Genomic DNA, 143,164 nt, shown 5'->3' with positions numbered 1-143,164 from the left:
TGGAATAGGAAATGCCAAAAGCAGCGAAAGCTGAAGTAGCAAAAGGATGCATTGTTGTAACACTGCTGAGCAAGTTTGCTTCAACAGTGAGAAAAGCAAATGCCTCAAGCAGGAGGATGCTCCTGCTCTGAGCAAGCCCTAGGGCTGCTCTGACAGTCAGGCCTTCCCGTGCGCCAAGGCAACCTTCTGATGTCACCACGACCACGTGGCAACCTGCCCATACCCTAACCTAAGTAGAAGGGAAACCTCTACTTACGTGCAAAGTTAGCCACATAATAGATGGAATAGGAAACGCCAAAAGCAGAGAAAGCTGCAGTAGCAAAAGGATGCATTGTTGTAACACTGCTGAGCAAGTTTGCTTCAACAGTGAGAAAAGCAAATGCCTCAAGCAGGAGGATGCTCCTGCTCTGAGCAAGCCCTAGGGCTGCTCTGACAGTCAGGCCTTCCCGTGCGCCAAGGCAACCTTCTGATATCACCACGACCACGTGGCAACCTGCCCATACCCTAACCTAAGTAGAAGGGAAACCTCTACTTACGTGCAAAGCTAGCCACATAATAGATGGAATAGGAAACGCCAAAAGCAGTGAAAGCTGAAGTAGCAAAAGGATGCATTGTTGTAACACTGCTGAGCAAGTTTGCTTCAACAGTGAGAAAAGCAAATGCCTCAAGCAGGAGGATGCTCCTGCTCTGAGCAAGCCCTAGGGCTGCTCTGACAGTCAGGCCTTCCCGTGCGCCAAGGCAACCTTCTGATGTCACCACGACCACGTGGCAACCTGCCCATACCCTAACCTAAGTAGAAGGGAAACCTCTACTTACGTGCAAAGTTAGCCACATAATAGATGGAATAGGAAATGCCAAAAGCAGCGAAAGCTGAAGTAGCAAAAGGATGCATTGTTGTAACACTGCTGAGCAAGTTTGCTTCAACAGTGAGAAAAGCAAATGCCTCAAGCAGGAGGATGCTCCTGCTCTGAGCAAGCCCTAGGGCTGCTCTGACAGTCAGGCCTTCCCGTGCGCCAAGGCAACATTCTGATGTCACCACGACCACGTGGCAACCTGCCCATACCCTAACCTAAGTAGAAGGGAAACCTCTACTTATGTGCAAAGCTAGCCACATAATAGATGGAATAGGAAACGCCAAAAGCAGCGAAAGCTGCAGTAGCAAAAGGATGCATTGTTGTAACACTGCTGAGCAAGTTTGCTTCAACAGTGAGAAAAGCAAATGCCTCAAGCAGGAGGATGCTCCTGCTCTGAGCAAGCCCTAGGGCTGCTCTGACAGTCAGGCCTTCCCGTGCGCCAAGGCAACCTTCTGATGTCACCACGACCACGTGGCAACCTGCCCATACCCTAACCTAAGTAGAAGGGAAACCTCTACTTAGGTGCAAAGTTAGCCACATAATAGATGGAATAGGAAATGCCAAAAGCAGCGAAAGCTGAAGTAGAAAAGGATGCATTGTTGTAACACTGCTGAGCAAGTTTGCTTCAACAGTGAGAAAAGCAAATGCCTCAAGCAGGAGGATGCTCCTGCTCTGAGCAAGCCCTAGGGCTGCTCTGACAGTCAGGCCTTCCCGTGCGCCAAGGCAACCTTCTGATGTCACCACGACCACGTGGCAACCTGCCCATACCCTAACCTAAGTAGAAGGGAAACCTCTACTTACGTGCAAAGTTAGCCACATAATAGATGGAATAGGAAACGCCAAAAGCAGAGAAAGCTGCAGTAGCAAAAGGATGCATTGTTGTAACACTGCTGAGCAAGTTTGCTTCAACAGTGAGAAAAGCAAATGCCTCAAGCAGGAGGATGCTCCTGCTCTGAGCAAGCCCTAGGGCTGCTCTGACAGTCAGGCCTTCCCGTGCGCCAAGGCAACCTTCTGATGTCACCACGACCACGTGGCAACCTGCCCATACCCTAACCTAAGTAGAAGGGAAACCTCTACTTACGTGCAAAGTTAGCCATATCATAGATGGAATAGGAAATGCCAAAAGCAGCGAAAGCTGCAGTAGCAAAAGGATGCATTGTTGTAACACTGCTGAGCAAGTTTGCTTCAACAGTGAGAAAAGCAAATGCCTCAAGCAGGAGGATGCTCCTGCTCTGAGCAAGCCCTAGGGCTGCTCTGACAGTCAGGCCTTCCCGTGCGCCAAGGCAACCTTCTGATGTCACCACGACCACGTGGCAACCTGCCCATACCCTAACCTAAGTAGAAGGGAAACCTCTACTTACGTGCAAAGTTAGCCACATAATAGATGGAATAGGAAACGCCAAAAGCAGCGAAAGCTGCAGTAGCAAAAGGATGCATTGTTGTAACACTGCTGAGCAAGTTTGCTTCAACAGTGAGAAAAGCAAATGCCTCAAGCAGGAGGATGCTCCTGCTCTGAGCAAGCCCTAGGGCTGCTCTGACAGTCAGGCCTTCCCGTGCGCCAAGGCAACCTTCTGATGTCACCACGACCACGTGGCAACCTGCCCATACCCTAACCTAAGTAGAAGGGAAACCTCTACTTACGTGCAAAGTTAGCCATATCATAGATGGAATAGGAAATGCCAAAAGCAGCGAAAGCTGCAGTAGCAAAAGGATGCATTGTTGTAACACTGCTGAGCAAGTTTGCTTCAACAGTGAGAAAAGCAAATGCCTCAAGCAGGAGGATGCTCCTGCTCTGAGCAAGCCCTAGGGCTGCTCTGACAGTCAGGCCTTCCTGTGCGCCAAGGCAACCTTCTGATGTCACCACGACCACGTGGCAACCTGCCCATACCGTAACCTACGTAGAAGGGAAACCTCTACTTACGTGCAAAGTTAGCCACATAATAGATGGAATAGGAAACGCCAAAAGCAGAGAAAGCTGCAGTAGCAAAAGGATGCATTGTTGTAACACTGCTGAGCAAGTTTGCTTCAACAGTGAGAAAAGCAAATGCCTCAAGCAGGAGGATGCTCCTGCTCTGAGCAAGCCCTAGGGCTGCTCTGACAGTCAGGCCTTCCCGTGCGCCAAGGCAACCTTCTGATGTCACCACGACCACGTGGCAACCTGCCCATACCCTAACCTAAGTAGAAGGGAAACCTCTACTTACGTGCAAAGTTAGCCACATAATAGATGGAATAGGAAACGCCAAAAGCAGAGAAAGCTGCAGTAGCAAAAGGATGCATTGTTGTAACACTGCTGAGCAAGTTTGCTTCAACAGTGAGAAAAGCAAATGCCTCAAGCAGGAGGATGCTCCTGCTCTGAGCAAGCCCTAGGGCTGCTCTGACAGTCAGGCCTTCCCGTGCGCCAAGGCAACCTTCTGATGTCACCACGACCACGTGGCAACCTGCCCATACCCTAACCTAAGTAGAAGGGAAACCTCTACTTACGTGCAAAGTTAGCCACATAATAGATGGAATAGGAAATGCCAAAAGCAGCGAAAGCTGAAGTAGCAAAAGGATGCATTGTTGTAACACTGCTGAGCAAGTTTGCTTCAACAGTGAGAAAAGCAAATGCCTCAAGCAGGAGGATGCTCCTGCTCTGAGCAAGCCCTAGGGCTGCTCTGACAGTCAGGCCTTCCCGTGCGCCAAGGCAACCTTCTGATGTCACCACGACCACGTGGCAACCTGCCCATACCCTAACCTACGTAGAAGGGAAACCTCTACTTACGTGCAAAGTTAGCCACATAATAGATGGAATAGGAAACGCTAAAAGCAGCGAAAGCTGCAGTAGCAAAAGGATGCATTGTTGTAACACTGCTGAGCAAGTTTGCTTCAACAGTGAGAAAAGCAAATGCCTCAAGCAGGAGGATGCTCCTGCTCTGAGCAAGCCCTAGGGCTGCTCTGACAGTCAGGCCTTCCCGTGCGCCAAGGCAACCTTCTGATGTCACCACGACCACGTGGCAACCTGCCCATACCCTAACCTAAGTAGAAGGGAAACCTCTACATAGGTGCAAAGTTAGCCACATAATAGATGAAATAGGAAACGCCAAAAGCAGAGAAAGCTGCAGTAGCAAAAGGATGCATTGTTATAACACTGCTGAGCAAGTTTGCTTCAACAGTGAGAAAAGCAAATGCCTCAAGCAGGAGGATGCTCCTGCTCTGAGCAAGCCCTAGGGCTGCTCTGACAGTCAGGCCTTCCCGTGCGCCAAGGCAACCTTCTGATGTCACCACGACCACGTGGCAACCTGCCCATACCCTAACCTTAGTAGAAGGGAAACCTCTACTTATGTGCAAAGCTAGCCACATAATAGATGGAATAGGAAACGCCAAAAGCAGCGAAAGCTGCAGTAGCAAAAGGATGCATTGTTGTAACACTGCTGAGCAAGTTTGCTTCAACAGTGAGAAAAGCAAATGCCTCAAGCAGGAGGATGCTCCTGCTCTGAGCAAGCCCTAGGGCTGCTCTGACAGTCAGGCCTTCCCGTGCGCCAAGGCAACCTTCTGATGTTACCACGACCACGTGGCAACCTGCCCATACCCTAACCTAAGTAGAAGGGAAACCTCTACTTATGTGCAAAGTTAGCCACATAATAGATGGAATAGGAAACGCCAAAAGCAGCGAAAGCTGCAGTAGCAAAAGGATGCATTGTTGTAACACTGCTGAGCAAGTTTGCTTCAACAGTGAGAAAAGCAAATGCCTCAAGCAGGAGGATGCTCCTGCTCTGAGCACGCCCTAGGGCTGCTCTGACAGTCAGGCCTTCCTGTGCGCCAAGGCAACCTTCTGATGTCACCACGACCACGTGGCAACCTGCCCATACCCTAACCTAAGTAGAAGGGAAACCTGTACTTACGTGCAAAGTTAGCCACATAATAGATGGAATAGGAAACGCCAAAAGCAGCGAAAGCTGCAGTAGCAAAAGGATGCATTGTTGTAACACTGCTGAGCAAGTTTGCTTCAACAGTGAGAAAAGCAAATGCCTCAAGCAGGAGGATGCTCCTGCTCTGAGCAAGCCCTAGGGCTGCTCTGACAGTCAGGCCTTCCCGTGCGCCAAGGCAACCTTCTGATGTCACCACGACCACGTGGCAACCTGCCCCTACCCTAACCTAAGTAGAAGGGAAACCTCTACTTACGTGCAAAGTTAGCCACATAATAGATGGAATAGGAAACGCCAAAAGCAGCGAAAGCTGCAGTAGCAAAAGGATGCATTGTTGTAACACTGCTGAGCAAGTTTGCTTCAACAGTGAGAAAAGCAAATGCCTCAAGCAGGAGGATGCTCCTGCTCTGAGCAAGCCCTAGGGCTGCTCTGACAGTCAGGCCTTCCCGTGCGCCAAGGCAACCTTCTGATGTCACCACGACCACGTGGCAACCTGCCCATACCCTAACCTAAGCAGAAGGGAAACCTCTACTTAACGTGCAAAGTTAGCCACATAATAGATGGAATAGGAAACGCCAAAAGCAGCGAAAGCTGCAGTAGCAAAAGGATGCATTGTTGTAACACTGCTGAGCAAGTTTGCTTCAACAGTGAGAAAAGCAAATGCCTCTAGCAGGAGGATGCTCCAGCTCTGAGCAAGCCCTAGGGCTGCTCTGACAGTCAGGCCTTCCCGTGTGCCAAGGCAACCTTCTGATGTCACCACGACCACGTGGCAACCTGCCCCTACCCTAACCTAAGTAGAAGGGAAACCTCTACTTACGTGCAAAGTTAACCACATAATAGATGGAATAGGAAACGCCAAAAGCAGCGAAAGCTGCAGTAGCAAAAGGATGCATTGTTGTAACACTGCTGAGCAAGTTTGCTTCAACAGTGAGAAAAGCAAATGCCTCAAGCAGGAGGATGCTCCTGCTCTGAGCAAGCCCTAGGGCTGCTCTGACAGTCAGGCCTTCCCGTGCGCCAAGGCAACCTTCTGATGTCACCACGACCACGTGGCAACCTGCCCATACCCTAACCTAAGTAGAAGGGAAACCTCTACTTACGTGCAAAGTTAGCCACATAATAGATGGAATAGGAAACGCCAAAAGCAGCGAAAGCTGCAGTAGCAAAAGGATGCATTGTTGTAACACTGCTGAGCAAGTTTGCTTCAACAGTGAGAAAAGCAAATGCCTCAAGCAGGAGGATGCTCCTGCTCTGAGCACGCCCTAGGGCTGCTCTGACAGTCAGGCCTTCCTGTGCGCCAAGGCAACCTTCTGATGTCACCACGACCACGGTGCAACCTGCCCATACCCTAACCTAAGTAGAAGGGAAACCTCTACTTACGTGCAAAGTTAGCCACATAATAGATGGAATAGGAAACGCCAAAAGCAGCGAAAGCTGCAGTAGCAAAAGGATGCATTGTTGTAACACTGCTGAGCAAGTTTGCTTCAACAGTGAGAAAAGCAAATGCCTCAAGCAGGAGGATGCTCCTGCTCTGAGCAAGCCCTAGGGCTGCTCTGACAGTCAGGCCTTCCCGTGCGCCAAGGCAACCTTCTGATGTCACCACGACCACGTGGCAACCTGCCCGTACCCTAACCTAAGTAGAAGGGAAACCTCTACTTAACGTGCAAAGTTAGCCACATAATAGATGGAATAGGAAACGCCAAAAGCAGCGAAAGCTGCAGTAGCAAAAGGATGCATTGTTGTAACACTGCTGAGCAAGTTTGCTTCAACAGTGAGAAAAGCAAATGCCTCAAGCAGGAGGATGCTCCTGCTCTGAGCACGCCCTAGGGCTGCTCTGACAGTCAGGCCTTCCTGTGCGCCAAGGCAACCTTCTGATGTCACCACGACCACGTGGCAACCTGCCCATACCCTAACCTAAGTAGAAGGGAAACCTCTACTTATGTGCAAAGTTAGCCACATAATAGATGGAATAGGAAACGCCAAAAGCAGCGAAAGCTGCAGTAGCAAAAGGATGCATTGTTGTAACACTGCTGAGCAAGTTTGCTTCAACAGTGAGAAAAGCAAATGCCTCAAGCAGGAGGATGCTCCTGCTCTGAGCAAGCCCTAGGGCTGCTCTGACAGTCAGGCCTTCCAGTGCGCCAAGGCAACCTTCTGATGTCACCACGACCACGTGGCAACCTGCCCATACCCTAACCTAAGTAGAAGGGAAACCTCTACTTACGTGCAAAGTTAGCCACATAATAGATGGAATAGGAAACGCCAAAAGCAGCGAAAGCTGCAGTAGCAAAAGGATGCATTGTTGTAACACTGCTGAGCAAGTTTGCTTCAACAGTGAGAAAAGCAAATGCCTCAAGCAGGAGGATGCTCCTGCTCTGAGCAAGCCCTAGGGCTGCTCTGACAGTCAGGCCTTCCCGTGCGCCAAGGCAACCTTCTGATGTCACCACGACCACGTGGCAACATGCCCATACCCTAACCTACGTAGAAGGGAAACCTCTACTTATGTGCAAAGCTAGCCACATAATAGATGGAATAGGAAACGCAAAAAGCAGAGAAAGCTGAAGTAGCAAAAGGATGCATTGTTGTAACACTGCTGAGCAAGTTTGCTTCAACAGTGAGAAAAGCAAATGCCTCAAGCAGGAGGATGCTCCTGCTCTGAGCAAGCCCTAGGGCTGCTCTGACAGTCAGGCCTTCCCGTGCGCCAAGGCAACCTTCTGATGTCACCACGACCACGTGGCAACCTGCCCATACCCTAACCTAAGTAGAAGGGAAACCTCTACTTACGTGCAAAGTTAGCCATATCATAGATGGAATAGGAAACGCCAAAAGCAGCGAAAGCTGCAGTAGCAAAAGGATGCATTGTTGTAACACTGCTGAGCAAGTTTGCTTCAACAGTGAGAAAAGCAAATGCCTCAAGCAGGAGGATGCTCCTGCTCTGAGCAAGCCCTAGGGCTGCTCTGACAGTCAGGCCTTCCCGTGCGCCAAGGCAACCTTCTGATGTCACCACGACCACGGTGCAACCTGCCCATACCCTAACCTAAGTAGAAGGGAAACCTCTACTTATGTGCAAAGTTAGCCACATAATAGATGAAATAGGAAACGCCAAAAGCAGAGAAAGCTGCTTTAGCAAAAGGATGCATTGTTGTAACACTGCTGAGCAAGTTTGCTTCAACAGTGAGAAAAGCAAATGCCTCAAGCAGGAGGATGCTCCTGCTCTGAGCAAGCCCTAGGGCTGCTCTGACAGTCAGGCCTTCCCGTGCGCCAAGGCAACCTTCTGATGTCACCACGACCACGTGGCAACCTGCCCATACCCTAACCTAAGTAGAAGGGAAACCTCTACTTATGTGCAAAGTTAGCCACATAATAGATGGAATAGGAAACGCCAAAAGCAGCGAAAGCTGCAGTAGCAAAAGGATGCATTGTTGTAACACTGCTGAGCAAGTTTGCTTCAACAGTGAGAAAAGCAAATGCCTCAAGCAGGAGGATGCTCCTGCTCTGAGCAAGCCCTAGGGCTGCTCTGACAGTCAGGCCTTCCCGTGCGCCAAGGCAACCTTCTGATGTCACCACGACCACGTGGCAACCTGCCCATACCCTAACCTACGTAGAAGGGAAACCTCTACTTACGTGCAAAGTTAGCCACATAATAGATGGAATAGGAAACGCAAAAAGCAGCGAAAGCTGCAGTAGCAAAAGGATGCATTGTTGTAACACTGCTGAGCAAGTTTGCTTCAACAGTGAGAAAAGCAAATGCCTCAAGCAGGAGGATGCTCCTGCTCTGAGCAAGCCCTAGGGCTGCTCTGACAGTCAGGCCTTCCCGTGCGCCAAGGCAACCTTCTGATGTCACCACGACCACGTGGCAACCTGCCCATACCCTAACCTAAGTAGAAGGGAAACCTCTACATAGGTGCAAAGTTAGCCACATAATAGATGAAATAGGAAACGCCAAAAGCAGAGAAAGCTGCAGTAGCAAAAGGATGCATTGTTGTAACACTGCTGAGCAAGTTTGCTTCAACAGTGAGAAAAGCAAATGCCTCAAGCAGGAGGATGCTCCTGCTGTGAGCAAGCCCTAGGGCTGCTCTGACAGTCAGGCCTTCCCGTGCGCCAAGGCAACCTTCTGATGTCACCACGACCACGTGGCAACCTGCCCATACCCTAACCTTAGTAGAAGGGAAACCTCTACTTATGTGCAAAGCTAGCCACATAATAGATGGAATAGGAAACGCCAAAAGCAGCGAAAGCTGCAGTAGCAAAAGGATGCATTGTTGTAACACTGCTGAGCAAGTTTGCTTCAACAGTGAGAAAAGCAAATGCCTCAAGCAGGAGGATGCTCCTGCTCTGAGCACGCCCTAGGGCTGCTCTGACAGTCAGGCCTTCCTGTGCGCCAAGGCAACCTTCTGATGTCACCACGACCACGTGGCAACCTGCCCATACCCTAACCTAAGTAGAAGGGAAACCTGTACTTACGTGCAAAGTTAGCCACATAATAGATGGAATAGGAAACGCCAAAAGCAGCGAAAGCTGCAGTAGCAAAAGGATGCATTGTTGTAACACTGCTGAGCAAGTTTGCTTCAACAGTGAGAAAAGCAAATGCCTCAAGCAGGAGGATGCTCCTGCTCTGAGCAAGCCCTAGGGCTGCTCTGACAGTCAGGCCTTCCCGTGCGCCAAGGCAACCTTCTGATGTCACCACAACCACGTGGCAACCTGCCCCTACCCTAACCTAAGTAGAAGGGAAACCTCTACTTACGTGCAAAGTTAGCCACATAATAGATGGAATAGGAAACGCCAAAAGCAGCGAAAGCTGCAGTAGCAAAAGGATGCATTGTTGTAACACTGCTGAGCAAGTTTGCTTCAACAGTGAGAAAAGCAAATGCCTCAAGCAGGAGGATGCTCCTGCTCTGAGCAAGCCCTAGGGCTGCTCTGACAGTCAGGCCTTCCCGTGCGCCAAGGCAACCTTCTGATGTCACCACGACCACGTGGCAACCTGCCCATACCCTAACCTAAGCAGAAGGGAAACCTCTACTTAACGTGCAAAGTTAGCCACATAATAGATGGAATAGGAAACGCCAAAAGCAGCGAAAGCTGCAGTAGCAAAAGGATGCATTGTTGTAACACTGCTGAGCAAGTTTGCTTCAACAGTGAGAAAAGCAAATGCCTCTAGCAGGAGGATGCTCCTGCTCTGAGCAAGCCCTAGGGCTGCTCTGACAGTCAGGCCTTCCCGTGTGCCAAGGCAACCTTCTGATGTCACCACGACCACGTGGCAACCTGCCCCTACCCTAACCTAAGTAGAAGGGAAACCTCTACTTACGTGCAAAGTTAACCACATAATAGATGGAATAGGAAACGCCAAAAGCAGCGAAAGCTGCAGTAGCAAAAGGATGCATTGTTGTAACACTGCTGAGCAAGTTTGCTTCAACAGTGAGAAAAGCAAATGCCTCAAGCAGGAGGATGCTCCTGCTCTGAGCAAGCCCTAGAGCTGCTCTGACAGTCAGGCCTTCCCGTGCGCCAAGGCAACCTTCTGATGTCACCACGACCACGTGGCAACCTGCCCATACCCTAACCTAAGTAGAAGGGAAACCTCTACTTACGTGCAAAGTTAGCCACATAATAGATGGAATAGGAAACGCCAAAAGCAGCGAAAGCTGCAGTAGCAAAAGGATGCATTGTTGTAACACTGCTGAGCAAGTTTGCTTCAACAGTGAGAAAAGCAAATGCCTCAAGCAGGAGGATGCTCCTGCTCTGAGCAAGCCCTAGGGCTGCTCTGACAGTCAGGCCTTCCCGTGCGCCAAGGCAACCTTCTGATGTCACCACGACCACGTGGCAACCTGCCCGTACCCTAACCTAAGTAGAAGGGAAACCTCTACTTAACGTGCAAAGTTAGCCACATAATAGATGGAATAGGAAACGCCAAAAGCAGCGAAAGCTGCAGTAGCAAAAGGATGCATTGTTGTAACACTGCTGAGCAAGTTTGCTTCAACAGTGAGAAAAGCAAATGCCTCAAGCAGGAGGATGCTCCTGCTCTGAGCACGCCCTAGGGCTGCTCTGACAGTCAGGCCTTCCTGTGCGCCAAGGCAACCTTCTGATGTCACCACGACCACGTGGCAACCTGCCCATACCCTAACCTAAGTAGAAGGGAAACCTGTACTTACGTGCAAAGTTAGCCACATAATAGATGGAATAGGAAACGCCAAAAGCAGCGAAAGCTGCAGTAGCAAAAGGATGCATTGTTGTAACACTGCTGAGCAAGTTTGCTTCAACAGTGAGAAAAGCAAATGCCTCAAGCAGGAGGATGCTCCTGCTCTGAGCAAGCCCTAGGGCTGCTCTGACAGTCAGGCCTTCCCGTGCGCCAAGGCAACGTTGTGATGGCACCACGACCACGTGGCAACCTGCCCATACCCTAACCTAAGTAGAAGGGAAACCTCTACTTACGTGCAAAGTTAGCCACATAATAGATGGAATAGGAAACGCCAAAAGCAGCGAAAGCTGCAGTAGCAAAAGGATGCATTGTTGTAACACTGCTGAGCAAGTTTGCTTCAACAGTGAGAAAAGCAAATGCCTCAAGCAGGAGGATGCTCCTGCTCTGAGCAAGCCCTAGGGCTGCTCTGACAGTCAGGCCTTCCAGTGCGCCAAGGCAACCTTCTGATGTCACCACGACCACGTGGCAACCTGCCCATACCCTAACCTAAGCAGAAGGGAAACCTCTACTTACGTGCAAAGTTAGCCACATAATAGATGGAATAGGAAACGCCAAAAGCAGAGAAAGCTGAAGTAGCAAAAGGATGCATTGTTGTAACACTGCTGAGCAAGTTTGCTTCAACAGTGAGAAAAGCAAATGCCTCAAGCAGGAGGATGCTCCTGCTCTGAGCAAGCCCTAGGGCTGCTCTGACAGTCAGGCCTTCCCGTGCGCCAAGGCAACCTTCTGATGTCACCACGACCACGTGGCAACCTGCCCATACCCTAACCTAAGTAGAAGGGAAACCTCTACTTATGTGCAAAGTTAGCCACATAATAGATGGAATAGGAAACGCCAAAAGCAGCGAAAGCTGCAGTAGCAAAAGGATGCATTGTTGTAACACTGCTGAGCAAGTTTGCTTCAACAGTGAGAAAAGCAAATGCCTCAAGCAGGAGGATGCTCCTGCTCTGAGCAAGCCCTAGGGCTGCTCTGACAGTCAGGCCTTCCCGTGCGCCAAGGCAACCTTCTGATGTCACCACGACCACGTGGCAACCTGCCCATACCCTAACCTAAGTAGAAGGGAAACCTCTACTTAACGTGCAAAGTTAGCCACATAATAGATGGAATAGGAAACGCCAAAAGCAGCGAAAGCTGCAGTAGCAAAAGGATGCATTGTTGTAACACTGCTGAGCAAGTTTGCTTCAACAGTGAGAAAAGCAAATGCCTCAAGCAGGAGGATGCTCCTGCTCTGAGCAAGCCCTAGGGCTGCTCTGACAGTCAGGCCTTCCTGTGTGCCAAGGCAACCTTCTGATGTCACCACGACCACGTGGCAACCTGCCCCTACCCTAACCTAAGTAGAAGGGAAACCTCTACTTACGTGCAAAGTTAACCACATAATAGATGGAATAGGAAACGCCAAAAGCAGCGAAAGCTGCAGTAGCAAAAGGATGCATTGTTGTAACACTGCTGAGCAAGTTTGCTTCAACAGTGAGAAAAGCAAATGCCTCAAGCAGGAGGATGCTCCTGCTCTGAGCAAGCCCTAGGGCTGCTCTGACAGTCAGGCCTTCCCATGCGCCAAGGCAACCTTCTGATGTCACCACGACCACGTGGCAACCTGCCCATACCCTAACCTAAGTAGAAGGGAAACCTCTACTTATGTGCAAAGTTAGCCACATAATAGATGGAATAGGAAACGCCAAAAGCAGCGAAAGCTGCAGTAGCAAAAGGATGCATTGTTGTAACACTGCTGAGCAAGTTTGCTTCAACAGTGAGAAAAGCAAATGCCTCAAGCAGGAGGATGCTCCTGCTCTGAGCACGCCCTAGGGCTGCTCTGACAGTCAGGCCTTCCCGTGCGCCAAGGCAACCTTCTGATGTCACCACGACCACGTGGCAACCTGCCCATACCCTAACCTAAGTAGAAGGGAAACCTCTACTTACGTGCAAAGTTAGCCACATAATAGATGGAATAGGAAACGCCAAAAGCAGCGAAAGCTGCAGTAGCAAAAGGATGCATTGTTGTAACACTGCTGAGCAAGTTTGCTTCAACAGTGAGAAAAGCAAATGCCTCAAGCAGGAGGATGCTCCTGCTCTGAGCAAGCCCTAGGGCTGCTCTGACAGTCAGGCCTTCCCGTGCGCCAAGGCAACCTTCTGATGTCACCACGACCACGTGGCAACCTGCCCCTACCCTAACCTAAGTAGAAGGGAAACCTCTACTTAACGTGCAAAGTTAGCCACATAATAGATGGAATAGGAAACGCCAAAAGCAGCGAAAGCTGCAGTAGCAAAAGGATGCATTGTTGTAACACTGCTGAGCAAGTTTGCTTCAACAGTGAGAAAAGCAAATGCCTCAAGCAGGAGGATGCTCCTGCTCTGAGCAAGCCCTAGGGCTGCTCTGACAGTCAGGCCTTCCCGTGCGCCAAGGCAACCTTCTGATGTCACCACGACCACGTGGCAACCTGCCCCTACCCTAACCTAAGTAGAAGGGAAACCTCTACTTACGTGCAAAGTTAGCCACATAATAGATGGAATAGGAAACGCCAAAAGCAGCGAAAGCTGCAGTAGCAAAAGGATGCATTGTTGTAACACTGCTGAGCAAGTTTGCTTCAACAGTGAGAAAAGCAAATGCCTCAAGCAGGAGGATGCTCCTGCTCTGAGCAAGCCCTAGGGCTGCTCTGACAGTCAGGCCTTCCCGTGCGCCAAGGCAACCTTCTGATGTCACCACAACCACGTGGCAACCTGCCCATACCCTAACCTAAGTAGAAGGGAAACCTCTACTTACGTGCAAAGTTAGCCACATAATAGATGGAATAGGAAACGCCAAAAGCAGCGAAAGCTGCAGTAGCAAAAGGATGCATTGTTGTAACACTGCTGAGCAAGTTTGCTTCAACAGTGAGAAAAGCAAATGCCTCAAGCAGGAGGATGCTCCTGCTCTGAGCAAGCCCTAGGGCTGCTCTGACAGTCAGGCCTTCCCGTGCGCCAAGGCAACGTTGTGATGTCACCACGACCACGTGGCAACCTGCCCATACCCTAACCTAAGTAGAAGGGAAACCTCTACTTATGTGCAAAGTTAGCCACATAATAGATGGAATAGGAAACGCCAAAAGCAGCGAAAGCTGCAGTAGCAAAAGGATGCATTGTTGTAACACTGCTGAGCAAGTTTGCTTCAACAGTGAGAAAAGCAAATGCCTCAAGCAGGAGGATGCTCCTGCTCTGAGCAAGCCCTAGGGCTGCTCTGACAGTCAGGCCTTCCCGTGCGCCAAGGCAACCTTCTGATGTCACCACAACCACGTGGCAACCTGCCCATACCCTAACCTAAGTAGAAGGGAAACCTCTACTTACGTGCAAAGTTAGCCACATAATAGATGGAATAGGAAACGCCAAAAGCAGCGAAAGCTGCAGTAGCAAAAGGATGCATTGTTGTAACACTGCTGAGCAAGTTTGCTTCAACAGTGAGAAAAGCAAATGCCTCAAGCAGGAGGATGCTCCTGCTCTGAGCAAGCCCTAGGGCTGCTCTGACAGTCAGGCCTTCCCGTGCGCCAAGGCAACGTTGTGATGTCACCACGACCACGTGGCAACCTGCCCATACCCTAACCTAAGTAGAAGGGAAACCTCTACTTATGTGCAAAGTTAGCCACATAATAGATGGAATAGGAAACGCCAAAAGCAGCGAAAGCTGCAGTAGCAAAAGGATGCATTGTTGTAACACTGCTGAGCAAGTTTGCTTCAACAGTGAGAAAAGCAAATGCCTCAAGCAGGAGGATGCTCCTGCTCTGAGCACGCCCTAGGGCTGCTCTGACAGTCAGGCCTTCCTGTGCGCCAAGGCAACCTTCTGATGTCACCACGACCACGTGGCAACCTGCCCATACCCTAACCTAAGTAGAAGGGAAACCTGTACTTACGTGCAAAGTTAGCCACATAATAGATGGAATAGGAAACGCCAAAAGCAGCGAAAGCTGCAGTAGCAAAAGGATGCATTGTTGTAACACTGCTGAGCAAGTTTGCTTCAACAGTGAGAAAAGCAAATGCCTCAAGCAGGAGGATGCTCCTGCTCTGAGCAAGCCCTAGGGCTGCTCTGACAGTCAGGCCTTCCCGTGCGCCAAGGCAACGTTGTGATGTCACCACGACCACGTGGCAACCTGCCCATACCCTAACCTAAGTAGAAGGGAAACCTCTACTTACGTGCAAAGTTAGCCACATAATAGATGGAATAGGAAACGCAAAAAGCAGAGAAAGCTGCAGTAGCAAAAGGATGCATTGTTGTAACACTGCTGAGCAAGTTTGCTTCAACAGTGAGAAAAGCAAATGCCTCAAGCAGGAGGATGCTCCTGCTCTGAGCAAGCCCTAGGGCTGCTCTGACAGTCAGGCCTTCCCGTGCGCCAAGGCAACCTTCTGATGTCACCACGACCACGTGGCAACCTGCCCATACCCTAACCTAAGTAGAAGGGAAACCTCTACTTATATGCAAAGTTAGCCACATAATAGATGGAATAGGAAACGCCAAAAGCATCGAAAGCTGCAGTAGCAAAAGGATGCATTGTTGTAACACTGCTGAGCAAGTTTGCTTCAACAGTGAGAAAAGCAAATGCCTCAAGCAGGAGGATGCTCCTGCTCTGAGCAAGCCCTAGGGCTGCTCTGACAGTCAGGCCTTCCCGTGCGCCAAGGCAACCTTCTGATGTCACCACGACCACGTGGCAACCTGCCCATACCCTAACTTAAGCAGAAGCTAAACCTCTACTTAACGTGCAAAGTTAGCCACATAATAGATGGAATAGGAAACGCCAAAAGCAGCGAAAGCTGCAGTAGCAAAAGGATGCATTGTTGTAACACTGCTGAGCAAGTTTGCTTCAACAGTGAGAAAAGCAAATGCCTCAAGCAGGAGGATGCTCCTGCTCTGAGCAAGCCCTAGGGCTGCTCTGACAGTCAGGCCTTCCCGTGCGCCAAGGCAACCTTCTGATGTCACCACGACCACGTGGCAACCTGCCCCTACCCTAACCTAAGTAGAAGGGAAACCTCTACTTACGTGCAAAGTTAACCACATAATAGATGGAATAGGAAACGCCAAAAGCAGCGAAAGCTGCAGTAGCAAAAGGATGCATTGTTGTAACACTGCTGAGCAAGTTTACTTCAACAGTGAGAAAAGCAAATGCCTCAAGCAGGAGGATGCTCCTGCTCTGAGCAAGCCCTAGGGCTGCTCTGACAGTCAGGCCTTCCCGTGCGCCAAGGCAACGTTGTGATGTCACCACGACCACGTGGCAACCTGCCCATACCCTAACCTAAGTAGAAGGGAAACCTCTACTTACGTGCAAAGTTAGCCACATAATAGATGGAATAGGAAACGCCAAAAGCAGCGAAAGCTGCAGTAGCAAAAGGATGCATTGTTGTAACACTGCTGAGCAAGTTTGCTTCAACAGTGAGAAAAGCAAATGCCTCAAGCAGGAGGATGCTCCTGCTCTGAGCAGCCCTAGGGCTGCTCTGACAGTCAGGCCTTCCCGTGCGCCAAGGCAACGTTGTGATGTCACCACGACCACGTGGCAACCTGCCCATACCCTAACCTAAGTAGAAGGGAAACCTCTACTTACGTGCAAAGTTAGCCACATAATAGATGGAATAGGAAACGCAAAAAGCAGAGAAAGCTGAAGTAGCAAAAGGATGCATTGTTGTAACACTGCTGAGCAAGTTTGCTTCAACAGTGAGAAAAGCAAATGCCTCAAGCAGGAGGATGCTCCTGCTCTGAGCAAGCCCTAGGGCTGCTCTGACAGTCAGGCCTTCCCGTGCGCCAAGGCAACCTTCTGATGTCACCACGACCACGTGGCAACCTGCCCCTACCCTAACCTAAGTAGAAGGGAAACCTCTACTTAACGTGCAAAGTTAGCCACATAATAGATGGAATTGGAAACGCCAAAAGCAGCGAAAGCTGCAGTAGCAAAAGGATGCATTGTTGTAACACTGCTGAGCAAGTTTGCTTCAACAGTGAGAAAAGCAAATGCCTCAAGCAGGAGGATGCTCCTGCTCTGAGCACGCCCTAGGGCTGCTCTGACAGTCAGGCCTTCCTGTGCGCCAAGGCAACCTTCTGATGTCACCACGACCACGTGGCAACCTGCCCATACCCTAACCTAAGTAGAAGGGAAACCTGTACTTACGTGCAAAGTTAGCCACATAATAGATGGAATAGGAAACGCCAAAAGCAGCGAAAGCTGCAGTAGCAAAAGGATGCATTGTTGTAACACTGCTGAGCAAGTTTGCTTCAACAGTGAGAAAAGCAAATGCCTCAAGCAGGAGGATGCTCCTGCTCTGAGCAAGCCCTAGGGCTGCTCTGACAGTCAGGCCTTCCCGTGCGCCAAGGCAACCTTCTGATGTCACCACGACCACGTGGCAACCTGCCCTTACCCTAACCTAAGTAGAAGGGAAACCTCTACTTACGTGCAAAGTTAGCCACATAATAGATGGAATAGGAAACGCCAAAAGCAGCGAAAGCTGCAGTAGCAAAAGGATGCATTGTTGTAACACTGCTGAGCAAGTTTGCTTCAACAGTGAGAAAAGCAAATGCCTCAAGCAGGAGGATGCTCCTGCTCTGAGCAAGCCCTAGGGCTGCTCTGACAGTCAGGCCTTCCCGTGCGCCAAGGCAACCTTCTGATGTCACCACGACCATGTGGCAACCTGCCCCTACCCTAACCTAAGTAGAAGGGAAACCTCTACTTACGTGCAAAGTTAGCCACATAATAGATGGAATAGGAAACGCCAAAAGCAGCGAAAGCTGCAGTAGCAAAAGGATGCATTGTTGTAACACTGCTGAGCAAGTTTGCTTCAACAGTGAGAAAAGCAAATGCCTCAAGCAGGAGGATGCTCCTGCTCTGAGCAAGCCCTAGGGCTGCTCTGACAGTCAGGCCTTCCCGTGCGCCAAGGCAACGTTGTGATGTCACCACGACCACGTGGCAACCTGCCCATACCCTAACCTAAGTAGAAGGGAAACCTCTACTTACGTGCAAAGTTAGCCACATAATAGATGGAATAGGAAACGCCAAAAGCAGAGAAAGCTGAAGTAGCAAAAGGATGCATTGTTGTAACACTGCTGAGCAAGTTTGCTTCAACAGTGAGAAAAGCAAATGCCTCAAGCAGGAGGATGCTCCTGCTCTGAGCAAGCCCTAGGGCTGCTCTGACAGTCAGGCCTTCCCGTGCGCCAAGGCAACGTTGTGATGTCACCACGACCACGTGGCAACCTGCCCATACCCTAACCTAAGTAGAAGGGAAACCTCTACTTACGTGCAAAGTTAGCCACATAATAGATGGAATAGGAAACGCCAAAAGCAGCGAAAGCTGCAGTAGCAAAAGGATGCATTGTTGTAACACTGCTGAGCAAGTTTGCTTCAACAGTGAGAAAAGCAAATGCCTCAAGCAGGAGGATGCTCCTGCTCTGAGCAAGCCCTAGGGCTGCTCTGACAGTCAGGCCTTCCCGTGCGCCAAGGCAACCTTCTGATGTCACCACGACCACGTGGCAACCTGCCCATACCCTAACTTAAGCAGAAGGGAAACCTCTACTTAACGTGCAAAGTTAGCCACATAATAGATGGAATAGGAAACGCCAAAAGCAGCGAAAGCTGCAGTAGCAAAAGGATGCATTGTTGTAACACTGCTGAGCAAGTTTGCTTCAACAGTGAGAAAAGCAAATGCCTCAAGCAGGAGGATGCTCCTGCTCTGAGCAAGCCCTAGGGCTGCTCTGACAGTCAGGCCTTCCCGTGTGCCAAGGCAACCTTCTGATGTCACCACGACCACGTGGCAACCTGCCCCTACCCTAACCTAAGTAGAAGGGAAACCTCTACTTACGTGCAAAGTTAACCACATAATAGATTGAATAGGAAACGCCAAAAGCAGCGAAAGCTGCAGTAGCAAAAGGATGCATTGTTGTAACACTGCTGAGCAAGTTTGCTTCAACAGTGAGAAAAGCAAATGCCTCAAGCAGGAGGATGCTCCTGCTCTGAGCAAGCCCTAGGGCTGCTCTGACAGTCAGGCCTTCCCGTGCGCCAAGGCAACGTTGTGATGTCACCACGACCACGTGGCAACCTGCCCATACCCTAACCTAAGTAGAAGGGAAACCTCTACTTACGTGCAAAGTTAGCCACATAATAGATGGAATAGGAAACGCCAAAAGCAGCGAAAGCTGCAGTAGCAAAAGGATGCATTGTTGTAACACTGCTGAGCAAGTTTGCTTCAACAGTGAGAAAAGCAAATGCCTCAAGCAGGAGGATGCTCCTGCTCTGAGCAGCCCTAGGGCTGCTCTGACAGTCAGGCCTTCCCGTGCGCCAAGGCAACGTTGTGATGTCACCACGACCACGTGGCAACCTGCCCATACCCTAACCTAAGTAGAAGGGAAACCTCTACTTACGTGCAAAGTTAGCCACATAATAGATGGAATAGGAAACGCAAAAAGCAGAGAAAGCTGAAGTAGCAAAAGGATGCATTGTTGTAACACTGCTGAGCAAGTTTGCTTCAACAGTGAGAAAAGCAAATGCCTCAAGCAGGAGGATGCTCCTGCTCTGAGCAAGCCCTAGGGCTGCTCTGACAGTCAGGCCTTCCCGTGCGCCAAGGCAACCTTCTGATGTCACCACGACCATGTGGCAACCTGCCCCTACCCTAACCTAAGTAGAAGGGAAACCTCTACTTACGTGCAAAGTTAGCCACATAATAGATGGAATAGGAAACGCCAAAAGCAGAGAAAGCTGAAGTAGCAAAAGGATGCATTGTTGTAACACTGCTGAGCAAGTTTGCTTCAACAGTGAGAAAAGCAAATGCCTCAAGCAGGAGGATGCTCCTGCTCTGAGCAAGCCCTAGGGCTGCTCTGACAGTCAGGCCTTCCCGTGCGCCAAGGCAACCTTCTGATGTCACCACGACCACGTGGCAACCTGCCCATACCCTAACCTAAGTAGAAGGGAAACCTCTACTTATGTGCAAAGTTAGCCACATAATAGATGGAATAGGAAACGCCAAAAGCAGCGAAAGCTGCAGTAGCAAAAGGATGCATTGTTGTAACACTGCTGAGCAAGTTTGCTTCAACAGTGAGAAAAGCAAATGCCTCAAGCAGGAGGATGCTCCTGCTCTGAGCAAGCCCTAGGGCTGCTCTGACAGTCAGGCCTTCCCGTGCGCCAAGGCAACCTTCTGATGTCACCACGACCACGTGGCAACCTGCCCATACCCTAACTTAAGCAGAAGGGAAACCTCTACTTAACGTGCAAAGTTAGCCACATAATAGATGGAATAGGAAACGCCAAAAGCAGCGAAAGCTGCAGTAGCAAAAGGATGCATTGTTGTAACACTGCTGAGCAAGTTTGCTTCAACAGTGAGAAAAGCAAATGCCTCAAGCAGGAGGATGCTCCTGCTCTGAGCAAGCCCTAGGGCTGCTCTGACAGTCAGGCCTTCCCGTGTGCCAAGGCAACCTTCTGATGTCACCACGACCACGTGGCAACCTGCCCCTACCCTAACCTAAGTAGAAGGGAAACCTCTACTTACGTGCAAAGTTAACCACATAATAGATGGAATAGGAAACGCCAAAAGCAGCGAAAGCTGCAGTAGCAAAAGGATGCATTGTTGTAACACTGCTGAGCAAGTTTGCTTCAACAGTGAGAAAAGCAAATGCCTCAAGCAGGAGGATGCTCCTGCTCTGAGCAAGCCCTAGGGCTGCTCTGACAGTCAGGCCTTCCCGTGCGCCAAGGCAACGTTGTGATGTCACCACGACCACGTGGCAACCTGCCCATACCCTAACCTAAGTAGAAGGGAAACCTCTACTTACGTGCAAAGTTAGCCACATAATAGATGGAATAGGAAACGCCAAAAGCAGCGAAAGCTGCAGTAGCAAAAGGATGCATTGTTGTAACACTGCTGAGCAAGTTTGCTTCAACAGTGAGAAAAGCAAATGCCTCAAGCAGGAGGATGCTCCTGCTCTGAGCAGCCCTAGGGCTGCTCTGACAGTCAGGCCTTCCCGTGCGCCAAGGCAACGTTGTGATGTCACCACGACCACGTGGCAACCTGCCCATACCCTAACCTAAGTAGAAGGGAAACCTCTACTTACGTGCAAAGTTAGCCACATAATAGATGGAATAGGAAACGCAAAAAGCAGAGAAAGCTGAAGTAGCAAAAGGATGCATTGTTGTAACACTGCTGAGCAAGTTTGCTTCAACAGTGAGAAAAGCAAATGCCTCAAGCAGGAGGATGCTCCTGCTCTGAGCAAGCCCTAGGGCTGCTCTGACAGTCAGGCCTTCCCGTGCGCCAAGGCAACCTTCTGATGTCACCACGACCACGTGGCAACCTGCCCCAACCCTAACCTAAGTAGAAGGGAAACCTCTACTTAACGTGCAAAGTTAGCCACATAATAGATGGAATTGGAAACGCCAAAAGCAGCGAAAGCTGCAGTAGCAAAAGGATGCATTGTTGTAACACTGCTGAGCAAGTTTGCTTCAACAGTGAGAAAAGCAAATGCCTCAAGCAGGAGGATGCTCCTGCTCTGAGCACGCCCTAGGGCTGCTCTGACAGTCAGGCCTTCCCGTGCGCCAAGGCAACCTTCTGATGTCACCACGACCACGTGGCAACCTGCCCATACCCTAACCTAAGTAGAAGGGAAACCTCTACTTACGTGCAAAGTTAGCCACATAATAGATGGAATAGGAAACGCCAAAAGCAGCGAAAGCTGCAGTAGCAAAAGGATGCATTGTTGTAACACTGCTGAGCAAGTTTGCTTCAACAGTGAGAAAAGCAAATGCCTCAAGCAGGAGGATGCTCCTGCTCTGAGCAAGCCCTAGGGCTGCTCTGACAGTCAGGCCTTCCCGTGCGCCAAGGCAACCTTCTGATGTCACCACGACCACGTGGCAACCTGCCCTTACCCTAACCTAAGTAGAAGGGAAACCTCTACTTACGTGCAAAGTTAGCCACATAATAGATGGAATAGGAAACGCCAAAAGCAGCGAAAGCTGCAGTAGCAAAAGGATGCATTGTTGTAACACTGCTGAGCAAGTTTGCTTCAACAGTTAGAAAAGCAAATGCCTCAAGCAGGAGGATGCTCCTGCTCTGAGCAAGCCCTAGGGCTGCTCTGACAGTCAGGCCTTCCCGTGCGCCAAGGCAACCTTCTGATGTCACCACGACCACGTGGCAACCTGCCCATACCCTAACCTAAGCAGAAGGGAAACCTCTACTTAACGTGCAAAGTTAGCCACATAATAGATGGAATAGGAAACGCCAAAAGCAGCGAAAGCTGCAGTAGCAAAAGGATGCATTGTTGTAACACTGCTGAGCAAGTTTGCTTCAACAGTGAGAAAAGCAAATGCCTCAAGCAGGAGGATGCTCCTGCTCTGAGCAAGCCCTAGGGCTGCTCTGACAGTCAGGCCTTCCCGTGCGCCAAGGCAACCTTCTGATGTCACCACGACCATGTGGCAACCTGCCCCTACCCTAACCTAAGTAGAAGGGAAACCTCTACTTACGTGCAAAGTTAGCCACATAATAGATGGAATAGGAAACGCCAAAAGCAGCGAAAGCTGCAGTAGCAAAAGGATGCATTGTTGTAACACTGCTGAGCAAGTTTGCTTCAACAGTGAGAAAAGCAAATGCCTCAAGCAGGAGGATGCTCCTGCTCTGAGCAAGCCCTAGGGCTGCTCTGACAGTCAGGCCTTCCCGTGCGCCAAGGCAACGTTGTGATGTCACCACGACCACGTGGCAACCTGCCCATACCCTAACCTAAGTAGAAGGGAAACCTCTACTTACGTGCAAAGTTAGCCACATAATAGATGGAATAGGAAACGCCAAAAGCAGAGAAAGCTGAAGTAGCAAAAGGATGCATTGTTGTAACACTGCTGAGCAAGTTTGCTTCAACAGTGAGAAAAGCAAATGCCTCAAGCAGGAGGATGCTCCTGCTCTGAGCAAGCCCTAGGGCTGCTCTGACAGTCAGGCCTTCCCGTGCGCCAAGGCAACCTTCTGATGTCACCACGACCACGTGGCAACCTGCCCATACCCTAACCTAAGTAGAAGGGAAACCTCTACTTATGTGCAAAGTTAGCCACATAATAGATGGAATAGGAAACGCCAAAAGCAGCGAAAGCTGCAGTAGCAAAAGGATGCATTGTTGTAAGACTGCTGAGCAAGTTTGCTTCAACAGTGAGAAAAGCAAATGCCTCAAGCAGGAGGATGCTCCTGCTCTGAGCAAGCCCTAGGGCTGCTCTGACAGTCAGGCCTTCCCGTGCGCCAAGGCAACCTTCTGATGTCACCACGACCATGTGGCAACCTGCCCCTACCCTAACCTAAGTAGAAGGGAAACCTCTACTTACGTGCAAAGTTAGCCACATAATAGATGGAATAGGAAACGCCAAAAGCAGCGAAAGCTGCAGTAGCAAAAGGATGCATTGTTGTAACACTGCTGAGCAAGTTTGCTTCAACAGTGAGAAAAGCAAATGCCTCAAGCAGGAGGATGCTCCTGCTCTGAGCAAGCCCTAGGGCTGCTCTGACAGTCAGGCCTTCCCGTGCGCCAAGGCAACCTTCTGATGTCACCACAACCACGTGGCAACCTGCCCATACCCTAACCTAAGTAGAAGGGAAACCTCTACTTACGTGCAAAGTTAGCCACATAATAGATGGAATAGGAAACGCCAAAAGCAGCGAAAGCTGCAGTAGCAAAAGGATGCATTGTTGTAACACTGCTGAGCAAGTTTGCTTCAACAGTGAGAAAAGCAAATGCCTCAAGCAGGAGGATGCTCCTGCTCTGAGCAAGCCCTAGGGCTGCTCTGACAGTCAGGCCTTCCCGTGCGCCAAGGCAACGTTGTGATGTCACCACGACCACGTGGCAACCTGCCCATACCCTAACCTAAGTAGAAGGGAAACCTCTACTTATGTGCAAAGTTAGCCACATAATAGATGGAATAGGAAACGCCAAAAGCAGCGAAAGCTGCAGTAGCAAAAGGATGCATTGTTGTAACACTGCTGAGCAAGTTTGCTTCAACAGTGAGAAAAGCAAATGCCTCAAGCAGGAGGATGCTCCTGCTCTGAGCACGCCCTAGGGCTGCTCTGACAGTCAGGCCTTCCTGTGCGCCAAGGCAACCTTCTGATGTCACCACGACCACGTGGCAACCTGCCCATACCCTAACCTAAGTAGAAGGGAAACCTCTACTTACGTGCAAAGTTAGCCACATAATAGATGGAATAGGAAACGCCAAAAGCAGTGAAAGCTGCAGTAGCAAAAAAATGCATTGTTGTAACACTGCTGAGCAAGTTTGCTTCAACAGTGAGAAAAGCAAATGCCTCAAGCAGGAGGATGCTCCTGCTCTGAGCAAGCCCTAGGGCTGCTCTGACAGTCAGGCCTTCCCGTGCGCCAAGGCAACGTTGTGATGTCACCACGACCACGTGGCAACCTGCCCATACCCTAACCTAAGTAGAAGGGAAACCTCTACTTACGTGCAAAGTTAGCCACATAATAGATGGAATAGGAAACGCCAAAAGCAGCGAAAGCTGCAGTAGCAAAAGGATGCATTGTTGTAACACTGCTGAGCAAGTTTGCTTCAACAGTGAGAAAAGCAAATGCCTCAAGCAGGAGGATGCTCCTGCTCTGAGCAAGCCCTAGGGCTGCTCTGACAGTCAGGCCTTCCCGTGCGCCAAGGCAACCTTCTGATGTCACCACAACCACGTGGCAACCTGCCCCTACCCTAACCTAAGTAGAAGGGAAACCTCTACTTACGTGCAAAGTTAGCCACATAATAGATGGAATAGGAAACGCCAAAAGCAGCGAAAGCTGCAGTAGCAAAAGGATGCATTGTTGTAACACTGCTGAGCAAGTTTGCTTCAACAGTGAGAAAAGCAAATGCCTCAAGCAGGAGGATGCTCCTGCTCTGAGCAAGCCCTAGGGCTGCTCTGACAGTCAGGCCTTCCCGTGCGCCAAGGCAACGTTGTGATGTCACCACGACCACGTGGCAACCTGCCCATACCCTAACCTAAGTAGAAGGGAAACCTCTACTTACGTGCAAAGTTAGCCACATAATAGATGGAATAGGAAACGCAAAAAGCAGAGAAAGCTGAAGTAGCAAAAGGATGCATTGTTGTAACACTGCTGAGCAAGTTTGCTTCAACAGTGAGAAAAGCAAATGCCTCAAGCAGGAGGATGCTCCTGCTCTGAGCAAGCCCTAGGGCTGCTCTGACAGTCAGGCCTTCCCGTGCGCCAAGGCAACCTTCTGATGTCACCACGACCACGTGGCAACCTGCCCATACCCTAACCTAAGTAGAAGGGAAACCTCTACTTATGTGCAAAGTTAGCCACATAATAGATGGAATAGGAAACGCCAAAAGCAGCGAAAGCTGCAGTAGCAAAAGGATGCATTGTTGTAACACTGCTGAGCAAGTTTGCTTCAACAGTGAGAAAAGCAAATGCCTCAAGCAGGAGGATGCTCCTGCTCTGAGCAAGCCCTAGGGCTGCTCTGACAGTCAGGCCTTCCCGTGCGCCAAGGCAACCTTCTGATGTCACCACGACCACGTGGCAACCTGCCCATACCCTAACTTAAGCAGAAGGGAAACCTCTACTTAACGTGCAAAGTTAGCCACATAATAGATGGAATAGGAAACGCCAAAAGCAGCGAAAGCTGCAGTAGCAAAAGGATGCATTGTTGTAACACTGCTGAGCAAGTTTGCTTCAACAGTGAGAAAAGCAAATGCCTCAAGCAGGAGGATGCTCCTGCTCTGAGCAAGCCCTAGGGCTGCTCTGACAGTCAGGCCTTCCCGTGTGCCAAGGCAACCTTCTGATGTCACCACGACCACGTGGCAACCTGCCCCTACCCTAACCTAAGTAGAAGGGAAACCTCTACTTACGTGCAAAGTTAACCACATAATAGATGGAATAGGAAACGCAAAAAGCAGAGAAAGCTGAAGTAGCAAAAGGATGCATTGTTGTAACACTGCTGAGCAAGTTTGCTTCAACAGTGAGAAAAGCAAATGCCTCAAGCAGGAGGATGCTCCTGCTCTGAGCAAGCCCTAGGGCTGCTCTGACAGTCAGGCCTTCCCGTGCGCCAAGGCAACCTTCTGATGTCACCACGACCACGTGGCAACCTGCCCATACCCTAACCTAAGTAGAAGGGAAACCTCTACTTATGTGCAAAGTTAGCCACATAATAGATGGAATAGGAAACGCCAAAAGCAGCGAAAGCTGCAGTAGCAAAAGGATGCATTGTTGTAACACTGCTGAGCAAGTTTGCTTCAACAGTGAGAAAAGCAAATGCCTCAAGCAGGAGGATGCTCCTGCTCTGAGCAAGCCCTAGGGCTGCTCTGACAGTCAGGCCTTCCCGTGCGCCAAGGCAACCTTCTGATGTCACCACGACCACGTGGTAACCTGCCCATACCCTAACCTACGTAGAAGGGAAACCTCTACTTACGTGCAAAGTTAGCCACATAATAGATGGAATAGGAAACGCCAAAAGCAGCGAAAGCTGCAGTAGCAAAAGGATGCATTGTTGTAACACTGCTGAGCAAGTTTGCTTCAACAGTGAGAGAAGCAAATGCCTCAAGCAGGAGGATGCTCCTGCTCTGAGCAAGCCCTAGGGCTGCTCTGACAGTCAGGCCTTCCCGTGCGCCAAGGCAACCTTCTGATGTCACCACGACCACGTGGACACCTGCCCATACCCTAACCTAAGTAGAAGGGAAACCTCTACTTAACGTGCAAAGTTAGCCACATAATAGATGGAATAGGAAACGCCAAAAGCAGCGAAAGCTGCAGTAGCAAAAGGATGCATTGTTGTAACACTGCTGAGCAAGTTTGCTTCAACAGTGAGAAAAGCAAATGCCTCAAGCAGGAGGATGCTCCTGCTCTGAGCAAGCCCTAGGGCTGCTCTGACAGTCAGGCCTTCCCGTGCGCCAAGGCAACGTTGTGATGTCACCACGACCACGTGGCAACCTGCCCATACCCTAACCTAAGTAGAAGGGAAACCTCTACTTACGTGCAAAGTTAGCCACATAATAGATGGAATAGGAAACGCCAAAAGCAGCGAAAGCTGCAGTAGCAAAAGGATGCATTGTTGTAACACTGCTGAGCAAGTTTGCTTCAACAGTGAGAAAAGCAAATGCCTCAAGCAGGAGGATGCTCCTGCTCTGAGCAAGCTCTAGGGCTGCTCTGACAGTCAGGCCTTCCCGTGTGCCAAGGCAACCTTCTGATGTCACCACGACCACGTGGCAACCTGCCCATACCCTAACCTAAGCAGAAGGGAAACCTCTACTTAACGTGCAAAGTTAGCCACATAATAGATGGAATAGGAAACGCCAAAAGCAGCGAAAGCTGCAGTAGCAAAAGGATGCATTGTTGTAACACTGCTGAGCAAGTTTGCTTCAACAGTGAGAAAAGCAAATGCCTCAAGCAGGAGGATGCTCCTGCTCTGAGCAAGCCCTAGGGCTGCTCTGACAGTCAGGCCTTCCCGTGTGCCAAGGCAACCTTCTGATGTCACCACGACCACGTGGCAACCTGCCCCTACCCTAACCTAAGTAGAAGGGAAACCTCTACTTACGTGCAAAGTTAACCACATAATAGATGGAATAGGAAACGCCAAAAGCAGCGAAAGCTGCAGTAGCAAAAGGATGCATTGTTGTAACACTGCTGAGCAAGTTTGCTTCAACAGTGAGAAAAGCAAATGCCTCAAGCAGGAGGATGCTCCTGCTCTGAGCAAGCCCTAGGGCTGCTCTGACAGTCAGGCCTTCCCGTGTGCCAAGGCAACCTTCTGATGTCACCACGACCACGTGGCAACCTGCCCATACCCTAACCTAAGTAGAAGGGAAACCTCTACTTATGTGCAAAGTTAGCCACATAATAGATGGAATAGGAAACGCCAAAAGCAGCGAAAGCTGCAGTAGCAAAAGGATGCATTGTTGTAACACTGCTGAGCAAGTTTGCTTCAACAGTGAGAAAAGCAAATGCCTCAAGCAGGAGGATGCTCCTGCTCTGAGCAAGCCCTAGGGCTGCTCTGACAGTCAGGCCTTCCCGTGCGCCAAGGCAACGTTGTGATGTCACCACGACCACGTGGCAACCTGCCCATACCCTAACCTACGTAGAAGGGAAACCTCTACTTACGTGCAAAGTTAACCACATAATAGATGGAATAGGAAACGCCAAAAGCAGCGAAAGCTGCAGTAGCAAAAGGATGCATTGTTGTAACACTGCTGAGCAAGTTTGCTTCAACAGTGAGAAAAGCAAATGCCTCAAGCAGGAGGATGCTCCTGCTCTGAGCAAGCCCTAGGGCTGCTCTGACAGTCAGGCCTTCCCGTGCGCCAAGGCAACGTTGTGATGTCACCACGACCACGTGGCAACCTGCCCATAGCCTAACCTAAGTAGAAGGGAAACCTCTACTTACGTGCAAAGTTAGCCACATAATAGATGGAATAGGAAACGCCAAAAGCAGCGAAAGCTGCAGTAGCAAAAGGATGCATTGTTGTAACACTGCTGAGCAAGTTTGCTTCAACAGTGAGAAAAGCAAATGCCTCAAGCAGGAGGATGCTCCTGCTCTGAGCAAGCCCTAGGGCTGCTCTGACAGTCAGGCCTTCCCGTGCGCCAAGGCAACCTTCTGATGTCACCACGACCACGTGGCAACCTGCCCGTACCCTAACCTAAGTAGAAGGGAAACCTCTACTTACGTGCAAAGTTAGCCACATAATAGATGGAATAGGAAACGCCAAAAGCAGCGAAAGCTGCAGTAGCAAAAGGATGCATTGTTGTAACACTGCTGAGCAAGTTTGCTTCAACAGTGAGAAAAGCAAATGCCTCAAGCAGGAGGATGCTCCTGCTCTGAGCAAGCCCTAGGGCTGCTCTGACAGTCAGGCCTTCCCGTGCGCCAAGGCAACCTTCTGATGTCACACGACCACGTGGCAACCTGCCCCTACCCTAACCTAAGTAGAAGGGAAACATCTACTTACGTGCAATGTTAGCCACATAATAGATGGAATAGGAAACGCTAAAAGCAGCGAAAGCTGCAGTAGCAAAAGGATGCATTGTTGTAACACTGCTGAGCAAGTTTGCTTCAACAGTGAGAAAAGCAAATGCCTCAAGCAGGAGGATGCTCCTGCTCTGAGCAAGCCCTAGGGCTGCTCTGACAGTCAGGCCTTCCCGTGCGCCAAGGCAACCTTCTGATGTCACCACGACCACGTGGCAACCTGCCCATACCCTAACCTAAGTAGAAGAGGAACCTCTACTTACGTGCAAAGTTAGCCACATAATAGATGGAATAGGAAACGCCAAAAGCAGCGAAAGCTGCAGCAGCAAAAGGATGCATTGTTGTAACACTGCTGAGCAAGTTTGCTTCAACAGTGAGAAAAGCAAATGCCTCAAGCAGGAGGATGCTCCTGCTCTGAGCAAGCCCTAGGGCTGCTCTGACAGTCAGGCCTTCCCGTGCGCCAAGGCAACCTTCTGATGTCACCACGACCACGTGGCAACCTGCCCATACCCTAACCTAAGTAGAAGGGAAACCTCTACTTATGTGCAAAGTTAGCCACATAATAGATGGAATAGGAAACGCCAAAAGCAGCGAAAGCTGCAGTAGCAAAAGGATGCATTGTTGTAACACTGCTGAGCAAGTTTGCTTCAACAGTGAGAAAAGCAAATGCCTCAAGCAGGAGGATGCTCCTGCTCTGAGCAAGCCCTAGGGCTGCTCTGACAGTCAGGCCTTCCCGTGCGCCAAGGCAACCTTCTGATGTCACCACGACCACGTGGTAACCTGCCCATACCCTAATCTAAGTAGAAGGGAAACCTCTACTTACGTGCAAAGTTAGCCACATAATAGATGGAATAGGAAACGCCAAAAGCAGCGAAAGCTGCAGTAGCAAAAGGATGCATTGTTGTAACACTGCTGAGCAAATTTGCTTCAACAGTGAGAGAAGCAAATGCCTCAAGCAGGACGATGCTCCTGCTCTGAGCAAGCCCTAGGGCTGCTCTGACAGTCAGGCCTTCCCGTGCGCCAAGGCAACCTTCTGATGTCACCACGACCACGTGGACACCTGCCCATACCCTAACCTAAGTAGAAGGGAAACCTCTACTTAACGTGCAAAGTTAGCCACATAATAGATGGAATAGGAAACGCCAAAAGCAGCGAAAGCTGCAGTAGCAAAAGGATGCATTGTTGTAACACTGCTGAGCAAGTTTGCTTCAACAGTGAGAAAAGCAAATGCCTCAAGCAGGAGGATGCTCCTGCTCTGAGCAAGCCCTAGGGCTGCTCTGACAGTCAGGCCTTCCCGTGCGCCAAGGCAACCTTCTGATGTCACCACGACCACGTGGCAACCTGCCCCTACCCTAACCTAAGTAGAAGGGAAACCTCTACTTAACGTGCAAAGTTAGCCACATAATAGATGGAATAGGAAACGCCAAAAGCAGCGAAAGCTGCAGTAGCAAAAGGATGCATTGTTGTAACACTGCTGAGCAAGTTTGCTTCAACAGTGAGAAAAGCAAATGCCTCAAGCAGGAGGATGCTCCTGCTCTGAGCAAGCCCTAGGGCTGCTCTGACAGTCAGGCCTTCCCGTGCGCCAAGGCAATCTTCTGATGTCACCACGACCACGTGGCAACCTGCCCCTACCCTAACCTAAGTAGAAGGGAAACCTCTACTTACGTGCAAAGTTAGCCACATAATAGATGGAATAGGAAACGCCAAAAGCAGCGAAAGCTGCAGTAGCAAAAGGATGCATTGTTGTAACACTGCTGAGCAAGTTTGCTTCAACAGTGAGAAAAGCAAATGCCTCAAGCAGGAGGATGCTCCTGCTCTGAGCAAGCCCTAGGGCTGCTCTGACAGTCAGGCCTTCCCGTGCGCCAAGGCAACCTTCTGATGTCACCACAACCACGTGGCAACCTGCCCCGACCCTAACCTAAGCAGAAGGGAAACCTCTACTTACGTGCAAAGTTAGCCACATAATAGATGGAATAGGAAACGCCAAAAGCAGCGAAAGCTGCAGTAGCAAAAGGATGCATTGTTGTAACACTGCTGAGCAAGTTTGCTTCAACAGTGAGAAAAGCAAATGCCTCAAGCAGGAGGATGCTCCTGCTCTGAGCAAGCCCTAGGGCTGCTCTGACAGTCAGGCCTTCCCGTGCGCCAAGGCAACGTTGTGATGTCACCACGACCACGTGGCAACCTGCCCATACCCTAACCTAAGTAGAAGGGAAACCTCTACTTACGTGCAAAGTTAGCCACATAATAGATGGAATAGGAAACGCCAAAAGCAGCGAAAGCTGCAGTAGCAAAAGGATGCATTGTTGTAACACTGCTGAGCAAGTTTGCTTCAACAGTGAGAAAAGCAAATGCCTCAAGCAGGAGGATGCTCCTGCTCTGAGCAAGCTCTAGGGCTGCTCTGACAGTCAGGCCTTCCCGTGCGCCAAGGCAACCTTCTGATGTCACCACGACCACGTGGCAACCTGCCCCTACCCTAACCTAAGCTAGAAGGGAAACCTCTACTTAACGTGCAAAGTTAGCCACATAATAGATGGAATAGGAAACGCCAAAAGCAGCGAAAGCTGCAGTAGCAAAAGGATGCATTGTTGTAACACTGCTGAGCAAGTTTGCTTCAACAGTGAGAAAAGCAAATGCCTCAAGCAGGAGGATGCTCCTGCTCTGAGCAAGCCCTAGGGCTGCTCTGACAGTCAGGCCTTCCCGTGTGCCAAGGCAACCTTCTGATGTCACCACGACCACGTGGCAACCTGCCCCTACCCTAACCTAAGTAGAAGGGAAACCTCTACTTACGTGCAAAGTTAACCACATAATAGATGGAATAGGAAACGCCAAAGCAGCGAAAGCTGCAGTAGCAAAAGGATGCATTGTTGTAACACTGCTGAGCAAGTTTGCTTCAACAGTGAGAAAAGCAAATGCCTCAAGCAGGAGGATGCTCCTGCTCTGAGCAAGCCCTAGGGCTGCTCTGACAGTCAGGCCTTCCCGTGTGCCAAGGCAACCTTCTGATGTCACCACGACCACGTGGCAACCTGCCCCTACCCTAACCTAAGTAGAAGGGAAACCTCTACTTACGTGCAAAGTTAGCCACATAATAGATGGAATAGGAAACGCCAAAAGCAGCGAAAGCTGCAGTAGCAAAAGGATGCATTGTTGTAACACTGCTGAGCAAGTTTGCTTCAACAGTGAGAAAAGCAAATGCCTCAAGCAGGAGGATGCTCCTGCTCTGAGCAAGCCCTAGGGCTGCTCTGACAGTCAGGCCTTCCCGTGCGCCAAGGACACCTTCTGATGTCACCACGACCACGTGGCAACCTGCCCCTACCCTAACCTAAGTAGAAGGGAAACCTCTACTTACGTGCAAAGTTAGCCACATAATAGATGGAATAGGAAACGCCAAAAGCAGCGAAAGCTGCAGTAGCAAAAGGATGCATTGTTGTAACACTGCTGAGCAAGTTTGCTTCAACAGTGAGAAAAGCAAATGCCTCAAGCAGGAGGATGCTCCTGCTCTGAGCAAGCCCTAGGGCTGCTCTGACAGTCAGGCCTTCCCGTGCGCCAAGGCAACCTTCTGATGTCACCACGACCACGTGGCAACCTGCCCGTACCCTAACCTAAGTAGAAGGGAAACCTCTACTTACGTGCAAAGTTAGCCACATAATAGATGGGAATAGTGAAACGCCAAAAGCAGCGAAAGCTGCAGTAGCAAAAGGATGCATTGTTGTAACACTGCTGAGCAAGTTTGCTTCAACAGTGAGAAAAGCAAATGCCTCAAGCAGGAGGATGCTCCTGCTCTGAGCAAAGCCCTAGGGCTGCTCTGACAGTCAGGCCTTCCCGTGCGCCAAGGCAACCTTCTGATGTCACCACGACCACGTGGCAACCTGCCCATACCCTAACCTAAGTAGAAGAGGAACCTCTACTTACGTGCAAAGTTAGCCACATAATAGATGGAATAGGAAACGCCAAAAGCAGCGAAAGCTGCAGTAGCAAAAGGATGCATTGTTGTAACACTGCTGAACAAGTTTGCTTCAACCGTGAGAAAAGCAAATGCCTCAAGCAGGAGGATGCTCCTGCTCTGAGCAAGCCCTAGGGCTGCTCTGACAGTCAGGCCTTCCCGTGCGCCAAGGCAACCTTCTGATGTCACCACGACCACGTGGCAACCTGCCCCTACCCTAACCTAAGTAGAAGGGAAACCTCTACTTACGTGCAAAGTTAGCCACATAATAGATGAAATGGGAAACGCCAAAAGCAGCGAAAGCTGCAGTAGCAAAAGGATGCATTGTTGTAACACTGCTGAGCAAGTTTGCTTCAACAGTGAGAAAAGCAAATGCCTCAAGCAGGAGGATGCTCCTGCTCTGAGCAAGCCCTAGGGCTGCTCTGACAGTCAGGCCTTCCCGTGCGCCAAGGCAACGTTGTGATATCACCACGACCACGTGGCAACCTGCCCATACCCTAACCTAAGTAGAAGGGAAACCTCTACTTACGTGCAAAGTTAGCCACATAATAGATGGAATAGGAAACGCCAAAAGCAGCGAAAGCTGCAGTAGCAAAAGGATGCATTGTTGTAACACTGCTGAGCAAGTTTGCTTCAACAGTGAGAAAAGCAAATGCCTCAAGCAGGGGGATGCTCCTGCTCTGAGCAAGCCCTAGGGCTGCTCTGACAGTCAGGCCTTCCCGTGCGCCAAGGCAACGTTGTGATGTCACCACGACCACGTGGCAACCTGCCCGTACCCTAACCTAAGTAGAAGGGAAACCTCTACTTACGTGCAAAGTTAGCCACATAATAGATGGAATAGGAAACGCCAAAAGCAGCGAAAGCTGCAGTAGCAAAAGGATGCATTGTTGTAACACTGCTGAGCAAGTTTGCTTCAACAGTGAGAAAAGCAAATGCCTCAAGCAGGAGGATGCTCCTGCTCTGAGCAAGCCCTAGGGCTGCTCTGACAGTCAGGCCTTCCCGTGCGCCAAGGCAACCTTCTGATGTCACCACGACCACGTGGCAACCTGCCCATACCCTAACCTAAGTAGAAGGGAAACCTCTACTTACGTGCAAAGTTAGCCACATAATAGATGGAATAGGAAACGCCAAAAGCAGCGAAAGCTGCAGTAGCAAAAGGATGCATTGTTGTAACACTGCTGAGCAAGTTTGCTTCAACAGTGAGAAAAGCAAATGCCTCAAGCAGGAGGATGCTCCTGCTCTGAGCAAGCCCTAGGGCCGCTCTGACAGTCAGGCCTTCCCGTGCGCCAAGGCAAACTTCTGATGTCACCACGACCACGTGGCAACCTGCCCATACCCTAACCTAAGTAGAAGGGAAACCTCTACTTACGTGCAAAGTTAGCCACATAATAGATGGAATAGGAAACGCCAAAAGCAGCGAAAGCTGCAGTAGCAAAAGGATGCATTGTTGTAACACTGCTGAGCAAGTTTGCTTCAACAGTGAGAAAAGCAAATGCCTCAAGCAGGAGGATGCTCCTGCTCTGAGCAAGCCCTAGGGCTGCTCTGACAGTCAGGCCTTCCCGTGCGCCAAGGCAACCTTCTGATGTCACCACGACCACGTGGCAACCTGCCCATACCCTAACCTAAGTAGAAGGGAAACCTCTACTTACGTGCAAAGTTAGCCACATAATAGATGGAATAGGAAACGCCAAAAGCAGCGAAAGCTGCAGTAGCAAAAGGATGCATTGTTGTAACACTGCTGAGCAAGTTTGCTTCAACAGTGAGAAAAGCAAATGCCTCAAGCAGGGGGATGCTCCTGCTCTGAGCAAGCCCTAGGGCTGCTCTGACAGTCAGGCCTTCCCGTGCGCCAAGGCAACCTTCTGATGTCACCACGACCACGTGGCAACCTGCCCGTACCCTAACCTAAGTAGAAGGGAAACCTCTACTTACGTGCAAAGTTAGCCACATAATAGATGGAATAGGAAACGCCAAAAGCAGCGAAAGCTGCAGTAGCAAAAGGATGCATTGTTGTAACACTGCTGAGCAAATTTGCTTCAACAGTGAGAGAAGCAAATGCCTCAAGCAGGACGATGCTCCTGCTCTGAGCAAGCCCTAGGGCTGCTCTGACAGTCAGGCCTTCCCGTGCGCCAAGGCAACCTTCTGATGTCACCACGACCACGTGGACACCTGCCCATACCCTAACCTAAGTAGAAGGGAAACCTCTACTTAACGTGCAAAGTTAGCCACATAATAGATGGAATAGGAAACGCCAAAAGCAGCGAAAGCTGCAGTAGCAAAAGGATGCATTGTTGTAACACTGCTGAGCAAGTTTGCTTCAACAGTGAGAAAAGCAAATGCCTCAAGCAGGAGGATGCTCCTGCTCTGAGCAAGCCCTAGGGCTGCTCTGACAGTCAGGCCTTCCCGTGTGCCAAGGCAACCTTCTGATGTCACCACGACCACGTGGCAACCTGCCCCTACCCTAACCTAAGTAGAAGGGAAACCTCTACTTAACGTGCAAAGTTAGCCACATAATAGATGGAATAGGAAACGCCAAAAGCAGCGAAAGCTGCAGTAGCAAAAGGATGCATTGTTGTAACACTGCTGAGCAAGTTTGCTTCAACAGTGAGAAAAGCAAATGCCTCAAGCAGGAGGATGCTCCTGCTCTGAGCAAGCCCTAGGGCTGCTCTGACAGTCAGGCCTTCCCGTGCGCCAAGGCAATCTTCTGATGTCACCACGACCACGTGGCAACCTGCCCCTACCCTAACCTAAGTAGAAGGGAAACCTCTACTTACGTGCAAAGTTAGCCACATAATAGATGGAATAGGAAACGCCAAAAGCAGCGAAAGCTGCAGTAGCAAAAGGATGCATTGTTGTAACACTGCTGAGCAAGTTTGCTTCAACAGTGAGAAAAGCAAATGCCTCAAGCAGGAGGATGCTCCTGCTCTGAGCAAGCCCTAGGGCTGCTCTGACAGTCAGGCCTTCCCGTGCGCCAAGGCAACGTTGTGATGTCACCACGACCACGTGGCAACCTGCCCATACCCTAACCTAAGTAGAAGGGAAACCTCTACTTACGTGCAAAGTTAGCCACATAATAGATGGAATAGGAAACGCCAAAAGCAGCGAAAGCTGCAGTAGCAAAAGGATGCATTGTTGTAACACTGCTGAGCAAGTTTGCTTCAACAGTGAGAAAAGCAAATGCCTCAAGCAGGAGGATGCTCCTGCTCTGAGCAAGCTCTAGGGCTGCTCTGACAGTCAGGCCTTCCCGTGCGCCAAGGCAACCTTCTGATGTCACCACGACCACGTGGCAACCTGCCCCGACCCTAACCTAAGCAGAAGGGAAACCTCTACTTAACGTGCAAAGTTAGCCACATAATAGATGGAATAGGAAACGCCAAAAGCAGCGAAAGCTGCAGTAGCAAAAGGATGCATTGTTGTAACACTGCTGAGCAAGTTTGCTTCAACAGTGAGAAAAGCAAATGCCTCAAGCAGGAGGATGCTCCTGCTCTGAGCAAGCCCTAGGGCTGCTCTGACAGTCAGGCCTTCCCGTGTGCCAAGGCAACCTTCTGATGTCACCACGACCACGTGGCAACCTGCCCCTACCCTAACCTAAGTAGAAGGGAAACCTCTACTTACGTGCAAAGTTAACCACATAATAGATGGAATAGGAAACGCCAAAAGCAGCGAAAGCTGCAGTAGCAAAAGGATGCATTGTTGTAACACTGCTGAGCAAGTTTGCTTCAACAGTGAGAAAAGCAAATGCCTCAAGCAGGAGGATGCTCCTGCTCTGAGCAAGCCCTAGGGCTGCTCTGACAGTCAGGCCTTCCCGTGTGCCAAGGCAACCTTCTGATGTCACCACGACCACGTGGCAACCTGCCCCTACCCTAACCTAAGTAGAAGGGAAACCTCTACTTACGTGCAAAGTTAACCACATAATAGATGGAATAGGAAACGCCAAAAGCAGCGAAAGCTGCAGTAGCAAAAGGATGCATTGTTGTAACACTGCTGAGCAAGTTTGCTTCAACAGTGAGAAAAGCAAATGCCTCAAGCAGGAGGATGCTCCTGCTCTGAGCAAGCCCTAGGGCTGCTCTGACAGTCAGGCCTTCCCGTGCGCCAAGGACACCTTCTGATGTCACCACGACCACGTGGCAACCTGCCCCTACCCTAACCTAAGTAGAAGGGAAACCTCTACTTACGTGCAAAGTTAGCCACATAATAGATGGAATAGGAAACGCCAAAAGCAGCGAAAGCTGCAGTAGCAAAAGGATGCATTGTTGTAACACTGCTGAGCAAGTTTGCTTCAACAGTGAGAAAAGCAAATGCCTCAAGCAGGAGGATGCTCCTGCTCTGAGCAAGCCCTAGGGCTGCTCTGACAGTCAGGCCTTCCCGTGCGCCAAGGCAACCTTCTGATGTCACCACGACCACGTGGCAACCTGCCCATACCCTAACCTAAGTAGAAGAGGAACCTCTACTTACGTGCAAAGTTAGCCACATAATAGATGGAATAGGAAACGCCAAAAGCAGCGAAAGCTGCAGTAGCAAAAGGATGCATTGTTGTAACACTGCTGAACAAGTTTGCTTCAACCGTGAGAAAAGCAAATGCCTCAAGCAGGAGGATGCTCCTGCTCTGAGCAAGCCCTAGGGCTGCTCTGACAGTCAGGCCTTCCCGTGCGCCAAGGCAACCTTCTGATGTCACCACGACCACGTGGCAACCTGCCCCTACCCTAACCTAAGTAGAAGGGAAACCTCTACTTACGTGCAAAGTTAGCCACATAATAGATGAAATGGGAAACGCCAAAAGCAGCGAAAGCTGCAGTAGCAAAAGGATGCATTGTTGTAACACTGCTGAGCAAGTTTGCTTCAACAGTGAGAAAAGCAAATGCCTCAAGCAGGAGGATGCTCCTGCTCTGAGCAAGCCCTAGGGCTGCTCTGACAGTCAGGCCTTCCCGTGCGCCAAGGCAACGTTGTGATATCACCACGACCACGTGGCAACCTGCCCATACCCTAACCTAAGTAGAAGGGAAACCTCTACTTACGTGCAAAGTTAGCCACATAATAGATGGAATAGGAAACGCCAAAAGCAGCGAAAGCTGCAGTAGCAAAAGGATGCATTGTTGTAACACTGCTGAGCAAGTTTGCTTCAACAGTGAGAAAAGCAAATGCCTCAAGCAGGGGGATGCTCCTGCTCTGAGCAAGCCCTAGGGCTGCTCTGACAGTCAGGCCTTCCCGTGCGCCAAGGCAACGTTGTGATGTCACCACGACCACGTGGCAACCTGCCCGTACCCTAACCTAAGTAGAAGGGAAACCTCTACTTACGTGCAAAGTTAGCCACATAATAGATGGAATAGGAAACGCCAAAAGCAGCGAAAGCTGCAGTAGCAAAAGGATGCATTGTTGTAACACTGCTGAGCAAGTTTGCTTCAACAGTGAGAAAAGCAAATGCCTCAAGCAGGAGGATGCTCCTGCTCTGAGCAAGCCCTAGGGCCGCTCTGACAGTCAGGCCTTCCCGTGCGCCAAGGCAAACTTCTGATGTCACCACGACCACGTGGCAACCTGCCCATACCCTAACCTAAGTAGAAGGGAAACCTCTACTTACGTGCAAAGTTAGCCACATAATAGATGGAATAGGAAACGCCAAAAGCAGCGAAAGCTGCAGTAGCAAAAGGATGCATTGTTGTAACACTGCTGAGCAAGTTTGCTTCAACAGTGAGAAAAGCAAATGCCTCAAGCAGGAGGATGCTCCTGCTCTGAGCAAGCCCTAGGGCTGCTCTGACAGTCAGGCCTTCCCGTGCGCCAAGGCAACCTTCTGATGTCACCACGACCACGTGGCAACCTGCCCATACCCTAACCTAAGTAGAAGGGAAACCTCTACTTATGTGCAAAGTTAGCCACATAATAGATGGAATAGGAAACGCCAAAAGCAGCGAAAGCTGCAGTAGCAAAAGGATGCATTGTTGTAACACTGCTGAGCAAGTTTGCTTCAACAGTGAGAAAAGCAAATGCCTCAAGCAGGAGGATGCTCCTGCTCTGAGCAAGCCCTAGGGCTGCTCTGACAGTCAGGCCTTCCCGTGCGCCAAGGCAACCTTCCGATGTCACCACGACCACGTGGCAACCTGCCCGTACCCTAACCTAAGTAGAAGGGAAACCTCTACTTAACGTGCAAAGTTAGCCACATAATAGATGGAATAGGAAACGCCAAAAGCAGCGAAAGCTGCAGTAGCAAAAGGATGCATTGTTGTAACACTGCTGAGCAAGTTTGCTTCAACAGTGAGAAAAGCAAATGCCTCAAGCAGGAGGATGCTCCTGCTCTGAGCAAGCCCTAGGGCTGCTCTGACAGTCAGGCCTTCCCGTGCGCCAAGGCAACCTTCTGATGTCACCACGACCACGTGGCAACCTGCCCATACCCTAACCTAAGTAGAAGGGAAACCTCTACTTACGTGCAAAGTTAGCCACATAATAGATGGAATAGGAAACGCCAAAAGCAGCGAAAGCTGCAGTAGCAAAAGGATGCATTGTTGTAACACTGCTGAGCAAGTTTGCTTCAACAGTGAGAAAAGCAAATGCCTCAAGCAGGAGGATGCTCCTGCTCTGAGCAAGCCCTAGGGCTGCTCTGACAGTCAGGCCTTCCCGTGCGCCAAGGACACCTTCTGATGTCACCATGACCACGTGGCAACCTGCCCCTACCCTAACCTAAGTAGAAGGGAAACCTCTACTTACGTGCAAAGTTAGCCACATAATAGATGGAATAGGAAACGCCAAAAGCAGCGAAAGCTGCAGTAGCAAAAGGATGCATTGTTGTAACACTGCTGAGCAAGTTTGCTTCAACAGTGAGAAAAGCAAATGCCTCAAGCAGGAGGATGCTCCTGCTCTGAGCAAGCCCTAGGGCTGCTCTGACAGTCAGGCCTTCCCGTGCGCCAAGGCAACCTTCTGATGTCACCACGACCACGTGGACACCTGCCCATACCCTAACCTAAGTAGAAGGGAAACCTCTACTTATGTGCAAAGTTAGCCACATAATAGATGGAATAGGAAACGCCAAAAGCAGCGAAAGCTGCAGTAGCAAAAGGATGCATTGTTGTAACACTGCTGAGCAAGTTTGCTTCAACAGTGAGAAAAGCAAATGCCTCAAGCAGGAGGATGCTCCTGCTCTGAGCAAGCCCTAGGGCTGCTCTGACAGTCAGGCCTTCCCGTGCGCCAAGGCAACTTTCTGATGTCACCACGACCACGTGGCAACCTGCCCATACCCTAACCTAAGTAGAAGGGAAACCTCTACTTATGTGCAAAGTTAGCCACATAATAGATGGAATAGGAAACGCCAAAAGCAGCGAAAGCTGCAGTAGCAAAAGGATGCATTGTTGTAACACTGCTGAGCAAGTTTGCTTCAACAGTGAGAAAAGCAAATGCCTCAAGCAGGAGGATGCTCCTGCTCTGAGCAAGCCCTAGGGCTGCTCTGACAGTCAGGCCTTCCCGTGCGCCAAGGCAACTTTCTGATGTCACCACGACCACGTGGCAACCTGCCCATACCCTAACCTAAGTAGAAGGGAAACCTCTACTTACGTGCAAAGTTAGCCACATAATAGATGGAATAGGAAACGCCAAAAGCAGCGAAAGCTGCAGTAGCAAAAGGATGCATTGTTGTAACACTGCTGAGCAAGTTTGCTTCAACAGTGAGAAAAGCAAATGCCTCAAGCAGGAGGATGCTCCTGCTCTGAGCACGCCCTAGGGCTTCTCTGACAGTCAGGCCTTCCTGTGCGCCAAGGCAACCTTCTGATGTCACCACGACCACGTGGCAACCTGCCCATACCCTAACCTAAGTAGAAGGGAAACCTGTACTTACGTGCAAAGTTAGCCACATAATAGATGGAATAGGAAACGCCAAAAGCAGCGAAAGCTGCAGTAGCAAAAGGATGCATTGTTGTAACACTGCTGAGCAAGTTTGCTTCAACAGTGAGAAAAGCAAATGCCTCAAGCAGGAGGATGCTCCTGCTCTGAGCAAGCCCTAGGGCTGCTCTGACAGTCAGGCCTTCCCGTGCGCCAAGGCAACCTTCTGATGTCACCACGACCACGTGGCAACCTGCCCATACCCTAACCTAAGTAGAAGAGAAACCTCTACTTACGTGCAAAGTTAGCCACATAATAGATGGAATAGGAAACGCCAAAAGCAGCGAAAGCTGCAGTAGCAAAAGGATGCATTGTTGTAACACTGCTGAACAAGTTTGCTTCAACCGTGAGAAAAGCAAATGCCTCAAGCAGGAGGATGCTCCTGCTCTGAGCAAGCCCTAGGGCTGCTCTGACAGTCAGGCCTTCCCGTGCGCCAAGGCAACCTTCTGATGTCACCACGACCACGTGGCAACCTGCCCCTACCCTAACCTAAGTAGAAGGGAAACCTCTACTTACGTGCAAAGTTAGCCACATAATAGATGGAATAGGAAACGCCAAAAGCAGCGAAAGCTGCAGTAGCAAAAGGATGCATTGTTGTAAGACTGCTGAGCAAGTTTGCTTCAACAGTGAGAAAAGCAAATGCCTCAAGCAGGAGGATGCTCCTGCTCTGAGCAAGCCCTAGGGCTGCTCTGACAGTCAGGCCTTCCCGTGCGCCAAGGCAACCTTCTGATGTCACCACGACCACGTGGCAACATGCCCATACCCTAACCTAAGTAGAAGGGAAACCTCTACTTACGTGCAAAGTTAGCCACATAATAGATGAAATGGGAAACGCCAAAAGCAGCGAAAGCTGCAGTAGCAAAAGGATGCATTGTTGTAACACTGCTGAGCAAGTTTGCTTCAACAGTGAGAAAAGCAAATGCCTCAAGCAGGAGGATGCTCCTGCTCTGAGCAAGCCCTAGGGCTGCTCTGACAGTCAGGCCTTCCCGTGCGCCAAAGACACCTTCTGATGTCACCACGACCACGTGGCAACCTGCCCATACCCTAACCTACGTAGAAGGGAAACCTCTACTTACGTGCAAAGTTAGCCACATAATAGATGGAATAGGAAACGCCAAAAGCAGCGAAAGCTGCAGTAGCAAAAGGATGCATTGTTGTAACACTGCTGAGCAAGTTTGCTTCAACAGTGAGAAAAGCAAATGCCTCAAGCAGGAGGATGCTCCTGCTCTGAGCAAGCCCTAGGGCTGCTCTGACAGTCAGGCCTTCCCGTGCGCCAATGCAACCTTCTGATGTCACCACGACCACGTGGCAACCTGCCCATACCCTAACCTAAGTAGAAGGGAAACCTCTACTTACGTGCAAAGTTAGCCACATAATAGATGGAATAGGAAACGCCAAAAGCAGCGAAAGCTGCAGTAGCAAAAGGATGCATTGTTGTAACACTGCTGAGCAAGTTTGCTTCAACAGTGAGAAAAGCAAATGCCTCAAGCAGGAGGATGCTCCTGCTCTGAGCAAGCCCTAGGGCTGCTCTGACAGTCAGGCCTTCCCGTGCGCCAAGGCAACCTTCTGATGTCACCACGACCACGTGGCAACCTGCCCATACCCTAACCTAAGTAGAAGGGAAACCTCTACTTACGTGCAAAGTTAGCCACATAATAGATGGAATAGGAAACGCCAAAAGCAGCGAAAGCTGCAGTAGCAAAAGGATGCATTGTTGTAACACTGCTGAGCAAGTTTGCTTCAACAGTGAGAAAAGCAAATGCCTCAAGCAGGAGGATGCTCCTGCTCTGAGCAAGCCCTAGGGCTGCTCTGACAGTCAGGCCTTCCCGTGCGCCAAGGCAACGTTGTGATATCACCACGACCACGTGGCAACCTGCCCATACCCTAACCTAAGTAGAAGGGAAACCTCTACTTACGTGCAAAGTTAGCCACATAATAGATGGAATAGGAAACGCCAAAAGCAGCGAAAGCTGCAGTAGCAAAAGGATGCATTGTTGTAACACTGCTGAGCAAGTTTGCTTCAACAGTGAGAAAAGCAAATGCCTCAAGCAGGGGGATGCTCCTGCTCTGAGCAAGCCCTAGGGCTGCTCTGACAGTCAGGCCTTCCCGTGCGCCAAGGCAACGTTGTGATGTCACCACGACCACGTGGCAACCTGCCCGTACCCTAACCTAAGTAGAAGGGAAACCTCTACTTACGTGCAAAGTTAGCCACATAATAGATGGAATAGGAAACGCCAAAAGCAGCGAAAGCTGCAGTAGCAAAAGGATGCATTGTTGTAACACTGCTGAGCAAGTTTGCTTCAACAGTGAGAAAAGCAAATGCCTCAAGCAGGAGGATGCTCCTGCTCTGAGCAAGCCCTAGGGCTGCTCTGACAGTCAGGCCTTCCCGTGCGCCAAGGCAACCTTCTGATGTCACCACGACCACGTGGCAACCTGCCCATACCCTAACCTAAGTAGAAGGGAAACCTCTACTTACGTGCAAAGTTAGCCACATAATAGATGGAATAGGAAACGCCAAAAGCAGCGAAAGCTGCAGTAGCAAAAGGATGCATTGTTGTAACACTGCTGAGCAAGTTTGCTTCAACAGTGAGAAAAGCAAATGCCTCAAGCAGGAGGATGCTCCTGCTCTGAGCAAGCCCTAGGGCCGCTCTGACAGTCAGGCCTTCCCGTGCGCCAAGGCAAACTTCTGATGTCACCACGACCACGTGGCAACCTGCCCATACCCTAACCTAAGTAGAAGGGAAACCTCTACTTACGTGCAAAGTTAGCCACATAATAGATGGAATAGGAAACGCCAAAAGCAGCGAAAGCTGCAGTAGCAAAAGGATGCATTGTTGTAACACTGCTGAGCAAGTTTGCTTCAACAGTGAGAAAAGCAAATGCCTCAAGCAGGAGGATGCTCCTGCTCTGAGCAAGCCCTAGGGCTGCTCTGACAGTCAGGCCTTCCCGTGCGCCAAGGCAACCTTCTGATGTCACCACGACCACGTGGCAACCTGCCCATACCCTAACCTAAGTAGAAGGGAAACCTCTACTTACGTGCAAAGTTAGCCACATAATAGATGGAATAGGAAACGCCAAAAGCAGCGAAAGCTGCAGTAGCAAAAGGATGCATTGTTGTAACACTGCTGAGCAAGTTTGCTTCAACAGTGAGAAAAGCAAATGCCTCAAGCAGGGGGATGCTCCTGCTCTGAGCAAGCCCTAGGGCTGCTCTGACAGTCAGGCCTTCCCGTGCGCCAAGGCAACCTTCTGATGTCACCACGACCACGTGGCAACCTGCCCGTACCCTAACCTAAGTAGAAGGGAAACCTCTACTTACGTGCAAAGTTAGCCACATAATAGATGGAATAGGAAACGCCAAAAGCAGCGAAAGCTGCAGTAGCAAAAGGATGCATTGTTGTAACACTGCTGAGCAAGTTTGCTTCAACAGTGAGAAAAGCAAATGCCTCAAGCAGGAGGATGCTCCTGCTCTGAGCAAGCCCTAGGGCTGCTCTGACAGTCAGGCCTTCCCGTGCGCCAAGGCAACCTTCTGATGTCACCACGACCACGTGGCAACCTGCCCATACCCTAACCTAAGTAGAAGGGAAACCTCTACTTACGTGCAAAGTTAGCCACATAATAGATGGAATAGGAAACGCCAAAAGCAGCGAAAGCTGCAGTAGCAAAAGGATGCATTGTTGTAACACTGCTGAACAAGTTTGCTTCAACCGTGAGAAAAGCAAATGCCTCAAGCAGGAGGATGCTCCTGCTCTGAGCAAGCCCTAGGGCTGCTCTGACAGTCAGGCCTTCCCGTGCGCCAAGGCAACCTTCTGATGTCACCACGACCACGTGGCAACCTGCCCCTACCCTAACCTAAGTAGAAGGGAAACCTCTACTTAACGTGCAAAGTTAGCCACATAATAGATGGAATAGGAAACGCCAAAAGCAGCGAAAGCTGCAGTAGCAAAAGGATGCATTGTTGTAACACTGCTGAGCAAGTTTGCTTCAACAGTGAGAAAAGCAAATGCCTCAAGCAGGAGGATGCTCCTGCTCTGAGCAAGCCCTAGGGCTGCTCTGACAGTCAGGCCTTCCCGTGCGCCAAGGCAACCTTCTGATGTCACCACGACCACGTGGCAACCTGCCCATACCCTAACCTAAGTAGAAGGGAAACCTCTACTTACGTGCAAAGTTAGCCACATAATAGATGGAATAGGAAACGCCAAAAGCAGCGAAAGCTGCAGTAGCAAAAGGATGCATTGTTGTAACACTGCTGAGCAAGTTTGCTTCAACAGTGAGAAAAGCAAATGCCTCAAGCAGGAGGATGCTCCTGCTCTGAGCAAGCCCTAGGGCTGCTCTGACAGTCAGGCCTTCCCGTGCGCCAAGGCAACGTTGTGATATCACCACGACCACGTGGCAACCTGCCCATACCCTAACCTAAGTAGAAGGGAAACCTCTACTTACGTGCAAAGTTAGCCACATAATAGATGGAATAGGAAACGCCAAAAGCAGCGAAAGCTGCAGTAGCAAAAGGATGCATTGTTGTAACACTGCTGAGCAAGTTTGCTTCAACAGTGAGAAAAGCAAATGCCTCAAGCAGGGGGATGCTCCTGCTCTGAGCAAGCCCTAGGGCTGCTCTGACAGTCAGGCCTTCCCGTGCGCCAAGGCAACGTTGTGATGTCACCACGACCACGTGGCAACCTGCCCGTACCCTAACCTAAGTAGAAGGGAAACCTCTACTTACGTGCAAAGTTAGCCACATAATAGATGGAATAGGAAACGCCAAAAGCAGCGAAAGCTGCAGTAGCAAAAGGATGCATTGTTGTAACACTGCTGAGCAAGTTTGCTTCAACAGTGAGAAAAGCAAATGCCTCAAGCAGGAGGATGCTCCTGCTCTGAGCAAGCCCTAGGGCTGCTCTGACAGTCAGGCCTTCCCGTGCGCCAAGGCAACCTTCTGATGTCACCACGACCACGTGGCAACCTGCCCATACCCTAACCTAAGTAGAAGGGAAACCTCTACTTACGTGCAAAGTTAGCCACATAATAGATGGAATAGGAAACGCCAAAAGCAGCGAAAGCTGCAGTAGCAAAAGGATGCATTGTTGTAACACTGCTGAGCAAGTTTGCTTCAACAGTGAGAAAAGCAAATGCCTCAAGCAGGAGGATGCTCCTGCTCTGAGCAAGCCCTAGGGCCGCTCTGACAGTCAGGCCTTCCCGTGCGCCAAGGCAAACTTCTGATGTCACCACGACCACGTGGCAACCTGCCCATACCCTAACCTAAGTAGAAGGGAAACCTCTACTTACGTGCAAAGTTAGCCACATAATAGATGGAATAGGAAACGCCAAAAGCAGCGAAAGCTGCAGTAGCAAAAGGATGCATTGTTGTAACACTGCTGAGCAAGTTTGCTTCAACAGTGAGAAAAGCAAATGCCTCAAGCAGGAGGATGCTCCTGCTCTGAGCAAGCCCTAGGGCTGCTCTGACAGTCAGGCCTTCCCGTGCGCCAAGGCAACCTTCTGATGTCACCACGACCACGTGGCAACCTGCCCATACCCTAACCTAAGTAGAAGGGAAACCTCTACTTACGTGCAAAGTTAGCCACATAATAGATGGAATAGGAAACGCCAAAAGCAGCGAAAGCTGCAGTAGCAAAAGGATGCATTGTTGTAACACTGCTGAGCAAGTTTGCTTCAACAGTGAGAAAAGCAAATGCCTCAAGCAGGGGGATGCTCCTGCTCTGAGCAAGCCCTAGGGCTGCTCTGACAGTCAGGCCTTCCCGTGCGCCAAGGCAACCTTCTGATGTCACCACGACCACGTGGCAACCTGCCCGTACCCTAACCTAAGTAGAAGGGAAACCTCTACTTACGTGCAAAGTTAGCCACATAATAGATGGAATAGGAAACGCCAAAAGCAGCGAAAGCTGCAGTAGCAAAAGGATGCATTGTTGTAACACTGCTGAGCAAGTTTGCTTCAACAGTGAGAAAAGCAAATGCCTCAAGCAGGAGGATGCTCCTGCTCTGAGCAAGCCCTAGGGCTGCTCTGACAGTCAGGCCTTCCCGTGCGCCAAGGCAACCTTCTGATGTCACCACGACCACGTGGCAACCTGCCCATACCCTAACCTAAGTAGAAGGGAAACCTCTACTTACGTGCAAAGTTAGCCACATAATAGATGGAATAGGAAACGCCAAAAGCAGCGAAAGCTGCAGTAGCAAAAGGATGCATTGTTGTAACACTGCTGAGCAAGTTTGCTTCAACAGTGAGAAAAGCAAATGCCTCAAGCAGGAGGATGCTCCTGCTCTGAGCAAGCCCTAGGGCTGCTCTGACAGTCAGGCCTTCCCGTGCGCCAAGGCAACCTTCTGATGTCACCACGACCACGTGGCAACCTGCCCGTACCCTAACCTAAGTAGAAGGGAAACCTCTACTTAACGTGCAAAGTTAGCCACATAATAGATGGAATAGGAAACGCCAAAAGCAGCGAAAGCTGCAGTAGCAAAAGGATGCATTGTTGTAACACTGCTGAGCAAGTTTGCTTCAACAGTGAGAAAAGCAAATGCCTCAAGCAGGAGGATGCTCCTGCTCTGAGCAAGCCCTAGGGCTGCTCTGACAGTCAGGCCTTCCCGTGCGCCAAGGCAACCTTCTGATGTCACCACGACCACGTGGACACCTGCCCATACCCTAACCTAAGTAGAAGGGAAACCTCTACTTATGTGCAAAGTTAGCCACATAATAGATGGAATAGGAAACGCCAAAAGCAGCGAAAGCTGCAGTAGCAAAAGGATGCATTGTTGTAACACTGCTGAGCAAGTTTGCTTCAACAGTGAGAAAAGCAAATGCCTCAAGCAGGAGGATGCTCCTGCTCTGAGCAAGCCCTAGGGCTGCTCTGACAGTCAGGCCTTCCCGTGCGCCAAGGCAACTTTCTGATGTCACCACGACCACGTGGCAACCTGCCCATACCCTAACCTAAGTAGAAGGGAAACCTCTACTTATGTGCAAAGTTAGCCACATAATAGATGGAATAGGAAACGCCAAAAGCAGCGAAAGCTGCAGTAGCAAAAGGATGCATTGTTGTAACACTGCTGAGCAAGTTTGCTTCAACAGTGAGAAAAGCAAATGCCTCAAGCAGGAGGATGCTCCTGCTCTGAGCAAGCCCTAGGGCTGCTCTGACAGTCAGGCCTTCCCGTGCGCCAATGCAACCTTCTGATGTCACCACGACCACGTGGCAACCTGCCCATACCCTAACCTAAGTAGAAGGGAAACCTCTACTTACGTGCAAAGTTAGCCACATAATAGATGGAATAGGAAACGCCAAAAGCAGCGAAAGCTGCAGTAGCAAAAGGATGCATTGTTGTAACACTGCTGAGCAAGTTTGCTTCAACAGTGAGAAAAGCAAATGCCTCAAGCAGGAGGATGCTCCTGCTCTGAGCAAGCCCTAGGGCTGCTCTGACAGTCAGGCCTTCCCGTGCGCCAAGGCAACCTTCTGATGTCACCACGACCACGTGGCAACCTGCCCATACCCTAACCTAAGTAGAAGGGAAACCTCTACTTACGTGCAAAGTTAGCCACATAATAGATGGAATAGGAAACGCCAAAAGCAGCGAAAGCTGCAGTAGCAAAAGGATGCATTGTTGTAACACTGCTGAGCAAGTTTGCTTCAACAGTGAGAAAAGCAAATGCCTCAAGCAGGGGGATGCTCCTGCTCTGAGCAAGCTCTAGGGCTGCTCTGACAGTCAGGCCTTCCCGTGCGCCAAGGCAACCTTCTGATGTCACCACGACCACGTGGACACCTGCCCATACCCTAACCTAAGTAGAAGGGAAACCTCTACTTACGTGCAAAGTTAGCCACATAATAGATGGAATAGGAAACGCCAAAAGCAGCGAAAGCTGCAGTAGCAAAAGGATGCATTGTTGTAACACTGCTGAGCAAGTTTGCTTCAACAGTGAGAAAAGCAAATGCCTCAAGCAGGAGGATGCTCCTGCTCTGAGCACGCCCTAGGGCTTCTCTGACAGTCAGGCCTTCCTGTGCGCCAAGGCAACCTTCTGATGTCACCACGACCACGTGGCAACCTGCCCATACCCTAACCTAAGTAGAAGGGAAACCTGTACTTACGTGCAAAGTTAGCCACATAATAGATGGAATAGGAAACGCCAAAAGCAGCGAAAGCTGCAGTAGCAAAAGGATGCATTGTTGTAACACTGCTGAGCAAGTTTGCTTCAACAGTGAGAAAAGCAAATGCCTCAAGCAGGAGGATGCTCCTGCTCTGAGCAAGCCCTAGGGCTGCTCTGACAGTCAGGCCTTCCCGTGCGCCAAGGCAACCTTCTGATGTCACCACGACCACGTGGCAACCTGCCCATACCCTAACCTAAGTAGAAGAGAAACCTCTACTTACGTGCAAAGTTAGCCACATAATAGATGGAATAGGAAACGCCAAAAGCAGCGAAAGCTGCAGTAGCAAAAGGATGCATTGTTGTAACACTGCTGAACAAGTTTGCTTCAACCGTGAGAAAAGCAAATGCCTCAAGCAGGAGGATGCTCCTGCTCTGAGCAAGCCCTAGGGCTGCTCTGACAGTCAGGCCTTCCCGTGCGCCAAGGCAACCTTCTGATGTCACCACGACCACGTGGCAACCTGCCCCTACCCTAACCTAAGTAGAAGGGAAACCTCTACTTACGTGCAAAGTTAGCCAAATAATAGATGGAATAGGAAACGCCAAAAGCAGCGAAAGCTGCAGTAGCAAAAGGATGCATTGTTGTAAGACTGCTGAGCAAGTTTGCTTCAACAGTGAGAAAAGCAAATGCCTCAAGCAGGAGGATGCTCCTGCTCTGAGCAAGCCCTAGGGCTGCTCTGACAGTCAGGCCTTCCCGTGCGCCAAGGCAACCTTCTGATGTCACCACGACCACGTGGCAACATGCCCATACCCTAACCTAAGTAGAAGGGAAACCTCTACTTACGTGCAAAGTTAGCCACATAATAGATGAAATGGGAAACGCCAAAAGCAGCGAAAGCTGCAGTAGCAAAAGGATGCATTGTTGTAACACTGCTGAGCAAGTTTGCTTCAACAGTGAGAAAAGCAAATGCCTCAAGCAGGAGGATGCTCCTGCTCTGAGCAAGCCCTAGGGCTGCTCTGACAGTCAGGCCTTCCCGTGCGCCAAAGACACCTTCTGATGTCACCACGACCACGTGGCAACCTGCCCATACCCTAACCTACGTAGAAGGGAAACCTCTACTTACGTGCAAAGTTAGCCACATAATAGATGGAATAGGAAACGCCAAAAGCAGCGAAAGCTGCAGTAGCAAAAGGATGCATTGTTGTAACACTGCTGAGCAAGTTTGCTTCAACAGTGAGAAAAGCAAATGCCTCAAGCAGGAGGATGCTCCTGCTCTGAGCAAGCCCTAGGGCTGCTCTGACAGTCAGGCCTTCCCGTGCGCCAATGCAACCTTCTGATGTCACCACGACCACGTGGCAACCTGCCCATACCCTAACCTAAGTAGAAGGGAAACCTCTACTTACGTGCAAAGTTAGCCACATAATAGATGGAATAGGAAACGCCAAAAGCAGCGAAAGCTGCAGTAGCAAAAGGATGCATTGTTGTAACACTGCTGAGCAAGTTTGCTTCAACAGTGAGAAAAGCAAATGCCTCAAGCAGGAGGATGCTCCTGCTCTGAGCAAGCCCTAGGGCTGCTCTGACAGTCAGGCCTTCCCGTGCGCCAAGGCAACCTTCTGATGTCACCACGACCACGTGGCAACCTGCCCATACCCTAACCTAAGTAGAAGGGAAACCTCTACTTACGTGCAAAGTTAGCCACATAATAGATGGAATAGGAAACGCCAAAAGCAGCGAAAGCTGCAGTAGCAAAAGGATGCATTGTTGTAACACTGCTGAGCAAGTTTGCTTCAACAGTGAGAAAAGCAAATGCCTCAAGCAGGGGGATGCTCCTGCTCTGAGCAAGCTCTAGGGCTGCTCTGACAGTCAGGCCTTCCCGTGCGCCAAGGCAACCTTCTGATGTCACCACGACCACGTGGACACCTGCCCATACCCTAACCTAAGTAGAAGGGAAACCTCTACTTACGTGCAAAGTTAGCCACATAATAGATGGAATAGGAAACGCCAAAAGCAGCGAAAGCTGCAGTAGCAAAAGGATGCATTGTTGTAACACTGCTGAGCAAGTTTGCTTCAACAGTGAGAAAAGCAAATGCCTCAAGCAGGAGGATGCTCCTGCTCTGAGCAAGCCCTAGGGCTGCTCTGACAGTCAGGCCTTCCCGTGCGCCAAGGCAACCTTCTGATGTCACCACGACCACGTGGCAACCTGCCCATACCCTAACCTAAGTAGAAGGGAAACCTCTACTTACGTGCAAAGTTAGCCACATAATGGATGGAATAGGAAACGCCAAACGCAGCGAAAGCTGCAGTAGCAAAAGGATGCATTGTTGTAACACTGCTGAGCAAGTTTGCTTCAACAGTGAGAAAAGCAAATGCCTCAAGCAGGGGGATGCTCCTGCTCTGAGCAAGCCCTAGGGCTGCTCTGACAGTCAGGCCTTCCCGTGCGCCAAGGCAACCTTCTGATGTCACCACGACCACGTGGCAACCTGCCCCTACCCTAACCTAAGTAGAAGGGAAACCTCTACTTACGTGCAAAGTTAGCCACATAATAGATGGAATAGGAAACGCCAAAAGCAGCGAAAGCTGCAGTAGCAAAAGGATGCATTGTTGTAACACTGCTGAGCAAGTTTGCTTCAACAGTGAGAAAAGCAAATGCCTCAAGCAGGAGGATGCTCCTGCTCTGAGCAAGCCCTAGGGCTGCTCTGACAGTCAGGCCTTCCCGTGCGCCAAGGCAACCTTCTGATGTCACCACGACCACGTGGCAACCTGCCCATACCCTAACCTAAGTAGAAGGGAAACCTCTACTTACGTGCAAAGTTAGCCACATAATAGATGGAATAGGAAACGCCAAAAGCAGCGAAAGCTGCAGTAGCAAAAGGATGCATTGTTGTAACACTGCTGAGCAAGTTTGCTTCAACAGTGAGAAAAGCAAATGCCTCAAGCAGGAGGATGCTCCTGCTCTGAGCAAGCCCTAGGGCTGCTCTGACAGTCAGGCCTTCCCGTGCGCCAAGGCAACCTTCTGATGTCACCACGACCACGTGGCAACCTGCCCCTACCCTAACCTAAGTAGAAGGGAAACCTCTAATTACGTGCAAAGTTAGCCACATAAAAGATGGAATAGGAAACGCCAAAAGCAGCGAAAGCTGCAGTAGCAAAAGGATGCATTGTTGTAACACTGCTGAGCAAGTTTGCTTCAACAGTGAGAAAAGCAAATGCCTCAAGCAGGAGGATGCTCCTGCTCTGAGCAAGCCCTAGGGCTGCTCTGACAGTCAGGCCTTCCCGTGCGCCAAGGCAACCTTCTGATGTCACCACGACCACGTGGCACCTTGCCCGTACCCTAACCTAAGTAGAAGGGAAACCTCTACTTACGTGCAAAGTTAGCCACATAATAGATGGAATAGGAAACGCCAAAAGCAGCGAAAGCTGCAGTAGCAAAAGTATGCATTGTTGTAACACTGCTGAGCAAGTTTGCTTCAACAGTGAGAAAAGCAAATGCCTCAAGCAGGAGGATGCTCCTGCTCTGAGCAAGCCCTAGGGCTGCTCTGACAGTCAGGCCTTCCCGTGCGCCAAGGACACCTTTTGATGTCACCATGACCACGTGGCAACCTGCCCCTACCCTAACCTAAGTAGAAGGGAAACCTCTACTTACGTGCAAAGTTAGCCACATAATAGATGGAATAGGAAACGCCAAAAGCAGCGAAAGCTGCAGTAGCAAAAGGATGCATTGTTGTAACACTGCTGAGCAAGTTTGCTTCAACAGTGAGAAAAGCAAATGCCTCAAGCAGGAGGATGCTCCTGCTCTGAGCAAGCCCTAGGGCTGCTCTGACAGTCAGGCCTTCCCGTGCGCCAAGGCAACCTTCTGATGTCACCACGACCACGTGGACACCTGCCCATACCCTAACCTAAGTAGAAGGGAAACCTCTACTTATGTGCAAAGTTAGCCACATAATAGATGGAATAGGAAACGCCAAAAGCAGCGAAAGCTGCAGTAGCAAAAGGATGCATTGTTGTAACACTGCTGAGCAAGTTTGCTTCAACAGTGAGAAAAGCAAATGCCTCAAGCAGGAGGATGCTCCTGCTCTGAGCAAGCCCTAGGGCTGCTCTGACAGTCAGGCCTTCCCGTGCGCCAAGGCAACCTTCTGATGTCACCACGACCACGTGGCAACCTGCCCATAGCCTAACCTAAGTAGAAGGGAAACCTCTACTTACGTGCAAAGTTAGCCACATAATAGATGGAATAGGAAACGCCAAAAGCAGCGAAAGCTGCAGTAGCAAAAGGATGCATTGTTGTAACACTGCTGAGCAAGTTTGCTTCAACAGTGAGAAAAGCAAATGCCTCAAGCAGGAGGATGCTCCTGCTCTGAGGAAGCCCTAGGGCTGCTCTGACAGTCAGGCCTTCCCGTGCGCCAAGGCAACCTTCTGATGTCACCACGACCACGTGGCAACCTGCCCATACCCTAACCTAAGTAGAAGGGAAACCTCTACTTACGTGCAAAGTTAGCCACATAATAGATGGAATAGGAAACGCTAAAAGCAGCGAAAGCTGCAGTAGCAAAAGGATGCATTGTTGTAACACTGCTGAGCAAGTTTGCTTCAACAGTGAGAAAAGCAAATGCCTCAAGCAGGAGGATGCTCCTGCTCTGAGCAAGCCCTAGGGCTGCTCTGACAGTCAGGCCTTCCCGTGCGCCAAGGCAACCTTCTGATGTCACCACGACCACGTGGCAACCTGCCCATACCCTAACCTAAGTAGAAGAGAAACCTCTACTTACGTGCAAAGTTAGCCACATAATAGATGGAATAGGAAACGCCAAAAGCAGCGAAAGCTGCAGTAGCAAAAGGATGCATTGTTGTAACACTGCTGAGCAAGTTTGCTTCAACAGTGAGAAAAGCAAATGCCTCAAGCAGGAGGATGCTCCTGCTCTGAGCACGCCCTAGGGCTTCTCTGACAGTCAGGCCTTCCTGTGCGCCAAGGCAACCTTCTGATGTCACCACGACCACGTGGCAACCTGCCCATACCCTAACCTAAGTAGAAGGGAAACCTGTACTTACGTGCAAAGTTAGCCACATAATAGATGGAATAGGAAACGCCAAAAGCAGCGAAAGCTGCAGTAGCAAAAGGATGCATTGTTGTAACACTGCTGAGCAAGTTTGCTTCAACAGTGAGAAAAGCAAATGCCTCAAGCAGGAGGATGCTCCTGCTCTGAGCAAGCCCTAGGGCTGCTCTGACAGTCAGGCCTTCCCGTGCGCCAAGGCAACCTTCTGATGTCACCACGACCACGTGGCAACCTGCCCATACCCTAACCTAAGTAGAAGAGAAACCTCTACTTACGTGCAAAGTTAGCCACATAATAGATGGAATAGGAAACGCCAAAAGCAGCGAAAGCTGCAGTAGCAAAAGGATGCATTGTTGTAACACTGCTGAACAAGTTTGCTTCAACCGTGAGAAAAGCAAATGCCTCAAGCAGGAGGATGCTCCTGCTCTGAGCAAGCCCTAGGGCTGCTCTGACAGTCAGGCCTTCCCGTGCGCCAAGGCAACCTTCTGATGTCACCACGACCACGTGGCAACCTGCCCCTACCCTAACCTAAGTAGAAGGGAAACCTCTACTTACGTGCAAAGTTAGCCAAATAATAGATGGAATAGGAAACGCCAAAAGCAGCGAAAGCTGCAGTAGCAAAAGGATGCATTGTTGTAAGACTGCTGAGCAAGTTTGCTTCAACAGTGAGAAAAGCAAATGCCTCAAGCAGGAGGATGCTCCTGCTCTGAGCAAGCCCTAGGGCTGCTCTGACAGTCAGGCCTTCCCGTGCGCCAAGGCAACCTTCTGATGTCACCACGACCACGTGGCAACATGCCCATACCCTAACCTAAGTAGAAGGGAAACCTCTACTTACGTGCAAAGTTAGCCACATAATAGATGAAATGGGAAACGCCAAAAGCAGCGAAAGCTGCAGTAGCAAAAGGATGCATTGTTGTAACACTGCTGAGCAAGTTTGCTTCAACAGTGAGAAAAGCAAATGCCTCAAGCAGGAGGATGCTCCTGCTCTGAGCAAGCCCTAGGGCTGCTCTGACAGTCAGGCCTTCCCGTGCGCCAAAGACACCTTCTGATGTCACCACGACCACGTGGCAACCTGCACATACCCTAACCTACGTAGAAGGGAAACCTCTACTTACGTGCAAAGTTAGCCACATAATAGATGGAATAGGAAACGCCAAAAGCAGCGAAAGCTGCAGTAGCAAAAGGATGCATTGTTGTAACACTGCTGAGCAAGTTTGCTTCAACAGTGAGAAAAGCAAATGCCTCAAGCAGGAGGATGCTCCTGCTCTGAGCAAGCCCTAGGGCTGCTCTGACAGTCAGGCCTTCCCGTGCGCCAATGCAACCTTCTGATGTCACCACGACCACGTGGCAACCTGCCCATACCCTAACCTAAGTAGAAGGGAAACCTCTACTTACGTGCAAAGTTAGCCACATAATAGATGGAATAGGAAACGCCAAAAGCAGCGAAAGCTGCAGTAGCAAAAGGATGCATTGTTGTAACACTGCTGAGCAAGTTTGCTTCAACAGTGAGAAAAGCAAATGCCTCAAGCAGGAGGATGCTCCTGCTCTGAGCAAGCCCTAGGGCTGCTCTGACAGTCAGGCCTTCCCGTGCGCCAAGGCAACCTTCTGATGTCACCACGACCACGTGGCAACCTGCCCATACCCTAACCTAAGTAGAAGGGAAACCTCTACTTACGTGCAAAGTTAGCCACATAATAGATGGAATAGGAAACGCCAAAAGCAGCGAAAGCTGCAGTAGCAAAAGGATGCATTGTTGTAACACTGCTGAGCAAGTTTGCTTCAACAGTGAGAAAAGCAAATGCCTCAAGCAGGGGGATGCTCCTGCTCTGAGCAAGCTCTAGGGCTGCTCTGACAGTCAGGCCTTCCCGTGCGCCAAGGCAACCTTCTGATGTCACCACGACCACGTGGACACCTGCCCATACCCTAACCTAAGTAGAAGGGAAACCTCTACTTACGTGCAAAGTTAGCCACATAATAGATGGAATAGGAAACGCCAAAAGCAGCGAAAGCTGCAGTAGCAAAAGGATGCATTGTTGTAACACTGCTGAGCAAGTTTGCTTCAACAGTGAGAAAAGCAAATGCCTCAAGCAGGAGGATGCTCCTGCTCTGAGCACGCCCTAGGGCTTCTCTGACAGTCAGGCCTTCCTGTGCGCCAAGGCAACCTTCTGATGTCACCACGACCACGTGGCAACCTGCCCATACCCTAACCTAAGTAGAAGGGAAACCTGTACTTACGTGCAAAGTTAGCCACATAATAGATGGAATAGGAAACGCCAAAAGCAGCGAAAGCTGCAGTAGCAAAAGGATGCATTGTTGTAACACTGCTGAGCAAGTTTGCTTCAACAGTGAGAAAAGCAAATGCCTCAAGCAGGAGGATGCTCCTGCTCTGAGCAAGCCCTAGGGCTGCTCTGACAGTCAGGCCTTCCCGTGCGCCAAGGCAACCTTCTGATGTCACCACGACCACGTGGCAACCTGCCCATACCCTAACCTAAGTAGAAGAGAAACCTCTACTTACGTGCAAAGTTAGCCACATAATAGATGGAATAGGAAACGCCAAAAGCAGCGAAAGCTGCAGTAGCAAAAGGATGCATTGTTGTAACACTGCTGAACAAGTTTGCTTCAACCGTGAGAAAAGCAAATGCCTCAAGCAGGAGGATGCTCCTGCTCTGAGCAAGCCCTAGGGCTGCTCTGACAGTCAGGCCTTCCCGTGCGCCAAGGCAACCTTCTGATGTCACCACGACCACGTGGCAACCTGCCCCTACCCTAACCTAAGTAGAAGGGAAACCTCTACTTACGTGCAAAGTTAGCCAAATAATAGATGGAATAGGAAACGCCAAAAGCAGCGAAAGCTGCAGTAGCAAAAGGATGCATTGTTGTAAGACTGCTGAGCAAGTTTGCTTCAACAGTGAGAAAAGCAAATGCCTCAAGCAGGAGGATGCTCCTGCTCTGAGCAAGCCCTAGGGCTGCTCTGACAGTCAGGCCTTCCCGTGCGCCAAGGCAACCTTCTGATGTCACCACGACCACGTGGCAACATGCCCATACCCTAACCTAAGTAGAAGGGAAACCTCTACTTACGTGCAAAGTTAGCCACATAATAGATGAAATGGGAAACGCCAAAAGCAGCGAAAGCTGCAGTAGCAAAAGGATGCATTGTTGTAACACTGCTGAGCAAGTTTGCTTCAACAGTGAGAAAAGCAAATGCCTCAAGCAGGAGGATGCTCCTGCTCTGAGCAAGCCCTAGGGCTGCTCTGACAGTCAGGCCTTCCCGTGCGCCAAAGACACCTTCTGATGTCACCACGACCACGTGGCAACCTGCCCATACCCTAACCTACGTAGAAGGGAAACCTCTACTTACGTGCAAAGTTAGCCACATAATAGATGGAATAGGAAACGCCAAAAGCAGCGAAAGCTGCAGTAGCAAAAGGATGCATTGTTGTAACACTGCTGAGCAAGTTTGCTTCAACAGTGAGAAAAGCAAATGCCTCAAGCAGGAGGATGCTCCTGCTCTGAGCAAGCCCTAGGGCTGCTCTGACAGTCAGGCCTTCCCGTGCGCCAAGGCAACCTTCTGATGTCACCACGACCACGTGGCAACCTGCCCATACCCTAACCTAAGTAGAAGGGAAACCTCTACTTACGTGCAAAGTTAGCCACATAATAGATGGAATAGGAAACGCCAAAAGCAGCGAAAGCTGCAGTAGCAAAAGGATGCATTGTTGTAACACTGCTGAGCAAGTTTGCTTCAACAGTGAGAAAAGCAAATGCCTCAAGCAGGAGGATGCTCCTGCTCTGAGCAAGCCCTAGGGCTGCTCTGACAGTCAGGCCTTCCCGTGCGCCAAGGCAACCTTCTGATGTCACCACGACCACGTGGCAACCTGCCCATACCCTAACCTAAGTAGAAGGGAAACCTCTACTTACGTGCAAAGTTAGCCACATAATAGATGGAATAGGAAACGCCAAAAGCAGCGAAAGCTGCAGTAGCAAAAGGATGCATTGTTGTAACACTGCTGAGCAAGTTTGCTTCAACAGTGAGAAAAGCAAATGCCTCAAGCAGGGGGATGCTCCTGCTCTGAGCAAGCTCTAGGGCTGCTCTGACAGTCAGGCCTTCCCGTGCGCCAAGGCAACCTTCTGATGTCACCACGACCACGTGGACACCTGCCCATACCCTAACCTAAGTAGAAGGGAAACCTCTACTTACGTGCAAAGTTAGCCACATAATAGATGGAATAGGAAACGCCAAAAGCAGCGAAAGCTGCAGTAGCAAAAGGATGCATTGTTGTAACACTGCTGAGCAAGTTTGCTTCAACAGTGAGAAAAGCAAATGCCTCAAGCAGGAGGATGCTCCTGCTCTGAGCAAGCCCTAGGGCTGCTCTGACAGTCAGGCCTTCCCGTGCGCCAAGGCAACCTTCTGATGTCACCACGACCACGTGGCAACCTGCCCATACCCTAACCTAAGTAGAAGGGAAACCTCTACTTACGTGCAAAGTTAGCCACATAATGGATGGAATAGGAAACGCCAAACGCAGCGAAAGCTGCAGTAGCAAAAGGATGCATTGTTGTAACACTGCTGAGCAAGTTTGCTTCAACAGTGAGAAAAGCAAATGCCTCAAGCAGGGGGATGCTCCTGCTCTGAGCAAGCCCTAGGGCTGCTCTGACAGTCAGGCCTTCCCGTGCGCCAAGGCAACCTTCTGATGTCACCACGACCACGTGGCAACCTGCCCCTACCCTAACCTAAGTAGAAGGGAAACCTCTACTTACGTGCAAAGTTAGCCACATAATAGATGGAATAGGAAACGCCAAAAGCAGCGAAAGCTGCAGTAGCAAAAGGATGCATTGTTGTAACACTGCTGAGCAAGTTTGCTTCAACAGTGAGAAAAGCAAATGCCTCAAGCAGGAGGATGCTCCTGCTCTGAGCAAGCCCTAGGGCTGCTCTGACAGTCAGGCCTTCCCGTGCGCCAAGGCAACCTTCTGATGTCACCACGACCACGTGGCAACCTGCCCATACCCTAACCTAAGTAGAAGGGAAACCTCTACTTACGTGCAAAGTTAGCCACATAATAGATGGAATAGGAAACGCCAAAAGCAGCGAAAGCTGCAGTAGCAAAAGGATGCATTGTTGTAACACTGCTGAGCAAGTTTGCTTCAACAGTGAGAAAAGCAAATGCCTCAAGCAGGAGGATGCTCCTGCTCTGAGCAAGCCCTAGGGCTGCTCTGACAGTCAGGCCTTCCCGTGCGCCAAGGCAACCTTCTGATGTCACCACGACCACGTGGCAACCTGCCCCTACCCTAACCTAAGTAGAAGGGAAACCTCTAATTACGTGCAAAGTTAGCCACATAAAAGATGGAATAGGAAACGCCAAAAGCAGCGAAAGCTGCAGTAGCAAAAGGATGCATTGTTGTAACACTGCTGAGCAAGTTTGCTTCAACAGTGAGAAAAGCAAATGCCTCAAGCAGGAGGATGCTCCTGCTCTGAGCAAGCCCTAGGGCTGCTCTGACAGTCAGGCCTTCCCGTGCGCCAAGGCAACCTTCTGATGTCACCACGACCACGTGGCACCTTGCCCGTACCCTAACCTAAGTAGAAGGGAAACCTCTACTTACGTGCAAAGTTAGCCACATAATAGATGGAATAGGAAACGCCAAAAGCAGCGAAAGCTGCAGTAGCAAAAGTATGCATTGTTGTAACACTGCTGAGCAAGTTTGCTTCAACAGTGAGAAAAGCAAATGCCTCAAGCAGGAGGATGCTCCTGCTCTGAGCAAGCCCTAGGGCTGCTCTGACAGTCAGGCCTTCCCGTGCGCCAAGGACACCTTTTGATGTCACCATGACCACGTGGCAACCTGCCCCTACCCTAACCTAAGTAGAAGGGAAACCTCTACTTACGTGCAAAGTTAGCCACATAATAGATGGAATAGGAAACGCCAAAAGCAGCGAAAGCTGCAGTAGCAAAAGGATGCATTGTTGTAACACTGCTGAGCAAGTTTGCTTCAACAGTGAGAAAAGCAAATGCCTCAAGCAGGAGGATGCTCCTGCTCTGAGCAAGCCCTAGGGCTGCTCTGACAGTCAGGCCTTCCCGTGCGCCAAGGCAACCTTCTGATGTCACCACGACCACGTGGACACCTGCCCATACCCTAACCTAAGTAGAAGGGAAACCTCTACTTATGTGCAAAGTTAGCCACATAATAGATGGAATAGGAAACGCCAAAAGCAGCGAAAGCTGCAGTAGCAAAAGGATGCATTGTTGTAACACTGCTGAGCAAGTTTGCTTCAACAGTGAGAAAAGCAAATGCCTCAAGCAGGAGGATGCTCCTGCTCTGAGCAAGCCCTAGGGCTGCTCTGACAGTCAGGCCTTCCCGTGCGCCAAGGCAACCTTCTGATGTCACCACGACCACGTGGCAACCTGCCCATAGCCTAACCTAAGTAGAAGGGAAACCTCTACTTACGTGCAAAGTTAGCCACATAATAGATGGAATAGGAAACGCCAAAAGCAGCGAAAGCTGCAGTAGCAAAAGGATGCATTGTTGTAACACTGCTGAGCAAGTTTGCTTCAACAGTGAGAAAAGCAAATGCCTCAAGCAGGAGGATGCTCCTGCTCTGAGGAAGCCCTAGGGCTGCTCTGACAGTCAGGCCTTCCCGTGCGCCAAGGCAACCTTCTGATGTCACCACGACCACGTGGCAACCTGCCCATACCCTAACCTAAGTAGAAGGGAAACCTCTACTTACGTGCAAAGTTAGCCACATAATAGATGGAATAGGAAACGCTAAAAGCAGCGAAAGCTGCAGTAGCAAAAGGATGCATTGTTGTAACACTGCTGAGCAAGTTTGCTTCAACAGTGAGAAAAGCAAATGCCTCAAGCAGGAGGATGCTCCTGCTCTGAGCAAGCCCTAGGGCTGCTCTGACAGTCAGGCCTTCCCGTGCGCCAAGGCAACCTTCTGATGTCACCACGACCACGTGGCAACCTGCCCATACCCTAACCTAAGTAGAAGAGAAACCTCTACTTACGTGCAAAGTTAGCCACATAATAGATGGAATAGGAAACGCCAAAAGCAGCGAAAGCTGCAGTAGCAAAAGGATGCATTGTTGTAACACTGCTGAACAAGTTTGCTTCAACCGTGAGAAAAGCAAATGCCTCAAGCAGGAGGATGCTCCTGCTCTGAGCAAGCCCTAGGGCTGCTCTGACAGTCAGGCCTTCCCGTGCGCCAAGGCAACCTTCTGATGTCACCACGACCACGTGGCAACCTGCCCCTACCCTAACCTAAGTAGAAGAGAAACCTCTACTTACGTGCAAAGTTAGCCACATAATAGATGGAATAGGAAACGCCAAAAGCAGCGAAAGCTGCAGTAGCAAAAGGATGCATTGTTGTAACACTGCTGAGCAAGTTTGCTTCAACAGTGAGAAAAGCAAATGCCTCAAGCAGGAGGATGCTCCTGCTCTGAGCAAGCCCTAGGGCTGCTCTGACAGTCAGGCCTTCCCGTGCGCCAAGGCAACCTTCTGATGTCACCACGACCACGTGGCGACATGCCCATACCCTAACCTAAGTAGAAGGGAAACCTCTACTTATGTGCAAAGTTAGCCACATAATAGATGGAATAGGAAACGCCAAAAGCAGCGAAAGCTGCAGTAGCAAAAGGATGCATTGTTGTAACACTGCTGAGCAAGTTTGCTTCAACAGTGAGAAAAGCAAATGCCTCAAGCAGGAGGATGCTCCTGCTCTGAGCAAGCCCTAGGGCTGCTCTGACAGTCAGGCCTTCCCGTGCGCCAAGGCAACCTTCTGATGTCACCACGACCACGTGGCAACCTGCCCATAGCCTAACCTAAGTAGAAGGGAAACCTCTACTTACGTGCAAAGTTAGCCACATAATAGATGGAATAGGAAACGCCAAAAGCAGCGAAAGCTGCAGTAGCAAAAGGATGCATTGTTGTAACACTGCTGAGCAAGTTTGCTTCAACAGTGAGAAAAGCAAATGCCTCAAGCAGGAGGATGCTCCTGCTCTGAGGAAGCCCTAGGGCTGCTCTGACAGTCAGGCCTTCCCGTGCGCCAAGGCAACCTTCTGATGTCACCACGACCACGTGGCAACCTGCCCATACCCTAACCTAAGTAGAAGGGAAACCTCTACTTACGTGCAAAGTTAGCCACATAATAGATGGAATAGGAAACGCTAAAAGCAGCGAAAGCTGCAGTAGCAAAAGGATGCATTGTTGTAACACTGCTGAGCAAGTTTGCTTCAACAGTGAGAAAAGCAAATGCCTCAAGCAGGAGGATGCTCCTGCTCTGAGCAAGCCCTAGGGCTGCTCTGACAGTCAGGCCTTCCCGTGCGCCAAGGCAACCTTCTGATGTCACCACGACCACGTGGCAACCTGCCCATACCCTAACCTAAGTAGAAGAGAAACCTCTACTTACGTGCAAAGTTAGCCACATAATAGATGGAATAGGAAACGCCAAAAGCAGCGAAAGCTGCAGTAGCAAAAGGATGCATTGTTGTAACACTGCTGAACAAGTTTGCTTCAACCGTGAGAAAAGCAAATGCCTCAAGCAGGAGGATGCTCCTGCTCTGAGCAAGCCCTAGGGCTGCTCTGACAGTCAGGCCTTCCCGTGCGCCAAGGCAACCTTCTGATGTCACCACGACCACGTGGCAACCTGCCCCTACCCTAACCTAAGTAGAAGGGAAACCTCTACTTACGTGCAAAGTTAGCCACATAATAGATGGAATAGGAAACGCCAAAAGCAGCGAAAGCTGCAGTAGCAAAAGGATGCATTGTTGTAACACTGCTGAGCAAGTTTGCTTCAACAGTGAGAAAAGCAAATGCCTCAAGCAGGAGGATGCTCCTGCTCTGAGCAAGCCCTAGGGCTGCTCTGACAGTCAGGCCTTCCCGTGCGCCAAGGCAACCTTCTGATGTCACCACGACCACGTGGCGACATGCCCATACCCTAACCTAAGTAGAAGGGAAACCTCTACTTACGTGCAAAGTTAGCCACATAATAGATGGAATAGGAAACGCCAAAAGCAGCGAAAGCTGCAGTAGCAAAAGGATGCATTGTTGTAACACTGCTGAGCAAGTTTGCTTCAACAGTGAGAAAAGCAAATGCCTCAAGCAGGAGGATGCTCCTGCTCTGAGCAAGCCCTAGGGCTGCTCTGACAGTCAGGCCTTCCCGTGCGCCAAGGCAACCTTCTGATGTCACCACGACCACGTGGCAACCTGCCCATACCCTAACCTAAGTAGAAGGGAAACCTCTACTTACGTGCAAAGTTAGCCACATAATAGATGGAATAGGAAACGCCAAACGCAGCGAAAGCTGCAGTAGCAAAAGGATGCATTGTTGTAACACTGCTGAGCAAGTTTGCTTCAACAGTGAGAAAAGCAAATGCCTCAAGCAGGGGGATGCTCCTGCTCTGAGCAAGCCCTAGGGCTGCTCTGACAGTCAGGCCTTCCCGTGCGCCAAGGCAACCTTCTGATGTCACCACGACCACGTGGCAACCTGCCCCTACCCTAACCTAAGTAGAAGGGAAACCTCTACTTACGTGCAAAGTTAGCCACATAATAGATGGAATAGGAAACGCCAAAAGCAGCGAAAGCTGCAGTAGCAAAAGGATGCATTGTTGTAACACTGCTGAGCAAGTTTGCTTCAACAGTGAGAAAAGCAAATGCCTCAAGCAGGAGGATGCTCCTGCTCTGAGCAAGCCCTAGGGCTGCTCTGACAGTCAGGCCTTCCCGTGCGCCAAGGCAACCTTCTGATGTCACCACGACCACGTGGCAACCTGCCCATACCCTAACCTAAGTAGAAGGGAAACCTCTACTTACGTGCAAAGTTAGCCACATAATAGATGGAATAGGAAACGCCAAAAGCAGAGAAAGCTGCAGTAGCAAAAGGATGCATTGTTGTAACACTGCTGAGCAAGTTTGCTTCAACAGTGAGAAAAGCAAATGCCTCAAGCAGGAGGATGCTCCTGCTCTGAGCAAGCCCTAGGGCTGCTCTGACAGTCAGGCCTTCCTGTGCGCCAAGGCAACCTTCTGATGTCACCACGACCACGTGGCAACCTGCCCGTACCCTAACCTAAGCAGAAGGGAAACCTCTACTTAACGTGCAAAGTTAGCCACATAATAGATGGAATAGGAAACGCCAAAAGCAGCGAAAGCTGCAGTAGCAAAAGGATGCATTGTTGTAACACTGCTGAGCAAGTTTGCTTCAACAGTGAGAAAAGCAAATGCCTCAAGCAGGAGGATGCTCCTGCTCTGAGCAAGCCCTAGGGCTGCTCTGACAGTCAGGCCTTCCCGTGCGCCAAGGCAACCTTCTGATGTCACCACGACCACGTGGCAACCTGCCCATACCCTAACCTAAGTAGAAGGGAAACCTCTACTTACGTGCAAAGTTAGCCACATAATAGATGGAATAGGAAACGCCAAAAGCAGCGAAAGCTGCAGTAGCAAAAGGATGCATTGTTGTAACACTGCTGAGCAAGTTTGCTTCAAGAGTGAGAAAAGCAAATGCCTCAAGCAGGGGGATGCTCCTGCTCTGAGCAAGCTCTAGGGCTGCTCTGACAGTCAGGCCTTCCCGTGCGCCAAGGCAACCTTCTGATGTCACCACGACCACGTGGCAACCTGCCCCTACCCTAACCTAAGTAGAAGGGAAACATCTACTTACGTGCAATGTTAGCCACATAATAGATGGAATAGGAAACGCCAAAAGCAGCTAAAGCTGCAGTAGCAAACGGATGCATTGTTGTAACACTGCTGAGCAAGTTTGCTTCAACAGTGAGAAAAGCAAATGCCTCAAGCAGGAGGATGCTCCTGCTCTGAGCAAGCCCTAGGGCTGCTCTGACAGTCAGGCCTTCCCGTGCGCCAAGGCAACCTTCTGATGTCACCACGACCACGTGGCAACCTGCCCATACCCTAACCTAAGTAGAAGGGAAACCTGTACTTACGTGCAAAGTTAGCCACATAATAGATGGAATAGGAAACGCCAAAAGCAGCGAAAGCTGCAGTAGCAAAAGGATGCATTGTTGTAACACTGCTGAGCAAGTTTGCTTCAACAGTGAGAAAAGCAAATGCCTCAAGCAGGGGGATGCTCCTGCTCTGAGCAAGCCCTAGGGCTGCTCTGACAGTCAGGCCTTCCTGTGCGCCAAGGCAACCTTCTGATGTCACCACGACCATGTGGCAACCTGCCCGTACCCTAACCTAAGTAGAAGGGAAACCTCTACTTAACGTGCAAAGTTAGCCAGATAATAGATGGAATAGGAAACGCCAAAAGCAGCGAAAGCTGCAGTAGCAAAAGGATGCATTGTTGTAACACTGCTGAGCAAGTTTGCTTCAACAGTGAGAAAAGCAAATGCCTCAAGCAGGGGGATGCTCCTGCTCTGAGCAAGCTCTAGGGCTGCTCTGACAGTCAGGCCTTCCCGTGCGCCAAGGCAACCTTCTGATGTCACCACGACCACGTGGACACCTGCCCATACCCTAACCTAAGTAGAAGGGAAACCTCTACTTACGTGCAAAGTTAGCCACATAATAGATGGAATAGGAAACGCCAAAAGCAGCGAAAGCTGCAGTAGCAAAAGGATGCATTGTTGTAACACTGCTGAGCAAGTTTGCTTCAACAGTGAGAAAAGCAAATGCCTCAAGCAGGAGGATGCTCCTGCTCTGAGCAAGCCCTAGGGCTGCTCTGACAGTCAGGCCTTCCCGTGCGCCAATGCAACCTTCTGATGTCACCACGACCACGTGGCAACCTGCCCATACCCTAACCTAAGTAGAAGGGAAACCTCTACTTACGTGCAAAGTTAGCCACATAATAGATGGAATAGGAAACGCCAAAAGCAGCGAAAGCTGCAGTAGCAAAAGGATGCATTGTTGTAACACTGCTGAGCAAGTTTGCTTCAACAGTGAGAAAAGCAAATGCCTCAAGCAGGAGGATGCTCCTGCTCTGAGCAAGCCCTAGGGCTGCTCTGACAGTCAGGCCTTCCCGTGCGCCAAGGCAACCTTCTGATGTCACCACGACCACGTGGCAACCTGCCCATACCCTAACCTAAGTAGAAGGGAAACCTCTACTTACGTGCAAAGTTAGCCACATAATAGATGGAATAGGAAACGCCAAAAGCAGCGAAAGCTGCAGTAGCAAAAGGATGCATTGTTGTAACACTGCTGAGCAAGTTTGCTTCAACAGTGAGAAAAGCAAATGCCTCAAGCAGGGGGATGCTCCTGCTCTGAGCAAGCTCTAGGGCTGCTCTGACAGTCAGGCCTTCCCGTGCGCCAAGGCAACCTTCTGATGTCACCACGACCACGTGGACACCTGCCCATACCCTAACCTAAGTAGAAGGGAAACCTCTACTTACGTGCAAAGTTAGCCACATAATAGATGGAATAGGAAACGCCAAAAGCAGCGAAAGCTGCAGTAGCAAAAGGATGCATTGTTGTAACACTGCTGAGCAAGTTTGCTTCAACAGTGAGAAAAGCAAATGCCTCAAGCAGGAGGATGCTCCTGCTCTGAGCAAGCCCTAGGGCTGCTCTGACAGTCAGGCCTTCCCGTGCGCCAAGGCAACCTTCTGATGTCACCACGACCACGTGGCAACCTGCCCATACCCTAACCTAAGTAGAAGGGAAACCTCTACTTACGTGCAAAGTTAGCCACATAATAGATGGAATAGGAAACGCCAAAAGCAGCGAAAGCTGCAGTAGCAAAAGGATGCATTGTTGTAACACTGCTGAGCAAGTTTGCTTCAACAGTGAGAAAAGCAAATGCCTCAAGCAGGGGGATGCTCCTGCTCTGAGCAAGCCCTAGGGCTGCTCTGACAGTCAGGCCTTCCCGTGCGCCAAGGCAACCTTCTGATGTCACCACGACCACGTGGCAACCTGCCCCTACCCTAACCTAAGTAGAAGGGAAACCTCTACTTACGTGCAAAGTTAGCCACATAATAGATGGAATAGGAAACGCCAAAAGCAGCGAAAGCTGCAGTAGCAAAAGGATGCATTGTTGTAACACTGCTGAGCAAGTTTGCTTCAACAGTGAGAAAAGCAAATGCCTCAAGCAGGAGGATGCTCCTGCTCTGAGCAAGCCCTAGGGCTGCTCTGACAGTCAGGCCTTCCCGTGCGCCAAGGCAACGTTGTGATGTCACCACGACCACGTGGCAACCTGCCCATAGCCTAACCTAAGTAGAAGGGAAACCTCTACTTACGTGCAAAGTTAGCCACATAATAGATGGAATAGGAAACGCCAAAAGCAGCGAAAGCTGCAGTAGCAAAAGGATGCATTGTTGTAACACTGCTGAGCAAGTTTGCTTCAACAGTGAGAAAAGCAAATGCCTCAAGCAGGAGGATGCTCCTGCTCTGAGCAAGCCCTAGGGCTGCTCTGACAGTCAGGCCTTCCCGTGCGCCAAGGCAACCTTCTGATGTCACCACGACCACGTGGCAACCTGCCCGTACCCTAACCTAAGTAGAAGGGAAACCTCTACTTAACGTGCAAAGTTAGCCACATAATAGATGGAATAGGAAACGCCAAAAGCAGCGAAAGCTGCAGTAGCAAAAGGATGCATTGTTGTAACACTGCTGAGCAAGTTTGCTTCAACAGTGAGAAAAGCAAATGCCTCAAGCAGGAGGATGCTCCTGCTCTGAGCAAGCCCTAGGGCTGCTCTGACAGTCAGGCCTTCCCGTGCGCCAAGGCAACCTTCTGATGTCACACGACCACGGTGCAACCTGCCCCTACCCTAACCTAAGTAGAAGGGAAACATCTACTTACGTGCAATGTTAGCCACATAATAGATGGAATAGGAAACGCTAAAAGCAGCGAAAGCTGCAGTAGCAAAAGGATGCATTGTTGTAACACTGCTGAGCAAGTTTGCTTCAACAGTGAGAAAAGCAAATGCCTCAAGCAGGAGGATGCTCCTGCTCTGAGCAAGCCCTAGGGCTGCTCTGACAGTCAGGCCTTCCCGTGCGCCAAGGCAACCTTCTGATGTCACCACGACCACGTGGCAACCTGCCCATACCCTAACCTAAGTAGAAGAGAAACCTCTACTTATGTGCAAAGTTAGCCACATAATAGATGGAATAGGAAACGCCAAAAGCAGCGAAAGCTGCAGTAGCAAAAGGATGCATTGTTGTAACACTGCTGAACAAGTTTGCTTCAACCGTGAGAAAAGCAAATGCCTCAAGCAGGAGGATGCTCCTGCTCTGAGCAAGCCCTAGGGCTGCTCTGACAGTCAGGCCTTCCCGTGCGCCAAGGCAACCTTCTGATGTCACCACGACCACGTGGCAACCTGCCCCTACCCTAACCTAAGTAGAAGAGAAACCTCTACTTACGTGCAAAGTTAGCCGCATAATAGATGGAATAGGAAACGCCAAAAGCAGCGAAAGCTGCAGTAGCAAAAGGATGCATTGTTGTAAGACTGCTGAGCAAGTTTGCTTCAACAGTGAGAAAAGCAAATGCCTCAAGCAGGAGGATGCTCCTGCTCTGAGCAAGCCCTAGGGCTGCTCTGACAGTCAGGCCTTCCCGTGCGCCAAGGCAACCTTCAGATGTCACCACGACCACGTGGCAATATGCCCATACCCTAACCTAAGTAGAAGGGAAACCTCTACTTACGTGCAAAGTTAGCCACATAATAGATGAAATGGGAAACGCCAAAAGCAGCGAAAGCTGCAGTAGCAAAAGGATGCATTGTTGTAACACTGCTGAGCAAGTTTGCTTCAACAGTGAGAAAAGCAAATGCCTCAAGCAGGAGGATGCTCCTGCTCTGAGCAAGCCCTAGGGCTGCTCTGACAGTCAGGCCTTCCCGTGCGCCAAAGACACTTTCTGATGTCACCACGACCACGTGGCAACCTGCCCCTACCCTAACCTAAGTAGAAGGGAAACCTCTACTTAACGTGCAAAGTTAGCCACATAATAGATGGAATAGGAAACGCCAAAAGCAGCGAAAGCTGCAGTAGCAAAAGGATGCATTGTTGTAACACTGCTGAGCAAGTTTGCTTCAACAGTGAGAAAAGCAAATGCCTCAAGCAGGAGGATGCTCCTGCTCTGAGCAAGCCCTAGGGCTGCTCTGACAGTCAGGCCTTCCCGTGCGCCAATGCAACCTTCTGATGTCACCACAACCACGTGGCAACCTGCCCATACCCTAACCTAAGTAGAAGGGAAACCTCTACTTACGTGCAAAGTTAGCCACATAATAGATGGAATAGGAAACGCCAAAAGCAGCGAAAGCTGCAGTAGCAAAAGGATGCATTGTTGTAACACTGCTGAGCAAGTTTGCTTCAACAGTGAGAAAAGCAAATGCCTCAAGCAGGAGGATGCTCCTGCTCTGAGCAAGCCCTAGGGCTGCTCTGACAGTCAGGCCTTCCCGTGCGCCAAGGCAACCTTCTGATGTCACCACGACCACGTGGCAACCTGCCCATACCCTAACCTAAGTAGAAGGGAAACCTCTACTTACGTGCAAAGTTAGCCACATAATAGATGGAATAGGAAACGCCAAAAGCAGCGAAAGCTGCAGTAGCAAAAGGATGCATTGTTGTAACACTGCTGAGCAAGTTTGCTTCAACAGTGAGAAAAGCAAATGCCTCAAGCAGGAGGATGCTCCTGCTCTGAGCAAGCCCTAGGGCTGCTCTGACAGTCAGGCCTTCCCGTGCGCCAAGGCAACCTTCTGATGTCACCACGACCACGTGGCAACCTGCCCGTACCCTAACCTACGTAGAAGGGAAACCTCTACTTACGTGCAAAGTTAGCCACATAATAGATGGAATAGGAAACGCCAAAAGCAGCGAAAGCTGCAGTAGCAAAAGGATGCATTGTTGTAAGACTGCTGAGCAAGTTTGCTTCAACAGTGAGAAAAGCAAATGCCTCAAGCAGGAGGATGCTCCTGCTCTGAGCAAGCCCTAGGGCTGCTCTGACAGTCAGGCCTTCCCGTGCGCCAAGGCAACCTTCTGATGTCACCACGACCACGTGGCAACCTGCCCCTACCCTAACCTTAGTAGAAGGGAAACCTCTATTTATGTGCAAAGTTAGCCACATAATAGATGGAATAGGAAACGCCAAAAGCAGCGAAAGCTGCAGTAGCAAAAGGATGCATTGTTGTAACACTGCTGAGCAAGTTTGCTTCAACAGTGAGAAAAGCAAATGCCTCAAGCAGGAGGATGCTCCTGCTCTGAGCAAGCCCTAGGGCTGCTCTGACAGTCAGGCCTTCCCGTGCGCCAAGGCAACCTTCTGATGTCACCACGACCACGTGGCAACCTGCCCCTACCCTAACCAAAGTAGAATAGAAACATCTACTTACGTGCAATGTTAGCCAGATAATAGATGGAATAGGAAACGCCAAAAGCAGCGAAAGCTGCAGTAGCAAAAGGATGCATTGTTGTAACACTGCTGAGCAAGTTTGCTTCAACAGTGAGAAAAGCAAATGCCTCAAGCAGGAGGATGCTCCTGCTCTGAGCAAGCCCTAGGGCTGCTCTGACAGTCAGGCCTTCCCGTGCGCCAAGGCAACCTTCTGATGTCACCACGACCACGTGGCAACCTGCCCATACCCTAACCTAAGTAGAAGGGAAACCTCTACTTATGTGCAAGGTTAGCTACATAATAGATGGAATAGGAAACGCCAAAAGCAGCGAAAGCTGCAGTAGCAAAAGGATGCATTGTTGTAACACTGCTGAGCAAGTTTGCTTCAACAGTGAGAAAAGCAAATGCCTCAAGCAGGAGGATGCTCCTGCTCTGAGCAAGCCCTAGGGCTGCTCTGACAGTCAGGCCTTCCCGTGCGCCAAGGCAACCTTCTGATGTCACCACGACCACGGTGCAACCTGCCCATAGCCTAACCTAAGTAGAAGGGAAACCTCTACTTACGTGCAAAGTTAGCCACATAATAGATGGAATAGGAAACGCCAAAAGCAGCGAAAGCTGCAGTAGCAAAAGGATGCATTGTTGTAACACTGCTGAGCAAGTTTGCTTCAACAGTGAGAAAAGCAAATGCCTCAAGCAGGAGGATGCTCCTGCTCTGAGCAAGCCCTAGGGCTGCTCTGACAGTCAGGCCTTCCCGTGCGCCAAGGCAACCTTCTGATGTCACCACGACCACGTGGCAACCTGCCCGTACCCTAACCTAAGTAGAAGGGAAACCTCTACTTAACGTGCAAAGTTAGCCACATAATAGATGGAATAGGAAACGCCAAAAGCAGCGAAAGCTGCAGTAGCAAAAGGATGCATTGTTGTAACACTGCTGAGCAAGTTTGCTTCAACAGTGAGAAAAGCAAATGCCTCAAGCAGGAGGATGCTCCTGCTCTGAGCAAGCCCTAGGGCTGCTCTGACAGTCAGGCCTTCCCGTGCGCCAAGGCAAACTTCTGATGTCACACGACCACGTGGCAACCTGCCCCTACCCTAACCTAAGTAGAAGGGAAACATCTACTTACGTGCAATGTTAGCCACATAATAGATGGAATAGGAAACGCCAAAAGCAGCGAAAGCTGCAGTAGCAAAAGGATGCATTGTTGTAACACTGCTGAGCAAGTTTGCTTCAACAGTGAGAAAAGCAAATGCCTCAAGCAGGAGGATGCTCCTGCTCTGAGCAAGCCCTAGGGCTGCTCTGACAGTCAGGCCTTCCCGTGCGCCAAGGCAACCTTCTGATGTCACCACGACCACGTGGCAACCTGCCCGTACCCTAACCTAAGTAGAAGGGAAACCTCTACTTAACGTGCAAAGTTAGCCACATAATAGATGGAATAGGAAACGCCAAAAGCAGCGAAAGCTGCAGTAGCAAAAGGATGCATTGTTGTAACACTGCTGAGCAAGTTTGCTTCAACAGTGAGAAAAGCAAATGCCTCAAGCAGGAGGATGCTCCTGCTCTGAGCAAGCCCTAGGGCTGCTCTGACAGTCAGGCCTTCCCGTGCGCCAAGGCAACCTTCTGATGTCACCACGACCACGTGGCAACCTGCCCATACCCTAACCTAAGTAGAAGGGAAACCTCTACTTACGTGCAAAGTTAGCCACATAATAGATGGAATAGGAAACGCCAAAAGCAGCGAAAGCTGCAGTAGCAAAAGGATGCATTGTTGTAACACTGCTGAGCAAGTTTGCTTCAACAGTGAGAAAAGCAAATGCCTCAAGCAGGAGGATGCTCCTGCTCTGAGCAAGCCCTAGGGCTGCTCTGACAGTCAGGCCTTCCCGTGCGCCAAGGCAACCTTCTGATGTCACCACGACCACGTGGCAACCTGCCCATACCCTAACCTAAGTAGAAGGGAAACCTCTACTTATGTGCAAAGTTAGCCACATAATAGATGGAATAGGAAACGCCAAAAGCAGCGAAAGCTGCAGTAGCAAAAGGATGCATTGTTGTAACACTGCTGAGCAAGTTTGCTTCAACAGTGAGAAAAGCAAATGCCTCAAGCAGGAGGATGCTCCTGCTCTGAGCAAGCCCTAGGGCTGCTCTGACAGTCAGGCCTTCCCGTGCGCCAAGGCAACCTTCTGATGTCACCACGACCACGTGGCAACCTGCCCATACCCTAACCTAAGTAGAAGGGAAACCTCTACTTACGTGCAAAGTTAGCCACATAATAGATGGAATAGGAAACGCCAAAAGCAGCGAAAGCTGCAGTAGCAAAAGGATGCATTGTTGTAACACTGCTGAGCAAGTTTGCTTCAACAGTGAGAAAAGCAAATGCCTCAAGCAGGAGGATGCTCCTGCTCTGAGCAAGCCCTAGGGCTGCTCTGACAGTCAGGCCTTCCCGTGCGCCAAGGCAACCTTCTGATGTCACCACGACCACGTGGCAACCTGCCCCTACCCTAACCTAAGTAGAAGGGAAACCTCTACTTACGTGCAAAGTTAGCCACATAATAGATGGAATAGGAAACGCCAAAAGCAGCGAAAGCTGCAGTAGCAAAAGGATGCATTGTTGTAACACTGCTGAGCAAGTTTGCTTCAACAGTGAGAAAAGCAAATGCCTCAAGCAGGAGGATGCTCCTGCTCCGAGCAAGCCCTAGGGCTGCTCTGACAGTCAGGCCTTCCCGTGCGCCAAGGCCACCTTCTGATGTCACCACGACCACGTGGCAACCTGCCCATACCCTAACCTACGTAGAAGGGAAACCTCTACTTACGTGCAAAGTTAGCCACATAATAGATGGAATAGGAAACGCCAAAAGCAGCGAAAGCTGCAGTAGCAAAAGGATGCATTGTTGTAACACTGCTGAGCAAGTTTGCTTCAACAGTGAGAAAAGCAAATGCCTCAAGCAGGAGGATGCTCCTGCTCTGAGCAAGCCCTAGGGCTGCTCTGACAGTCAGGCCTTCCCGTGCGCCAAGGCCACCTTCTGATGTCACCACGACCACGTGGCAACCTGCCCCTACCCTAACCTTAGTAGAAGGGAAACCTCTATTTATGTGCAAAGTTAGCCACATAATAGATGGAATAGGAAACGCCAAAAGCAGCGAAAGCTGCAGTAGCAAAAGGATGCATTGTTGTAACACTGCTGAGCAAGTTTGCTTCAACCGTGAGAAAAGCAAATGCCTCAAGCAGGAGGATGCTCCTGCTCTGAGCAAGCCCTAGGGCTGCTCTGACAGTCAGGCCTTCCCGTGCGCCAAGGCAACCTTCTGATGTCACCACGACCACGTGGCAACCTGCCCCTACCCTAACCTAAGTAGAAGGGAAACATCTACATACGTGCAATGTTAGCCACATAATAGATGGAATAGGAAACGCCAAAAGCAGCGAAAGCTGCAGTAGCAAAAGGATGCATTGTTGTAACACTGCTGAGCAAGTTTGCTTCAACAGTGAGAAAAGCAAATGCCTCAAGCAGGAGGATGCTCCTGCTCTGAGCAAGCCCTAGGGCTGCTCTGACAGTCAGGCCTTCCCGTGCGCCAAGGCAACCTTCTGATGTCACCACGACCACGTGGCAACCTGCCCCTACCCTAACCTAAGTAGAAGGGAAACCTCTACTTAACGTGCAAAGTTAGCCAGATAATAGATGGAATAGGAAACGCCAAAAGCAGCGAAAGCTGCAGTAGCAAAAGGATGCATTGTTGTAACACTGCTGAGCAAGTTTGCTTCAACAGTGAGAAAAGCAAATGCCTCAAGCAGGAGGATGCTCCTGCTCTGAGCAAGCCCTAGGGCTGCTCTGACAGTCAGGCCTTCCCGTGCGCCAAGGCAACCTTCTGATGTCACCACGACCACGTGGCAACCTGCCCATACCCTAACCTACGTAGAAGGGAAACCTCTACTTACGTGCAAAGTTAGCCACATAATAGATGGAATAGGAAACGCCAAAAGCAGCGAAAGCTGCAGTAGCAAAAGGATGCATTGTTGTAACACTGCTGAGCAAGTTTGCTTCAACAGTGAGAAAAGCAAATGCCTCAAGCAGGAGGATGCTCCTGCTCTGAGCAAGCCCTAGGGCTGCTCTGACAGTCAGGCCTTCCCGTGCGCCAAGGCAACCTTCTGATGTCACCACGACCACGTGGCAACCTGCCCCTACCCTAACCTAAGTAGAAGGGAAACCTCTAATTACGTGCAAAGTTAGCCACATAATAGATGGAATAGGAAACGCCAAAAGCAGCGAAAGCTGCAGTAGCAAAAGGATGCATTGTTGTAACACTGCTGAGCAAGTTTGCTTCAACAGTGAGAAAAGCAAATGCCTCAAGCAGGAGGATGCTCCTGCTCTGAGCAAGCCCTAGGGCTGCTCTGACAGTCAGGCCTTCCCGTGCGCCAAGGCAACCTTCTGATGTCACCACGACCACGTGGCAACTTGCCCATACCCTAACCTAAGTAGAAGGGAAACCTCTACTTACGTGCAAAGTTAGCCACATAATAGATGGAATAGGAAACGCCAAAAGCAGCGAAAGCTGCAGTAGCAAAAGGATGCATTGTTGTAACACTGCTGAGCAAGTTTGCTTCAACAGTGAGAAAAGCAAATGCCTCAAGCAGGAAGATGCTCCTGCTCTGAGCAAGCCCTAGGGCTGCTCTGACAGTCAGGCCTTCCCGTGCGCCAAGGCAACCTTCTGATGTCACCACGACCACGTGGCAACCTGCCCCTACCCTAACCTAAGTAGAAGGGAAACCTCTACTTACGTGCAAAGTTAGCCACATAATAGATGGAATAGGAAACGCCAAAAGCAGCCAAAGCTGCAGTAGCAAAAGGAGGCATTGTTGTAACACTGCTGAGCAAGTTTGCTTCAAGAGTGAGAAAAGCAAATGCCTCAAGCAGGAGGATGCTCCTGCTCTGAGCAAGCCCTAGGGCTGCTCTGACAGTCAGGCCTTCCCGTGCGCCAAGGCAACCTTCTGATGTCACCACGACCACGTGGCAACCTGCCCATACCCTAACCTAAGTAGAAGGGAAACCTCTACTTATGTGCAAAGTTAGCCACATAATAGATGGAATAGGAAACGCCAAAAGCAGCGAAAGCTGCTTTAGCAAAAGGATGCATTGTTGTAACACTGCTGAGCAAGTTTGCTTCAACAGTGAGAAAAGCAAATGCCTCAAGCAGGAGGATGCTCCTGCTCTGAGCAAGCCCTAGGGCTGCTCTGACAGTCAGGCCTTCCCGTGCGCCAAGGCAACCTTCTGATGTCACCACGACCACGTGGCAACCTGCCCCTACCCTAACCTAAGTAGAAGGGAAACATCTACTTACGTGCAAAGTTAGCCACATAATAGATGGAATAGGAAACGCTAAAAGCAGCGAAAGCTGCAGTAGCAAAAGGATGCATTGTTGTAACACTGCTGAGCAAGTTTGCTTCAACAGTGAGAAAAGCAAATGCCTCAAGCAGGAGGATGCTCCTGCTCTGAGCAAGCCCTAGGGCTGCTCTGACAGTCAGGCCTTCCCGTGCGCCAAGGCAACCTTCTGATGTCACCACGACCACGTGGCAACCTGCCCCTACCCTAACCTTAGTAGAAGGGAAACCTCTATTTATGTGCAAAGTTAGCCACATAATAGATGGAATAGGAAACGCCAAAAGCAGCGAAAGCTGCAGTAGCAAAAGGATGCATTGTTGTAACACTGCTGAGCAAGTTTGCTTCAACAGTGAGAAAAGCAAATGCCTCAAGCAGGAGGATGCTCCTGCTCTGAGCAAGCCCTAGGGCTGCTCTGACAGTCAGGCCTTCCCGTGCGCCAAGGCAACCTTCTGATGTCACCACGACCACGTGGCAACCTGCCCGTACCCTAACCTAAGTAGAATGGAAACCTCTACTTAACGTGCAAAGTTAGCCACATAATAGATGGAATAGGAAACGCCAAAAGCAGCGAAAGCTGCAGTAGCAAAAGGATGCATTGTTGTAACACTGCTGAGCAAGTTTGCTTCAACAGTGAGAAAAGCAAATGCCTCAAGCAGGAGGATGCTCCTGCTCTGAGCAAGCCCTAGGGCTGCTCTGACAGTCAGGCCTTCCCGTGCGCCAAGGCAACCTTCTGATGTCACCACGACCACGTGGCAACCTGCCCATACCCTAACCTAAGTAGAAGGGAAACCTCTACTTACGTGCAAAGTTAGCCACATAATAGATGGAATAGGAAACGCCAAAAGCAGCGAAAGCTGCTTTAGCAAAAGGATGCATTGTTGTAACACTGCTGAGCAAGTTTGCTTCAACAGTGAGAAAAGCAAATGCCTCAAGCAGGAGGATGCTCCTGCTCTGAGCAAGCCCTAGGGCTGCTCTGACAGTCAGGCCTTCCCGTGCACCAAAGACACCTTCTGATGTCACCACGACCACGTGGCAACCTGCCCATACCCTAACCTACGTAGAAGGGAAACCTCTACTTACGTGCAAAGTTAGCCACATAATAGATGGAATAGGAAACGCCAAAAGCAGCGAAAGCTGCAGTAGCAAAAGGATGCATTGTTGTAACACTGCTGAGCAAGTTTGCTTCAACAGTGAGAAAAGCAAATGCCTCAAGCAGGAGGATGCTCCTGCTCTGAGCAAGCCCTAGGGCTGCTCTGACAGTCAGGCCTTCCCGTGCGCCAAGGCAACCTTCTGATGTCACCACGACCACGTGGCAACCTGCCCGTACCCTAACCTAAGTAGAAGGGAAACCTCTACTTAACGTGCAAAGTTAGCCACATAATAGATGGAATAGGAAACGCCAAAAGCAGCGAAAGCTGCAGTAGCAAAAGGATGCATTGTTGTAACACTGCTGAGCAAGTTTGCTTCAACAGTGAGAAAAGCAAATGCCTCAAGCAGGAGGATGCTCCTGCTCTGAGCAAGCCCTAGGGCTGCTCTGACAGTCAGGCCTTCCCGTGCGCCAAGGCAACCTTCTGATGTCACCACGACCACGTGGCAACCTGCCCATACCCTAACCTAAGTAGAAGGGAAACCTCTACTTATGTGCAAAGTTAGCCACATAATAGATGGAATAGGAAACGCCAAAAGCAGCGAAAGCTGCAGTAGCAAAAGGATGCATTGTTGTAACACTGCTGAGCAAGTTTGCTTCAACAGTGAGAAAAGCAAATGCCTCAAGCAGGAGGATGCTCCTGCTCTGAGCAAGCCCTAGGGCTGCTCTGACAGTCAGGCCTTCCCGTGCGCCAAGGCAACGTTGTGATGTCACCACGACCACGTGGTAACCTGCCCGTACCCTAACCTAAGTAGAAGGGAAACCTCTACTTAACGTGCAAAGTTAGCCACATAATAGATGGAATAGGAAACGCCAAAAGCAGCGAAAGCTGCAGTAGCAAAAGGATGCATTGTTGTAACACTGCTGAGCAAGTTTGCTTCAACAGTGAGAAAAGCAAATGCCTCAAGCAGGAGGATGCTCCTGCTCTGAGCAAGCCCTAGGGCTGCTCTGACAGTCAGGCCTTCCCGTGCGCCAAGGCAACCTTCTGATGTCACCACGACCACGTGGCAACCTGCCCCTACCCTAACCTAAGTAGAAGGGAAACATCTACTTACGTGCAAAGTTAGCCACATAATAGATGGAACAGGAAACGCCAAAAGCAGCGAAAGCTGCAGTAGCAAAAGGATGCATTGTTGTAACACTGCTGAGCAAGTTTGCTTCAACAGTGAGAAAAGCAAATGCCTCAAGCAGGAGGATGCTCCTGCTCTGAGCAAGCCCTAGGGCTGCTCTGACAGTCAGGCCTTCCCGTGCGCCAAGGCAACATTCTGATGTCACCACGACCACGTGGCAACCTGCCCATACCCTAACCTAAGTAGAAGAGAAACCTCTACTTACGTGCAAAGTTAGCCACATAATAGATGGAATAGGAAACGCCAAAAGCAGCGAAAGCTGCAGTAGCAAAAGGATGCATTGTTGTAACACTGCTGAGCAAGTTTTCTTCAACAGTGAGAAAAGCAAATGCCTCAAGCAGGAGGATGCTCCTGCTCTGAGCAAGCCCTAGGGCTGCTCTGACAGTCAGGCCTTCCCGTGCGCCAAGGCAACCTTCTGATGTCACCACGACCACGTGGCAACCTGCCCCTACCCTAACCTTAGTAGAAGGGAAACCTCTATTTATGTGCAAAGTTAGCCACATAATAGATGGAATAGGAAACGCCAAAAGCAGCGAAAGCTGCAGTAGCAAAAGGATGCATTGTTGTAACACTGCTGAGCAAGTTTGCTTCAACAGTGAGAAAAGCAAATGCCTCAAGCAGGAGGATGCTCCTGCTCTGAGCAAGCCCTAGGGCTGCTCTGACAGTCAGGCCTTCCCGTGCGCCAAGGCAACCTTCTGATGTCACCACGACCACGTGGCAACCTGCCCGTACCCTAACCTAAGTAGAATGGAAACCTCTACTTAACGTGCAAAGTTAGCCACATAATAGATGGAATAGGAAACGCCAAAAGCAGCGAAAGCTGCAGTAGCAAAAGGATGCATTGTTGTAACACTGCTGAGCAAGTTTGCTTCAACAGTGAGAAAAGCAAATGCCTCAAGCAGGAGGATGCTCCTGCTCTGAGCAAGCCCTAGGGCTGCTCTGACAGTCAGGCCTTCCCGTGCGCCAAGGCAACCTTCTGATGTCACCACGACCACGTGGCAACCTGCCCATACCCTAACCTAAGTAGAAGGGAAACCTCTACTTACGTGCAAAGTTAGCCACATAATAGATGGAATAGGAAACGCCAAAAGCAGCGAAAGCTGCAGTAGCAAAAGGATGCATTGTTGTAACACTGCTGAGCAAGTTTGCTTCAAGAGTGAGAAAAGCAAATGCCTCAAGCAGGAGGATGCTCCTGCTCTGAGCAAGCCCTAGGGCTGCTCTGACAGTCAGGCCTTCCCGTGCGCCAAGGCAACCTTCTGATGTCACCAAGACCACGTGGCAACCTGCCCATACCCTAACCTAAGTAGAAGGGAAACCTCTACTTATGTGCAAAGTTAGCCACATAATAGATGGAATAGGAAACGCCAAAAGCAGCGAAAGCTGCAGTAGCAAAAGGATGCATTGTTGTAACACTGCTGAGCAAGTTTGCTTCAACAGTGAGAAAAGCAAATGCCTCAAGCAGGAGGATGCTCCTGCTCTGAGCAAGCCCTAGGGCTGCTCTGACAGTCAGGCCTTCCCGTGCGCCAAGGCAACCTTCTGATGTCACCACGACCACGTGGCAACCTGCCCATACCCTAACCTAAGTAGAAGGGAAACCTCTACTTAACGTGCAAAGTTAGCCACATAATAGATGGAATAGGAAACGCCAAAAGCAGCGAAAGCTGCAGTAGCAAAAGGATGCATTGTTGTAACACTGCTGAGCAAGTTTGCTTCAACAGTGAGAAAAGCAAATGCCTCAAGCAGGAGGATGCTCCTGCTCTGAGCAAGCCCTAGGGCTGCTCTGACAGTCAGGCCTTCCCGTGCGCCAAGGCAACCTTCTGATGTCACCACGACCACGTGGCAACCTGCCCCTACCCTAACCTAAGTAGAAGGGAAACCTCTACTTAACGTGCAAAGTTAGCCACATAATAGATGGAATAGGAAACGCCAAAAGCAGCGAAAGCTGCAGTAGCAAAAGGATGCATTGTTGTAACACTGCTGAGCAAGTTTGCTTCAACAGTGAGAAAAGCAAATGCCTCAAGCAGGAGGATGCTCCTGCTCTGAGCAAGCCCTAGGGCTGCTCTGACAGTCAGGCCTTCCCGTGCGCCAAGGCAACCTTCTGATGTCACCACGACCACGTGGCAACCTGCCCATACCCTAACCTAAGTAGAAGGGAAACCTCTACTTTCGTGCAAAGTTAGCCACATAATAGATGGAATAGGAAACGCCAAAAGCAGCGAAAGCTGCAGTAGCAAAGGGATGCATTTTTGTAACACTGCTGAGCAAGTTTGCTTCAACAGTGAGAAAAGCAAATGCCTCAAGCAGGAGGATGCTCCTGCTCTGAGCAAGCCCTAGGGCTGCTCTGACAGTCAGGCCTTCCCGTGCGCCAAGGCAACCTTCTGATGTCACCACGACCACGTGGCAACCTGCCCCTACCCTAACCTAAGTAGAAGGAAAACCTCTACTTACGTGCAAAGTTAGCCACATAATAGATGGAATAGGAAACGCCAAAAGCAGCGAAAGCTGCAGTAGCAAAAGGATGCATTGTTGTAACACTGCTGAGCAAGTTTGCTTCAACAGTGAGAAAAGCAAATGCCTCAAGCAGGAGGATGCTCCTGCTCTGAGCAAGCCCTAGGGCTGCTCTGACAGTCAGGCCTTCCCGTGCGCCAAGGCAACCTTCTGATGTCACCACGACCACGTGGCAACCTGCCCATACCCTAACCTAAGTAGAAGGGAAACCTCTACTTTCGTGCAAAGTTAGCCACATAATAGATGGAATAGGAAACGCCAAAAGCAGCGAAAGCTGCAGTAGCAAAGGGATGCATTTTTGTAACACTGCTGAGCAAGTTTGCTTCAACAGTGAGAAAAGCAAATGCCTCAAGCAGGAGGATGCTCCTGCTCTGAGCAAGCCCTAGGGCTGCTCTGACAGTCAGGCCTTCCCGTGCGCCAAGGCAACCTTCTGATGTCACCACGACCACGTGGCAACCTGCCCCTACCCTAACCTAAGTAGAAGGGAAACCTCTACTTACGTGCAAAGTTAGCCACATAATAGATGGAATAGGAAACGCCAAAAGCAGCGAAAGCTGCAGTAGCAAAAGGATGCATTGTTGTAACACTGCTGAGCAAGTTTGCTTCAACAGTGAGAAAAGCAAATGCCTCAAGCAGGAGGATGCTCCTGCTCTGAGCAAGCCCTAGGGCTGCTCTGACAGTCAGGCCTTCCCGTGCGCCAAGGCAACCTTCTGATGTCACCACGACCACGGTGCAACCTGCCCATACCCTAACCTGAGTAGAAGGGAAACATCTACTTACGTGCAATGTTAGCCACATAATAGATGGAATAGGAAACGCCAAAAGCAGCGAAAGCTGCAGTAGCAAAAGGATGCATTGTTGTAACACTGCTGAGCAAGTTTGCTTCAACAGTGAGAAAAGCAAATGCCTCAAGCAGGAGGATGCTCCTGCTCTGAGCAAGCCCTAGGGCTGCTCTGACAGTCAGGCCTTCCCGTGCGCCAAGGCAACCTTCTGATGTCACCACGACCACGTGGCAACCTGCCCGTACCCTAACCTAAGTAGGATGGAGACCTCTACTTAACGTGCAAAGTTAGCCACATAATAGATGGAATAGGAAACGCCAAAAGCAGCGAAAGCTGCAGTAGCAAAAGGATGCATTGTTGTAACACTGCTGAGCAAGTTTGCTTCAACAGTGAGAAAAGCAAATGCCTCAAGCAGGAGGATGCTCCTGCTCTGAGCAAGCCCTAGGGCTGCTCTGACAGTCAGGCCTTCCCGTGCGCCAAGGCAACCTTCTGATGTCACCACGACCACGTGGCAACCTGCCCATACCCTAACCTAAGTAGAAGGGAAACCTCTACTTACGTGCAAAGTTAGCCACATAATAGATGGAATAGGAAACGCCAAAAGCAGCGAAAGCTGCAGTAGCAAAAGGATGCATTGTTGTAACACTGCTGAGCAAGTTTGCTTCAACAGTGAGAAAAGCAAATGCCTCAAGCAGGAGGATGCTCCTGCTCTGAGCAAGCCCTAGGGCTGCTCTGACAGTCAGGCCTTCCCGTGCGCCAAGGCAACCTTCTGATGTCACCACGACCACGTGGCAACCTGCCCATACCCTAACCTAAGTAGAAGGGAAACCTCTACTTACGTGCAAAGTTAGCCACATAATAGATGGAATCGGAAACGCCAAAAGCAGCGAAAGCTGCAATAGCAAAAGGATGCATTGTTGTAACACTGCTGAGCAAGTTTGCTTCAACAGTGAGAAAAGCAAATGCCTCAAGCAGGAGGATGCTCCTGCTCTGAGCAAGCCCTAGGGCTGCTCTGACAGTCAGGCCTTCCCGTGCGCCAAGGCAACCTTCTGATGTCACCACGACCACGTAGCAACCTGCCCCTACCCTAACCTAAGTAGAAGGGAAACCTCTACTTACGTGCAAATTTAGCCACATAATAGATGAAATGGGAAACGCCAAAAGCAGCGAAAGCTGCTGTAGCAAAAGGATGCATTGTTGTAACACTGCTGAGCAAGTTTGCTTCAACAGTGAGAAAAGCAAATGCCTCAAGCAGGAGGATGCTCCTGCTCTGAGCAAGCCCTAGGGCTGCTCTGACAGTCAGGCCTTCCCGTGCGCCAAGGCAACCTTCTGATGTCACCACGACCACGTGGCAACCTGCCCCTACCCTAACCTTAGTAGAAGGGAAACCTCTACTTATGTACAAAGTTAGCCACATAATAGATGGAATAGGAAACGCCAAAAGCAGCGAAAGCTGCAGTAGCAAAAGGATGCATTGTTGTAACACTGCTGAGCAAGTTTGCTTCAACAGTGAGAAAAGCAAATGCCTCAAGCAGGAGGATGCTCCTGCTCTGAGCAAGCCCTAGGGCTGCTCTGACAGTCAGGCCTTCCCGTGCGCCAAGGCAACCTTCTGATGTCACCACGACCACGTGGCAACCTGCCCATACCCTAACCTAAGTAGAAGGGAAACATCTACTTACGTGCAAAGTTAGCCACATAATAGATGGAATAGGAAACGCCAAAAGCAGCGAAAGCTGCAGTAGCAAAAGGATGCATTGTTGTAACACTGCTGAGCAAGTTTGCTTCAACAGTGAGAAAAGCAAATGCCTCAAGCAGGAGGATGCTCCTGCTCTGAGCAAGCCCTAGGGCTGCTCTGACAGTCAGGCCTTCCCGTGCGCCAAGGCCACCTTCTGATGTCACCACGACCACGTGGCAACCTGCCCATACCCTAACCTAAGTAGAAGGGAAACCTGTACTTACGTGCAAAGTTAGCCACATAATAGATGGAATAGGAAACGCCAAAAGCAGCGAAAGCTGCAGTAGCAAAAGGATGCATTGTTGTAACACTGCTGAGCAAGTTTGCTTCAACAGTGAGAAAAGCAAATGCCTCAAGCAGGAGGATGCTCCTGCTCTGAGCAAGCCCTAGGGCTGCTCTGACAGTCAGGCCTTCCCGTGCGCCAAGGCAACCTTCTGATGTCACCACGACCACGTGGCAACCTGCCCATACCCTAACCTAAGTAGAAGGGAAACCTCTACTTACGTGCAAAGTTAGCCACATAATAGATGAAATGAGAAAAGCCAAAAGCAGCAAAAGCTGCAGTAGCAAAAGGATGCATTGTTGTAACACTGCTGAGCAAGTTTGCTTCAACAGTGAGAAAAGCAAATGCCTCAAGCAGGAGGATGCTCCTGCTCTGAGCAAGCCCTAGGGCTGCTCTGACAGTCAGGCCTTCCCGTGCGCCAAGGCAACCTTCTGATGTCACCACGACCACGTGGCAACCTGCCCATACCCTAACCTAAGTAGAATGGAAACCTCTACTTACGTGCAAAGTTAGCCACATAATAGATGGAATAGGAAACGCCAAAAGCAGCGAAAGCTGCAGTAGCAAAAGGATGCATTGTTGTAACACTGCTGAGCAAGTTTGCTTCAACAGTGAGAAAAGCAAACGTCTCAAGCAGGAGGATGCTCCTGCTCTGAGCAAGCCCTAGGGCTGCTCTGACAGTCAGGCCTTCCCGTGCGCCAAGGTAACCTTCTGATGTCACCACGACCACGTGGCAACCTGCCCCTACCCTAACCTAAGTAGAAGGGAAACCTCTACTTTCGTGCAAATTTAGCCACATAATAGATGGAATAGGAAACGCCAAAAGCAGCAAAAGCTGCAGTAGCAAAAGGATGCATTGTTGTAACACTGCTGAGCAAGTTTGCTTCAACAGTGAGAAAAGCAAATGCCTCAAGCAGGAGGATGCTCCTGCTCTGAGCAAGCCCTAGGGCTGCTCTGACAGTCAGGCCTTCCCGTGCGCCAAGGCAACCTTCTGATGTCACCACGACCACGTGGCAACCTGCCCCTACCATAACCTTAGTAGAAGGGAAACCTCTACTTATGTGCAAAGTTAGCCACATAATAGATGGAATAGGAAACGCCAAAAGCAGCGAAAGCTGCAGTAGCAAAAGGATGCATTGTTGTAACACTGCTGAGCAAGTTTGCTTCAACAGTGAGAAAAGCAAATGCCTCAAGCAGGAGGATGCTCCTGCTCTGAGCAAGCCCTAGGGCTGCTCTGACAGTCAGGCCTTCCCGTGCGCCAAGGCCACCTTCTGATGTCACCACGACCACGTGGCAACCTGCCCATACCCTAACCTAAGTAGAAGGGAAACCTGTACTTACGTGCAAAGTTAGCCACATAATAGATGGAATAGGAAACGCCAAAAGCAGCGAAAGCTGCAGTAGCAAAAGGATGCATTGTTGTAACACTGCTGAGCAAGTTTGCTTCAACAGTGAGAAAAGCAAATGCCTCAAGCAGGAGGATGCTCCTGCTCTGAGCAAGCCCTAGGGCTGCTCTGACAGTCAGGCCTTCCCGTGCGCCAAGGCAACCTTCTGATGTCACCACGACCACGTGGCAACCTGCCCATACCCTAACCTAAGTAGAAGGGAAACCTCTACTTACGTGCAAAGTTAGCCACATAATAGATGAAATGGGAAAAGCCAAAAGCAGCGAAAGCTGCAGTAGCAAAAGGATGCATTGTTGTAACACTGCTGAGCAAGTTTGCTTCAACAGTGAGAAAAGCAAATGCCTCAAGCAGGAGGATGCTCCTGCTCTGAGCAAGCCCTAGGGCTGCTCTGACAGTCAGGCCTTCCCGTGCGCCAAGGCAACCTTCTGATGTCACCACGACCACGTGGCAACCTGCCCATACCCTAACCTAAGTAGAATGGAAACCTCTACGTAACGTGCAAAGTTAGCCACATAATAGATGGAATAGGAAACGCCAAAAGCAGCGAAAGCTGCAGTAGCAAAAGGATGCATTGTTGTAACACTGCTGAGCAAGTTTGCTTCAACAGTGAGAAAAGCAAACGTCTCAAGCAGGAGGATGCTCCTGCTCTGAGCAAGCCCTAGGGCTGCTCTGACAGTCAGGCCTTCCCGTGCGCCAAGGTAACCTTCTGATGTCACCACGACCACGTGGCAACCTGCCCCAACCCTAACCTAAGTAGAAGGGAAACCTCTACTTTCGTGCAAAGTTAGCCACATAATAGATGGAATAGGAAACGCCAAAAGCAGCGAAAGCTGCAGTAGCAAAAGGATGCATTGTTGTAACACTGCTGAGCAAGTTTGCTTCAACAGTGAGAAAAGCAAATGCCTCAAGCAGGAGGATGCTCCTGCTCTGAGCAAGCCCTAGGGCTGCTCTGACAGTCAGGCCTTCCCGTGCGCCAAGGCAACCTTCTGATGTCACCACGACCACGTGGCAACCTGCCCCTACCATAACCTTAGTAGAAGGGAAACCTCTACTTATGTGCAAAGTTAGCCACATAATAGATGGAATAGGAAACGCCAAAAGCAGCGAAAGCTGCAGTAGCAAAAGGATGCATTGTTGTAACACTGCTGAGCAAGTTTGCTTCAACAGTGAGAAAAGCAAATGCCTCAAGCAGGAGGATGCTCCTGCTCTGAGCAAGCCCTAGGGCTGCTCTGACAGTCAGGCCTTCCCGTGCGCCAAGGCAACCTTCTGATGTCACCACGACCACGTGGCAACCTGCCCCTACCCTAACCTAAGTAGAATGGAAACCTCTACTTACGTGCAAAGTTAGCCACATAATAGATGGAATAGGAAACGCCAAAAGCAGCGAAAGCTGCAGTAGCAAAAGGATGCATTGTTGTAACACTGCTGAGCAAGTTTGCTTCAACAGTGAGAAAAGCAAATGCCTCAAGCAGGAGGATGCTCCTGCTCTGAGCAAGCCCTAGGGCTGCTCTGACAGTCAGGCCTTCCCGTGCGCCAAGGACACCTTCTGATGTCACCACGACCACGTGGCAACCTGCCCATACCCTAACCTAAGTAGAAGGGAAACCTCTACTTACGTGCAAATTTAGCCACATAATAGATGAAATGGGAAACGCCAAAAGCAGCGAAAGCTGCAGTAGCAAAAGGATGCATTGTTGTAACACTGCTGAGCAAGTTTGCTTCAACAGTGAGAAAAGCAAATGCCTCAAGCAGGAGGATGCTCCTGCTCTGAGCAAGCCCTACGGCTGCTCTGACAGTCAGGCCTTCCCGTGCGCCAAGGACACCTTCTGATGTCACCATGACCACGTGGCAACCTGCCCATACCCTAACCTAAGTAGAAGGGAAACCTCTACTTACGTGCAAAGTTAGCCACATAATAGATGGAATAGGAAACGCCAAAAGCAGCGAAAGCTGCAGTAGCAAAAGGATGCATTGTTGTAACACTGCTGAGCAAGTTTGCTTCAACAGTGAGAAAAGCAAATGCCTCAAGCAGGAGGATGCTCCTGCTCTGAGCAAGCCCTAGGGCTGCTCTGACAGTCAGGCCTTCCCGTGCGCCAAGGACACCTTCTGATGTCACCACGACCACGTGGCAACCTGCCCATACCCTAACCTAAGTAGAAGGGAAACCTCTACTTACGTGCAAAGTTAGCCACATAATAGATGGAATAGGAAACGCCAAAAGCAGCGAAAGCTGCAGTAGCAAAAGGATGCATTGTTGTAACACTGCTGAGCAAGTTTGCTTCAACAGTGAGAAAAGCAAATGCCTCAAGCAGGAGTATGCTCCTGCTCTGAGCAAGCCCTAGGGCTGCTCTGACAGTCAGGCCTTCCCGTGCGCCAAGGCAACCTTCTGATGTCACCACGACCACGTGGCAACCTGCCCATACCCTAACCTACGTAGAAGGGAAACCTCTACTTATGTGCAAAGTTAGCCACATAATAGATGGAATAGGAAACGCCAAAAGCAGCGAAAGCTGCAGTAGCAAAAGGATGCATTGTTGTAACACTGCTGAGCAAGTTTGCTTCAACAGTGAGAAAAGCAAATGCCTCAAGCAGGAGGATGCTCCTGCTCTGAGCAAGCCCTAGGGCTGCTCTGACAGTCAGGCCTTCCCGTGCGCCAAGGCAACCTTCTGATGTCACCACGACCACGTGGCAACCTGCCCATACCCTAACCTAAGTAGAAGGGAAACATCTACTTACGTGCAAAGTTAGCCACATAATAGATGGAATAGGAAACGCCAAAAGCAGCGAAAGCTGCAGTAGCAAAGGGATGCATTGTTGTAACACTGCTGAGCAAGATTGCTTCAACAGTGAGAAAAGCAAATGCCTCAAGCAGGAGGATGCTCCTGCTCTGAGCAAGCCCTAGGGCTGCTCTGACAGTCAGGCCTTCCCGTGCGCCAAGGCAACCTTCTGATGTCACCACGACCACGTGGCAACCTGCCCGTACCCTAACCTAAGTAGAAGGGAAACCACTACTTAACGTGCAAAGTTACCACATAATAGATGAAATGGGAAAAGCCAAAAGCAGCGAAAGCTGCAGTAGCAAAAGGATGCATTGTTGTAACACTGCTGAGCAAGTTTGCTTCAACAGTGAGAAAAGCAAATGCCTCAAGCAGGAGGATGCTCCTGCTCTGAGCAAGCCCTAGGGCTGCTCTGACAGTCAGGCCTTCCCGTGCGCCAAGGCAACCTTCTGATGTCACCACGACCACGTGGCAACCTGCCCATACCCTAACCTAAGTAGAATGGAAACCTCTACTTAAAGTGCAAAGTTAGCCACATAATAGATGGAATAGGAAACGCCAAAAGCAGCGAAAGCTGCAGTAGCAAAAGGATGCATTGTTGTAACACTGCTGAGCAAGTTTGCTTCAACAGTGAGAAAAGCAAATGCCTCAAGCAGGAGGATGCTCCTGCTCTGAGCAAGCCCTAGGGCTGCTCTGACAGTCAGGCCTTCCCGTGCGCCAAGGACACCTTCTGATGTCACCACGACCACGTGGCAACCTGCCCATACCCTAACCTAAGTAGAAGGGAAACCTCTACTTACGTGCAAATTTAGCCACATAATAGATGAAATGGGAAACGCCAAAAGCAGCGAAAGCTGCAGTAGCAAAAGGATGCATTGTTGTAACACTGCTGAGCAAGTTTGCTTCAACAGTGAGAAAAGCAAATGCCTCAAGCAGGAGGATGCTCCTGCTCTGAGCAAGCCCTACGGCTGCTCTGACAGTCAGGCCTTCCCGTGCGCCAAGGACACCTTCTGATGTCACCATGACCACGTGGCAACCTGCCCATACCCTAACCTAAGTAGAAGGGAAACCTCTACTTACGTGCAAAGTTAGCCACATAATAGATGGAATAGGAAACGCCAAAAGCAGCGAAAGCTGCAGTAGCAAAAGGATGCATTGTTGTAACACTGCTGAGCAAGTTTGCTTCAACAGTGAGAAAAGCAAATGCCTCAAGCAGGAGGATGCTCCTGCTCTGAGCAAGCCCTAGGGCTGCTCTGACAGTCAGGCCTTCCCGTGCGCCAAGGACACCTTCTGATGTCACCACGACCACGTGGCAACCTGCCCATACCCTAACCTAAGTAGAAGGGAAACCTCTACTTACGTGCAAAGTTAGCCACATAATAGATGGAATAGGAAACGCCAAAAGCAGCGAAAGCTGCAGTAGCAAAAGGATGCATTGTTGTAACACTGCTGAGCAAGTTTGCTTCAACAGTGAGAAAAGCAAATGCCTCAAGCAGGAGGATGCTCCTGCTCTGAGCAAGCCCTAGGGCTGCTCTGACAGTCAGGCCTTCCCGTGCGCCAAGGCAACCTTCTGATGTCACCACGACCACGTGGCAACCTGCCCATACCCTAACCTACGTAGAAGGGAAACCTCTACTTATGTGCAAAGTTAGCCACATAATAGATGGAATAGGAAACGCCAAAAGCAGCGAAAGCTGCAGTAGCAAAAGGATGCATTGTTGTAACACTGCTGAGCAAGTTTGCTTCAACAGTGAGAAAAGCAAATGCCTCAAGCAGGAGGATGCTCCTGCTCTGAGCAAGCCCTAGGGCTGCTCTGACAGTCAGGCCTTCCCGTGCGCCAAGGCAACCTTCTGATGTCACCACGACCACGTGGCAACCTGCCCATACCCTAACCTAAGTAGAAGGGAAACATCTACTTACGTGCAAAGTTAGCCACATAATAGATGGAATAGGAAACGCCAAAAGCAGCGAAAGCTGCAGTAGCAAAGGGATGCATTGTTGTAACACTGCTGAGCAAGATTGCTTCAACAGTGAGAAAAGCAAATGCCTCAAGCAGGAGGATGCTCCTGCTCTGAGCAAGCCCTAGGGCTGCTCTGACAGTCAGGCCTTCCCGTGCGCCAAGGCAACCTTCTGATGTCACCACGACCACGTGGCAACCTGCCCGTACCCTAACCTAAGTAGAAGGGAAACCACTACTTAACGTGCAAAGTTACCACATAATAGATGAAATGGGAAAACCAAAAGCAGCGAAAGCTGCAGTAGCAAAAGGATGCATTGTTGTAACACTGCTGAGCAAGTTTGCTTCAACAGTGAGAAAAGCAAATGCCTCAAGCAGGAGGATGCTCCTGCTCTGAGCAAGCCCTAGGGCTGCTCTGACAGTCAGGCCTTCCCGTGCGCCAAGGCAACCTTCTGATGTCACCACGACCACGTGGCAACCTGCCCATACCCTAACCTAAGTAGAATGGAAACCTCTACTTAAAGTGCAAAGTTAGCCACATAATAGATGGAATAGGAAACGCCAAAAGCAGCGAAAGCTGCAGTAGCAAAAGGATGCATTGTTGTAACACTGCTGAGCAAGTTTGCTTCAACAGTGAGAAAAGCAAATGCCTCAAGCAGGAGGATGCTCCTGCTCTGAGCAAGCCCTAGGGCTGCTCTGACAGTCAGGCCTTCCCGTGCACCAAGGCAACCTTCTGATGTCACCACGACCACGTGGCAACCTGCCCATACCCTAACCTAAGTAGAAGGGAAACCTCTACTTACGTGCAAAGTTAGCCACATAATAGATGGAACAGGAAACGCCAAAAGCAGCGAAAGCTGCAGTAGCAAAAGGATGCATTGTTGTAACACTGCTGAGCAAGTTTGCTTCAACAGTGAGAAAAGCAAATGCCTCAAGCAGGAGGATGCTCCTGCTCTGAGCAAGCCCTAGGGCTGCTCTGACAGTCAGGCCTTCCCGTGCGCCAAGGCAACCTTCTGATGTCACCACGACCACGTGGCAACCTGCCCATACCCTAACCTAAGTAGAAGGGAAACCTCTACTTACGTGCAAAGTTAGCCACATAATAGATGAAATGGGAAACGCCAAAAGCAGCGAAAGCTGCAGTAGCAAAAGGATGCATTGTTGTAACACTGCTGAGCAAGTTTGCTTCAACAGTGAGAAAAGCAAATGCCTCAAGCAGGAGGATGCTCCTGCTCTGAGCAAGCCCTAGGGCTGCTCTGACAGTCAGGCCTTCCCGTGCGCCAAGGCAACCTTCTGATGTCACCACGACCACGTGGCAACCTGCCCATACCCTAACCTAAGTAGAAGGGAAACCTCTACTTACGTGCAAAGTTAGCCACATAATAGATGGAATAGGAAACGCCAAAAGCAGCGAAAGCTGCAGTAGCAAAAGGATGCATTGTTGTAACACTGCTGAGCAAGTTTGCTTCAACAGTGAGAAAAGCAAATGCCTCAAGCAGGAGGATGCTCCTGCTCTGAGCAAGCCCTAGGGCTGCTCTGACAGTCAGGCCTTCCCGTGTGCCAAGGCAACCTTCTGATGTCACCACGACCACGTGGCAACCTGCCCATACCCTAACCTACGTAGAAGGGAAACCTCTACTTATGTGCAAAGTTAGCCACATAATAGATGGAATAGGAAACGCCAAAAGCAGCGAAAGCTGCAGTAGCAAAAGGATGCATTGTTGTAACACTGCTGAGCAAGTTTGCTTCAACAGTGAGAAAAGCAAATGCCTCAAGCAGGAGGATGCTCCTGCTCTGAGCAAGCCCTAGGGCTGCTCTGACAGTCAGGCCTTCCCGTGCGCCAAGGCAACCTTCTGATGTCACCACGACCACGTGGCAACCTGCCCATACCCTAACCTAAGTAGAAGGGAAACATCTACTTACGTGCAAAGTTAGCCACATAATAGATGGAATAGGAAACGCCAAAAGCAGCGAAAGCTGCAGTAGCAAAAGGATGCATTGTTGTAACACTGCTGAGCAAGTTTGCTTCAACAGTGAGAAAAGCAAATGCCTCAAGCAGGAGGATGCTCCTGCTCTGAGCAAGCCCTAGGGATGCTCTGACAGTCAGGCCTTCCCGTGCGCCAAGGCAACCTTCTGATGTCACCACGACCACGTGGCAACCTGGCCATACCCTAACCTAAGTAGAAGGGAAACCTCTACTTACGTGCAAAGTTAGCCACATAATAGAGGAAATGGGAAAAGCCAAAAGCAGCGAAAGCTGCAGTAGCAAAAGGATGCATTGTTGTAACACTGCTGAGCAAGTTTGCTTCAACAGTGAGAAAAGCAAATGCCTCAAGCAGGAGGATGCTCCTGCTCTGAGCAAGCCCTAGGGCTGCTCTGACAGTCAGGCCTTCCCGTGCGCCAAGGCAACCTTCTGATGTCACCACGACCACGTGGCAACCTGCCCGTACCCTAACCTAAGTAGAATGGAAACCTCTACGTAACGTGCAAAGTTAGCCACATAATACATGGAATAGGAAACGCCAAAAGCAGCGAAAGCTGCAGTAGCAAAAGGATGCATTGTTGTAACACTGCTGAGCAAGTTTGCTTCAACAGTGAGAAAAGCAAATGCCTCAAGCAGGAGGATGCTCCTGCTCTGAGCAAGCCCTAGGGCTGCTCTGACAGTCAGGCCTTCCCGTGCGCCAAGGCAACCTTCTGATGTCACCACGACCACGTGGCAACCTGCCCATACCCTAACCTAAGTAGAAGGGAAACATCTACTTACGTGCAAAGTTAGCCACATAATAGATGGAATAGGAAACGCCAAAAGCAGCGAAAGCTGCAGTAGCAAAAGGATGCATTGTTGTAACACTGCTGAGCAAGTTTGCTTCAACAGTGATAAAAGCAAATGTCTCAAGCAGGAGGATGCTCCTGCTCTGAGCAAGCCCTAGGGCTGCTCTGACAGTCAGGCCTTCCCGTGCGCCAAGGCAACCTTCTGATGTCACCACGACCACGTGGCAACCTGCCCCTACCCTAACCTAAGTAGAAGGGAAACCTCTACTTACGTGCAAAGTTAGCCACATAATAGATGGAATAGGAAACGCCAAAAGCAGCCAAAGCTGCAGTAGCAAAGGGATGCATTGTTGTAACACTGCTGAGCAAGATTGCTTCAACAGTGAGAAAAGCAAATGCCTCACGCAGGAGGATATTTCTGCTCTGAGCAAGCCCTAGGGCTGCTCTGACAGTCAGGCCTTCCCGTGCGCCAAGGCAACCTTCTGATGTCACCACGACCACGTGGCAACCAGCCCATACCCTAACCTAAGTAGAAGGGAAACCTCTACTTACGTGCAAAGTTAGCCACATAATAGATGGAATAGGAAACGCCAAAAGCAGCGAAAGCTGCAGTAGCAAAAGGATGCATTGTTGTAACACTGCTGAGCAAGTTTGCTTCAACAGTGAGAAAAGCAAATGCCTCAAGCAGGAGGATGCTCCTGCTCTGAGCAAGCCCTAGGGCTGCTCTGACAGTCAGGCCTTCCCGTGCGCCAAGGCAACCTTCTGATGTCACCACGACCACGTGGCAACCTGCCCGTACCCTAACCTAAGTAGAAGGGAAACCACTACTTAACGTGCAAAGTTACCACATAATAGATGGAATAGGAAACGCCAAAAGCAGCGAAAGCTGCAGTAGCAAAAGGATGCATTGTTGTAACACTGCTGAGCAAGTTTGCTTCAACAGTGAGAAAAGCAAATGCCTCAAGCAGGAGGATGCTCCTGCTCTGAGCAAGCCCTAGGGCTGCTCTGACAGTCAGGCCTTCCCGTGCGCCAAGGCAACCTTCTGATGTCACCACGACCACGTGGCAACCTGCCCCTACCCTAACCTAAGTAGAAGGGAAACCTCTACTTACGTGCAAAGTTAGCCACATAATAGATGGAACAGGAAACGCCAAAAGCAGCGAAAGCTGCAGTAGCAAAGGGATGCATTGTTGTAACACTGCTGAGCAAGATTGCTTCAACAGTGAGAAAAGCAAATGCCTCACGCAGGAGGATATTTCTGCTCTGAGCAAGCCCTAGGGCTGCTCTGACAGTCAGGCCTTCCCGTGCGCCAAGGCAACCTTCTGATGTCACCACGACCACGTGGCAACCAGCCCATACCCTAACCTAAGTAGAAGGGAAACCTCTACTTACGTGCAAAGTTAGCCACATAATAGATGGAATAGGAAACGCCAAAAGCAGCGAAAGCTGCAGTAGCAAAAGGATGCATTGTTGTAACACTGCTGAGCAAGTTTGCTTCAACAGTGAGAAAAGCAAATGCCTCAAGCAGGAGGATGCTCCTGCTCTGAGCAAGCCCTAGGGCTGCTCTGACAGTCAGGCCTTCCCGTGCGCCAAGGCAACCTTCTGATGTCACCACGACCACGTGGCAACCTGCCCGTACCCTAACCTAAGTAGAAGGGAAACCACTACTTAACGTGCAAAGTTACCACATAATAGATGGAATAGGAAACGCCAAAAGCAGCGAAAGCTGCAGTAGCAAAAGGATGCATTGTTGTAACACTGCTGAGCAAGTTTGCTTCAACAGTGAGAAAAGCAAATGCCTCAAGCAGGAGGATGCTCCTGCTCTGAGCAAGCCCTAGGGCTGCTCTGACAGTCAGGCCTTCCCGTGCGCCAAGGCAACCTTCTGATGTCACCACGACCACGTGGCAACCTGCCCATACCCTAACCTAAGTAGAATGGAAACCTCTACTTAACGTGCAAAGTTAGCCACATAATAGATGGAATAGGAAACGCCAAAAGCAGCGAAAGCTGCAGTAGCAAAAGGATGCATTGTTGTAACACTGCTGCGTGAGTTTGCTTCAACAGTGAGAAAAGCAAATGCCTCAAGCAGGAGGATGCTCCTGCTCTGAGCAAGCCCTAGGGCTGCTCTGACAGTCAGGCCTTCCCGTGCGCCAAGGCAACCTTCTGATGTCACCACGACCACGTGGCAACCTGCCCCTACCCTAACCTAAGTAGAAGGGAAACCTCTACTTACGTGCAAAGTTAGCCACATAATAGATGGAACAGGAAAAGCCAAAAGCAGCGAAAGCTGCAGTAGCAAAAGGATGCATTGTTGTAACACTGCTGAGCAAGTTTGCTTCAACAGTGAGAAAAGCAAATGCCTCAAGCAGGAGGATGCTCCTGCTCTGAGCAAGCCCTAGGGCTGCTCTGACAGTCAGGCCTTCCCGTGCGCCAAGGCAACCTTCTGATGTCACCACGACCACGTGGCAACCTGCCCATACCCTAACCTAAGTAGAAGGGAAACCTCTACTTAAGTGCAAAGTTAGCCACATAATAGATGAAATGGGAAACGCCAAAAGCAGCGAAAGCTGCAGTAGCAAAAGGATGCATTGTTGTAACACTGCTGAGCAAGTTTGCTTCAACAGTGAGAAAAGCAAATGCCTCAAGCAGGAGGATGCTCCTGCTCTGAGCAAGCCCTAGGGCTGCTCTGACAGTCAGGCCTTCCCGTGCGCCAAAGACACCTTCTGATGTCACCACGACCACGTTGCAACCTGCCCATACCCTAACCTACGTAGAAGGGAAACCTCTACTTACGTGCAAAGTTAGCCACATAATAGATGGAATAGGAAACGCCAAAAGCAGCGAAAGCTGCAGTAGCAAAAGGATGCATTGTTGTAACACGGCTGAGCAAATTTGCTTCAACAGTGAGAAAAGCAAATGCCTCAAGCAGGAGGATGCTCCTGCTCTGAGCAAGCCCTAGGGCTGCTCTGACAGTCAGGCCTTCCCGTGCGCCAAGGCAACCTTCTGATGTCACCACGACCACGTGGCAACCTGCCCCTACCCTAACCTAAGTAGAAGGGAAACCTCTACTTACGTGCAAAGGTAGCCACATAATAGATGAAATGGGAAACGCCAAAAGCAGCGAAAGCTGCAGTAGCAAAAGGATGCATTGTTGTAACACTGCTGAGCAAGTTTGCTTCAACAGTGAGAAAAGCAAATGCCTCAAGCAGGAGGATGCTCCTGCTCTGAGCAATCCCTAGGGCTGCTCTGACAGTCAGGCCTTCCCGTGCGCCAAGGCAACCTTCTGATGTCACCACGACCACGTGGCAACCTGCCCGTACCCTAACCTAAGTAGAATGGAAACCTCTACATACGTGCAAAGTTAGCCACATAATATATGGAATAGGAAACGCCAAAAGCAGCGAAAGCTGCAGTAGCAAAAGGATGCATTGTTGTAACACTGCTGAGCAAGTTTGCTTCAACAGTGAGAAAAGCAAATGTCTCAAGCAGGAGGATGCTCCTGCTCTGAGCAAGCCCTAGGGCTGCTCTGACAGTCAGGCCTTCCCGTGCGCCAAGGTAACCTTCTGATGTCACCACGACCACGTGGCAACCTGCCCCTACCCTAACCTAAGTAGAAGGGAAACCTCTACTTACGTGCAAAGTTAGCCACATAATAGATGGAATAGGAAACGCCAAAAGCAGCGAAAGCTGCAGTAGCAAAAGGATGCATTGTTGTAACACTGCTGAGCAAGTTTGCTTCAACAGTGAGAAAAGCAAATGCCTCAAGCAGGAGGATGCTCCTGCTCTGAGCAAGCCCTAGGGCTGCTCTGACAGTCAGGCCTTCCCGTGCACCAAGGCAACCTTCTGATGTCACCACGACCACATGGCAACCTGCCCATACCCTAACCTAAGTAGAAGGGAAACATCTACTTACGTGCAAAGTTAGCCACATAATAGATGGAATAGGAAACGCCAAAAGCAGCGAAAGCTGCAGTAGCAAAAGGATGCATTGTTGTAACACTGCTGAGCAAGTTTGCTTCAACAGTGATAAAAGCAAATGTCTCAAGCAGGAGGATGCTCCTGCTCTGAGCAAGCCCTAGGGCTGCTCTGACAGTCAGGCCTTCCCGTGCGCCAAGGCAACATTCTGATGTCACCACGACCACGTGGCAACCTGCCCCTACCCTAACCTAAGTAGAAGGGAAACCTCTACTTACGTGCAAAGTTAGCCACATAATAGATGGAATAGGAAACGCCAAAAGCAGCGAAAGCTGCAGTAGCAAAGGGATGCATTGTTGTAACACTGCTGAGCAAGATTGCTTCAACAGTGAGAAAAGCAAATGCCTCACGCAGGAGGATATTTCTGCTCTGAGCAAGCCCTAGGGCTGCTCTGACAGTCAGGCCTTCCCGTGCGCCAAGGCAACCTTCTGATGTCACCACGACCACGTGGCAACCAGCCCATACCCTAACCTAAGTAGAAGGGAAACCTCTACTTACGTGCAAAGTTAGCCACATAATAGATGGAATAGGAAACGCCAAAAGCAGCGAAAGCTGCAGTAGCAAAAGGATGCATTGTTGTAACACTGCTGAGCAAGTTTGCTTCAACAGTGAGAAAAGCAAATGCCTCAAGCAGGAGGATGCTCCTGCTCTGAGCAAGCCCTAGGGCTGCTCTGACAGTCAGGCCTTCCCGTGCGCCAAGGCCACCTTCTGATGTCACCACGACCACGTTGCAACCTGCCCATACCCTAACCTACGTAGAAGGGAAACCTCTACTTACGTGCAAAGTTAGCCACATAATAGATGGAATAGGAAACGCCAAAAGCAGCGAAAGCTGCAGTAGCAAAAGGATGCATTGTTGTAACACGGCTGAGCAAATTTGCTTCAACAGTGAGAAAAGCAAATGCCTCAAGCAGGAGGATGCTCCTGCTCTGAGCAAGCCCTAGGGCTGCTCTGACAGTCAGGCCTTCCCGTGCGCCAAGGCAACCTTCTGATGTCACCACGACCACGTGGCAACCTGCCCGTACCCTAACCTAAGTAGAAGGGAAACCACTACTTAACGTGCAAAGTTACCACATAATAGATGGAATAGGAAACGCCAAAAGCAGCGAAAGCTGCAGTAGCAAAAGGATGCATTGTTGTAACACTGCTGAGCAAGTTTGCTTCAACAGTGAGAAAAGCAAATGCCTCAAGCAGGAGGATGCTCCTGCTCTGAGCAAGCCCTAGGGCTGCTCTGACAGTCAGGCCTTCCCGTGCGCCAAGGCAACCTTCTGATGTCACCACGACCACGTGGCAACCTGCCCATACCCTAACCTAAGTAGAATGGAAACCTCTACTTAACGTGCAAAGTTAGCCACATAATAGATGGAATAGGAAACGCCAAAAGCAGCGAAAGCTGCAGTAGCAAAAGGATGCATTGTTGTAACACTGCTGCGTGAGTTTGCTTCAACAGTGAGAAAAGCAAATGCCTCAAGCAGGAGGATGCTCCTGCTCTGAGCAAGCCCTAGGGCTGCTCTGACAGTCAGGCCTTCCCGTGCGCCAAGGCAACCTTCTGATGTCACCACGACCACGTGGCAACCTGCCCCTACCCTAACCTAAGTAGAAGGGAAACCTCTACTTACGTGCAAAGTTAGCCACATAATAGATGGAACAGGAAAAGCCAAAAGCAGCGAAAGCTGCAGTAGCAAAAGGATGCATTGTTGTAACACTGCTGAGCAAGTTTGCTTCAACAGTGAGAAAAGCAAATGCCTCAAGCAGGAGGATGCTCCTGCTCTGAGCAAGCCCTAGGGCTGCTCTGACAGTCAGGCCTTCCCGTGCGCCAAGGCAACCTTCTGATGTCACCACGACCACGTGGCAACCTGCCCATACCCTAACCTAAGTAGAAGGGAAACCTCTACTTAAGTGCAAAGTTAGCCACATAATAGATGAAATGGGAAACGCCAAAAGCAGCGAAAGCTGCAGTAGCAAAAGGATGCATTGTTGTAACACTGCTGAGCAAGTTTGCTTCAACAGTGAGAAAAGCAAATGCCTCAAGCAGGAGGATGCTCCTGCTCTGAGCAAGCCCTAGGGCTGCTCTGACAGTCAGGCCTTCCCGTGCGCCAAAGACACCTTCTGATGTCACCACGACCACGTTGCAACCTGCCCATACCCTAACCTACGTAGAAGGGAAACCTCTACTTACGTGCAAAGTTAGCCACATAATAGATGGAATAGGAAACGCCAAAAGCAGCGAAAGCTGCAGTAGCAAAAGGATGCATTGTTGTAACACGGCTGAGCAAATTTGCTTCAACAGTGAGAAAAGCAAATGCCTCAAGCAGGAGGATGCTCCTGCTCTGAGCAAGCCCTAGGGCTGCTCTGACAGTCAGGCCTTCCCGTGCGCCAAGGCAACCTTCTGATGTCACCACGACCACGTGGCAACCTGCCCCTACCCTAACCTAAGTAGAAGGGAAACCTCTACTTACGTGCAAAGGTAGCCACATAATAGATGAAATGGGAAACGCCAAAAGCAGCGAAAGCTGCAGTAGCAAAAGGATGCATTGTTGTAACACTGCTGAGCAAGTTTGCTTCAACAGTGAGAAAAGCAAATGCCTCAAGCAGGAGGATGCTCCTGCTCTGAGCAATCCCTAGGGCTGCTCTGACAGTCAGGCCTTCCCGTGCGCCAAGGCAACCTTCTGATGTCACCACGACCACGTGGCAACCTGCCCGTACCCTAACCTAAGTAGAATGGAAACCTCTACATACGTGCAAAGTTAGCCACATAATATATGGAATAGGAAACGCCAAAAGCAGCGAAAGCTGCAGTAGCAAAAGGATGCATTGTTGTAACACTGCTGAGCAAGTTTGCTTCAACAGTGAGAAAAGCAAATGTCTCAAGCAGGAGGATGCTCCTGCTCTGAGCAAGCCCTAGGGCTGCTCTGACAGTCAGGCCTTCCCGTGCGCCAAGGTAACCTTCTGATGTCACCACGACCACGTGGCAACCTGCCCCTACCCTAACCTAAGTAGAAGGGAAACCTCTACTTACGTGCAAAGTTAGCCACATAATAGATGGAATAGGAAACGCCAAAAGCAGCGAAAGCTGCAGTAGCAAAAGGATGCATTGTTGTAACACTGCTGAGCAAGTTTGCTTCAACAGTGAGAAAAGCAAATGCCTCAAGCAGGAGGATGCTCCTGCTCTGAGCAAGCCCTAGGGCTGCTCTGACAGTCAGGCCTTCCCGTGCACCAAGGCAACCTTCTGATGTCACCACGACCACATGGCAACCTGCCCATACCCTAACCTAAGTAGAAGGGAAACATCTACTTACGTGCAAAGTTAGCCACATAATAGATGGAATAGGAAACGCCAAAAGCAGCGAAAGCTGCAGTAGCAAAAGGATGCATTGTTGTAACACTGCTGAGCAAGTTTGCTTCAACAGTGATAAAAGCAAATGTCTCAAGCAGGAGGATGCTCCTGCTCTGAGCAAGCCCTAGGGCTGCTCTGACAGTCAGGCCTTCCCGTGCGCCAAGGCAACATTCTGATGTCACCACGACCACGTGGCAACCTGCCCCTACCCTAACCTAAGTAGAAGGGAAACCTCTACTTACGTGCAAAGTTAGCCACATAATAGATGGAATAGGAAACGCCAAAAGCAGCGAAAGCTGCAGTAGCAAAGGGATGCATTGTTGTAACACTGCTGAGCAAGATTGCTTCAACAGTGAGAAAAGCAAATGCCTCACGCAGGAGGATATTTCTGCTCTGAGCAAGCCCTAGGGCTGCTCTGACAGTCAGGCCTTCCCGTGCGCCAAGGCAACCTTCTGATGTCACCACGACCACGTGGCAACCAGCCCATACCCTAACCTAAGTAGAAGGGAAACCTCTACTTACGTGCAAAGTTAGCCACATAATAGATGGAATAGGAAACGCCAAAAGCAGCGAAAGCTGCAGTAGCAAAAGGATGCATTGTTGTAACACTGCTGAGCAAGTTTGCTTCAACAGTGAGAAAAGCAAATGCCTCAAGCAGGAGGATGCTCCTGCTCTGAGCAAGCCCTAGGGCTGCTCTGACAGTCAGGCCTTCCCGTGCGCCAAGGCCACCTTCTGATGTCACCACGACCACGTTGCAACCTGCCCATACCCTAACCTACGTAGAAGGGAAACCTCTACTTACGTGCAAAGTTAGCCACATAATAGATGGAATAGGAAACGCCAAAAGCAGCGAAAGCTGCAGTAGCAAAAGGATGCATTGTTGTAACACGGCTGAGCAAATTTGCTTCAACAGTGAGAAAAGCAAATGCCTCAAGCAGGAGGATGCTCCTGCTCTGAGCAAGCCCTAGGGCTGCTCTGACAGTCAGGCCTTCCCGTGCGCCAAGGCAACCTTCTGATGTCACCACGACCACGTGGCAACCTGCCCCTACCCTAACCTAAGTAGAAGGGAAACCTCTACTTACGTGCAAAGGTAGCCACATAATAGATGAAATGGGAAACGCCAAAAGCAGCGAAAGCTGCAGTAGCAAAAGGATGCATTGTTGTAACACTGCTGAGCAAGTTTGCTTCAACAGTGAGAAAAGCAAATGCCTCAAGCAGGAGGATGCTCCTGCTCTGAGCAAGCCCTAGGGCTGCTCTGACAGTCAGGCCTTCCCGTGCGCCAAGGCAACCTTCTGATGTCACCACGACCACGTGGCAACCTGCCCGTACCCTAACCTAAGTAGAATGGAAACCTCTACTTACGTGCAAAGTTAGCCACATAATATATGGAATAGGAAACGCCAAAAGCAGCGAAAGCTGCAGTAGCAAAAGGATGCATTGTTGTAACACTGCTGAGCAAGTTTGCTTCAACAGTGAGAAAAGCAAATGTCTCAAGCAGGAGGATGCTCCTGCTCTGAGCAAGCCCTAGGGCTGCTCTGACAGTCAGGCCTTCCCGTGCGCCAAGGTAACCTTCTGATGTCACCACGACCACGTGGCAACCTGCCCCTACCCTAACCTAAGTAGAAGGGAAACCTCTACTTACGTGCAAAGTTAGCCACATAATAGATGGAATAGGAAACGCCAAAAGCAGCGAAAGCTGCAGTAGCAAAAGGATGCATTGTTGTAACACTGCTGAGCAAGTTTGCTTCAACAGTGAGAAAAGCAAATGCCTCAAGCAGGAGGATGCTCCTGCTCTGAGCAAGCCCTAGGGCTGCTCTGACAGTCAGGCCTTCCCGTGCACCAAGGCAACCTTCTGATGTCACCACGACCACATGGCAACCTGCCCATACCCTAACCTAAGTAGAAGGGAAACATCTACTTACGTGCAAAGTTAGCCACATAATAGATGGAATAGGAAACGCCAAAAGCAGCGAAAGCTGCAGTAGCAAAAGGATGCATTGTTGTAACACTGCTGAGCAAGTTTGCTTCAACAGTGAGAAAAGCAAATGTCTCAAGCAGGAGGATGCTCCTGCTCTGAGCAAGCCCTAGGGCTGCTCTGACAGTCAGGCCTTCCCGTGCGCCAAGGCAACCTTCTGAGGTCACCACGACCACGTGGCAACCTGCCCCTACCCTAACCTAAGTAGAAGGGAAACCTCTACTTACGTGCAAAGTTAGCCACATAATAGATGGAATAGGAAACGCCAAAAGCAGCGAAAGCTGCAGTAGCAAAGGGATGCATTGTTGTAACACTGCTGAGCAAGATTGCTTCAACAGTGAGAAAAGCAAATGCCTCACGCAGGAGGATATTTCTGCTCTGAGCAAGCCCTAGGGCTGCTCTGACAGTCAGGCCTTCCCGTGCGCCAAGGCAACCTTCTGATGTCACCACGACCACGTGGCAACCAGCCCATACCCTAACCTAAGTAGAAGGGAAACCTCTACTTACGTGCAAAGTTAGCCACATAATAGATGGAATAGGAAACGCCAAAAGCAGCGAAAGCTGCAGTAGCAAAAGGATGCATTGTTGTAACACTGCTGAGCAAGTTTGCTTCAACAGTGAGAAAAGCAAATGCCTCAAGCAGGAGGATGCTCCTGCTCTGAGCAAGCCCTAGGGCTGCTCTGACAGTCAGGCCTTCCCGTGCGCCAAGGCCACCTTCTGATGTCACCACGACCACGTGGCAACCTGCCCGTACCCTAACCTAAGTAGAAGGGAAACCACTACTTAACGTGCAAAGTTACCACATAATAGATGGAATAGGAAACGCCAAAAGCAGCGAAAGCTGCAGTAGCAAAAGGATGCATTGTTGTAACACTGCTGAGCAAGTTTGCTTCAACAGTGAGAAAAGCAAATGCCTCAAGCAGGAGGATGCTCCTGCTCTGAGCAAGCCCTAGGGCTGCTCTGACAGTCAGGCCTTCCCGTGCGCCAAGGCAACCTTCTGATGTCACCACGACCACGTGGCAACCTGCCCGTACCCTAACCTAAGTAGAATGGAAACCTCTACTTAACGTGCAAAGTTAGCCACATAATAGATGGAATAGGAAACGCCAAAAGCAGCGAAAGCTGCAGTAGCAAAAGGATGCATTGTTGTAACACTGCTGCGTGAGTTTGCTTCAACAGTGAGAAAAGCAAATGCCTCAAGCAGGAGGATGCTCCTGCTCTGAGCAAGCCCTAGGGCTGCTCTGACAGTCAGGCCTTCCCGTGCGCCAAGGCAACCTTCTGATGTCACCACGACCACGTGGCAACCTGCCCCTACCCTAACCTAAGTAGAAGGGAAACCTCTACTTACGTGCAAAGTTAGCCACATAATAGATGGAACAGGAAACGCCAAAAGCAGCGAAAGCTGCAGTAGCAAAAGGATGCATTGTTGTAACACTGCTGAGCAAGTTTGCTTCAACAGTGAGAAAAGCAAATGCCTCAAGCAGGAGGATGCTCCTGCTCTGAGCAAGCCCTAGGGCTGCTCTGACAGTCAGGCCTTCCCGTGCGCCAAGGCAACCTTCTGATGTCACCACGACCACGTGGCAACCTGCCCGTACCCTAACCTAAGTAGAAGGGAAACCACTACTTAACGTGCAAAGTTACCACATAATAGATGGAATAGGAAACGCCAAAAGCAGCGAAAGCTGCAGTAGCAAAAGGATGCATTGTTGTAACACTGCTGAGCAAGTTTGCTTCAACAGTGAGAAAAGCAAATGCCTCAAGCAGGAGGATGCTCCTGCTCTGAGCAAGCCCTAGGGCTGCTCTGACAGTCAGGCCTTCCCGTGCGCCAAGGCAACCTTCTGATGTCACCACGACCACGTGGCAACCTGCCCATACCCTAACCTAAGTAGAATGGAAACCTCTACTTAACGTGCAAAGTTAGCCACATAATAGATGGAATAGGAAACGCCAAAAGCAGCGAAAGCTGCAGTAGCAAAAGGATGCATTGTTGTAACACTGCTGCGTGAGTTTGCTTCAACAGTGAGAAAAGCAAATGCCTCAAGCAGGAGGATGCTCCTGCTCTGAGCAAGCCCTAGGGCTGCTCTGACAGTCAGGCCTTCCCGTGCGCCAAGGCAACCTTCTGATGTCACCACGACCACGTGGCAACCTGCCCCTACCCTAACCTAAGTAGAAGGGAAACCTCTACTTACGTGCAAAGTTAGCCACATAATAGATGGAACAGGAAACGCCAAAAGCAGCGAAAGCTGCAGTAGCAAAAGGATGCATTGTTGTAACACTGCTGAGCAAGTTTGCTTCAACAGTGATAAAAGCAAATGTCTCAAGCAGGAGGATGCTCCTGCTCTGAGCAAGCCCTAGGGCTGCTCTGACAGTCAGGCCTTCCCGTGCGCCAAGGCAACATTCTGATGTCACCACGACCACGTGGCAACCTGCCCCTACCCTAACCTAAGTAGAAGGGAAACCTCTACTTACGTGCAAAGTTAGCCACATAATAGATGGAATAGGAAACGCCAAAAGCAGCGAAAGCTGCAGTAGCAAAGGGATGCATTGTTGTAACACTGCTGAGCAAGATTGCTTCAACAGTGAGAAAAGCAAATGCCTCACGCAGGAGGATATTTCTGCTCTGAGCAAGCCCTAGGGCTGCTCTGACAGTCAGGCCTTCCCGTGCGCCAAGGCAACCTTCTGATGTCACCACGACCACGTGGCAACCAGCCCATACCCTAACCTAAGTAGAAGGGAAACCTCTACTTACGTGCAAAGTTAGCCACATAATAGATGGAATAGGAAACGCCAAAAGCAGCGAAAGCTGCAGTAGCAAAAGGATGCATTGTTGTAACACTGCTGAGCAAGTTTGCTTCAACAGTGAGAAAAGCAAATGCCTCAAGCAGGAGGATGCTCCTGCTCTGAGCAAGCCCTAGGGCTGCTCTGACAGTCAGGCCTTCCCGTGCGCCAAGGCCACCTTCTGATGTCACCACGACCACGTTGCAACCTGCCCATACCCTAACCTACGTAGAAGGGAAACCTCTACTTACGTGCAAAGTTAGCCACATAATAGATGGAATAGGAAACGCCAAAAGCAGCGAAAGCTGCAGTAGCAAAAGGATGCATTGTTGTAACACGGCTGAGCAAATTTGCTTCAACAGTGAGAAAAGCAAATGCCTCAAGCAGGAGGATGCTCCTGCTCTGAGCAAGCCCTAGGGCTGCTCTGACAGTCAGGCCTTCCCGTGCGCCAAGGCAACCTTCTGATGTCACCACGACCACGTGGCAACCTGCCCCTACCCTAACCTAAGTAGAAGGGAAACCTCTACTTACGTGCAAAGGTAGCCACATAATAGATGAAATGGGAAACGCCAAAAGCAGCGAAAGCTGCAGTAGCAAAAGGATGCATTGTTGTAACACTGCTGAGCAAGTTTGCTTCAACAGTGAGAAAAGCAAATGCCTCAAGCAGGAGGATGCTCCTGCTCTGAGCAAGCCCTAGGGCTGCTCTGACAGTCAGGCCTTCCCGTGCGCCAAGGCAACCTTCTGATGTCACCACGACCACGTGGCAACCTGCCCGTACCCTAACCTAAGTAGAATGGAAACCTCTACTTACGTGCAAAGTTAGCCACATAATATATGGAATAGGAAACGCCAAAAGCAGCGAAAGCTGCAGTAGCAAAAGGATGCATTGTTGTAACACTGCTGAGCAAGTTTGCTTCAACAGTGAGAAAAGCAAATGTCTCAAGCAGGAGGATGCTCCTGCTCTGAGCAAGCCCTAGGGCTGCTCTGACAGTCAGGCCTTCCCGTGCGCCAAGGTAACCTTCTGATGTCACCACGACCACGTGGCAACCTGCCCCTACCCTAACCTAAGTAGAAGGGAAACCTCTACTTACGTGCAAAGTTAGCCACATAATAGATGGAATAGGAAACGCCAAAAGCAGCGAAAGCTGCAGTAGCAAAAGGATGCATTGTTGTAACACTGCTGAGCAAGTTTGCTTCAAGAGTGAGAAAAGCAAATGCCTCAAGCAGGAGGATGCTCCTGCTCTGAGCAAGCCCTAGGGCTGCTCTGACAGTCAGGCCTTCCCGTGCACCAAGGCAACCTTCTGATGTCACCACGACCACATGGCAACCTGCCCATACCCTAACCTAAGTAGAAGGGAAACATCTACTTACGTGCAAAGTTAGCCACATAATAGATGGAATAGGAAACGCCAAAAGCAGCGAAAGCTGCAGTAGCAAAAGGATGCATTGTTGTAACACTGCTGAGCAAGTTTGCTTCAACAGTGAGAAAAGCAAATGTCTCAAGCAGGAGGATGCTCCTGCTCTGAGCAAGCCCTAGGGCTGCTCTGACAGTCAGGCCTTCCCGTGCGCCAAGGCAACCTTCTGAGGTCACCACGACCACGTGGCAACCTGCCCCTACCCTAACCTAAGTAGAAGGGAAACCTCTACTTACGTGCAAAGTTAGCCACATAATAGATGGAATAGGAAACGCCAAAAGCAGCGAAAGCTGCAGTAGCAAAGGGATGCATTGTTGTAACACTGCTGAGCAAGATTGCTTCAACAGTGAGAAAAGCAAATGCCTCACGCAGGAGGATATTTCTGCTCTGAGCAAGCCCTAGGGCTGCTCTGACAGTCAGGCCTTCCCGTGCGCCAAGGCAACCTTCTGATGTCACCACGACCACGTGGCAACCAGCCCATACCCTAACCTAAGTAGAAGGGAAACCTCTACTTACGTGCAAAGTTAGCCACATAATAGATGGAATAGGAAACGCCAAAAGCAGCGAAAGCTGCAGTAGCAAAAGGATGCATTGTTGTAACACTGCTGAGCAAGTTTGCTTCAACAGTGAGAAAAGCAAATGCCTCAAGCAGGAGGATGCTCCTGCTCTGAGCAAGCCCTAGGGCTGCTCTGACAGTCAGGCCTTCCCGTGCGCCAAGGCCACCTTCTGATGTCACCACGACCACGTGGCAACCTGCCCGTACCCTAACCTAAGTAGAAGGGAAACCACTACTTAACGTGCAAAGTTACCACATAATAGATGGAATAGGAAACGCCAAAAGCAGCGAAAGCTGCAGTAGCAAAAGGATGCATTGTTGTAACACTGCTGAGCAAGTTTGCTTCAACAGTGAGAAAAGCAAATGCCTCAAGCAGGAGGATGCTCCTGCTCTGAGCAAGCCCTAGGGCTGCTCTGACAGTCAGGCCTTCCCGTGCGCCAAGGCAACCTTCTGATGTCACCACGACCACGTGGCAACCTGCCCGTACCCTAACCTAAGTAGAATGGAAACCTCTACTTAACGTGCAAAGTTAGCCACATAATAGATGGAATAGGAAACGCCAAAAGCAGCGAAAGCTGCAGTAGCAAAAGGATGCATTGTTGTAACACTGCTGCGTGAGTTTGCTTCAACAGTGAGAAAAGCAAATGCCTCAAGCAGGAGGATGCTCCTGCTCTGAGCAAGCCCTAGGGCTGCTCTGACAGTCAGGCCTTCCCGTGCGCCAAGGCAACCTTCTGATGTCACCACGACCACGTGGCAACCTGCCCCTACCCTAACCTAAGTAGAAGGGAAACCTCTACTTACGTGCAAAGTTAGCCACATAATAGATGGAACAGGAAACGCCAAAAGCAGCGAAAGCTGCAGTAGCAAAAGGATGCATTGTTGTAACACTGCTGAGCAAGTTTGCTTCAACAGTGAGAAAAGCAAATGCCTCAAGCAGGAGGATGCTCCTGCTCTGAGCAAGCCCTAGGGCTGCTCTGACAGTCAGGCCTTCCCGTGCGCCAAGGCAACCTTCTGATGTCACCACGACCACGTGGCAACCTGCCCGTACCCTAACCTAAGTAGAAGGGAAACCACTACTTAACGTGCAAAGTTACCACATAATAGATGGAATAGGAAACGCCAAAAGCAGCGAAAGCTGCAGTAGCAAAAGGATGCATTGTTGTAACACTGCTGAGCAAGTTTGCTTCAACAGTGAGAAAAGCAAATGCCTCAAGCAGGAGGATGCTCCTGCTCTGAGCAAGCCCTAGGGCTGCTCTGACAGTCAGGCCTTCCCGTGCGCCAAGGCAACCTTCTGATGTCACCACGACCACGTGGCAACCTGCCCATACCCTAACCTAAGTAGAATGGAAACCTCTACTTAACGTGCAAAGTTAGCCACATAATAGATGGAATAGGAAACGCCAAAAGCAGCGAAAGCTGCAGTAGCAAAAGGATGCATTGTTGTAACACTGCTGCGTGAGTTTGCTTCAACAGTGAGAAAAGCAAATGCCTCAAGCAGGAGGATGCTCCTGCTCTGAGCAAGCCCTAGGGCTGCTCTGACAGTCAGGCCTTCCCGTGCGCCAAGGCAACCTTCTGATGTCACCACGACCACGTGGCAACCTGCCCCTACCCTAACCTAAGTAGAAGGGAAACCTCTACTTACGTGCAAAGTTAGCCACATAATAGATGGAACAGGAAACGCCAAAAGCAGCGAAAGCTGCAGTAGCAAAAGGATGCATTGTTGTAACACTGCTGAGCAAGTTTGCTTCAACAGTGAGAAAAGCAAATGCCTCAAGCAGGAGGATGCTCCTGCTCTGAGCAAGCCCTAGGGCTGCTCTGACAGTCAGGCCTTCCCGTGCGCCAAGGCAACCTTCTGATGTCACCACGACCACGTGGCAACCTGCCCATACCCTAACCTAAGTAGAAGGGAAACCTCTACTTAAGTGCAAAGTTAGCCACATAATAGATGAAATGGGAAACGCCAAAAGCAGCGAAAGCTGCAGTAGCAAAAGGATGCATTGTTGTAACACTGCTGAGCAAGTTTGCTTCAACAGTGAGAAAAGCAAATGCCTCAAGCAGGAGGATGCTCCTGCTCTGAGCAAGCCCTAGGGCTGCTCTGACAGTCAGGCCTTCCCGTGCGCCAAAGACACCTTCTGATGTCACCACGACCACGTTGCAACCTGCCCGTACCCTAACCTACGTAGAAGGGAAACCTCTACTTACGTGCAAAGTTAGCCACATAATAGATGGAATAGGAAACGCCAAAAGCAGCGAAAGCTGCAGTAGCAAAAGGATGCATTGTTGTAACACGGCTGAGCAAATTTGCTTCAACAGTGAGAAAAGCAAATGCCTCAAGCAGGAGGATGCTCCTGCTCTGAGCAAGCCCTAGGGCTGCTCTGACAGTCAGGCCTTCCCGTGCGCCAAGGCAACCTTCTGATGTCACCACGACCACGTGGCAACCTGCCCCTACCCTAACCTAAGTAGAAGGGAAACCTCTACTTACGTGCAAAGGTAGCCACATAATAGATGAAATGGGAAACGCCAAAAGCAGCGAAAGCTGCAGTAGCAAAAGGATGCATTGTTGTAACACTGCTGAGCAAGTTTGCTTCAACAGTGAGAAAAGCAAATGCCTCAAGCAGGAGGATGCTCCTGCTCTGAGCAAGCCCTAGGGCTGCTCTGACAGTCAGGCCTTCCCGTGCGCCAAGGCAACCTTCTGATGTCACCACGACCACGTGGCAACCTGCCCGTACCCTAACCTAAGTAGAATGGAAACCTCTACTTACGTGCAAAGTTAGCCACATAATATATGGAATAGGAAACGCCAAAAGCAGCGAAAGCTGCAGTAGCAAAAGGATGCATTGTTGTAACACTGCTGAGCAAGTTTGCTTCAACAGTGAGAAAAGCAAATGTCTCAAGCAGGAGGATGCTCCTGCTCTGAGCAAGCCCTAGGGCTGCTCTGACAGTCAGGCCTTCCCGTGCGCCAAGGTAACCTTCTGATGTCACCACGACCACGTGGCAACCTGCCCCTACCCTAACCTAAGTAGAAGGGAAACCTCTACTTACGTGCAAAGTTAGCCACATAATAGATGGAATAGGAAACGCCAAAAGCAGCGAAAGCTGCAGTAGCAAAAGGATGCATTGTTGTAACACTGCTGAGCAAGTTTGCTTCAACAGTGAGAAAAGCAAATGCCTCAAGCAGGAGGATGCTCCTGCTCTGAGCAAGCCCTAGGGCTGCTCTGACAGTCAGGCCTTCCCGTGCACCAAGGCAACCTTCTGATGTCACCACGACCACATGGCAACCTGCCCATACCCTAACCTAAGTAGAAGGGAAACATCTACTTACGTGCAAAGTTAGCCACATAATAGATGGAATAGGAAACGCCAAAAGCAGCGAAAGCTGCAGTAGCAAAAGGATGCATTGTTGTAACACTGCTGAGCAAGTTTGCTTCAACAGTGATAAAAGCAAATGTCTCAAGCAGGAGGATGCTCCTGCTCTGAGCAAGCCCTAGGGCTGCTCTGACAGTCAGGCCTTCCCGTGCGCCAAGGCAACCTTCTGATGTCACCACGACCACGTGGCAACCTGCCCCTACCCTAACCTAAGTAGAAGGGAAACCTCTACTTACGTGCAAAGTTAGCCACATAATAGATGGAATAGGAAACGCCAAAAGCAGCGAAAGCTGCAGTAGCAAAGGGATGCATTGTTGTAACACTGCTGAGCAAGATTGCTTCAACAGTGAGAAAAGCAAATGCCTCACGCAGGAGGATATTTCTGCTCTGAGCAAGCCCTAGGGCTGCTCTGACAGTCAGGCCTTCCCGTGCGCCAAGGCAACCTTCTGATGTCACCACGACCACGTGGCAACCAGCCCATACCCTAACCTAAGTAGAAGGGAAACCTCTACTTACGTGCAAAGTTAGCCACATAATAGATGGAATAGGAAACGCCAAAAGCAGCGAAAGCTGCAGTAGCAAAAGGATGCATTGTTGTAACACTGCTGAGCAAGTTTGCTTCAACAGTGAGAAAAGCAAATGCCTCAAGCAGGAGGATGCTCCTGCTCTGAGCAAGCCCTAGGGCTGCTCTGACAGTCAGGCCTTCCCGTGCGCCAAGGCCACCTTCTGATGTCACCACGACCACGTGGCAACCTGCCCGTACCCTAACCTAAGTAGAAGGGAAACCACTACTTAACGTGCAAAGTTACCACATAATAGATGGAATAGGAAACGCCAAAAGCAGCGAAAGCTGCAGTAGCAAAAGGATGCATTGTTGTAACACTGCTGAGCAAGTTTGCTTCAACAGTGAGAAAAGCAAATGCCTCAAGCAGGAGGATGCTCCTGCTCTGAGCAAGCCCTAGGGCTGCTCTGACAGTCAGGCCTTCCCGTGCGCCAAGGCAACCTTCTGATGTCACCACGACCACGTGGCAACCTGCCCGTACCCTAACCTAAGTAGAATGGAAACCTCTACTTAACGTGCAAAGTTAGCCACATAATAGATGGAATAGGAAACGCCAAAAGCAGCGAAAGCTGCAGTAGCAAAAGGATGCATTGTTGTAACACTGCTGAGCAAGTTTGCTTCAACAGTGAGAAAAGCAAATGCCTCAAGCAGGAGGATGCTCCTGCTCTGAGCAAGCCCTAGGGCTGCTCTGACAGTCAGGCCTTCCCGTGCGCCAAGGCAACCTTCTGATGTCACCACGACCACGTGGCAACCTGCCCCTACCCTAACCTAAGTAGAAGGGAAACCTCTACTTACGTGCAAAGTTAGCCACATAATAGATGGAACAGGAAACGCCAAAAGCAGCGAAAGCTGCAGTAGCAAAAGGATGCATTGTTGTAACACTGCTGAGCAAGTTTGCTTCAACAGTGAGAAAAGCAAATGCCTCAAGCAGGAGGATGCTCCTGCTCTGAGCAAGCCCTAGGGCTGCTCTGACAGTCAGGCCTTCCCGTGCGCCAAGGCAACCTTCTGATGTCACCACGACCACGTGGCAACCTGCCCATACCCTAACCTAAGTAGAAGGGAAACCTCTACTTAAGTGCAAAGTTAGCCACATAATAGATGAAATGGGAAACGCCAAAAGCAGCGAAAGCTGCAGTAGCAAAAGGATGCATTGTTGTAACACTGCTGAGCAAGTTTGCTTCAACAGTGAGAAAAGCAAATGCCTCAAGCAGGAGGATGCTCCTGCTCTGAGCAAGCCCTAGGGCTGCTCTGACAGTCAGGCCTTCCCGTGCGCCAAAGACACCTTCTGATGTCACCACGACCACGTTGCAACCTGCCCATACCCTAACCTACGTAGAAGGGAAACCTCTACTTACGTGCAAAGTTAGCCACATAATAGATGGAATAGGAAACGCCAAAAGCAGCGAAAGCTGCAGTAGCAAAAGGATGCATTGTTGTAACACGGCTGAGCAAATTTGCTTCAACAGTGAGAAAAGCAAATGCCTCAAGCAGGAGGATGCTCCTGCTCTGAGCAAGCCCTAGGGCTGCTCTGACAGTCAGGCCTTCCCGTGCGCCAAGGCAACCTTCTGATGTCACCACGACCACGTGGCAACCTGCCCCTACCCTAACCTAAGTAGAAGGGAAACCTCTACTTACGTGCAAAGGTAGCCACATAATAGATGAAATGGGAAACGCCAAAAGCAGCGAAAGCTGCAGTAGCAAAAGGATGCATTGTTGTAACACTGCTGAGCAAGTTTGCTTCAACAGTGAGAAAAGCAAATGCCTCAAGCAGGAGGATGCTCCTGCTCTGAGCAAGCCCTAGGGCTGCTCTGACAGTCAGGCCTTCCCGTGCGCCAAGGCAACCTTCTGATGTCACCACGACCACGTGGCAACCTGCCCCTACCCTAACCTAAGTAGAAGGGAAACCTCTACTTAACGTGCAAAGTTAGCCACATAATAGATGGAATAGGAAACACCAAAAGCAGCGAAAGCTGCAGTAGCAAAAGGATGCATTGTTGTAACACTGCTGAGCAAGTTTGCTTCAACAGTGAGAAAAGCAAATGCCTCAAGCAGGAGGATGCTCCTGCTCTGAGCAAGCCCTAGGGCTGCTCTGACAGTCAGGCCTTCCCGTGCGCCAAGGCAACCTTCTGATGTCACCACGACCACGTGGCAACCTGCCCATACCCTAACCTAAGTAGAAGGGAAACCTCTACTTACGTGCAAAGTTAGCCACATAATAGATGGAATAGGAAACGCCAAAAGCAGCGAAAGCTGCAGTAGCAAAAGGATGCATTGTTGTAACACTGCTGAGCAAGTTTGCTTCAACAGTGAGAAAAGCAAATGCCTCAAGCAGGAGGATGCTCCTGCTCTGAGCAAGCCCTAGGGCTGCTCTGACAGTCAGGCCTTCCCGTGCGCCAAGGCAACCTTCTGATGTCACCACGACCACGTGGCAACCTGCCCATACCCTAACCTAAGTAGAAGGGAAACCTCTACGTAACGTGCAAAGTTAGCCACATAATATATGGAATAGGAAACGCCAAAAGCAGCGAAAGCTGCAGTAGCAAAAGGATGCATTGTTGTAACACTGCTGAGCAAGTTTGCTTCAACAGTGAGAAAAGCAAATGCCTCAAGCAGGAGGATGCTCCTGCTCTGAGCAAGCCCTAGGGCTGCTCTGAGAGTCAGGCCTTCCCGTGCGCCAAGGCAACCTTCTGATGTCACCACGACCACGTGGCAACCTGCCCATACCCTAACCTAAGTAGAAGGGAAACATCTACTTACGTGCAAAGTTAGCAACATAATAGATGGAATAGGAAACGCCAAAAGCAGCGAAAGCTGCAGTAGCAAAAGGATGCATTGTTGTAACACTGCTGAGCAAGTTTGCTTCAACAGTGAGAAAAGCAAATGCCTCAAGCAGGAGGATGCTCCTGCTCTGAGCAAGCCCTAGGGATGCTCTGACAGTCAGGCCTTCCCGTGCGCCAAGGACACCTTCTGATGTCACCACGACCACGTGGCAACCTGCCCATACCCTAACCTAAGTAGAAGGGAAACCTCTACTTACGTGCAAAGTTAGCCACATAATAGATGAAATGGGAAAAGCCAAAAGCAGCGAAAGCTGCAGTAGCAAAAGGATGCATTGTTGTAACACTGCTGAGCAAGTTTGCTTCAACAGTGAGAAAAGCAAATGCCTCAAGCAGGAGGATGCTCCTGCTCTGAGCAAGCCCTAGGGCTGCTCTGACAGTCAGGCCTTCCCGTGCGCCAAGGCAACCTTCTGATGTCACCACGACCACGTGGCAACCTGGCCGTACCCTAACCTAAGTAGAATGGAAACCTCTACTTACGTGCAAAGTTAGCCACATAATATATGGAATAGGAAACGCCAAAAGCAGCGAAAGCTGCAGTAGCAAAAGGATGCATTGTTGTAACACTGCTGAGCAAGTTTGCTTCAACAGTGAGAAAAGCAAATGTCTCAAGCAGGAGGATGCTCCTGCTCTGAGCAAGCCCTAGGGCTGCTCTGACAGTCAGGCCTTCCCGTGCGCCAAGGTAACCTTCTGATGTCACCACGACCACGTGGCAACCTGCCCCTACCCTAACCTAAGTAGAAGGGAAACCTCTACTTACGTGCAAAGTTAGCCACATAATAGATGGAATAGGAAACGCCAAAAGCAGCGAAAGCTGCAGTAGCAAAAGGATGCATTGTTGTAACACTGCTGAGCAAGTTTGCTTCAACAGTGAGAAAAGCAAATGCCTCAAGCAGGAGGATGCTCCTGCTCTGAGCAAGCCCTAGGGCTGCTCTGACAGTCAGGCCTTCCCGTGCACCAAGGCAACCTTCTGATGTCACCACGACCACGTGGCAACCTGCCCATACCCTAACCTAAGTAGAAGGGAAACCTCTACTTACGTGCAAAGTTAGCCACATAATAGATGGAATAGGAAACGCCAAAAGCAGCGAAAGCTGCAGTAGCAAAGGGATGCATTGTTGTAACACTGCTGAGCAAGTTTGCTTCAACAGTGAGAAAAGCAAATGCCTCAAGCAGGAGGATATTTCTGCTCTGAGCAAGCCCTAGGGCTGCTCTGACAGTCAGGCCTTCCCGTGCGCCAAGGCAACCTTCTGATGTCACCACGACCACGTGGCAACCTGCCCATACCCTAACCTAAGTAGAAGGGAAACCTCTACGTAACGTGCAAAGTTAGCCACATAATATATGGAATAGGAAACGCCAAAAGCAGCGAAAGCTGCAGTAGCAAAAGGATGCATTGTTGTAACACTGCTGAGCAAGTTTGCTTCAACAGTGAGAAAAGCAAATGCCTCAAGCAGGAGGATGCTCCTGCTCTGAGCAAGCCCTAGGGCTGCTCTGACAGTCAGGCCTTCCCGTGCGCCAAGGCAACCTTCTGATGTCACCACGACCACGTGGCAACCTGCCCATACCCTAACCTAAGTAGAAGGGAAACATCTACTTACGTGCAAAGTTAGCAACATAATAGATGGAATAGGAAACGCCAAAAGCAGCGAAAGCTGCAGTAGCAAAAGGATGCATTGTTGTAACACTGCTGAGCAAGTTTGCTTCAACAGTGAGAAAAGCAAATGCCTCAAGCAGGAGGATGCTCCTGCTCTGAGCAAGCCCTAGGGATGCTCTGACAGTCAGGCCTTCCCGTGCGCCAAGGACACCTTCTGATGTCACCACGACCACGTGGCAACCTGCCCATACCCTAACCTAAGTAGAAGGGAAACCTCTACTTACGTGCAAAGTTAGCCACATAATAGATGAAATGGGAAAAGCCAAAAGCAGCGAAAGCTGCAGTAGCAAAAGGATGCATTGTTGTAACACTGCTGAGCAAGTTTGCTTCAACAGTGAGAAAAGCAAATGCCTCAAGCAGGAGGATGCTCCTGCTCTGAGCAAGCCCTAGGGCTGCTCTGACAGTCAGGCCTTCCCGTGCGCCAAGGCAACCTTCTGATGTCACCACGACCACGTGGCAACCTGGCCGTACCCTAACCTAAGTAGAATGGAAACCTCTACTTACGTGCAAAGTTAGCCACATAATATATGGAATAGGAAACGCCAAAAGCAGCGAAAGCTGCAGTAGCAAAAGGATGCATTGTTGTAACACTGCTGAGCAAGTTTGCTTCAACAGTGAGAAAAGCAAATGTCTCAAGCAGGAGGATGCTCCTGCTCTGAGCAAGCCCTAGGGCTGCTCTGACAGTCAGGCCTTCCCGTGCGCCAAGGTAACCTTCTGATGTCACCACGACCACGTGGCAACCTGCCCCTACCCTAACCTAAGTAGAAGGGAAACCTCTACTTACGTGCAAAGTTAGCCACATAATAGATGGAATAGGAAACGCCAAAAGCAGCGAAAGCTGCAGTAGCAAAAGGATGCATTGTTGTAACACTGCTGAGCAAGTTTGCTTCAACAGTGAGAAAAGCAAATGCCTCAAGCAGGAGGATGCTCCTGCTCTGAGCAAGCCCTAGGGCTGCTCTGACAGTCAGGCCTTCCCGTGCACCAAGGCAACCTTCTGATGTCACCACGACCACGTGGCAACCTGCCCATACCCTAACCTAAGTAGAAGGGAAACCTCTACTTACGTGCAAAGTTAGCCACATAATAGATGGAATAGGAAACGCCAAAAGCAGCGAAAGCTGCAGTAGCAAAGGGATGCATTGTTGTAACACTGCTGAGCAAGTTTGCTTCAACAGTGAGAAAAGCAAATGCCTCAAGCAGGAGGATATTTCTGCTCTGAGCAAGCCCTAGGGCTGCTCTGACAGTCAGGCCTTCCCGTGCGCCAAGGTAACCTTCTGATGTCACCACGACCACGTGGCAACCTGCCCCTACCCTAACCTAAGTAGAAGGGAAACCTCTACTTACGTGCAAAGTTAGCCACATAATAGATGGAATAGGAAACGCCAAAAGCAGCGAAAGCTGCAGTAGCAAAAGGATGCATTGTTGTAACACTGCTGAGCAAGTTTGCTTCAACAGTGAGAAAAGCAAATGCCTCAAGCAGGAGGATGCTCCTGCTCTGAGCAAGCCCTAGGGCTGCTCTGACAGTCAGGCCTTCCCGTGCGCCAAGGCAACCTTCTGATGTCACTACGACCACGTGGCAACCTGCCCGTACCCTAACCTAAGTAGAAGGGAAACCACTACTTAACGTGCAAAGTTACCACATAATAGATGGAATAGGAAACGCCAAAAGCAGCGAAAGCTGCAGTAGCAAAAGGATGCATTGTTGTAACACTGCTGAGCAAGTTTGCTTCAACAGTGAGAAAAGCAAATGCCTCAAGCAGGAGGATGCTCCTGCTCTGAGCAAGCCCTAGGGCTGCTCTGACAGTCAGGCCTTCCCGTGCGCCAAAGACACCTTCTGATGTCACCACGACCACGTTGCAACCTGCCAATACCCTAACCTACGTAGAAGGGAAACCTCTACTTACGTGCAAAGTTAGCCACATAATAGATGGAATAGGAAACGCCAAAAGCAGCGAAAGCTGCAGTAGCAAAAGGATGCATTGTTGTAACACGGCTGAGCAAATTTGCTTCAACAGTGAGAAAAGCAAATGCCTCAAGCAGGAGGATGCTCCTGCTCTGAGCAAGCCCTAGGGCTGCTCTGACAGTCAGGCCTTCCCGTGCGCCAAGGCAACCTTCTGATGTCACCACGACCACGTGGCAACCTGCCCCTACCCTAACCTAAGTAGAAGGGAAACCTCTACTTACGTGCAAATGTAGCCACATAATAGATGAAATGGGAAACGCCAAAAGCAGCGAAAGCTGCAGTAGCAAAAGGATGCATTGTTGTAACACTGCTGAGCAAGTTTGCTTCAACAGTGAGAAAAGCAAATGCCTCAAGCAGGAGGATGCTCCTGCTCTGAGCAAGCCCTAGGGCTGCTCTGACAGTCAGGCCTTCCCGTGCGCCAAGGACACCTTCTGATGTCACCACGACCACGTGGCAACCTGCCCATACCCTAACCTAAGTAGAAGGGAAACCTCTACTTACGTGCAAAGTTAGCCACATAATAGATGGAATAGGAAACACCAAAAGCAGCGAAAGCTGCAGTAGCAAAAGGATGCATTGTTGTAACACTGCTGAGCAAGTTTGCTTCAACAGTGAGAAAAGCAAATGCCTCAAGCAGGAGGATGCTCCTGCTCTGAGGAAGCCCTAGGGCTGCTCTGACAGTCAGGCCTTCCCGTGCGCCAAGGCAACCTTCTGATGTCACCACGACCACGTGGCAACCTGCCCATACCCTAACCTAAGTAGAAGGGAAACCTCTACTTACGTGCAAAGTTAGCCACATAATAGATGGAATAGGAAACGCCAAAAGCAGCGAAAGCTGCAGTAGCAAAAGGATGCATTGTTGTAACACTGCTGAGCAAGTTTGCTTCAACAGTGAGAAAAGCAAATGCCTCAAGCAGGAGGATGCTCCTGCCCTGAGCAAGCCCTAGGGCTGCTCTGACAGTCAGGCCTTCCCGTGCGCCAAGGCAACCTTCTGATGTCACCACGACCACGTGGCAACCTGCCCGTACCCTAACCTAAGTAGAATGGAAACCTCAACGTAACGTGCAAAGTTAGCCACATAATATATGGAATAGGAAACGCCAAAAGCAGCGAAAGCTGCAGTAGCAAAAGGATGCATTGTTGTAACACTGCTGAGCAAGTTTGCTTCAACAGTGAGAAAAGCAAATGCCTCAAGCAGGAGGATGCTCCTGCTCTGAGCAAGCCCTAGGGCTGCTCTGACAGTCAGGCCTTCCCGTGCGCCAAGGCAACCTTCTGATGTCACCACGACCACGTGGCAACCTGCCCATACCCTAACCTAAGTAGAAGGGAAACATCTACTTACGTGCAAAGTTAGCCACATAATAGATGGAATAGGAAACGCCAAAAGCAGCGAAAGCTGCAGTAGCAAAAGGATGCATTGTTGTAACACTGCTGAGCAAGTTTGCTTCAACAGTGAGAAAAGCAAATGCCTCAAGCAGGAGGATGCTCCTGCTCTGAGCAAGCCCTAGGGCTGCTCTGACAGTCAGGCCTTCCCGTGCGCCAAGGCCACCTTCTGATGTCACCACGACCACGTGGCAACCTGCCCATACCCTAACCTAAGTAGAAGGGAAACCTCTACTTACGTGCAAAGTTAGCCACATAATAGATGGAATAGGAAACGCCAAAAGCAGCGAAAGCTGCAGTAGCAAAAGGATGCATTGTTGTAACACTGCTGAGCAAGTTTGCTTCAACAGTGAGAAAAGCAAATGCCTCAAGCAGGAGGATGCTCCTGCTCTGAGCAAGCCCTAGGGATGCTCTGACAGTCAGGCCTTCCCGTGCGCCAAGGACACCTTCTGATGTCACCACGACCACGTGGCAACCTGCCCATACCCTAACCTAAGTAGAAGGGAAACCTCTACTTACGTGCAAAGTTAGCCACATAATAGATGAAATGGGAAAAGCCAAAAGCAGCGAAAGCTGCAGTAGCAAAAGGATGCATTGTTGTAACACTGCTGAGCAAGTTTGCTTCAACAGTGAGAAAAGCAAATGCCTCAAGCAGGAGGATGCTCCTGCTCTGAGCAAGCCCTAGGGCTGCTCTGACAGTCAGGCCTTCCCGTGCGCCAAGGCAACCTTCTGATGTCACCACGACCACGTGGCAACCTGGCCGTACCCTAACCTAAGTAGAATGGAAACCTCTACTTACGTGCAAAGTTAGCCACATAATATATGGAATAGGAAACGCCAAAAGCAGCGAAAGCTGCAGTAGCAAAAGGATGCATTGTTGTAACACTGCTGAGCAAGTTTGCTTCAACAGTGAGAAAAGCAAATGTCTCAAGCAGGAGGATGCTCCTGCTCTGAGCAAGCCCTAGGGCTGCTCTGACAGTCAGGCCTTCCCGTGCGCCAAGGTAACCTTCTGATGTCACCACGACCACGTGGCAACCTGCCCCTACCCTAACCTAAGTAGAAGGGAAACCTCTACTTACGTGCAAAGTTAGCCACATAATAGATGGAATAGGAAACGCCAAAAGCAGCGAAAGCTGCAGTAGCAAAAGGATGCATTGTTGTAACACTGCTGAGCAAGTTTGCTTCAACAGTGAGAAAAGCAAATGCCTCAAGCAGGAGGATGCTCCTGCTCTGAGCAAGCCCTAGGGCTGCTCTGACAGTCAGGCCTTCCCGTGCACCAAGGCAACCTTCTGATGTCACCACGACCACGTGGCAACCTGCCCATACCCTAACCTAAGTAGAAGGGAAACCTCTACTTACGTGCAAAGTTAGCCACATAATAGATGGAATAGGAAACGCCAAAAGCAGCGAAAGCTGCAGTAGCAAAGGGATGCATTGTTGTAACACTGCTGAGCAAGTTTGCTTCAACAGTGAGAAAAGCAAATGCCTCAAGCAGGAGGATATTTCTGCTCTGAGCAAGCCCTAGGGCTGCTCTGACAGTCAGGCCTTCCCGTGCGCCAAGGCAACCTTCTGATGTCACCACGACCACGTGGCAACCTGCCCCTACCCTAACCTAAGTAGAAGGGAAACCTCTACTTACGTGCAAAGTTAGCCACATAATAGATGGAATAGGAAACGCCAAAAGCAGCGAAAGCTGCAGTAGCAAAAGGATGCATTGTTGTAACACTGCTGAGCAAGTTTGCTTCAACAGTGAGAAAAGCAAATGCCTCAAGCAGGAGGATGCTCCTGCTCTGAGCAAGCCCTAGGGCTGCTCTGACAGTCAGGCCTTCCCGTGCGCCAAGGCAACGTTGTGATGTCACCACGACCACGTGGCAACCTGCCCCTACCCTAACCTAAGTAGAAGGGAAACCACTACTTAACGTGCAAAGTTACCACATAATAGATGGAATAGGAAACGCCAAAAGCAGCGAAAGCTGCAGTAGCAAAAGGATGCATTGTTGTAACACTGCTGAGCAAGTTTGCTTCAACAGTGAGAAAAGCAAATGCCTCAAGCAGGAGGATGCTCCTGCTCTGAGCAAGCCCTAGGGCTGCTCTGACAGTCAGGCCTTCCCGTGCGCCAAGGCAACCTTCTGATGTCACCACGACCACGTGGCAACCTGCCCGTACCCTAACCTAAGTAGAACGGAAACCTCTACTTAACGTGCAAAGTTAGCCACATAATAGATGGAATAGGAAACGCCAAAAGCAGCGAAAGCTGCAGTAGCAAAAGGATGCATTGTTGTAACACTGCTGAGCAAGTTTGCTTCAACAGTGAGAAAAGCAAATGCCTCAAGCAGGAGGATGCTCCTGCTCTGAGCAAGCCCTAGGGCTGCTCTGACAGTCAGGCCTTCCCGTGCGCCAAGGCAACCTTCTGATGTCACCACGACCACGTGGCAACCTGCCCGTACCCTAACCTAAGTAGAATGGAAACCTCTACGTAACGTGCAAAGTTAGCCACATAATATATGGAATAGGAAACGCGAAAAGCAGCGAAAGCTGCAGTAGCAAAAGGATGCATTGTTGTAACACTGCTGAGCAAGTTTGCTTCAACAGTGAGAAAAGCAAATGTCTCAAGCAGGAGGATGCTCCTGCTCTGAGCAAGCCCTAGGGCTGCTCTGACAGTCAGGCCTTCCCGTGCGCCAAGGTAACCTTCTGATGTCACCACGACCACGTGGCAACCTGCCCCTACCCTAACCTAAGTAGAAGGGAAACCTCTACTTACGTGCAAAGTTAGCCACATAATAGATGGAATAGGAAACGCCAAAAGCAGCGAAAGCTGCAGTAGCAAAAGGATGCATTGTTGTAACACTGCTGAGCAAGTTTGCTTCAACAGTGAGAAAAGCAAATGCCTCAAGCAGGAGGATGCTCCTGCTCTGAGCAAGCCCTAGGGCTGCTCTGACAGTCAGGCCTTCCCGTGCACCAAGGCAACCTTCTGATGTCACCACGACCACGTGGCAACCTGCCCATACCCTAACCTAAGTAGAAGGGAAACCTCTACTTACGTGCAAAGTTAGCCACATAATAGATGGAATAGGAAACGCCAAAAGCAGCGAAAGCTGCAGTAGCAAAGGGATGCATTGTTGTAACACTGCTGAGCAAGTTTGCTTCAACAGTGAGAAAAGCAAATGCCTCAAGCAGGAGGATATTTCTGCTCTGAGCAAGCCCTAGGGCTGCTCTGACAGTCAGGCCTTCCCGTGCGCCAAGGCAACCTTCTGATGTCACCACGACCACGTGGCAACCTGCCCCTACCCTAACCTAAGTAGAAGGGAAACCTCTACTTACGTGCAAAGTTAGCCACATAATAGATGGAATAGGAAACGCCAAAAGCAGCGAAAGCTGCAGTAGCAAAAGGATGCATTGTTGTAACACTGCTGAGCAAGTTTGCTTCAACAGTGAGAAAAGCAAATGCCTCAAGCAGGAGGATGCTCCTGCTCTGAGCAAGCCCTAGGGCTGCTCTGACAGTCAGGCCTTCCCGTGCGCCAAGGCAACCTTCTGATGTCACCACGACCACGTGGCAACCTGCCCGTACCCTAACCTAAGTAGAAGGGAAACCACTACTTAACGTGCAAAGTTACCACATAATAGATGGAATAGGAAACGCCAAAAGCAGCGAAAGCTGCAGTAGCAAAAGGATGCATTGTTGTAACACTGCTGAGCAAGTTTGCTTCAACAGTGAGAAAAGCAAATGCCTCAAGCAGGAGGATGCTCCTGCTCTGAGCAAGCCCTAGGGCTGCTCTGATAGTCAGGCCTTCCCGTGCGCCAAGGCAACCTTCTGATGTCACCACGACCACGTGGCAACCTGCCCGTACCCTAACCTAAGTAGAATGGAAACCTCTACTTAAAGTGCAAAGTTAGCCACATAATAGATGGAATAGGAAACGCCAAAAGCAGCGAAAGCTGCAGTAGCAAAAGGATGCATTGTTGTAACACTGCTGAGCAAGTTTGCTTCAACAGTGAGAAAAGCAAATGCCTCAAGCAGGAGGATGCTCCTGCTCTGAGCAAGCCCTAGGGCTGCTCTGACAGTCAGGCCTTCCCGTGCGCCAAGGCAACCTTCTGATGTCACCACGACCACGTGGCAACCTGCCCCTACCCTAACCTAAGTAGAAGGGAAACCTCTACTTACGTGCAAAGTTAGCCACATAATAGATGGAACAGGAAACGCCAAAAGCAGCGAAAGCTGCAGTAGCAAAAGGATGCATTGTTGTAACACTGCTGAGCAAGTTTGCTTCAACAGTGAGAAAAGCAAATGCCTCAAGCAGGAGGATGCTCCTGCTCTGAGGAAGCCCTAGGGCTGCTCTGACAGTCAGGCCTTCCCGTGCGCCAAGGCAACCTTCTGATGTCACCACGACCACGTGGCAACCTGCCCATACCCTAACCTAAGTAGAAGGGAAACCTCTACTTACGTGCAAAGTTAGCCACATAATAGATGAAATGGGAAACGCCAAAAGCAGCGAAAGCTGCAGTAGCAAAAGGATGCATTGTTGTAACACTGCTGAGCAAGTTTGCTTCAACAGTGAGAAAAGCAAATGCCTCAAGCAGGAGGATGCTCCTGCTCTGAGCAAGCCCTAGGGCTGCTCTGACAGTCAGGCCTTCCCGTGCGCCAAAGAAACCTTCTGATGTCACCACGACCACGTTGCAACCTGCCCATACCCTAACGTACGTAGAAGGGAAACCTCTACTTACGTGCAAAGTTAGCCACATAATAGATGGAATAGGAAACGCCAAAAGCAGCGAAAGCTGCAGTAGCAAAAGGATGCATTGTTGTAACACTGCTGAACAAGTTTGCTTCAACAGTGAGAAAAGCAAATGCCTCAAGCAGGAGGATGCTCCTGCTCTGAGCAAGCCCTAGGGCTGCTCTGACAGTCAGGCCTTCCCGTGCGCCAAGGCAACGTTGTGATGTCACCACGACCACGTGGCAACCTGCCCATACCCTAACCTAAGTAGAAGGGAAACCTCTACTTACGTGCAAAGTTAGCCACATAATAGATGGAATAGGAAACGCCAAAAGCAGCGAAAGCTGCAGTAGCAAAAGGATGCATTGTTGTAACACTGCTGAGCAAGTTTGCTTCAACAGTGAGAAAAGCAAATGCCTCAAGCAGGAGGATGCTCCTGCTCTGAGCAAGCCCTAGGGCTGCTCTGACAGTCAGGCCTTCCCGTGCGCCAAGGCAAACTTCTGATGTCACCACGACCACGTGGCAACCTGCCCCTACCCTAACCTAAGTAGAAGGGAAACCTCTACTTACGTGCAAAGTTAGCCACATAATAGATGGAATAGGAAACGCCAAAAGCAGCGAAAGCTGCAGTAGCAAAAGGATGCATTGTTGTAACACTGCTGAGCAAGTTTGCTTCAACAGTGAGAAAAGCAAATGCCTCAAGCAGGAGGATGCTCCTGCTCTGAGCAAGCCCTAGGGCTGCTCTGACAGTCAGGCCCTCCTGTGCACCAAGGCAACCTTCTGAGGCCACCACGACCACGTGGCAACCTGCCCCTACCCTAACCTAAGTAGAAGGGAAACCTCTACTTACGTGCAAAGTTAGCCACATAATAGATGGAATAGGAAACGCCAAAAGCAGCGAAAGCTGCAGTAGCAGAAGGATGCATTGTTGTAACACTGCTGAACAAGTTTGCTTCAACAGTGAGAAAAGCAAATGCCTCAAGCAGGAGGATGCACCTGCTCTGAGCAAGCCCTAGGGCTGCTCTGACAGTCAGGCCTTCCCGTGCGCCAAGGCAACCTTCTGATGTCACCACGACCACGTGGCAACCTGCCCCTACCCTAACCTAAGTAGAAGGGAAACCTCTACTTACGTGCAAAGTTAGCCACATAATAGATGGAATAGGAAACGCCAAAAGCAGCGAAAGCTGCAGTAGCAAAAGGATGCATTGTTGTAACACTGCTGAGCAAGTTTGCTTCAACAGTAGGAAAATCAAATGCCTCAAGCAGGAGGATGCTCCTGCTCTGAGCAAGCCCTAGGGCTGCTCTGACAGTCAGGCCTTCCCGTGCGCCAAGGCAACCTTCTGATGTCACCACGACCACGTGGCAACCTGCCCATACCCTAACCTACGTAGAAGGGAAACCTCTACTTACGTGCAAAGTTAGCCACATAATAGATGGAATAGGAAACGCCAAAAGCAGCGAAAGCTGCAGTAGCAAAAGGATGCATTGTTGTAACACTGCTGAGCAAGTTTGCTTCAACAGTGAGAAAAGCAAATGCCTCAAGCAGGAGGATGCTCCTGCTCTGAGCAAGCCCTAGGGCCGCTCTGACAGTCAGGCCTTCCCGTGCGCCAAGGCAACCTTCTGATGTCACCATGACCACGTGGCAACCTGCCCATACCCTAACCTAAGTAGAAGGGAAACCTCTACTTACGTGAAAAGTTAGCCAGATAATAGATGGAATAGGAAACGCCAAAAGCAGCGAAAGCTGCAGTAGCAAAAGGATGCATTGTTGTAACACTGCTGAGCAAGTTTGCTTCAACAGTGAGAAAAGCAAATGCCTCAAGCAGGAGGATGCTCCTGCTCTGAGCAAGCCCTAGGGCCGCTCTGACAGTCAGGCCTTCCCGTGCGCCAAGGCAACCTTCTGATGTCACCACGACCACGTGGCAACCTGCCCGTACCCTAACCTAAGTAGATAGGAAACCTCTACTTACGTGCAAAGTTAGCCACATAATAGATGGAATAGGAAACGCCAAAAGCAGCGAAAGCTGCAGTAGCAAAAGGATGCATTGCTGTAACACTGCTGAGCAAGTTTGCTTCAACAGTGAGAAAAGCAAATGCCTCAAGCAGGAGGATGCTCCTGCTCTGAGCAAGCCCTAGGGCTGCTCTGACAGTCAGGCCTTCCCGTGCGCCAAGGCAACCTTCTGATGTCACCACGACCACGTGGCAACCTGCCCATACCCTAACCTAAGTAGATAGGAAACCTCTACTTACGTGCAAAGTTAGCCACATAATAGATGGAATAGGAAACGCCAAAAGCAGCGAAAGCTGCAGTAGCAAAAGGATGCATTGTTGTAACACTGCTGAGCAAGTTTGCTTCAACAGTGAGAAAAGCAAATGCCTCAAGCAGGAGGATGCTCCTGCTCTGAGCAAGCCCTAGGGCTGCTCTGACAGTCAGGCCTTCCCGTGCACCAAGGCAACCTTCTGATGTCACCACGACCACGTGGCAACCTGCCCATACCCTAACCTAAGTAGAAGGGAAACCTCTACTTACGTGCAAAGTTAGCCACATAATAGATGGAATAGGAAACGCCAAAAGCAGCGAAAGCTGCAGTAGCAAAGGGATGCATTGTTGTAACACTGCTGAGCAAGTTTGCTTCAACAGTGAGAAAAGCAAATGCCTCAAGCAGGAGGATATTTCTGCTCTGAGCAAGCCCTAGGGCTGCTCTGACAGTCAGGCCTTCCCGTGCGCCAAGGCAACCTTCTGATGTCACCACGACCACGTGGCAACCTGCCCATACCCTAACCTAAGTAGAAGGGAAACCTCTACTTATGTGCAAAGTTAGCCACATAATAGATGGAATAGGAAACGCCAAAAGCAGCGAAAGCTGCAGTAGCAAAAGGATGCATTGTTGTAACACTGCTGAGCAAGTTTGCTTCAACAGTGAGAAAAGCAAATGCCTCAAGCAGGAGGATGCTCCTGCTCTGAGCAAGCCCTAGGGCTGCTCTGACAGTCAGGCCTTCCCGTGCGCCAAGGCAACGTTGTGCTGTCACCACGACCACGTGGCAACCTGCCCATACCCTAACCTAAGTAGAAGGGAAACCTCTACTTACGTGCAAAGTTAGCCACATAATAGATGGAACAGGAAACGCCAAAAGCAGCGAAAGCTGCAGTAGCAAAAGGATGCATTGTTGTAACACTGCTGAGCAAGTTTGCTTCAACAGTGAGAAAAGCAAATGCCTCAAGCAGGAGGATGCTCCTGCTCTGAGCAAGCCCTAGGGCTGCTCTGACAGTCAGGCCTTCCCGTGCGCCAAGGCAACCTTCTGATGTCACCACGACCACGTGGCAACCTGCCCCTACCCTAACCTAAGTAGAAGGGAAACCTCTACTTACGTGCAAAGTTAGCCACATAATAGATGGAATAGGAAACGCCAAAAGCAGCGAAAGCTGCAGTAGCAAAAGGATGCATTGTTGTAACACTGCTGAGCAAGTTTGCTTCAACAGTGAGAAAAGCAAATGCCTCAAGCAGGAGGATGCTCCTGCTCTGAGCAAGCCCTAGGGCTGCTCTGACAGTCAGGCCTTCCCGTGCGCCAAAGAAACCTTCTGATGTCACCACGACCACGTTGCAACCTGCCCATACCCTAACGTACGTAGAAGGGAAACCTCTACTTACGTGCAAAGTTAGCCACATAATAGATGGAATAGGAAACGCCAAAAGCAGCGAAAGCTGCAGTAGCAAAAGGATGCATTGTTGTAACACTGCTGAACAAGTTTGCTTCAACAGTGAGAAAAGCAAATGCCTCAAGCAGGAGGATGCTCCTGCTCTGAGCAAGCCCTAGGGCTGCTCTGACAGTCAGGCCTTCCCGTGCGCCAAGGCAACGTTGTGATGTCACCACGACCACGTGGCAACCTGCCCCTACCCTAACCTAAGTAGAAGGGAAACCTCTACTTACGTGCAAAGTTAGCCACATAATAGATGGAATAGGAAACGCCAAAAGCAGCGAAAGCTGCAGTAGCAAAAGGATGCATTGTTGTAACACTGCTGAGCAAGTTTGCTTCAACAGTGAGAAAAGCAAATGCCTCAAGCAGGAGGATGCTCCTGCTCTGAGCAATCCCTAGGGCTGCTCTGACAGTCAGGCCTTCCTGTGCACCAAGGCAACCTTCTGAGGCCACCACGACCACGTGGCAACCTGCCCCTACCCTAACCTAAGTAGAAGGGAAACCTCTACTTACGTGCAAAGTTAGCCACATAATAGATGGAATAGGAAACGCCAAAAGCAGCGAAAGCTGCAGTAGCAGAAGGATGCATTGTTGTAACACTGCTGAACAAGTTTGCTTCAACAGTGAGAAAAGCAAATGCCTCAAGCAGGAGGATGCACCTGCTCTGAGCAAGCCCTAGGGCTGCTCTGACAGTCAGGCCTTCCCGTGCGCCAAGGCAACCTTCTGATGTCACCACGACCACGTGGCAACCTGCCCCTACCCTAACCTAAGTAGAAGGGAAACCTCTACTTACGTGCAAAGTTAGCCACATAATAGATGGAATAGGAAACGCCAAAAGCAGCGAAAGCTGCAGTAGCAAAAGGATGCATTGTTGTAACACTGCTGAGCAAGTTTGCTTCAACAGTAGGAAAATCAAATGCCTCAAGCAGGAGGATGCTCCTGCTCTGAGCAAGCCCTAGGGCTGCTCTGACAGTCAGGCCTTCCCGTGCGCCAAGGCAACCTTCTGATGTCACCACGACCACGTGGCAACCTGCCCATACCCTAACCTACGTAGAAGGGAAACCTCTACTTACGTGCAAAGTTAGCCACATAATAGATGGAATAGGAAACGCCAAAAGCAGCGAAAGCTGCAGTAGCAAAAGGATGCATTGTTGTAACACTGCTGAGCAAGTTTGCTTCAACAGTGAGAAAAGCAAATGCCTCAAGCAGGAGGATGCTCCTGCTCTGAGCAAGCCCTAGGGCTGCTCTGACAGTCAGGCCTTCCCGTGCGCCAAGGCAACCTTCTGATGTCACCATGACCACGTGGCAACCTGCCCATACCCTAACCTAAGTAGAAGGGAAACCTCTACTTACGTGAAAAGTTAGCCAGATAATAGATGGAATAGGAAACGCCAAAAGCAGCGAAAGCTGCAGTAGCAAAAGGATGCATTGTTGTAACACTGCTGAGCAAGTTTGCTTCAACAGTGAGAAAAGCAAATGCCTCAAGCAGGAGGATGCTCCTGCTCTGAGCAAGCCCTAGGGCCGCTCTGACAGTCAGGCCTTCCCGTGCGCCAAGGCAACCTTCTGATGTCACCACGACCACGTGGCAACCTGCCCGTACCCTAACCTAAGTAGATAGGAAACCTCTACTTACGTGCAAAGTTAGCCACATAATAGATGGAATAGGAAACGCCAAAAGCAGCGAAAGCTGCAGTAGCAAAAGGATGCATTGCTGTAACACTGCTGAGCAAGTTTGCTTCAACAGTGAGAAAAGCAAATGCCTCAAGCAGGAGGATGCTCCTGCTCTGAGCAAGCCCTAGGGCTGCTCTGACAGTCAGGCCTTCCCGTGCGCCAAGGCAACCTTCTGATGTCACCACGACCACGTGGCAACCTGCCCATACCCTAACCTAAGTAGATAGGAAACCTCTACTTACGTGCAAAGTTAGCCACATAATAGATGGAATAGGAAACGCCAAAAGCAGCGAAAGCTGCAGTAGCAAAAGGATGCATTGTTGTAACACTGCTGAGCAAGTTTGCTTCAACAGTGAGAAAAGCAAATGCCTCAAGCAGGAGGATGCTCCTGCTCTGAGCAAGCCCTAGGGCTGCTCTGACAGTCAGGCCTTCCCGTGCACCAAGGCAACCTTCTGATGTCACCACGACCACGTGGCAACCTGCCCATACCCTAACCTAAGTAGAAGGGAAACCTCTACCTACGTGCAAAGTTAGCCACATAATAGATGGAATAGGAAACGCCAAAAGCAGCGAAAGCTGCAGTAGCAAAGGGATGCATTGTTGTAACACTGCTGAGCAAGTTTGCTTCAACAGTGAGAAAAGCAAATGCCTCAAGCAGGAGGATATTTCTGCTCTGAGCAAGCCCTAGGGCTGCTCTGACAGTCAGGCCTTCCCGTGCGCCAAGGCAACCTTCTGATGTCACCACGACCACGTGGCAACCTGCCCATACCCTAACCTAAGTAGAAGGGAAACCTCTACTTATGTGCAAAGTTAGCCACATAATAGATGGAATAGGAAACGCCAAAAGCAGCGAAAGCTGCAGTAGCAAAAGGATGCATTGTTGTAACACTGCTGAGCAAGTTTGCTTCAACAGTGAGAAAAGCAAATGCCTCAAGCAGGAGGATGCTCCTGCTCTGAGCAAGCCCTAGGGCTCCTCTGACAGTCAGGCCTTCCCGTGCGCCAAGGCAACGTTGTGCTGTCACCACGACCACGTGGCAACCTGCCCATACCCTAACCTAAGTAGAAGGGAAACCTCTACTTACGTGCAAAGTTAGCCACATAATAGATGGAACAGGAAACGCCAAAAGCAGCGAAAGCTGCAGTAGCAAAAGGATGCATTGTTGTAACACTGCTGAGCAAGTTTGCTTCAACAGTGAGAAAAGCAAATGCCTCAAGCAGGAGGATGCTCCTGCTCTGAGCAAGCCCTAGGGCTGCTCTGACAGTCAGGCCTTCCCGTGCGCCAAGGCAACCTTCTGATGTCACCACGACCACGTGGCAACCTGCCCCTACCCTAACCTAAGTAGAAGGGAAACCTCTACTTACGTGCAAAGTTAGCCACATAATAGATGGAATAGGAAACGCCAAAAGCAGCGAAAGCTGCAGTAGCAAAAGGATGCATTGTTGTAACACTGCTGAGCAAGTTTGCTTCAACAGTGAGAAAAGCAAATGCCTCAAGCAGGAGGATGCTCCTGCTCTGAGCAAGCCCTAGGGCTGCTCTGACAGTCAGGCCTTCCTGTGCGCCAAGGCAACCTTCTGAGGTCACCACGACCACGTGGCAACCTGCCCCTACCCTAACCTAAGTAGAAGGGAAACCTCTACTTACGTGCAAAGTTAGCCACATAATAGATGGAATAGGAAACGCCAAAAGCAGCGAAAGCTGCAGTAGCAGAAGGATGCATTGTTGTAACACTGCTGAACAAGTTTGCTTCAACAGTGAGAAAAGCAAATGCCTCAAGCAGGAGGATGCACCTGCTCTGAGCAAGCCCTAGGGCTGCTCTGACAGTCAGGCCTTCCCGTGCGCCAAGGCAACCTTCTGATGTCACCACGACCACGTGGCAACCTGCCCGTACCCTAACCTAAGTAGAAGGGAAACCTCTACTTACGTGCAAAGTTAGCCACATAATAGATGGAATAGGAAACGCCAAAAGCAGCGAAAGCTGCAGTAGCAAAAGGATGCATTGTTGTAACACTGCTGAGCAAGTTTGCTTCAACAGTGAGAAAAGCAAATGCCTCAAGCAGGAGGATGCTCCTGCTCTGAGCAAGCCGTAGGGCCGCTCTGAAAGTCAGGCCTTCCTGTGCGCCAAGGCAACCTTCTGATGTCACCACGACTACGTGGCAACCTGCCCATACCCTAACCTAAGTAGAAGGGAAACTTCTACTTACGTGCAAAGTTAGCCACCTAATAGATGGAATAGGAAATGCTAAAAGCAGCGAAAGCTGCAGTAGCAAAAGGATGCATTGTTGTAACACTGCTGAGCAAGTTTGCTTCAACAGTGAGAAAAGCAAATGCCTCAAGCAGGAGGATGCTCCTGCTCTGAGCAAGCCCTAGGGCTGCTCTGACAGTCAGGCCTTCCTGTGCGCCAAGGCAACCTTCTGATGTCACCACGACCACGTGGCAACCTGCCCATACCCTAACCTAAGTAGAAGGGAAACCTCTACTTACGTGCAAAGTTAGCCACATAATAGATGGAATAGGAAACGCCAAAAGCAGCGAAAGCTGCAGTAGCAAAAGGATGCATTGTTGTAACACTGCTGAGCAAGTTTGCTTCAACAGTGAGAAAAGCAAATGCCTCAAGCAGGAGGATGCTCCTGCTCTGAGCAAGCCCTAGGGCTGCTCTGACAGTCAGGCCTTCCCTTGCGCCAAGGCAACCTTCTGATGTCACCACGACCACGTGGCCACCTGCCCATACCCTAACCTACGTAGAAGGGAAACCTCTACTTACGTGCAAAGTTAGCCACATAATAGATGGAATAGGAAACGCCAAAAGCAGCGAAAGCTGCAGTAGCAAAAGGATGCATTGTTGTAACACTGCTGAGCAAGTTTGCTTCAACAGTGAGAAAAGCAAATGCCTCAAGCAGGAGGATGCTCCTGCTCTGAGCAAGCCCTAGGGCCGCTCTGACAGTCAGGCCTTCCCGTGCGCCAAGGCAAACTTCTGATGTCACCACGACCACGTGGCAACCTGCCCATACCCTAACCTAAGTAGAAGGGAAACCTCTACTTACGTGCAAAGTTAGCCACATAATAGATGGAATAGGAAACGCCAAAAGCAGCGAAAGCTGCAGTAGCAAAAGGATGCATTGTTGTAACACTGCTGAGCAAGTTTGCTTCAACAGTGAGAAAAGCAAATGCCTCAAGCAGGAGGATGCTCCTGCTCTGAGCAAGCCCTAGGGCTGCTCTGACAGTCAGGCCTTCCCGTGCGCCAAGGCAACCTTCTGATGTCACCACGACCACGTGGCAACCTGCCCATACCCTAACCTAAGTAGATAGGAAACCTCTACTTACGTGCAAAGTTAGCCACATAATAGATGGAATAGGAAACGCCAAAAGCAGCGAAAGCTGCAGTAGCAAAAGGATGCATTGTTGTAACACTGCTGAGCAAGTTTGCTTCAACAGTGAGAAAAGCAAATGCCTCAAGCAGGAGGATGCTCCTGCTCTGAGCAAGCCCTAGGGCCGCTCTGACAGTCAGGCCTTCCCGTGCGCCAAGGCAACCTTCTGATGTCACCACGACCACGTGGCAACCTGCCCGTACCCTAACCTAAGTAGATAGGAAACCTCTACTTACGTGCAAAGTTAGCCACATAATAGATGGAATAGGAAACGCCAAAAGCAGCGAAAGCTGCAGTAGCAAAAGGATGCATTGCTGTAACACTGCTGAGCAAGTTTGCTTCAACAGTGAGAAAAGCAAATGCCTCAAGCAGGAGGATGCTCCTGCTCTGAGCAAGCCCTAGGGCTGCTCTGACAGTCAGGCCTTCCCGTGCGCCAAGGCAACCTTCTGATGTCACCACGACCACGTGGCAACCTGCCCCTACCCTAACCTAAGTAGAAGGGAAACCTCTACTTACGTGCAAAGGTAGCCACATAATAGATGGAATAGGAAACGCCAAAAGCAGCGAAAGCTGCAGTAGCAAAAGGATGCATTGTTGTAACACTGCTGAGCAAGTTTGCTTCAACAGTGAGAAAAGCAAATGCCTCAAGCAGGAGGATGCTCCTGCTCTGAGCAAGCCCTAGGGCTGCTCTGACAGTCAGGCCTTCCCGTGCACCAAGGCAACCTTCTGATGTCACCACGACCACGTGGCAACCTGCCCATACCCTAACCTAAGTAGAAGGGAAACCTCTACTTACGTGCAAAGTTAGCCACATAATAGATGGAATAGGAAACGCCAAAAGCAGCGAAAGCTGCAGTAGCAAAGGGATGCATTGTTGTAACACTGCTGAGCAAGTTTGCTTCAACAGTGAGAAAAGCAAATGCCTCAAGCAGGAGGATATTTCTGCTCTGAGCAAGCCCTAGGGCTGCTCTGACAGTCAGGCCTTCCCGTGCGCCAAGGCAACCTTCTGATGTCACCACGACCACGTGGCAACCTGCCCATACCCTAACCTAAGTAGAAGGGAAACCTCTACTTACGTGCAAAGTTAGCCACATAATAGATGGAATAGGAAACGCCAAAAGCAGCGAAAGCTGCAGTAGCAAAAGGATGCATTGTTGTAACACTGCTGAGCAAGTTTGCTTCAACAGTGAGAAAAGCAAATGCCTCAAGCAGGAGGATGCTCCTGCTCTGAGCAAGCCCTAGGGCCGCTCTGACAGTCAGGCCTTCCCGTGCGCCAAGGCAACCTTCTGATGTCACCACGACCACGTGGCAACCTGCCCGTACCCTAACCTAAGTAGATAGGAAACCTCTACTTACGTGCAAAGTTAGCCACATAATAGATGGAATAGGAAACGCCAAAAGCAGCGAAAGCTGCAGTAGCAAAAGGATGCATTGCTGTAACACTGCTGAGCAAGTTTGCTTCAACAGTGAGAAAAGCAAATGCCTCAAGCAGGAGGATGCTCCTGCTCTGAGCAAGCCCTAGGGCTGCTCTGACAGTCAGGCCTTCCCGTGCGCCAAGGCAACCTTCTGATGTCACCACGACCACGTGGCAACCTGCCCATACCCTAACCTAAGTAGATAGGAAACCTCTACTTACGTGCAAAGTTAGCCACATAATAGATGGAATAGGAAACGCCAAAAGCAGCGAAAGCTGCAGTAGCAAAAGGATGCATTGTTGTAACACTGCTGAGCAAGTTTGCTTCAACAGTGAGAAAAGCAAATGCCTCAAGCAGGAGGATGCTCCTGCTCTGAGCAAGCCCTAGGGCTGCTCTGACAGTCAGGCCTTCCCGTGCACCAAGGCAACCTTCTGATGTCACCACGACCACGTGGCAACCTGCCCATACCCTAACCTAAGTAGAAGGGAAACCTCTACTTACGTGCAAAGTTAGCCACATAATAGATGGAATAGGAAACGCCAAAAGCAGCGAAAGCTGCAGTAGCAAAGGGATGCATTGTTGTAACACTGCTGAGCAAGTTTGCTTCAACAGTGAGAAAAGCAAATGCCTCAAGCAGGAGGATATTTCTGCTCTGAGCAAGCCCTAGGGCTGCTCTGACAGTCAGGCCTTCCCGTGCGCCAAGGCAACCTTCTGATGTCACCACGACCACGTGGCAACCTGCCCATACCCTAACCTAAGTAGAAGGGAAACCTCTACTTACGTGCAAAGTTAGCCACATAATAGATGGAACAGGAAACGCCAAAAGCAGCGAAAGCTGCAGTAGCAAAAGGATGCATTGTTGTAACACTGCTGAGCAAGTTTGCTTCAACAGTGAGAAAAGCAAATGCCTCAAGCAGGAGGATGCTCCTGCTCTGAGCAAGCCCTAGGGCTGCTCTGACAGTCAGGCCTTCCCGTGCGCCAAGGCAACCTTCTGATGTCACCACGACCACGTGGCAACCTGCCCATACCCTAACCTAAGTAGAAGGGAAACCTCTACTTACGTGCAAAGTTAGCCACATAATAGATGGAACAGGAAACGCCAAAAGCAGCGAAAGCTGCAGTAGCAAAAGGATGCATTGTTGTAACACTGCTGAGCAAGTTTGCTTCAACAGTGAGAAAAGCAAATGCCTCAAGCAGGAGGATGCTCCTGCTCTGAGCAAGCCCTAGGGCTGCTCTGACAGTCAGGCCTTCCCGTGCGCCAAGGCAACCTTCTGATGTCACCACGACCACGTGGCAACCTGCCCCTACCCTAACCTAAGTAGAAGGGAAACCTCTACTTACGTGCAAAGTTAGCCACATAATAGATGGAATAGGAAACGCCAAAAGCAGCGAAAGCTGCAGTAGCAAAAGGATGCATTGTTGTAACACTGCTGAGCAAGTTTGCTTCAACAGTGAGAAAAGCAAATGCCTCAAGCAGGAGGATGCTCCTGCTCTGAGCAAGCCCTAGGGCTGCTCTGACAGTCAGGCCTTCCTGTGCGCCAAGGCAACCTTCTGATGTCACCACGACCACGTGGCAACCTGCCCCTACCCTAACCTAAGTAGAAGGGAAACCTCTACTTACGTGCAAAGTTAGCCACATAATAGATGGAATAGGAAACGCCAAAAGCAGCGAAAGCTGCAGTAGCAGAAGGATGCATTGTTGTAACACTGCTGAACAAGTTTGCTTCAACAGTGAGAAAAGCAAATGCCTCAAGCAGGAGGATGCACCTGCTCTGAGCAAGCCCTAGGGCTGCTCTGACAGTCAGGCCTTCCTGTGCGCCAAGGCAACCTTCTGATGTCACCACGACCACGTGGCAACCTGCCCATACCCTAACCTAAGTAGAAGGGAAACCTCTACTTACGTGCAAAGTTAGCCACATAATAGATGGAATAGGAAACGCCAAAAGCAGCGAAAGCTGCAGTAGCAAAAGGATGCATTGTTGTAACACTGCTGAGCAAGTTTGCTTCAACAGTGAGAAAAGCAAATGCCTCAAGCAGGAGGATGCTCCTGCTCTGAGCAAGCCCTAGGGCTGCTCTGACAGTCAGGCCTTCCCTTGCGCCAAGGCAACCTTCTGATGTCACCACGACCACGTGGCCACCTGCCCATACCCTAACCTACGTAGAAGGGAAACCTCTACTTACGTGCAAAGTTAGCCACATAATAGATGGAATAGGAAACGCCAAAAGCAGCGAAAGCTGCAGTAGCAAAAGGATGCATTGTTGTAACACTGCTGAGCAAGTTTGCTTCAACAGTGAGAAAAGCAAATGCCTCAAGCAGGAGGATGCTCCTGCTCTGAGCAAGCCCTAGGGCCGCTCTGACAGTCAGGCCTTCCCGTGCGCCAAGGCAAACTTCTGATGTCACCACGACCACGTGGCAACCTGCCCATACCCTAACCTAAGTAGAAGGGAAACCTCTACTTACGTGCAAAGTTAGCCACATAATAGATGGAATAGGAAACGCCAAAAGCAGCGAAAGCTGCAGTAGCAAAAGGATGCATTGTTGTAACACTGCTGAGCAAGTTTGCTTCAACAGTGAGAAAAGCAAATGCCTCAAGCAGGAGGATGCTCCTGCTCTGAGCAAGCCCTAGGGCTGCTCTGACAGTCAGGCCTTCCCGTGCGCCAAGGCAACCTTCTGATGTCACCACGACCACGTGGCAACCTGCCCATACCCTAACCTAAGTAGATAGGAAACCTCTACTTACGTGCAAAGTTAGCCACATAATAGATGGAATAGGAAACGCCAAAAGCAGCGAAAGCTGCAGTAGCAAAAGGATGCATTGTTGTAACACTGCTGAGCAAGTTTGCTTCAACAGTGAGAAAAGCAAATGCCTCAAGCAGGAGGATGCTCCTGCTCTGAGCAAGCCCTAGGGCCGCTCTGACAGTCAGGCCTTCCCGTGCGCCAAGGCAACCTTCTGATGTCACCACGACCACGTGGCAACCTGCCCATACCCTAACCTAAGTAGAAGGGAAACCTCTACTTACGTGCAAAGTTAGCCACATAATAGATGGAATAGGAAACGCCAAAAGCAGCGAAAGCTGCAGTAGCAAAAGGATGCATTGTTGTAACACTGCTGAGCAAGTTTGCTTCAACAGTGAGAAAAGCAAATGCCTCAAGCAGGAGGATGCTCCTGCTCTGAGCAAGCCCTAGGGCTGCTCTGACAGTCAGGCCTTCCCGTGCGCCAAGGCAACCTTCTGATGTCACCACGACCACGTGGCCACCTGCCCATACCCTAACCTACGTAGAAGGGAAACCTCTACTTACATGCAAAGTTAGCCACATAATAGATGGAATAGGAAACGCCAAAAGCAGCGAAAGCTGCAGTAGCAAAAGGATGCATTGTTGTAACACTGCTGAGCAAGTTTGCTTCAACAGTGAGAAAAGCAAATGCCTCAAGCAGGAGGATGCTCCTGCTCTGAGCAAGCCCTAGGGCCGCTCTGACAGTCAGGCCTTCCCGTGCGCCAAGGCAACCTTCTGATGTCACCACGACCACGTGGCAACCTGCCCATACCCTAACCTAAGTAGAAGGGAAACCTCTACTTACGTGCAAAGTTAGCCACATAATAGATGGAATAGGAAACGCCAAAAGCAGCGAAAGCTGCAGTAGCAAAAGGATGCATTGTTGTAACACTGCTGAACAAGTTTGCTTCAACAGTGAGAAAAGCAAATGCCTCAAGCAGGAGGATGCTCCTGCTCTGAGCAAGCCCTAGGGCTGCTCTGACAGTCAGGCCTTCCCGTGCGCCAAGGCAACGTTGTGATGTCACCACGACCACGTGGCAACCTGCCCATACCCTAACCTAAGTAGAAGGGAAACCTCTACTTACGTGCAAAGTTAGCCACATAATAGATGGAATAGGAAACGCCAAAAGCAGCGAAAGCTGCAGTAGCAAAAGGATGCATTGTTGTAACACTGCTGAGCAAGTTTGCTTCAACAGTGAGAAAAGCAAATGCCTCAAGCAGGAGGATGCTCCTGCTCTGAGCAAGCCCTAGGGCTTCTCTGACAGTCAGGCCTTCCTGTGCGCCAAGGCAACCTTCTGATGTCACCACGACCACGTGGCAACCTGCCCATACCCTAACCTAAGTAGAAGGGAAACCTCTACTTACGTGCAAAGTTAGCCACATAATAGATGGAATAGGAAACGCCAAAAGCAGCGAAAGCTGCAGTAGCAAAAGGATGCATTGTTGTAACACTGCTGAGCAAGTTTGCTTCAACAGTAGGAAAATCAAATGCCTCAAGCAGGAGGATGCTCCTGCTCTGAGCAAGCCCTAGGGCTGCTCTGACAGTCAGGCCTTCCCGTGCGCCAAGGCAACCTTCTGATGTCACCACGACCACGTGGCAACCTGCCCATACCCTAACCTAAGTAGAAGGGAAACCTCTACTTACGTGAAAAGTTAGCCAGATAATAGATGGAATAGGAAACGCCAAAAGCAGCGAAAGCTGCAGTAGCAAAAGGATGCATTGTTGTAACACTGCTGAGCAAGTTTGCTTCAACAGTGAGAAAAGCAAATGCCTCAAGCAGGAGGATGCTCCTGCTCTGAGCAAGCCCTAGGGCTGCTCTGACAGTCAGGCCTTCCCGTGCGCCAAGGCAACCTTCTGATGTCACCACGACCACGTGGCCACCTGCCCATACCCTAACCTACGTAGAAGGGAAACCTCTACTTACGTGCAAAGTTAGCCACATAATAGATGGAATAGGAAACGCCAAAAGCAGCGAAAGCTGCAGTAGCAAAAGGATGCATTGTTGTAACACTGCTGAGCAAGTTTGCTTCAACAGTGAGAAAAGCAAATGCCTCAAGCAGGAGGATGCTCCTGCTCTGAGCAAGCCCTAGGGCTGCTCTGACAGTCAGGCCTTCCCGTGCGCCAAGGCAAACTTCTGATGTCACCACGACCACGTGGCAACCTGCCCCTACCCTAACCTAAGTAGAAGGGAAACCTCTACTTACGTGCAAAGTTAGCCACCTAATAGATGGAATAGGAAACGCCAAAAGCAGCGAAAGCTGCAGTAGCAAAAGTATGCATTGTTGTAACACTGCTGAACAAGTTTGCTTCAACAGTGAGAAAAGCAAATGCCTCAAGCAGGAGGATGCTCCTGCTCTGAGCAAGCCCTAGGGCTGCTCTGACAGTCAGGCCTTCCCGTGCGCCAAGGCAAACTTCTGGTGTCACCACGACCACGTGGCAACCTGCCCATACCCTAACCTAAGTAGAAGGGAAACCTCTACTTACGTGCAAAGTTAGCCACATAATAGATGGAATAGGAAACGCCAAAAGCAGCGAAAGCTGCAGTAGCAAAAGGATGCATTGTTGTAACACTGCTGAGCAAGTTTGCTTCAACAGTGAGAAAAGCAAATGCCTCAAGCAGGAGGATGCTCCTGCTCTGAGCAAGCCCTAGGGCTGCTCTGACAGTCAGGCCTTCCCGTGCGCCAAGGCAACCTTCTGATGTCACCACGACCACGTGGCAACCTGCCCATACACTAACCTAAGTAGAAGGGAAACCTCTACTTACGTGCAAAGTTAGCCACATAATAGATGGAATAGGAAACACCAAAAGCAGCGAAAGCTGCAGTAGCAAAAGGATGCATTGTTGTAACACTGCTGAGCAAGTTTGCTTCAACAGTGAGAAAAGCAAATGCCTCAAGCAGGAGGATGCTCCTGCTCTGAGCAAGCCCTAGGACCGCTCTGACAGTCAGGCCTTCCCGTGCGCCAAGGCAACCTTCTGATGTCACCACGACCACGTGGCAACCTGCCCATACCCTAACCTAAGTAGAAGGGAAACCTCTACTTACGTGCAAAGTTAGCCACATAATAGATGGAATAGGAAACGCCAAAAGCAGCGAAAGCTGCAGTAGCAAAAGGATGCATTGTTGTAACACTGCTGAGCAAGTTTGCTTCAACAGTGAGAAAAGCAAATGCCTCAAGCAGGAGGATGCTCCTGCTCTGAGCAAGCCCTAGGGCTGCTCTGACAGTCAGGCCTTCCCGTGCGCCAAGGCAACCTTCTGATGTCACCACGACCACGTGGCCACCTGCCCATACCCTAACCTACGTAGAAGGGAAACCTCTACTTACATGCAAAGTTAGCCACATAATAGATGGAATAGGAAACGCCAAAAGCAGCGAAAGCTGCAGTAGCAAAAGGATGCATTGTTGTAACACTGCTGAGCAAGTTTGCTTCAACAGTGAGAAAAGCAAATGCCTCAAGCAGGAGGATGCTCCTGCTCTGAGCAAGCCCTAGGGCTGCTCTGACAGTCAGGCCTTCCCGTGCGCCAAGGCAACCTTCTGATGTCACCACGACCACGTGGCAACCTGCCCCTACCCTAACCTAAGTAGAAGGGAAACCTCTACTTACGTGCAAAGTTAGCCACATAATAGATGGAATAGGAAACGCCAAAAGCAGCGAAAGCTGCAGTAGCAAAAGGATGCATTGTTGTAACACTGCTGAGCAAGTTTGCTTCAACAGTAGGAAAATCAAATGCCTCAAGCAGGAGGATGCTCCTGCTCTGAGCAAGCCCTAGGGCTGCTCTGACAGTCAGGCCTTCCCGTGCGCCAAGGCAACCTTCTGATGTCACCACGACCACGTGGCAACCTGCCCATACCCTAACCTACGTAGAAGGGAAACCTCTACTTACGTGCAAAGTTAGCCACATAATATATGGAATAGGAAACACCAAAAGCAGCGAAAGCTGCAGTAGCAAAAGGATGCATTGTTGTAACACTGCTGAGCAAGTTTGCTTCAACAGTGAGAAAAGCAAATGCCTCAAGCAGGAGGATGCTCCTGCTCTGAGCAAGCCCTAGGGCTGCTCTGACAGTCAGGCCTTCCCGTGCGCCAAGGCAACCTTCTGATGTCACCACGACCACGTGGCAACCTGCCCATACCCTAACCTAAGTAGAAGGGAAACCTCTACTTACGTGCAAAGTTAGCCACATAATAGATGGAATAGGAAACGCCAAAAGCAGCGAAAGCTGCAGTAGCAAAAGGATGCATTGTTGTAACACTGCTGAACAAGTTTGCTTCAACAGTGAGAAAAGCAAATGCCTCAAGCAGGAGGATGCTCCTGCTCTGAGCAAGCCCTAGGGCCGCTCTGACAGTCAGGCCTTCCCGTGCGCCAAGGCAACCTTCTGATGTCACCATGACCACGTGGCAACCTGCCCCTACCCTAACCTAAGTAGAAGGGAAACCTCTACTTACGTGAAAAGTTAGCCAGATAATAGATGGAATAGGAAACGCCAAAAGCAGCGAAAGCTGCAGTAGCAAAAGGATGCATTGTTGTAACACTGCTGAGCAAGTTTGCTTCAACAGTGAGAAAAGCAAATGCCTCAAGCAGGAGGATGCTCCTGCTCTGAGCAAGCCCTAGGGCCGCTCTGACAGTCAGGCCTTCCCGTGCGCCAAGGCAACCTTCTGATGTCACCACGACCACGTGGCAACCTGCCCGTACCCTAACCTAAGTAGATAGGAAACCTCTACTTACGTGCAAAGTTAGCCACATAATAGATGGAATAGGAAACGCCAAAAGCAGCGAAAGCTGCAGTAGCAAAAGGATGCATTGCTGTAACACTGCTGAGCAAGTTTGCTTCAACAGTGAGAAAAGCAAATGCCTCAAGCAGGAGGATGCTCCTGCTCTGAGCAAGCCCTAGGGCTGCTCTGACAGTCAGGCCTTCCCGTGCGCCAAGGCAACCTTCTGATGTCACCACGACCACGTGGCAACCTGCCCATACCCTAACCTAAGTAGATAGGAAACCTCTACTTACGTGCAAAGTTAGCCACATAATAGATGGAATAGGAAACGCCAAAAGCAGCGAAAGCTGCAGTAGCAAAAGGATGCATTGTTGTAACACTGCTGAGCAAGTTTGCTTCAACAGTGAGAAAAGCAAATGCCTCAAGCAGGAGGATGCTCCTGCTCTGAGCAAGCCCTAGGGCTGCTCTGACAGTCAGGCCTTCCCGTGCACCAAGGCAACCTTCTGATGTCACCACGACCACGTGGCAACCTGCCCATACCCTAACCTAAGTAGAAGGGAAACCTCTACTTACGTGCAAAGTTAGCCACATAATAGATGGAATAGGAAACGCCAAAAGCAGCGAAAGCTGCAGTAGCAAAGGGATGCATTGTTGTAACACTGCTGAGCAAGTTTGCTTCAACAGTGAGAAAAGCAAATGCCTCAAGCAGGAGGATATTTCTGCTCTGAGCAAGCCCTAGGGCTGCTCTGACAGTCAGGCCTTCCCGTGCGCCAAGGCAACCTTCTGATGTCACCACGACCACGTGGCAACCTGCCCATACCCTAACCTAAGTAGAAGGGAAACCTCTACTTACGTGCAAAGTTAGCCACATAATAGATGGAATAGGAAACGCCAAAAGCAGCGAAAGCTGCAGTAGCAAAAGGATGCATTGTTGTAACACTGCTGAGCAAGTTTGCTTCAACAGTGAGAAAAGCAAATGCCTCAAGCAGGAGGATGCTCCTGCTCTGAGCAAGCCCTAGGGCTGCTCTGACAGTCAGGCCTTCCCGTGCGCCAAGGCAACCTTCTGATGTCACCACGACCACGTGGCAACCTGCCCCTACCCTAACCTAAGTAGAAGGGAAACCTCTACTTACGTGCAAAGTTAGCCACATAATAGATGGAATAGGAAACGCCAAAAGCAGCGAAAGCTGCAGTAGCAAAAGGATGCATTGTTGTAACACTGCTGAGCAAGTTTGCTTCAACAGTGAGAAAAGCAAATGCCTCAAGCAGGAGGATGCTCCTGCTCTGAGCAAGCCCTAGGGCTGCTCTGACAGTCAGGCCTTCCTGTGCGCCAAGGCAACCTTCTGAAGTCACCACGACCACGTGGCAACCTGCCCCTACCCTAACCTAAGTAGAAGGGAAACCTCTACTTACGTGCAAAGTTAGCCACATAATAGATGGAATAGGAAACGCCAAAAGCAGCGAAAGCTGCAGTAGCAGAAGGATGCATTGTTGTAACACTGCTGAACAAGTTTGCTTCAACAGTGAGAAAAGCAAATGCCTCAAGCAGGAGGATGCTCCTGCTCTGAGCAAGCCCTAGGGCTGCTCTGACAGTCAGGCCTTCCCGTGCGCCAAGGCAACCTTCTGATGTCACCACGACCACGTGGCAACCTGCCCATACCCTAACCTAAGTAGAAGGGAAACCTCTACTTACGTGCAAAGTTAGCCACATAATAGATGGAATAGGAAACGCCAAAAGCAGCGAAAGCTGCAGTAGCAAAAGGATGCATTGTTGTAACACTGCTGAGCAAGTTTGCTTCAACAGTGAGAAAAGCAAATGCCTCAAGCAGGAGGATGCTCCTGCTCTGAGCAAGCCGTAGGGCCGCTCTGAAAGTCAGGCCTTCCTGTGCGCCAAGGCAACCTTCTGATGTCACCACGACTACGTGGCAAGCTGCCCATACCCTAACCTAAGTAGAAGGGAAACTTCTACTTACGTGCAAAGTTAGCCACCTAATAGATGGAATAGGAAACGCTAAAAGCAGCGAAAGCTGCAGTAGCAAAGGGATGCATTGTTGTAACACTGCTGAGCAAGTTTGCTTCAACAGTGAGAAAAGCAAATGCCTCAAGCAGGAGGATGCTCCTGCTCTGAGCAAGCCCTAGGGCTTCTCTGACAGTCAGGCCTTCCTGTGCGCCAAGGCAACCTTCTGATGTCACCACGACCACGTGGCAACCTGCCCATACCCTAACCTAAGTAGAAGGGAAACCTCTACTTACGTGCAAAGTTAGCCACATAATAGATGGAATAGGAAACGCCAAAAGCAGCGAAAGCTGCAGTAGCAAAAGGATGCATTGTTGTAACACTGCTGAGCAAGTTTGCTTCAACAGTGAGAAAAGCAAATGCCTCAAGCAGGAGGATGCTCCTGCTCTGAGCAAGCCCTAGGGCTGCTCTGACAGTCAGGCCTTCCCTTGCGCCAAGGCAACCTTCTGATGTCACCACGACCACGTGGCCACCTGCCCATACCCTAACCTACGTAGAAGGGAAACCTCTACTTACGTGCAAAGTTAGCCACATAATAGATGGAATAGGAAACGCCAAAAGCAGCGAAAGCTGCAGTAGCAAAAGGATGCATTGTTGTAACACTGCTGAGCAAGTTTGCTTCAACAGTGAGAAAAGCAAATGCCTCAAGCAGGAGGATGCTCCTGCTCTGAGCAAGCCCTAGGGCCGCTCTGACAGTCAGGCCTTCCCGTGCGCCAAGGCCACCTTCTGATGTCACCACGACCACGTGGCAACCTGCCCATACCCTAACCTAAGTAGAAGGGAAACCTCTACTTACGTGCAAAGTTAGCCACATAGTAGATGGAATAGGAAACGCCAAAAGCAGCGAAAGCTGCAGTAGCAAAAGGATGCATTGTTGTAACACTGCTGAGCAAGTTTGCTTCAACAGTGAGAAAAGCAAATGCCTCAAGCAGGAGGATGCTCCTGCTCTGAGCAAGCCCTAGGGCTGCTCTGACAGTCAGGCCTTCCCGTGCGCCAAGGCAACCTTCTGATGTCACCACGACCACGTGGCAACCTGCCCATACCCTAACCTAAGTAGATAGGAAACCTCTACTTACGTGCAAAGTTAGCCACATAATAGATGGAATAGGAAACGCCAAAAGCAGCGAAAGCTG

Source organism: Fringilla coelebs (assembly GCF_963513975.1).
Source record: "Fringilla coelebs genome assembly, chromosome: Z".
In the NCBI taxonomy this organism is placed as follows: domain Eukaryota; kingdom Metazoa; phylum Chordata; class Aves; order Passeriformes; family Fringillidae; genus Fringilla; species Fringilla coelebs.
This window is presented reverse-complemented; position numbering follows the sequence as displayed.